Source organism: Marmota flaviventris, chromosome 16 (genome assembly GCF_047511675.1).
Source record: "Marmota flaviventris isolate mMarFla1 chromosome 16, mMarFla1.hap1, whole genome shotgun sequence".
Taxonomy (NCBI): Eukaryota; Metazoa; Chordata; class Mammalia; order Rodentia; family Sciuridae; genus Marmota; species Marmota flaviventris.
The window spans coordinates 2,119,468-2,241,363 of NC_092513.1; the positions used below are offsets into that span (position 1 = coordinate 2,119,468).

The following is a 121,896-nucleotide window of genomic DNA, read 5'->3' on the forward strand; positions in this document are numbered from 1 at the left end:
GGTAAATGTCTATTATAAGATACTTTTACAGCCCTGTTACCTTATACAGGTGCCAGTGAGGGTTATGTCCAGTCACATTACCTACACCCTGAAAAAGGGTGTAGGCACAGCCCCCTGACCTGATAAAAGTCCACTGTGAGGTGCTCCTACAGTTCTGTTGCCTGATAAAGGTCCACTGTGAGGTTCTCCTACAGTCCTGTTACCTGATAAAGGTCCACTGTGAGTACTCCTACAGTCCTGTTACCTGATAAAGGTCCACTGTGAGGTGCTCCTACAGTCCTGTTACCTGATAAAGGTCCACTGTGAGGTGCTCCTACAGTCCTGTTACCTGATAAAGGTCCACTGTGAGGTGCTCCTACAGTCCTGTTACCTGATAAAGGTCCACTGTGAGTACTCCTACAGTCCTGTTACCTGATAAAGGTCCACTGTGAGGTGCTCCTACAGTCCTGTTACCTGATAAAGGTCCACTGTGAGGTGCTCCTACAGTCCTGTTACCTGATAAAGGTCCACTGTGAGGTGCTCCTACAGTCCTGTTACCTGATAAAGGTCCACTGTGAGTACTCCTACAGTCCTGTTACCTGATAAAGGTCCACTGTGAGGTGCTCCTACAGTCCTGTTACCTGATAAAGGTCCACTGTGAGGTGCTCCTACAGTCCTGTTACCTGATAAAGGTCCACTGTGAGGTGCTCCTACAGTCCTGTTACCTGATAAAGGTCCACTGTGAGGTGCTCCTACAGTCCTGTTACCTGATAAAGGTCCACTGTGAGGTGCTCCTACAGTCCTGTTACCTGATAAAGGTCCACTGTGAGGTGCTCCTACAGTCCTGTTACCTGATAAAGGTCCCTGTGAGGTCTGTGTGCAGCCCTGTTGCCTGATAAAGGTCCACTATTAGGTACTTATACAGCCCTGTCATGTGATAAAGGTCCTATGAGTTGATGTACCGTCCTGCTACCTGATAAAAGTCCACATGAGGTTTACGTTCAGCCCTGTAATTGATAAAGTTCCCGTATATGGTTTATGCACAGCCCTGTTACCTGATAAAGCCCACTATGAGGTGCCTGTTAGCCCTGTTACGTAATGAAGGTGCACTGTGTGGTGTTTGTGCTGCCCTGTTGATTGATGTAGCTCCCTATGAGATGCATTTACAGACCTTTACCTGATAAAAGTCGCTGTGTCTTCAGATCCACTTCTCCTGTGTTCTGGATTTCTGGGTTTCTGTGCTGCCCAGGTGGTGAAAGAACAAGAGAGAACCCAGGCACCCTGTGTACCAGGAACCAATGATGACGGCTGGGCAGACAAGTGGGTGGATTCAGGGGAAGTGGCTTTTCTCGCAGCTTCTTCTCTGGGAGGTGAGTGTAAGAGAAAAATCCTCCACTGAGACTCAATGTTGGACAGAGAGCCTTGAAGACTGGGAAGTTTGGGGTACATTAGACAAGGGTGAGGAACAGAAGTAGAGCTGAGTTTCCACCTAGGAGTGGCGGAAAATACACAAGGTTGAAAAAAATCAAAAAGCACTGGGAAGCTGGGCGCGGTGACACACACCTATAATTCCAGAGGCTCGGGACCTGAGACAGGAGGATCGCAAGTTCAAAGGCAGCCTCAGCAACAGCAAGGTGCTGAGCAACTCAGTGAGACTCTATCTCTAAATAAAATACAAAATAGGGCTGGGATGTGGTTCAGTGATGGAGTTTCCCTGAGTTTAATCCCGGGTTAAAAAAAAAAAAAACTACTGGGAAAACCTTGGCTTGGGGAACCCCAGGATTGGAAGGACAGCCTGCCTTGAGCCAACCCAAAGCTATTCAGCCCAATAAGCTGGTACACAAAAGTCATGGTCACTTGCTGTGTATGGGAGCCCCAGCTAGAAGCACGTTGGTACCTCCAGGAGACTTCAGGGCGAACTCTGAGCACCCAGACCCATGGGTTCAGGGATGAACCTGTACGTGAATCCAGCAGATGCCAACCAGAGATCTAAGCGGAGTCTGGCAAAGCAGGAGAATCTCTGGCATAAAACCCACATTGCCTGGGTGCCACTGATCAGAGAGGCTGGAGAAGCCTTGCTCCCCTTCCACTCCGTTGAAGGCAGCAGTGAGCAGGACCACGGCAGGGTCTGAGCTCACGGAGCTGGGAAACAGTCCTTGAGAAGCCAAAACAACAGCAGCACTGGCAAGGAACGGACTCCCCCTTCCTACAGCTGGAGCCTGGGGAGAGGAGTGGGGTACATCCTAGGAGTGTGCGAATTCATCCACACCCCAAAACTCCCACGTAATAAAACACCACAAGTCCCCACCCCTGGGAGCTTCACGTGCAGCAGCTCGTCCCAGAGCATTCCAGACCCCGATACCCAGGAAGTCGAGCTGGGAGCACCCCCACGCTCCTCACAGCATCCCTCTAAGAAGGAGAGGCGTGTTTGGCAGACAGTGGGTACTGGACACGGAAAATGAGAAACCCCGAGGCAGTGTGGCCTGGGAAAGGGAATGAGAAAGAAAGCCATTCAATGAGAGCTTCCATCCCTCCCCAGACCAATCCTTCCCAGACGCTGGCCTCGGCGGGGAGAAAGTGTCTCATCAAACCTAAAGTGACAGTCTCTAGGAGACACTAACCTCTTCCAAGATGACTCCTCTCCAGGTGCTGCACCGACCCCCGACCCAACACCTCAGATTCCCAAGAGCCCAGAAGGACACACACTAAATCACCCACAACCTACATAAGCCCAGTCCCCTCCTGTTCAGTGGCTCATTTTCCACCCAGAAAGTGGGTCCATTCCCGTAGGTGTGGTCCGTTCTTGCCTCTGGCCTGTCTGTTTGTTCCAACGTCTTTCTTCCACTGTGCTGTCGATGGAAATGATCGTATCATTTCTGATTATTGTGGCAGTCCACATTGTAGATTTCATTGAAAGAACTGTTTGGTTTCATGCTCTGAATTGTTTGCATCAGTTGTTGCTGTTATTTGTCTCTCCCTAAACTAGGAGGTCCCGGAAACCTTCAGGGACACTGTCAGTCCACAAGGTAGGAACTCTGCCTCCTCAGAACCAACTGTTAGATGAGTAGATAGACAAGAACATAAAAAAGCCAGAGAACAAATTGCCTCAAACAACCCAGAAAACAGACTCCATCAACAGCACAGTGGAAGAAAGTAGGAGAAGGAGTTTGGAATGTCCAGAGTTAGATGGATCTGCAAGGTAGAGGACGATGTAAGGAAGAAAATACAGAGAGCAAAGGCTCACTTCAATAAAGAGACAGAGATTCTGGGGGAGGGGAAAATAAGCAGAAATGCTCCAAAAGAAGGAATCAATAAACCAAATCAAAAATTCACTGGAGGGGCTGGGGTGTAGCTCAGTGGTAGAGTACCTGCCTAGAACAAGTGAGGTGCTGGGTTTGATCCTCAGCACCACATAAAAATAAATAAATGAAGGTATTGTGTCCATTTACAACTAAAAACAAACAAAAAAATTTTTTAAAAGAGAACAAAAAGAAATGTACTTTAAAACCAGTTCATTCAAAGTATCACCATCACACTACACCACTTGGAAGACAGAGTCTCAGGCAATGAAGACAAAATGTATATCTTAAAAATAAAGTTGACCATGGAGAAAAGATGTTAAGAGACCATGAACAGAACTTCCAAGAAATATGAGACAACAGATACAGACCAGTTACCTGAGGTTCATGCTCAGACCATTAGCTGGAAAGCTCTCTGTGAGGGCCATGGACAGCCCTGTTATCCACGAAAGCTCTCGGTGAGGTCTGGTACAGACCTGTGACCTCACAAAGGGCTCCTCCGAGGCTTACGTAAGCCCTGACACCTGATAAACCCCGACTAGGAGGTACCTCTACAACCCTATTACCTGGGGAAAGTCTCGATGGCCTTTGTGCCAGACCTGTCACCTTATAGATGTCCACTATGAGGAACTCACACATCCCTGTCAGCTGATAAATGTCCCTATAGGTCTATGAACAGTCCTGTTACCTGATAAAGGTCCCTGTGTGGTACTTGTTCAGCCCTGTCACCTGCTAGATCATTATGAGTCTTATGTACAACTCCTTACCTGATAAAGGTCTATGATAACGTCCCTCCACAGCTTTATTATCTGATGAAAATCCCTATGATGTATATGCACATCCTATAAATGTACAAGGGGTACTTAAACAGCGCTGTTACCTGTTAGAGGTCCTGGTGGGGTGTATGTTCAGCCCTGTTACCTGATGAATGTCCCTATTTCGTTTATGCACAGTGATATTACCTGATAAATGTCCCTACGAGGCTTATCTACAGCCCTATCACCTGATTCAGATACGCTATGAGGTACCTAGACCCCTGTTACCTGAATCGTATGTACAGCCCTGCGCCTAAGAAAGCTCCACTATGAGGTCACTGTACATAGCCTTGTGACCTGATAAAGGTCCCTATGAGGTTTATGTACAGCCCTGTCACCTAATAAAGGTCCATTGTGAGGTACTTGTACATCCCTGTTACCTGACAGAGATCTACTATGAGGTACTTATATAGCCCTGATACCAGATAAAGGTCCTGTGAGGTTTTCATACACTTCTGTTCCAAGGTAAAGGTCCTTGAGATTTATTACAGTTTGTTTCGTAAGGAAGATCCACTATGAAGGACTGGTACAGCCCTATAACCTGATCAAGGGCCTATGAGGTTTATTTACAGCCCTCTTACCTGATAAAGGTCCACTGTGAGGAAGCTGTCAGCACTGTTACCTGATAAAAGTCCCTCTGAGGCCTATATGCAGCCCTATTACATGGTACCTATACAGCCCTGTTTCCAAGCAAAGGTCCCTATGAAGTCTAAGTACAGCCCTGTTATCTGAAAAAGGTCCACAATGAGGTACAGGTACAGCCCTGTCACTTGATAAAAGTCCCTATAAGGCCTATGTGCCGCCCTATTGCCTAATGAAGGTCCCTATGATGTTTACGTACAGCCCTGCTACCTGATAAAGGTCAACTGTAAGGTACTTGAATAGTCTTGTTACCTGATGAAGTTCCAGTAGGAGCTATTTATATAGCCCTGTTACCTGATAGAGGTCCCCATGGGATTTATCTAACAACTTTGTTCCCTATTAAGGTCCATGAGGTACCTCTCCAGCCCTGCTATGTGATGAAGTTCCCTATGGGGCCTATATACCCCACTGGGACTTGGTTAAGGTCCCTCTGAGGTCTGTGTACAGACCTATTACTTGATACAAGTCTCCATGAGGTACCTGTATAGCACGTCCCGATGAGGCATATGTGCAGCTCTGTTTCCTGACAAAGGTCCTTATGGGCGGCCTGTACAGCCCTGTTACCTGCTGAGTGTCCCTGCGAGGCATTGCAGACCTGTTGTTGGTAAATGGTCACCTTTATGGCATGGCAGAACAGGTCTACCAACACTTGTACTTTCAGGACCATGGAGCAAGGGGCGATTATGGTGGGTAAATCAGAGTACATTGAAGAGTGACTTCATTCTTAAGTGGGCATGAATTGTACTTTTAAAACTTTGGCTCAGAAATCAGGCTGTTCTGGAACCACATGGGGGTTTATATGCAGCCTTGGTCAAGTTATCTGCCTTCATTTCCCCCTGTCAGAGCTTGGTTGAAGATTAAAGGAAACCACACATATAAATCCCTGAGCACGCTGCCTGGTGCCCAGTGAGGGCCACATAAATATTAGCCCTGAGGCAGCATTCTCAGAGCTATTACTGTTACCACTGTAATTAGTGTTGTTGAGGAACGAGATTAAGTTAGGCCTCCTACTTACAGTTGTAAATTAAAGAAGCGGATCGCCTCGCAGATCAGTCCACAAGGAGACGTTCTGTGGGCTGTGAGAAAGCCTGGGCTAGTCCAGGCTCCGAGAAGCCAAGGGCAGAGTCCCTCTCTGCTCTGAGATTGGTTTATCCAGGGATTTCTGCTGGAAGTAGCTCTCTTACATACGCAGACCTCGTAGAATGGTCTCTGGGAAACTCAGGGTTTTCTTTTCCAATTGCAAAAGGAGACCATCTCTTCTCCTCCCATGCACAAAGAAGGTTTTCCTTCCTACAGCTCCAGATGGAAGATTCCGGAATGTGCCCTGGCTGGCCAGGCAAGCTTCCACATAGCCTGATTGATGGCAGGGTGGGGACAGGGATCCCCAGGGCTGAGGCTCAGACCTCCATTGGCAACTCCACTAGACCAATGGCAGCGAGGAACGGTTCCTTAGAGAGTGGAGGTCCGTTGAGGGGCAGCTGGAAGAAAAGCTCCTCACAGCCCAGGTGCAAACAGCCATGGAAAGCACCATCTCCGGGGGCATCAGAGTCGGGGTCTTTGGGAAGAACTGGAAAGCTTCCTAATTACGCCCTTCAGAGCATCTGCCTCCACCTCCAGACGGGGCCGCTCCCAGGACGGCCATGACCCTCTGCCGGGAAAGCTCTCTGGTTGGTCCATTCCCTGGGAGCTGCCTGCTGATTCGCCTCCTGAAAACGCAGCAGAGAGCACCCCCTGCCCTTTACTTCGTCCCTCAGCCCAGGAATGGGAGGTCCACCACAAAGTCAAAACAGGCTGCAAACAATTTTTCAACTGAGACACAAATGACTGATTTCCCCAATATGTCAAGACAGAGACTAAGAAAGGACCAATAAACTCACAGCAAAGATGGTTCAAGCCTGGGAAGAGGTGACTCGCATAAAGGGTTGGTTCTGCGGGAGGAAGCCCCTCAGCTGAACCCGCTCCCAGGTGCCTTGTACCCACTTAGCAAGTTTGAAAGTGTGACAGGTCAGTGGGGATCGGGTCTGAAAATGGAGGCTGGAAAGACAGTTGACACAACCACAGACCCCTTGACCAGCCACCTCCCACAAACAGCCTCACATGCATGTGACATGACGTGTGTGTAGGGTACTTTACAGAATCGTGTTATAAAACACTAGAAATAACATTAATCTTTCTCACTGCCTGTTTAGCTTGTCACTGTGACCAAAGCAGCCAACAAGCAGAACTTATAGGAGGAAAAGTTTATTTTGCATCATGGTTTCCAAGGTTCCGTCCAGGGTCAGCCAACTCCATTGCTCTGGGCCCAGGGTGAGGCAGAAAATCATGGTGGAAGGACGTGGAGGAGGAAAGCTGCTGAGCTCAAGGTAGCTGGGCAGGAGAGAGAGGGGAGAAAAGACCCCAAGGAAGGTGCTCCCTTCCAGGGCACACGCCCAGTGACCCTCCTCCTTTAGCCAGACCCCCACCTCCCTGTATTTACCAGCCAGTCAGCCCATTCAAAGTAGGAAGGACAGATGAGACCCCAGCTCTCACGGTCCCATCGCTCCACCTTTCTATTCCTGCACTGACTCAGGAGCTGTGGGGACACCTCATGTCCAGCACTATGGAATGGGTAAATGAGCTACATCCACGGGACAAAATTCCACGCCTATGTCTTAAAGCGAGTATGTTCGTTATTTTGGTCTGAACATGCTACTGCAGCAAAATACCTTAAACTGTGTGGCTTACAAACCACATGGATGTGCCCATGGTTTTGAGTGCATAGGGGTAGTGCCTGCTGGGGGCCTGTTTCCTGCTCAGAGGTGCCCAGCTGCTGGACAGTGTCCATGAGGCTCTGGCTCCATGGCCCAATCACCCCTGAAGACCCTTTGCTAACACTGCCCCCCTTGGGGTTAGAATCTCAACATGAATTTGGGGGATACAAACATCCAGATCATAGTATCCCTCCAGTACTAATATGCTGTCAAATGTAAAAAAAAGAAATTGAAAATGCACGGGACGGTTTATAAGTGTTGTGTGTATGGACCTTACACAGTACAGCGGCTGAAGGCGGAGGGGAGGAGCACCTGTGGGTCCACCGGCAGCTGCTACTCACTGAGTGACAGCACTCAGGTTGCGTGGCAGAGCCACGTGACTAGGTGTCCTGCGGGAGAGCTATATTTCATGTTGCACTTGTTTAACATAAATCCCCAGTTGATCCAGTTGTCCAAAAACATCTCACCTACAGTGCAATACCATAAATAAATGGGACGTTGAGATTTCAGATTTACATTTTCAACACTCATATCCACACCTATCAGCATGTTGGAACATATGTGATCATCTTACATATGTACGTATGTACCCTTCTGTGTATGGACTTACATGCATCAGTAAATATTTACATAATGAGAACGAATCTAACTACCCTGAAGATCAGCTGGCTTTTCTTCTAAAGACGATTTTTATCCTGACATCATTTTTTTAATTAAGACATTTTTATTTTAATTCTTTTTATGTAATTTCTGTTAAGAAATTCCTTTGCAGTCATTTTGTCAGTCTTGTATATTATGAAATCACAATGTTTCCTAGGTAAATTAAACTCAGTGGCTTGTTATCCTGCCTAGAAAAATGAACAACATACAACAATCAGTCAAGATTGTTGCTTAAACAATCATCTTTGGCCAATGAAATGTCACTGGGGTGTGAGAACCAGGAGCCACTCAAGCCCACTCTGGTGACCCTGGATTCAGAAGGGGAAGAGGAGCTGCTCAGAAGCATCTGCTGCAGCCAGGAAGTGCCATTCCCAGACAGCTGGTCTCTGCCTGCAGGGCTGTGCTCCTGCTCCAAGACTCCTGCGTCTCTCCCATCTCCACCTCTCTGCCCACAGGGTCTCTGCCAGCCCTTCCCTGCCTTCCTTCTCCCTGCCTGACTGTGATGAGCCTTTCCTCCCCAGGTGACAGAGGAGGGAGGCAGAGAGGCAATTGTCTCAAACAGACTGCAGGTGAGCCACACCGGGGTCCAGCATCCCCACATCCAGGTCAGCAGGCCCAGAGGCTGGATGCTGCAGCTGCTGTGGACAGAGGCAAACTCAACAGTGTGCAAACCAACAGTCACATGGCTGCAGGACCAAGGGATCCAGAAGGATTGTTCCAGAAGCTGATTGTTGCTTCCACAGGTTTATGCGTATGTCCTTGGACATGCTCTCATACTCTGCCCTTACAGGTTCTGATGGCCAGCGGCTGCCTTCAGATGACCCTGAGTCCTCAAGCTCAGCACCCTGCCTCTCCCCATCTGGCCCATTCCACATGCTCCCTCCCCACACCCACCTTAGGCCTCGGTGCTCACTGAGATGATGAAGTACTTGTTTTTGTTTTTACTTTTTGAAGAACTTGGGAGCCAGGCTCATTCTGCGTAACACTGGAAGGTAGGAAAGAAGACGTATGAGCACTTGGTCTAATAGCCTGGAGGAAAGCTTGTCCTCTGGCCATCTTGCCTCCACCCCAGTAAGCAGGGATCTGGAAAGAGCCCAAGTTTGTCCATCTAAATGAAAATAGTTGATGGTTTCCATTTCATTTACCTCTCCCAGTGACATTTGCATTTGATCATGAATCAAAGCTTTAGAATAAGGTGACAATGTGAGAATGTTAGCACCTCCACCTGAGGCCAGTAGAAAACTCAAGTCATTGGGAGCACAGGGGAGGGTTTTCTAAAGGCTTCCGAGTTCTAGCCGCAGTCTGCCTTCCCCTCCACTGACCTTGCCTGCACTCTCTTGATGTGGAAGTATCTATTGCAAGATGAATAAACTGAACTTTTCACAAAACTGGCTATGATTGCATCTGCCAGGGCAGATCTGCAGAGCTACCCATCAGCACGGCATCTTCTATGAGTTTCCACAGTAGGCCAGAGATGATGAAATAATTTTGTAGAACAGCATTTGAAATTTTGCCTTCATCCATATTTTTCATGAGAGTCAGCAGAAAACTGATTGCATCCCTGCGAGCAATGAATAATTTGGCATTTTAAAGAAGTTCATAGGCACACATTAGCACAGAGAGGCCATTAGATCCAGCGTGCCAGGCAGACACATCCCAGAGGCCTCTACAAGTGCTTTATTTTTCAACTTGAACAAATGCTATTTTTTAAAAGCATCCAGATTTCTATCCTAAGGGCAACTGTTTCTTTAATGTTCATAAAGTGTGGGAGAAAATGAAAAAATGCATTTTAGTATTCACATATATATGTTCCCCAGCAATAAAAGTTAAGCATTCAATTGCACTATGACTCCAAGAGCTGCAGGGAAAGGCCCCATGTACAATTTTAGTCATTTATATTAGAATGTCCATGTTAGTCAAGAAAGTCTGCACAAATTTCTAAGATATCTCAGGAAGCACTGTCAGTGCCTCCTGCAACAGATGAATTTTATGCATCAAGTTGCTGGGTTGTATCCCCAGTTATTCCAGTTATTCCAGGTGGCTGTGGGTATTTCATGGTATGATTGACACCTGTACTCAGTGGCTTCAAGTTCAGGAGGTGACCCTGGATAATGTGGGTGGGTCTCATCCAATCAGGTGCATCATTCCGAGCAGAGACTGAGGTCCCCAGAGGAGAAGTGATTCTCTGGATAGCAGCATCAGCTCCCCTGAGTTTCCAGCCTGAGCCTGGCTGTGGGTTCTGGACTGGCTGGACCCTCAACCATAGGAACCATTTCCTTGAATAATTCTCCCGATGGATGGATGGTTGCACAAGGACACAAACAGACATCGTGCTGCTGGTACTGTTTCTCTAGGGCACCTGGCTGGCTCCTTGTCCTGTCAGGATAGTGATGGGGTCACACACCACTCCTGAGGGCCTACAGGGCGAAAGCTCAGTGGCACGAGGCCCTAGGAATGTAGACTCTCTGTGGCACCAAATCAGCATCCTCAAGACATAACCCCAGTTTCCCAAACAAGATGCCTGAGTCACCCCAGTGGCCAGAACAGCCCAGACAGCGTCCGAGTTGGGCCCTGCTTCAGGACATAACCTGAGAGAGATGGTGGCTTGTTGTCACTGCAGCTGTCTTCCCTGGAGGATTAGAGCCAGGCAGATGCAGACGGAATAGACACACTCAAGCACGGTACAGAGGCGGCCAGGCTTGGGTGCTTTCTGTGACGCTCCTGAGGAATGACGGGAGCAGCACCCACTCCTAACCAGCCTTACTGAGCTGCTCTGCCACCTTGCTGATTGCACATTCGCCTCATTTTCCAGTTCACAGCATCCCAGGTTCACATGCTCCACTGGACACCCTGCCTCAGAGCCCCAGTAGATCCCGCCAGCCAGTGCCCCTCACATTTGAGATACAACAGGCAAACTATGGCTCTTTGGAGGTAGCTCAGGGCCGTTGCCCAGAAGACAGAGGTATTCTAGTGAAGGCAAGCAGGCAACAGCTGCCTTGTCCTCCCACCCCAACTCCTCCCCTGTAGAGTAGTTACCTGTGGGCCCCAATGTCCAGCGTCTGCACTTTCATAAGGGCAGGTTGGAAACAGATCACTAGAGTGAACCAGGGCACCTTTCAGGAATCTGATGGGTTTCATTCTCTCTATATGAACTTCTGTACGTTGGCTCTGCTCAAAGCAAGGACGTGTCTATGATGATTTTATGTGGACACTCTCTGCATGGTCACCAGATGGCTACTTCAGAAGGGGTGAAGGAAGGCCTCACGGAGGAGGAGCTGGGCTTTGTTTTAATGGTGGGCAACTGCAGTTAACACGGAATTTCCCTGGTATCCGTTTAAAGGTCTACAGCAGCACTGAGTGCACTCACCACCATCCAGCTCCAGAACTTTCTCATCCTGTGAAGGGGAAGCCATGCAGTGGGCGGCGTGACACCTACGTCACCAGGAGAGGGGTGGTGATGGAGAAGAGCATCCAGCAGAGAGCTGACCGAGGCCTGATGCAGAAAAGGGTTTGGGCAGCTCCAGCCACAGTGTGAGGATGGAGGGGCGGGGTCTGAGGCGGCAGCTGAGGGGAAGGGCCTGAAGGCAGGGGAGCCTGGGGCCGCTCCATGCAGGACTGAGAGGATCCTGGATGGTGGTTAATGCCGGTACCTGTGAAGCCCCAGGGAGCTCCGGATCCCTGACGTAATGGAGATGCAGGATGCTGGAAGCCTGGGTGGCAGCGGGGCTGTGGGCCTGCTTTCCTAACCAAAGTGAGTCTCTGAAAATTTTCTTTTGGTTCCATGAGAACAGTCATATGTAAACGTTCCCTCCCAGAAGCAGGAATGAGGGTACCCAGATTAATCGGGCCAACCCGGCTGGCCCTGCCCTGTTGGTCTTCGCCAGATTCTTTACAGGAAGCAGAGTTAAAAGCCAAGTGCATTCCCTGCAGGAAGAACAACTGGGGTCTGCTTCACTTGCATGATCTAGTCATTCCCTTGTAATTGGTGATGGCGAGTGTTTTAAAACACCGGAAAGCGTACCCTGAAGGCTGGGGGCATGTTGCTGTCAGATAACCACTGGCTCCTGTTTCAGCTGGGCTCTGGAGGAGCGAGGGCACAGAAACATCAGGTGCTTTTTCCCAGAGGAGACCCACGAGTGCCGCTGGGGAGGCCAGTGGAGGCGACCTCCACTGGTAGGGCTCTGCCTGTCAGACCAGGGAGGCCTGCAGAGGCAGGTGACGGGAGCAAGAGGAGGCTCAGCCTGGAGTCCCACTCAGATTATCAAGATTCTCTCCAAAGTGTCCTCTCCACTCCAACCCGTCACATTCACCCACTGTCCCCAAACCGCCTCTGCTGCACAGGTGCCACCCCTTACAGGTTGGCGTGCCTCTGCATCTCCCTGTCCCCTGTCCACTCACTGAGGTCTTCCTGGCCTTCTGGCAGGGCTCACTGGCCACTCTCTGGGTTCCCAGACTCCCCATGCAAACTGCTGTTGATGACGGACTTCACCACTGGTCTCAAGATGGTCACTGCCAGACGGGCTCTGTGACGGGGACTTGGGCCCTGAGCCTAGTGCCTGGCACGATGCAGCATGTCGCTCCCACTCAGAAAGGCCGGCTGCCAGATGTGGGCTGGCACCTCCAGGAGTATAGCAGCAGATGGCACCAGCTGAGGGGGGTCCTGGGCTCTGAGAAGGCAGAGCCAACAGGGCCTGAGACTGTCCCTGGCTGGACCCAGGAGCTGGCCCAGATGGGTGAGGCCCTGGAGGGGACAAGTCTAGCACCAGCTCCGGGCCTACTCTCTCCAGCAGGCACCCACAGCCCTCCGTCTGGTCCTCCCGACATTTCCTCTGCTCCCTTTATCCCACCGCTGGGTGTCTCTTGCCACTGCGTTACCTGACAGCCACTGTCCCAGTATTCTAGGGGCCTCTGGAGGGCAGAGAGGGTTTGACATCAAGGTGTGGGCAGGGACGTATCCCCAAGAATCAAGGGAGGAGCCTTGCTTCCTACAGCTTCCTGTCAGTGGCCCCAGGTGCCCTGGGCTTGTGGCTGCACTGCTCTGCCCCCGACCAGTCCCAGATCCCCCTCTGTCTACTCGTCCTGCCAGGGACTCAGCCTTTGGACAGGGACCACGAGATGACCTCAGCTTGGCTTGACTACAAGGTCCTGTTCACCGGTGGTATGTTTTCATAGGACTTTAGGGGACACAGTTCAGCCCACAACGGTGATGGTTCTCGGGAGGAATAGGCTTCCACCACTGGGGACACACTCCAGAGAGCCATTCTGGGGGGGAAGGCCGGGGGCATCTGGGCACCAGCAGAGGCAGATTTGGGCACCTGGGCAAGAAGCAGATGGAGACCAGCAGACCCCACACAGCCAGGGCTCGGCTGCCCACCCCCAGGGCTTCTCCACTCCTCCTGTGGCTGCTGAGCCCCTCCGATTGCCCACACGCCCTCAGGGATGACCTCTGACTCCCAGAGGCCTCTTCCGGGTCTCCCTCTGGGACTTTCTGGGCTGGCCTTCACAGCCAGATGGCTCTGGACTGTTGTTAACCTGACATTTATGCACTTGTATGGAATAAAGTCCTCAGCACCTCAATCCCTGCTCTGCTCTGCCCCCTGGGCTGTCCCGCAGGGCTCCTTCCCAGCCACAGGCCGGTGGCTCACCACCCTGCCTCCTCTGCAAAGGCCGTGCTGTGGGATTTAGTCACTGAGCAGGATACTTGAAACACAGCGCTGATCACACTGTATTAGGGACTTTTTTCTTATGCTGTAGTTCCTGAAATTCACTTGCCTGATTCTCTTGCATTTAGTGCCATACGAGAGTCTGCCAGTTATCCACTGTGTGGTGAAACAACCAACCCTCAACCACAGGCGGATTATGTGCTGTGTGAAAACCCCCAGCTAAGTGTTGATTACAGACCAGGAATGGAAATGGAGTCCTTTTGTAATCAAAATATGTTTCTTAAGATAAATTCTTTGATGAGAAAAAGAAAAATCAAAACTCTGAAGTCCACTGGAAATTATTTAGATGAATTAACTTCCTTTAGCTTGGGTAGTTTTCAGTTCAACTCAACAAAACTTCTTGAGTGTACGTCAGCACAGAACACTTTGCTAGTGGGGAGCCCTAGGCCACGTTCCTGCCCTCTGGTGGTCAGAGCACAGTCAGAGCCCGTGACTGCAGCGTGGCTGTCTTAAAAATGCCAGAGTTGGGACATCTGGGAGCTTCCTGGGTGTGCATCCCTGCGCTGAGCAGCTCAGTGCTCATCTGACTACCACCAGTTTATCCTGAGCGTGAGATCACATGGTAGGAAAATTGGAAACGAAGTTGACCTTTAGCATGACCGCATGCTTTTCCCTGACACTCCCCACTTCCAACTTCGAATTCCCACAGCCCACTTGTGCCCTTCTCTTTTGGACACCTTTTCTGAGAAAAGGACCAGATTAAGTGTTTTTATGTGATTGTGGAAACATTTATCTGAGGAATGCCAGGTACACATTGCTAGACCCTCTGGTCTTTGAGAACGGTGTGAGGCAGCAGCCCAAACCACATGGAAGCAGGGGACACAGGGAAGGTGTCCTGCTCTTCTTCTTTATAAAGAGGCTTCTAGGCCCCAGCTGCCTCCTGAAGGGCCAACCACTTCCCTCACAGGGGCTTTGAGTCATGAAGCATGCCAGGGTCTCCTCCAGCATCTCCCCGTCTGCTGCTTGTCACCTCCAGGGAGAGGCTGGTGGAGCCCCAGACCTGTGGCTCCAGGAATGGAGTGTTCAGGAGGGTGATGTCCAACAGCTGGCTTCCTGTCAGCGACAGGGTGGGGGAGACACATCCAAGCAGCTCTGAGGAACAGGGTTCTCTTGCACTGGCCCTTCTGGGTCTCTGTTTGAGTGGACTTTCTTTGCCCACCTCATTGACGCCAACCGTGGGCCCTCCAGCTCTCCAGGGAGCACCAGGGTGATACTGATTCCTGTGCAGGCGCAGCAAGTGGCAGCTCTGTAGGAACCACAGCGTGTCCGTCCCTTCAGGTCCTTGTCCACCACCCTCACTGTAAGCAAGTCCCTGCAGTCAATCGATCATGTTGGCTGGACCGCGTGGGGAGGGTGGACCGGGCCAGACTCTGCGTTCACCTCGGTGTCCTGCTGTGACACGAGGCGGGGAGTTACATCTGGCATCTGGGCCATCTGGCGCGGTCTGGGTTGGGCAGGTATCAGAGGCCAAAAGTCCAGTGGGCAGCGGTTCAGATGCAAAGCAGTGCGGGCAAAGCCGCGGCCCCGAGGGCTCGCCCTGTGCCTGGGTCCCCGCGCGTCCCAGGAGTTGCGCCAGCCGGAAGACCTCGGGGGCGCGGGTGGCGCCCTGCGCGGGCGTCCAGGTGGGGCGGCGCGGCTGGCGTCAGCGGGCGTCTACCTGGCTCGCAGGAAGCCGGGGAGGCGGGGCGGGGAGCGGGGCGCGCCAGCGCCTCGGAGCAGCCGCCGTCAGTCACCGCCGCCGCGCGCCAGCGAGAGCAGCCTCGGCCCCCGCGGCCCGTGGCCCGTGGCCCGCGCCCGCCGCTCGCGACCCCGGAAGGCAGCGCCCGCGGCCCAGCGGCCCCAGGCTGCCCGCGCTGCCCGCGCTGCCCGCGCTTGGCGCCCGGAGCAGCACTCCGGGCCCCGGCGGGGAGCACGGCCTCCTGGAACCCGCGGCGACCCTCGGGTTGGAGCGCGAGCACAGCACCGGTGGGTGATCCTCCCGGACGGGCGGGGCGGCCCTGGAGCCTTGGTCTCAAGCCCTCGGAGCGGGCACCGCGGAGCCCTAGGCGGACCCCAGCCCGGCTCCCCGAGGTGCGGCGGTGGGGGGAGGGGCGCGCTGTCCCCGCGGCCGGACTCCAGGTCCCTCTCCCGGCCCGGGGCGAGCGGGACTCACCTGGGCAGCTGCGCAGGTGGCCGGGCAGGTAGCAGCTCCGAGGTCTTGGAGACTGCACGACCCTACCCCCTGATCACGACCTCTGCAGGTGGTCGCAGGTGTAGACGCCAGTTCACAGAGACGGGGACTGGAAGCCGAGGCGATTCCGGAGTGGTCTCCAGCCAGGCCTGGGGACCCCCGGGTCCCTGAAGCAGCGCTGGCCGAGGAGTGGCGGCGGGAGATAGGGGAGGAGTTTAGGGGTGGGAGGTGACAACGGTCCCAAGAGGCCTCCCTCCTTGCGGAGAAGGGGTGTAGTGGGCAGGGGAGGGGTGGGCTGGGGGTCCTTTCCAGCCAGTGTCTCTAAAGGACACACCTGTGGCCCCTGGACATCCTTGCTCTCGCCCTTCCCCCCAAGGAGAAGCAGTTTCCCTTTGAGCAATGAGGGCGGAGACTAACGCCTGGGTCCTGGCTTCCGCCTCCCGCTGGGCTGTCTCCTGCCCCTGAGCCTGGCCTGTGCTGCCCCGCAGCCCCCCCTGGGCACATCTGCAGCTGGCACCTGCTGCTCTGGTGCCGTGGTCCAGTACTCTCAGCCTTCCCTCGGCACCCTCCTGGGCTTGACAACAGGATGGCCAGGTTTCAGGTGGCCCCACATCCACCTGCTGTTCTGTGGTCATTCTCTATCACTCTGCGCCTTTCGGGATGCCTGTGGGCCTGGCAGGACCAGCGTTCTGGCTCCTACTCTTAGGCTGGGAGCAGTGCTGGTGTAGCTTGTGAACTTCCCAAGGCCGTGCTTTGGTGAAAGGGGCTGAGCCGGCCATGACTTAAGGTGGTGGGAGAGAGACATGGTTCAGGGCAGGCATCTGCCTGTTCTGACCACAGGACACCTGACTAGGAAATTTTTCCAAGGAAGGGAGCTTTGGTAGCATCCCATTTAAGACTTATGTTTGTTGCAAATTTTATCCTGCTGAGCTGAGGGAGCATTTTGCAGAAGGTTACGGATTGGTTCCCAAGATGGTTCTGTTTGAGGCTTACCCCTGCCCAGTGGCTTCCTGGCAGGTGCCTACCAGTGATGTGGGTGCCTCCCTTAAGGTTGGGGTCCTGGGGAGCAAAACTCAGCTGAGAGCCTGGGACAGAGCCACACACCTGTAGTGATGACAGAGCCCTGTAAAGGTGTCCACAGCCTAGTGGAGCAGGTGTCCACAAGCCCAGGGAATCTCACATCCTGGGGCTGAGTTTTTTAAGTGGGGGTAAGCAAAACCTGAGGCAAAGAATTCAGTTACAAATGATGGGGAATGTTGGTACCACAACTCCCAAAGATTTAACTTTTCTAAAATGATCACTGCCATTAACTTGGGGTTAAACAAAAACTCTTTGGCTCAAATTCACTTTGAAAATCTTCCTACAGTCATGTATTTCTGCCTTAAGAAGAGAAGGTGTATGGTGCTTGTTTTAGATCTGGTGTTCGTGGCTCTGCCGTGGTTTTGAAGGCCCGTGTTTCGCTTTTGTTCATGGTGGAAACAGGTGTGTGCACAGATTAAGTATCCACAGAAGCCGAAGGAACAGGGATGCATCCTTCTGTGAATTTCCTACTTCTGCCTGAATTTTTAAGCATTCACTGAAGGTTATTTTTTGTGAATTCTAGTTCTTTCTGGGTTCTTTTAAAACGTGTCATGCTTCAGCTTAACAGTGGCCCCTCGGCCTGTTAGAGTACCAGGTAGCATCTCCCAGTCACTGACAGCAGCCAGGAGCTTCTGAGAGCTGTTTGCCATTTCATTTAATTGTCATAATTGCCCTCCAAGGCTCTCATCTGAGGTCACCACTCTATTAATAGCCTGGTCCTGACTGACCCGGGGGTGAAGTCCGTTGCCTTAGGGGCACTCAGCTGACAAGAGACAGCATTCAGTCCAGGGAGACTTCCACAGCTCCAGGGCTGCCCTGCCTGGCCTCAGTGAGAGGACACCTTGCAAGGTCCACTGCGTTTCTCTTTTACAAATTCCACCCTAAGACGTGACCACATCCAATAGAACATGCTTCCTTTTCAGAGCGTCTTGACCATGAGGGAATTGTCATCTGTCCCTGTGTCATCCCTCCTTAGCTACCTTTGTTGTCAAGAAAAAAGGGAAAAAAGTATTCCAACAACAGTGCAATTTTAAATAAGCAGCAAGACACCTCTGTTGACCCATTAATGCACTGAAGGGGGCGGGCACTTGTGAGATGGAAGAGGCAACCATACAGGGAGCCCGATGCCCCAGAGCAGAGATGGCATGCGGGCAGCTGGGACGTTTTGCTGGGCAGATTTAACTGTCAAAACCTCTAGTAGGAAGACTTCAGCCAGAAAACCAGAACCAGTGGATCTTTATTCCCCGTTTATTGCAGTGGAGCGGCCGCTGCTGTGGAGGGCCATGGGCAGGCCCACAGTCTGCAGGACAGCAAGGGTGGCTGCAGAGGAGGCTGCTGTCCACAGGCAGGACCTCCTGCCATGGCCACAGTGATGACTGGGGATGCAGGGTCCACAGCTGGCATGGCGCTGGACTCGGCGATGGTGAAACTAGGAAGCTGTGGTTCTGAAAGTGGCTTCGTCCTGGGCTCCCTGAGCAGCACCAAGTAGCTCTGAGGCACCCTTATAAAAACAGGCAGGAGTCTAAAGACAGGCCAAGGCGAGAGTGTCTGAATATACAAAACTTTCAGAAAGTCAGTAATGTACAACAGGCTGCCCCAGAGTAAATGTGTAGCTGAACAGTTTCTGTGGTTCAGGAAAGAAAGCCCAATGGACTAATATAGTACCTCACGAACTTCAACCCGTCTGCACTCAGAGAAGTAAAAATCAGAACAGCTTGCCAGGGGGAATGAGGTTGACCAAATCCTGATATGTGCAGGCACAAAAACAGCACAGACCCAGTACTAGGTGTGACAATAATGCACCAATAAAGACTAAAAAAAAAACAAAGCAGCATGCCAGGTGCTGTGGTGCACACCTGTAATCCCAGGTACTCGGCAGACAGGAGGAGTCCCAAGTTCAAGGCCAGCCTGAGCAACCAAGCAAGACTCTTGCCTCAAAATAACATACATGGGGCTCGGTGGTAGAGTGCTTGTGTAGCATGGGTGAGGTACCGGGTTCAATTTCTGGTTCTAAAAAAATAAATAAAACAGCAATCTGATACTTTTTCACGAGTGTCGTACTGACGAGAAGTTTACGTTCTGTCTGTGCCACGCACTGGAGGAGAGGCAGTGAAGAGCTGCACCATGGGTGGGAGGGGAAGCAGGACAAATGCTCCGAGGAGCAGCCTGGACAGGCTGGGCAGGGCCCTTCCCCAGTCCTAGCAGCTTCCCTCCTGAGTGCGCCTACCCCCTGGGCGGCACCTGGTCTGCAGCAGGGGAGCGCATCGTGGAAGCCACGTGAGAGCCGTGTCCAGGGAGCTGCAGATGCACATGCGGCTGCAAGAAGGAGGTCAGAGACTCCGTCCTCCTCCTGCCCTCCCCAGAGCACATCGCCTCGCGGCTGGAGACGTGCGTGTGGTTCTGTGTCTCTTGGCCGTCAGCAGAGTCTGACAGCCAACACAAGCAAGGTCGGCCACGTGCCTGTGCAGAGAGCCCCCTGTACCCTCCCAGCCTCGCCGATCCCTCCACTCTCCTCCCTAAGCGTCATCCTCTGGGAAATGCTGGAAATACGCAGGCCCTCTGGAGGTTGGCTTCTCCCTCCCAGGGGCCCTGGCCACTCACCAGCTGCTGAGTGCGGCTGAAGCTCAGGCCGTTCCTTCTCACTGCCCCGCAGTGCTCCCCGATGGAAGGCCACGTTTGTTCGACCTTCTCCCTTTGAAGGGCACTGTCTCCAGCTTTGGTTCCTGCACATGAGCGGCTATGAGCGTTTGTGACAGTGTGGTTTTCACTTCTTGGAGATAGTTGCCCAAGACGGCCATTGCCGCTCCACATGATAGCACGGGTGTGACTTCTTAAGAAACCGCTGGCGCTTTCCTGAGTGGCTGTATGTCCCACCGGAGGTCCTGAGTGACCCTATCTCTACGGCCATCCCCCTTTGGTGTTCCCTCTGCACTGCAGGGTGTCAGGTGCTCTGGGGGGGGGCGCGTGTCCCCAGGGCTGGGGTGCAGGGCCATCTCCTGCATCACTGCCTTAGTCCTCGTCAGTGAGGACCGCTGCTCTCTTTTGCCTGTTTTCTCATTGGACCGTGGCTTTTCGACGGCTGGCCCTGGCTTGGGTCTGCATGTCTTCTGGTCACCAGCCTGGCGGCTGCAGTCTCGTCCCACCACTTCAGTTTCTCTCCACCCTCTCCAGCAGCGGGCCTTCTGCACAGAAGAGGATTTTCATTTTGATGTGTTTCTCTTTATTAATTTCTCTTTTGTGGACTGTGATTGACATGGAGTCTTGGAATGCCTCAACTAGTTTCAGGCCCGGAACATTTCTTCTGCCGCCCCCCCCCCCCCCATAGGATCACGTAAGCCTGTGATCCATTTGGGGTAAATTTTTGTTTCACACATGAAGTTTAGATTGAGGTTTGGCTTGTCTTGTGTTTCTCTCCCGGCCAGTGAATGTCCAGTGGCTAGGGGACTGCTTGATGGAGAGATCCTTGCCCCTCTGGATTCCTTCTGCACCATTCCAAGGGTCTCCTGGGTTGTCCATTCATTCCATTGAGCTACATGTCCATCCCTCTGCCTGCACCACAGAATCTCGAGGCAGAATCAGGCAGAGGGAATAGCAGGGAAGCAGTGTTTGGGCTTGATTTTCATCATAGACCAATGCTGAACCTAACATTATTAGCACAGGAATTCAGTGTTGTCCTGTGCTGTGTGTCCTCACAGTGTGGGTGCTACAGGGCTTCAGTGAGGGGCGGCACGGTGACACTGTTGGGCACATCCCCACCTTCTGGAGTGTCAGCTGACGGTGTCTCCTCCAGAGCTGGGAAGGGTCAGAGTCCCAGGACAGCTTCTCCAGCAAACAGCATGCAGATGCATGGGGTCCTCCAGGGAGACGCCAGCCCACACCCAGGGAGCACCTCCCATGAGCTCTGCCTGTTTCCACCTGGCATCTGATCAGAAAACCCCAAACACAAGAGGTCAACACAGGCACAGAACGTGCATGCCTGGGCCAGTTCAGGGGCCTAACAGGGGGCGGACTGGCTTGGTAGCAGGATACCCAGCCCCCAGGTGAAGCTCCTGCCTGGCCGGCCGTCCCACTGGGGTGTCCAGTTCTCTCAACGGGATCAGCTGGCTCGTGCTTCTGTTGGGTGGTCTGCAGGCACCTGCACCCATCTCTCAGAATTCTCATCAAATCGGAGTCCAAAGCCCCGCCTCTGGCATACCATACCACGTCCTGGGGACTGGGCCCAGGAATATGTATGTTAGTGGGCTCCCCGTCAACTCAGAGCCTCTGACCCAAGTAGGAGTGGGTAGCGAGGGCCCGTCTGTGCGCAGGCTCACACAGTCCCCCTCCGACACGTGCTTTATGTGCTCAAGAGACCCTGTATGCTTCAGCAGTAAACTGCACATATGTGGAAAGAGTGACTCATTGATGCAAAGTTTTATGTTGGCAGTATATTTTTGTCTGTATCACTTATTTTTGATCCTTTCTCCACGTTTGGAGAATAGCATTTTATTTCCTGCCCGTGGGTGCTGCTGTAACTGACGAGGAATATTTAGCTTCTCGTACTCCTCACTCAGTTTCTCGTGCAGCTGGAAGTCAGCATGTTCTCCAGACCTGCTATGGAAGCCAAAATTAGACACCTAGAGCACATGCCAGCCCCTTCCAGACAACTCCCCGCCTGTCTTTGCCTTACCGCGTACCACACTGTGCACCTCAGGGTGAGTCAGGAGAAAACAGATGCAGTGCCTACCCTCAAAGTGCTGATAGCTTAGAAGTCCACAGATACACTGCCCAGGGCAAACATTCGCAGAGTGTGCAGGACTTCTGGAGGGGGCCCGCTCTGGCAGAGAAGGCATGCCCGGCAGTGTCTGAGTGGCGATCCGTGCCCCCGGGGAGCGCTCCAGGTCTGCAGCCTGCACTCTCCCGGTGGCTCCCTGGGATCTCCCAGAGCACCTCTCTAGCCACCCTCACGGCTCTTGCTGGTCTCCGGTGCATCCCATGGACACGGTCCTTCCTGAAGCTGCCTCCTTAGCCTGTTCCCAGGCTCTCTCCCTGTGCGGTGTTGAGAAGTGCTGGCCCTCTTCTCCAGTGTTCTCTTTGTCCCCATTTTGTTAGAAGGGCTGAGAATGTCCCATAGTGCACTGATATGCTGGGGAACTGTTAAAAGTTTTTATTCACCCAAATTCCTACCGAAGCCCATTGGCCTAATATTAGTTGCAGGAATAGGTAGGTGGATTCTGCTAATTACCATTATCCAACTGACGCGTAGCAAGAGCCTGGAGTTTTCAGAAGTCGTGTGTCTGAATCTGTTCTCTGCTGATCAGAAACCCTCAAAACAATTGAGACATGATTTCCTCAGCGTAAATTGTTGCTTAAAAAATCAAGTAACTAAGGTGGGTTACTAATAAAATAAACAAAAAGATCCTTGCATAGTTTAGGGTTAGGGTTCTTGCATGTGTGTGTGTGTGGAAGGTGGGACACAGGGACAGGGTGTTTGGGTTGTTTTATTCTACTTCTTTCAGATGTTTGAAAACATAGTAACCTTGGAATATCTCAAGACTCGGCTGCATTTCCTCCCTGAAGTGCAGACAGGCGTGGCACTGTGGAGGCAGAGGAAGTGCACATGCCCCTGGGTCTTGCTGCTGTGCGAGAGGCTCTGTGGCTCTGTGAGCAGATGACGAGTCTTTCCTCCTGCCACTGGGTTCTTGTGCCAACACTTATGTGTGCTGAGAGGGATTAAAGCAGATATTAAAAGCTAGTCATTACATGAAGGGGAGGTGGGACACGGAAGGCACAGATACGGCACGTTAAAGCACACGGGAAACGTCCTGTTTCGAGGCTCTCCAGGTGACGGGGGACGTGGGCTACTGAGTGAGGAATTTAGAGAGAGGCAGTACCGGGATAAAGCGAGCTGTAGAAACTTCAAGTGAATTTTAATACAAGGGGAGGTTGAAACCTGGACAAAATGTTGTTTATTTCAAACAAAAACAAACCAAGCGGAAAGCTGCTCTCCTCGTGGTCGAATGTGACCTGGCCATCTCACCGAGTCCTGTGTTCCAAGCTCAGCCTTCGCTTGCTGCCCACCACACACGTAGAAGGATGTGAAGCTTTTACCCTGGGCTCCACCCAGAGAGCTGTGTGCCCAACCTCCTTCCACTGAGCTACATTTCAGGACCCACCGTCCTCCATTGGGTGGTGGCTCTGAGGGTAACAGTCCTGTTCTTCCAAATCCGAGTGTTTCCCGGTCTTCCTTTTGGGAGATCGTCCCAGCCACTTTGCCGACAGTTCTCAGTCTCTGCTGTGACGGTTTCATGGTGAATTATGTGCATTTCACAGAATGGAGCCACCTCTGATGAGTCCAGGGGAAGCACAGGACATGAGAAGTGCAAATGCTGTAGGTGACCTCCCGAGCCGCAGAGCCATCTGCCCGCCTGGAACACACTCAGGAGGCCTCCAGGAGCCTGCCGCCGGGAGAGGCCTCCGCCACAGCCTGTCCCGACCTAAGGAGGGGGCATCTTGTGTCACCTAGGGGCCTCTGCTTCGATTGAACACAGTGGTTGTGTGACTCGCACGCCAGCAGAAAACCACGAATCATACCAGAACCACCAGAGGTCAGGGACCACCCGTGTGACAGGGAGACCCGGAGATGCAGAAGGTGGTGATGGGCGGAGAAGAAGGGCAGGAGAGCCACCCTTCCCTCCTCCCAGCCGGTACACCTGCACCTCGCCCCACGTGGCAGCCCCAACCACAGCCGGAACCCGCCATGCCCCTGTGCAGCTGTGCAGCTGGAGGTCACCTGGCACCGCTGGTCACAGCAGCACCAGAGGCTGTGTGCAGTGACCTGTTCCGGAGGTTCCTATTTCAGCAGCACTGGGACAGAGCTTTCAGGAGAGTGTTCTATTCCCAGCATGAGGACTTTGGAAAAAGGATCTGATTCATAGAAGACGCCTCCCCCGGAGCTGTCGGATGTTTCAACATATTTAACCAAGACTTGTCATGGTGATGGTGTGCTGGGTGCAGTCATCTTGTCTGATCGAGGCCACCCTCACCTTCCGAGGGGCAGCGTCTGCTCTGGAGATGCCGGGAGCCAGGCGGCTGCCAGCAGGACCTCTGTGCCATGGCCACGGGCAGGGCCCCGTGCTCTGGGGGTGCTGGCTCCGCTCCCTCCTCGCTCCAGCACTCTGCCTCCCTGGGGCCTGGGGCGCTCAGCCTGGTGCTCCGGGAAGGAGGCGTGTGGTCTGCAGACCAGCCAGGCTCCTCAGACATCCTGCCCAGCTCCCCTCTGTGCCCAGCCCTGCTCCTCGGGAGGGGCTCATGGTAACAGCGGTGTGCCAGGCACAGCATCTGAGGCAGGTCCCTCCCTGGCAGGCCTCCTCCTGCCCTGGAGTGTCCCCGGCTTGCCTGGCTGCGGAGCACACAGTGGGCCTCGCACAGCCCTCGTCAAAGGCCATGCCACAAGCCCATGAGCAGTCTGATGGCCTCAAACTCATGTGCAGGGGCTGCTGTGTGCTGGGCACACCTGGTCAGGGCACCAGGGTGGCTCTAGGGCTCTGCCTGTGCGTCCCTCATTCTCTGCACCATTCTTACTGAGCATCTGCCCATTGCTGGCCCCAGGACTTGGATTCGTAGACACACCACGTTCCTTAACAAGTGTAACTAGGGAGTCCACACCTGTCCTTGCAGTGATCACAGCAGATGCTGGGGGCTGAGCCTCCTGAACCAGGCCCCCATTCCTGGAAGTAAAGTCAGGTAGGCTCAGAGAGCAGTGGGCCTGGGGAGGGGCCTGCAGCAGGATCCAGGCTCCTGCCCCCATCCGTTTCTTCCCATTCCATCGCACTCTGGCCCTTTCAAGTTGGCTTTGCATTATCTGGATGTCACCCTGTGTGTTTGGATTCTCTGTTGGGATCAAAGAAGAAATTATTTGTTGACTAGTGTAACTCTGGAGTCGATGTGATTAAGATGCTTTTAAAAAATAATTTCAGTGTAGACATGATTTACCAGTCATGCCACAAAATTGTGAATTTACTCTGCCAAGATGTTTGCAGTTTTCAAACCCTAATCTTCACTTCTTACAAAAGGCATTCCTGGAAAATCTTGATTTTTGTGGAGTGATGACATTACAAAGCCTCAATATAGAGGTAATAAATCATTGCTTTTGAAAGTCTATGGATCTTCTAGTCCCAAAGACGACATTTAGATATTAAGCGGCATGCAGAAAACCCTCACCAAGTTCAAGTTCAAAATGCAGGCTTGCTATCAGCCTCATATGTACGCTGCACACCTGGGGCTTGGTTATTGAGTTACTCTCTTAAATCCACTTTTTCACTAACAGAGTTGTGCAAAATACCTAGCTTAAAGACACATTCCCAGAAGGCTCCGCTGCTTATTGTTACTCTGATAGTTTTCATAGGAAGAAAGTAAAATATAAAAGCTTCCTCAAAGTGGCTCACGTTTTTGTCATCAGAACAGACATGAAGAGGGTGAAATGGGGAGGAACTGCCCCTCGAACATTTCCACGGGCCTATTTTCCTTAAAAGTCCAAGACTTAATGCACAGAGAACCCTCTTTCTGTAGCACCAAGTCCCCTGGTCAGTTCCGGCTGCACGACAGCAGGAACACAGCTCAGCTAGACCAGGGGCTGCTGCTGGGCCTTGTGGTGGCCACTCTGTGGGCTTGTGACACATGGTCTCCCTAACCCTCATGCGCTTCGGCTCTGAGAAGTGGGGATTGTGAGGGGAGACAGCCTGTTGGGAGCAGTGGGCACTCGGCACAGGGACACCTGTGTGTGTGCCGCCTCAGTGGCCTGCGCCCAGACCCCGCGTGCCTCTCTCCTCACTTTGCTGTCTTGGGGCGGGCCTCCCTCCCCGTTCCTTAAACATCCTTGTCACTTGCTGCATTCTTGAACTTTCTCTGCATCTCAGGAAGTTCAAGACTAGCCAGAAAAGGTGGTGTGCCCCTGTGAAGATGCAGGAGCCCTTAGGAGGTGGGCTCTGAGCTGCGTCCTCTACAGGGCCAGAGTGGGGTTGACCTCACATGGCAGTTTTTCCCTCTGATTGGAATCTGCCAGGTTCTGGAAAGGTCCGGGGAAGTCACTCAGTAAACTGCTGTGTGCCCATGCAGACGTGAAGCCTCTGCAGATGGGCTCTGAGCCAGGTCCCCTGCTGGGAAGTTCTAATTTCCCTGGTTACGATCTGCAGGTCTCAGAGCTCCAGCCCTAGGACCCTTAGTCCTATTTTGGGAAGGGTTAGGTTCTTTTAATCATGACATCTCCTGGGGCCAGGAGCATGTGAACTGGCCTGTAAGGGGCCTGCTCCTTGTCCTACACACTGGCACCAAGAGCCATCACGTCTGACGTCCAGGAGGCTGGGCCGCTCTGGAGCAGACGTAGGGCTCACCGAGCCCAAGAAGCACTGCTGCATCTCGGCATTGCTGACCCTGCTGAGAGCAGCGCCCTCCGCCTGCCAAGGCCCAGCCCTGGGTCATGCTGGACGTGTGACCCGTGGTCATGCAAAGTCGTCCCTGCTCTGCTGGGGAGGGAGATGCACATGGGTGGGCTGACCCGGGGAAAGGCCCAGTCCAGTGGCGTGTACCCCAGGACGGTAGGGTGCTAACCAGCGGTCTCCACAGCACTTCCAGGAAGTGAAACTTGCCCTCGCGGTTTACAGATAAGGAACGTGGGCCGCATGCCCAGAGCCAGCCAGGGAGGGCAGGAACGGCCCTGCTCGCTGGGGCATGTCTGCCCCTCCAGCCTCCACAACTTCCTCCCGCCTGCCCTGGGTGGGGCCGCCACGCAGGCCTCTCCGTGACGGGGCCCACCAAAGCCAGCAGAGGGCACGTGCATTCCTATGAGTAAGACCAGTGTGACTGCAGAGCGGCGATGACACGGGGCAAAGGAAGGACAAGCACGCGTGTGCCAAGGGAGTCCTGCTCCCCGCAGCTCCCCAGGGACCCTGCCCGGCCTGGGGCTGCTGGGAATTCCCGATGTGCTAGACTTGGGGCCACGTGGCTCCAGTCCCCACCCGGTCACGTGGCTTTCCTCCCGGCTTCCTGCATGTGTCTGTGACCAGATCCTCCTCCTCTATTCGTCTTGTAAGAGGCCCGCCCTCGCCCTCAGCTAGATAACCAGGTGAACCTTCATAGACCTGTTTCCAAGTAAGTCTCGTCCCCAGGCTCTGGGACAGAATTTGGACATATCTCTTGGGGGACACCACTCAACCCACATTTCCTGGGAAGGTGCCCCAGCCTCAATGGCCAGGCTGTGTGCCCATCTTCCCAGGCTCCACGCATTCTCTATGCATGTGCCTTCTACCATCAACATAGTTTTTTACACTTTATTTTAAATGCTGTGTTGATTGCTTTTCTTTATCAGACTCTCTGTGCAAAGAAAGCAGAGAGCATATTGGATGTCAGCAAAGATTAAACAGTAAATAGGCTTTGTGCAATCTACGCTGGGATAGTCACAGAAGCTTTTAAAAACTGCCAACATTATCAGATTGTATTTCTAGTTATTCCTAAAACACCAAGAAGCAAGAAGCAACAGTAAGAGGAGGAGATGCCTAAGAAATCTTATTAGGCTGTTTTCTGATACTGTAATGCAATACCTGAGGCAGATTGACATCATAAGGAAGGGGGTTATTTAATTCACAGTTCCGAAGGCTGACGGTCTGGACTCTCGTGCCAGCTTGGCAGGAATGTGTGGTAGGCTGAGGTCACATCATCCCGCAGGAGCCGGCAAGGCTCTGGCTCTTAGGACAACTCACTCACTCTCACTCGAGAGCTGCTCTAGCCCTCTCCAGGACAGCACCCCAACAACTAAGCACCCACCAGGTCCCACCTCCCAGAAGTCCCACCACTCAGCACTGCAGGCTGGGGACAGCTCCCGTGTGAACCTGGACACCTGAACCACATCCAGGCTGCATGAGGGCAGAGCAGGCTGCCGTCACTGGCTGTCACCACCCCATCTGGACATTCACAGGGGACGGTGTTTGATGTCCCCTGGGGACTGTCTGTGCGTAGGGGTGGTAAGTGGGGCCTGCTGTCTGACTGCTCATGGAGGACTCTGGGGACTGGGCATCAGCTCCCTCAGGTGTGGTGGACGGCCTGCGACAAAGGGGCCATGCTGACGCTCACGTGGGGCCATCCAGAACCTGCCCAGAGGGAGACGGAGCATGCCACCCTGCCCTGCCCGGCCCCGCTGGGCAGAGCCTCAGCTGCGCCTCTGCAGGGCTGGGCTCTTGGAGATGAGTCAGAAGGAGACCCAGGGAGAGAGTGGACAGGAGGGAGGGGCCACCCCGACCCAATAAGTAGGCCTGGGCGCCCCTGTCCAGGGAGGCAAAGAGCATTGCTGCCTGTTCCTCTCCCCAGGACTCACTCCTAAGTTCACTGGGCCGAGAAAGGGGCCCATGGGCATTTCTGACGCCCAGACAGACAGCCCCAGGTGTGTGCCAGATGCGAGGGGCTGGGAGAGGGGTGGGTGTGGCTTGCTGTGGCCACAGGGCACCTGCTTAAGTTGTGGCCCATTCTGGTCTGTGAAAAGGTGTTTTCTGTGTGTGTGGTTGTGTGTGCACACGTGTGTGCATGTGTGTGAGTGTGTGTATCTGTGTGTGTGCATGCATGGAGTGCATGCATGTATGTGCTTGTATGTGACAGTGTGTGCATGTGTATTCTTGTTTGCTAGTGTGCATGTGAGTGTGAGTGTGTGTGCATGTGCATTCGTGTTCGTGTGCATGTGTGTGCATTGATGTCTGTGTGTGAGTGTGTGCATGCGTGTGTGCGTGTGTCTGTATCCTTCCATGGTGGCCTTGCTGAGGGTGGCAGCTTGCCGCAGTCTGGCTGGGCACAAAATCACGAGCCACTCAAGCAGGAACAAACTTTATTTTTTGAAACTGCCTCCAATGTCCAGTACCCCCTGGAAGATTTTCGATCCACCCACGCGGCCTCCTCCCGGACCCGCAGAGAGAGCTCCTCCCCCGGAACTCCCTCCTCCTGTACTTCCCCAACCAATGGGAACTCTCCAGGAGTCCCGTAGCCGGCCTAGGTGAACAGCAGGAGTCCAAAATCCATATGAATGCAAATCTTAACATAATCATATCATCTCAATGGCTAGCTGGCGTCACCTTTCGACCAAAAATGCCGTGCATCATATACTTGGCTCTTAGCATCAGCTGTCCCCTGTGTTTTGAACAGAGTGGCCCGAGCACTGGTGGCCCGAGGGGTGACTGTGCACAGAGGGCGGGTGAAGCCTGTGGGTACAGAGGAAGGGGAGGAGGGGCGGGAGACGGAGGGAGGAGGAGGGGAGGACAGGGATGCTGAGGGAGGGGAGGCTCCTCGCTTGGCTTCTTTTTCCTTCCGACCTTGTATCTCAGGCCTGAGATCCTGGCCTTGGGGTCTGCTCTGAGGTCTTCACAGTAGGAGAGGCAGAGCTGCCCTCGGACTCAGGCTATCGCAGCCACATTTTGGGTGGGGGTATTTTATCTGCAGGAGGACAACATGCACTCCTCTTGCTGAGCCGCACCCACCCCCCAGGCCAGCACCAGCTCTGATCTCAGGAGGTCAGCCACTGAGGCCACAGAATGTCACCCTGCAGCCCGGGGCTCCGCCCTGGGTTCTGGAGAAGAGGCCTCTCGAGAGGAAGCCGCCTGCCGGGGCTCTCTCTTCCTCCTGCTCTGCAGCCTTCGCGAGGCCCACTCTGTCTTGCCCTCAGTACTCCTATAAAGGCCACGAGGGTGGCCCTCTGGACCTTCTGCTCCTCCTCTTTCACCACCTCTAGTCGGGTTTCCTCTTTCCAGGACACTGACCTTTCTGTCATCTGGACTCCACACGGCTCTCTCTCTCAGGAGTCCGCACACAGTCCGGGGGTCTCAGAGCCCGACTGAGATTTGCAGATCCACCACATCCTTTCCTAAATGGCTTCCTCCTGGAGTGGATGCTAGGTGACCCGTGACTATGAAAGCCTGGTCACACACATGGGCGGTTGCTCAGTCACCCCTGGGCAATACTCTCAGTCCAGGGGATTCCCACATCCACCACGGGTCACTTGTGCTGGGCGGTGCCTTGTGCCAGAGGAGACCAGAATCTAGGAGCCAGCACTTTGACCCTGAGGTCCACTGCAGGTCTGAAGATGGGGCATGAAGTCCACTGACCTCTGAAGTCCAGTGAAGACCCGGACCCACTGATGGCTAATAGCCAAGCCAGTGGGGTATTACAGACACTGCCTCAGGGATTTCAGAAATCAGAGAAGACAGAGAAAGGTACTCTGGGATTTTTAAGTCCTGTTAGCCCAGGTACCCACTATGATTCCTGCTTCCTGAGAATCCCTGTAAGCAGAGTGTGCTGAACACATTTTTTTAAAATCAGTCATAATTTGAATCCTTTGCAATGAATCACTCTGTGCCTGTTTAGTTATGTGTCATATTTTCCAAATACCGAAAGAGTCTTATTTTTAATTTAGTTGTGAAGCAGCTCTAACAACAACTTTTCCTAAACCCTGGCTGAACCAGGAAAGCTTGCAGCAGGTGCCCATATGCCCCTGCTAGAACCCTGGGAAGTGCAGTCCCCACCCGGACGCCTCATGGCCAGCTAACAGCAGAAGATTGTCTGCTAAAGGGGGAAGGAGAGGAAGGGTGTTGGGGAGAAGGTCCCCGCCACACATCATGGGAGATCTGTGCACGAAACAGTGCATCCAGCATGCTGGGCAGTTTTAGGGTTGCTGGTGTCTACAAATCAGAGACCAGGAAGCTCTTTTCTATAAAGGGCCAGACTGTGAACTCTTGGGCCGCAAGGTGGCCATTGCACTGCCCACTCCAGGGGTGCCGAGAAGGGGTCGGGAGGAAAGAGGCCCACAGAAAGCCGCAGTCAGCACAGCTTCACTCACAGAAACCGGGGAATCCTTGGGCACGGGTCACCATTTGTCGACCCCTGATCTAGAGGAAGAAAACATGTTCCTCGGAATTTGGACTCACATAAAAATAGAGTGGTTGACCTCTAGGCGTGGTGAATCCTCAGCAAGCACCTGGAGCTGGCTGGGAACTGCAGGCTACTGTTGCTCAGCCCTGGTTGGAGGCTGGCACAAGTAACACACCATCAGTGGTAGCTCATGGCCTCTCAAAAATGATCCCTAAGTTGTCAGGGATGCTTAATATTTTAGGAAGATTATTCTAAATTCTTTGAATTAAAATGTGAAACAATTATACTATAAACTTTGAGTAACCTGTTTTACATACGTATTGTGTATGGGAAATGAGGGGAGGCTAAATTGTAGCAAAGTTGTGACACCTCAGCTAGCACTAGAGTTTAAAGCAGAGGTCAGTGCCGCTGGTCCTGTTCCGGAAGCCAGCGCTGTTATCTGCATTATTTCTGAATTTGAAGTGACCCTCAGGCTGTCCTGCTTAGGTGTGCAGAGGCAGGACTGCACTCCTGTGCTCTGGGTTTGTCCTCTCGTTCCCCCTGCGCTGGGCCCGGTGAGCTTTGGGGAATGGAAGGACTGGTCACCTGCCTTTGTGGAGCTGGCGGTGCCCAGGATGCCCGCCCTGGATGGTTACAGACACGTGCCAGAGTGGCAGGTCCGTCACGGGCGAGGACAGCGTCCTGGCAGAGCATAAGATTGAGGGGTCTCATTTAGATGGGGCTGTTGGAGAGGGTTTCTGTGGAAAGTGGCATTTAAGGTGAAGCAAGACCTCTTGAGAATGTATGATTTAGGGACGGAAGTTGTGTGTCCTCCTCGTTTACTAATCCATAATTACAAGTAGACCAAGTGAAGTCAACATGCTGCAGGGTGAGGCGCTCCTCCGTCGGTCCTGCAGCTGCGGGCACAGCCTTGCCGTGGTCCAGGCGTACTAGCCCTGCGTGTGCTCCCAAGGCCTCCCTCTGGCCATTCTCCTTCCTGCTCCTCACCGCTCCGCCTCTGAGCTCAGACACAGTGGGCCGTGCCCTCAGGCCCGGGTCCTCCCTCCAGGACAGAGTCTGGGGCCTGGGACACGTGTGTCTGAAGCGCTGGTGAGGCTGGCTCTGCCGGCTGGCCGACTCCAGACTCTGCCTCCCTGCGCCAGCTGGCCTTCACCTCCTCTGCTCAGAACTGGGGACCTGGGGATCAGCCTCTGTGCTCCCCTGGTTGACCGCCCCCACCCCGGCCCCGTCCTCCTGTGCCCTCCCCACAAAGGCCGTCTTGCTGGCATATTCACTGTCATGTGCACACTTGGACAAATGCTTGACACGCGGGAAATTCACACTCATGCAAGTGCACACTTGTGTAAATGTGGTGGACTGTGGGACAGGAAGAAATGACTGTCAAGTATCCACATAAATAATTGCACCTGGCAAAATGATGAACTGCTCTCTGGCCTCCTACTCACTGTGAAGCAATTTATTTACTGAAAATTTCTTACTGCAAGAGGGTTGAGCTTTTATACCTAAAATAGGTGGGAAAGACTGACCTCTGGGGACAGAGGGAAGGCCCTGCTGGTCTCACCCTGCATTCTGCACCTTGTGAAACTTGCAAGTCACTCTCTATGGAAGGAAACCAGTGGCACCGGGGGCCTGCTGCTGTCCCCTGCATTTCCTTATGTGACCCTCTCTCCAACACCCCAGAACTCTGTACAGAGGAGAAATCAGAAGCTGGGAAGACAGAATCACTGACTGCGCGGTGTTAAAACCCCAGTCGTTCCCCCTCGTGTACTCTCACCACACGGCATTAGGCAGCAGATGAGGAAAGGCTCTGCGGTCGTCCTGTGTGTCCGGGCGCGGGTTGGTGGGAGCAGGTGGTGGCAGGCCTCTCTCTACTGAGTGTGGTTTTGCTGTGAGTCTCCCCCAAAGGCTGTTGATGCAGGAGTGTTCAGAGGGGAACTGACTGGACTGTGAGAGCTGTAACCTGACCAGTCTGTCCTGGTTTGAGGGGACTTGCTGGTGGTGATGTGGCTGGAGGAGGTGGGTCACTGGGAGCTTGTCTTGAAAGGGTCCATTGTCCCTGAGGCCCCTTCCCCCGCCCTGCTTCCTGGGCCAACAGGAGGCTGGCAGCCTCCCTCTGCCACACCCTTCCGCCATGCCATGCTGTGCCGCTTCCCTCGGGCCCAGAGCAGGGGCTCAGCCTTTGATGGACTGAGACCTCTGAGACTGTGGGCTCCAGATAAAATGTTCCTCCTCTAAGTTGTTCTTATCAGGTGTTTTGGTCACAGCAGTGAAAAAGTTGGCTGACACCCGGTGTTAATTAATAACTAAGGAATGCATGGTATCTCAGACCTACCAGAAAACTTGTTTTCTGTATAGAGCACATTCATAATGCATAGAATATCAAGATAACCCTACTTTTTTTGGTAATGCTACTTTTTTTAAAAAAAAGAGAATCTTTTTTTGTAGATGGACACAACACAATGCCTTTATTTATTTATTTTTATGTGGTGCTGAGAATCGAACCCGGGTCCCGCCGATGCTAGGCGAGCGTCCTACCGCTGAGCCACAATCCCAGCCCCAGTAACGCTACTTTTAATGAAATACATTTCTAGAGGCACGCTCACCTAGATGTGGCCCTTAAACCTCACTTTCTCCATTAGAATGAGAAGGAGGCTTGCGGGCTTATGGGTGTACTCACGTGACCCCAGGGCTTATAGAAACCAGAGGGATAAAGCACGGCAAAGATGACCCGGTCCTCCCCACAGGAGCCCTCCTCTCAGGGGGCGCCTGTCTCCCTGCCCACTCTCTCCCCACCTCCCTGCCCTGAGGCTCTGTGGTCTGACCTAGGCAAGTCGCAGCCTCCTGGGCCTGGCTGGCTGTGGCCGGCAGGGGCTTTCATCTTCCTGTGACTTCACGCTTCTCTGGACGGCTGGCGCCTCCCCCACCCCTTCCCTTGGCCATGTCAGTTGAGGGCTACAACTCACGTGGGATCCCAAACCCAGGGACCTGTTGATCGTGGAGAGCTGGACCGTGTGTCTTCAGCTGCTCCCACTGGCCCAGGTAGTGCTGGCCCCAGAAAGAGGAGAGACCACAGGAACAACCTGCCCTGACCCCAGCCCCCCCGCCGTTCCTCCAGCGCCCCTCAGGGCACCCGGCAGCCCCGACCCTGACCTCCACCTGTCCCCAGCAGCCCTGCCGAGGCTCAGGGAGTGAGGTCTTGCCCCAGGTCACTGAGCTGGGGTCGCACTGCGAGTTGTGGGTCTCCAGCCGCGCGCTTTAGAAGGTCTGAACTGCTGCGGAGGGACTCCAAGCGCCAGGAGCAGGGGCTGGTCCTCGTGCCCAGCACCACGGCCTCGATGCACCAGCCACATGGCTTCTGAGTGGGTCACTCGTCCCGGGAGCAGCAAGGAGCTGAGCTGCTTTGGGAGCCAGTCAAGACGGGGCTGCTTCCCAGGAAGTCGAGTCGCCGACCCGACCACACATGCTGAATGCTAGTCCTGTACTGAGACGAAGGGTGGGCATCGCGACAGTATCGCTAGGACTTCAGACATTCCGATGGCTGGGACCTCCTCGTGCAGGGGTCCCACTGTCAGTCTGGAAGTCTGTCGCAGGCCCCATAGAACCTGGATGCCCGTCCCTGTCCTTTCTGCTCTTTTAGGAGAAGCTGCTTCTTTGCCCAGGGGCTGAGAGTGGGCCTGGCCTCGCTGCTGCCCCCCCCCCCCCCGCACATTCCCCGGGCTTTCCTCTGGCTCCCTCCACTCGGTGGTACAAATGAGATAAGGTAAGGGTGGCCTCAGCACCCAGCCGCCTGCCCAGGGCTCTCCGGCTCTCAGCACCACCGGAAGCTCAGAGCTGGCCGGCTGCCTCTCCACCCTCCTGTGACTCCCCTCCAAGGCCGACAGGGACGGGGTGGAATCTACCCAGGCCGACTCCATGGGACCACAGGGTCGGGAAGCGAGGGGCCTGTGACCTGACTGTGCTTGCCATGGCCTGGTGACCCAGGGCAGGTACGGATGCTCACAAAACAGTGAGGCCCTGATCCAGAGCGCACGGGCTGTTGCTGTCTCTTGTCCCTCCTCCCGCCACTAAGTCGGTCTTCGTTTACAGGACTGTTTGAAAGTCTGTTCTGGCCTATGTCATCGCAGCTGATCCTGTGTCCGGGAGCCTTGAGATTCTGAGGTGTGGATGCACATCAGGGCCCCAGGTGAGAGCTGCAGCTTTACTGTGAAGCAGGACGAAGTTTGATCAGGACACACTGACCGGGAGGAGTGGACACGCTGACCGGGAGAGCACCACCTACCTCCCGAGAGCCGCTCGGTACCCTGTGGTTAGATCTCAGCTGTGTTCGAGGGCCCTTTGTCCCTAGATACCTCTCCTTTGCCCATAAGCAACTCCCAGATATTTACATTCCAATTTGGGACAAATCCGTAGGGTCTTTTCCCGAGGAGAGAACACCACTCTGGACCTGGCCGATACCAACTGGGGAGATGGCGTGAGGACAGATAGCAGAGGGTGGAAGGAAGCTGAGTGTGGTAGTGCCCAGGCGGATGGGCATCTGGAGAGGACGGACGGTGACGTGGGCTTTTCCAGGCCTGTGACAGGCAACTAGCCCACACCCAGGCGCCAGTCCTGACTAGGAGAAGCTCAGAATTCACGACTTTTGCTGTGTGAGGTTCTCATTCTTGTTTGTCCGTTTGTTTTGTCTGTTTCTTTTGGTGCTGGATATTGAACCCAGGGCACTACGACTAAACCACAGCCACACCTTCAGTCTTTTTTTTTTAATTTTGAGGCAGTGTCTCACTTAGTTTCCGAGGGCCTCATTAAATTAAGGCCGGTCTGGAGCTTGGGATCCTCCTGCCTCAGCCTCCCGAACTGCTGGGATCATAGGCATGCAGCACCGCTGCTGGCTGTGTTTGCTTTTGAATGGGTCAGTTCTTTTTTACTAAACAGAAGGTCGATCCACGATGTTTGATGCATTGTTATTCTATTTGTTCCGTTTATATCATGAATTCTCAATACTTGGTTTAAACCACACTGTGTGGATTTAAAGAGGGGTCAAATGTAAGCCCCGAATTCCCAGCATTCTCGTCTCCATCCTACAAGGGACACACCTACTCTCATTTAGACACCAAAAGGCCAAAAATATACTGTCTCTCTTGCTCCTTTTACCTTTTACCTTATCAAGCAGAGTAACACGTCGCCCCGACTTCTACTTCCCATTGAGAGGTTGGTTTAGGGCAGGCTTCCTGGTCGCCCCACTCAAGTAAATGGTAAGGTGGATGACGGAATCCTGTGGGAGCCTGCACTTTGGAAATGTACGTGTCAAACTATGGACAGGTTCCCTCTGTCCTTCAGTCGGCAGTGCCTGTCGCCACTGGAGCTGTGTCTTTGGCTGACTAGAGCGTCATCAGCACTGGGTCCAGGGTGCTGGACAGAGAGCCCCTCTCAAGTCCTGTGCGGGCCCCTGGGAGGTGTGGCTCACAGGCCCTTCCTGTGTGCACGGCAGGTCAGCCTTGCCATCCAACAACTGCTTCCCAGGTGTCCTGCTGCCCAGCATGTGTGTGGGAGTCAGACAGTGACTCCTCAGGTCCCTGCTTGGCTGGTCTCCACTTCTAGAACCGAGCAACACTTTGTTCCACGAGGTAGGACAAGCGTCTGACAAGCTGAGCAGAAGTTGGTCTCCTGGTCCAGAGGGCTGAAAGACACAGAATGGGTGGGTGGGTCGTCTCAGAGCTGCCCTGCTCACAGGCTCAGGGCCAGAGCAGCAGAGACCACGGGTTAGCGGCAGGCTACTTCATGCCGCCCTTCCCCGGGGATTAGCAGAGTATGACAGGAGCTCACCTGTGCCAAGAGCAGCCAGTGGGTCTGGGAGTCTGGGCTGTTACCACTTCCTTCCTGGAGGTTAGATAACTGCTCGGTTTCGGTTTGGAGACTGGCATGTTAGCATGGAGACTCCTTTTGTACGTTTACCTGGGCATGGGCCCGGCCCAGCATGGATCCCAGCAAGGGCCACCTGTGGTGCTCAGCAGCCTCTCGCTTCTCTCCTCCCGATTCCTGCGCATGGTGGGACATGGCCCCTGGGAATAGTCCAGTCACCAAGGGCCCTGGTCAGTGGGAAGGAGGTAAGCCAGGTATTGGCAGCATTCCTGTCTAGAGACTGGCCTCTGAGCAATGAGCCGTGCCTTGTATTCAAGACTCCTAACATTTAGGAAATTCCCCTTCCCCATTTTAGAACATAACTTACCCTGGGTACAGCAGAGGAGCAGTGCTCACATATTTAAAAAGAATGTGTCATGAAAAATGACACTTCTGTCTCTGTCCCCAAAGCCTTTGGTCACCAGGGACCAGGCCAAGCATGGTGGAACAAGTGGCTGACCAGCTCCTCATGGTTGCTGCAGGCCCAGAGAGGATGGGACAGGCATTCATTTTGAATGGCTTTGGCTAAAATTCTTTAGTTCTGTGCATTTTTTGGAGTTAAAGGTAAATGCACTTGTTGCTGAGGTTTGGTTCAGTACGTAAGAAGGAGGTCCACATGCTTGTTTTCATCTGACTTTATCTTCCCCGCAGATTCTGCAAATTCTTTGCATACTTGTGTGATGTGCAGTCTCCATCTGGTTTTGCCCTTCTGTGGTCTCATAGGTTCTCCCAGGCAGCAGGACTCACTGCCCTTCGAAGGGCCGGGCACTCCCTGACCGCCCGGTTCATCTTGTGTCACACCTGAGTGTGAGGTGTGACTCTGTGCATCTGCATGTGGACCCGTGTTGACATTTCTATGTAAGAGGAGACATGCTGGAGGGTGTCTGCTCCTGGGCAGAGCTCGGGCACTGGAGCTGCGCTGTTTCTAGCTCTTTGTGAGGTTGGAGGCAGTGGCACTTGCTAAGGAGATGGCTGAGGCCACATCTCCCCAGCTTTCAGGGCTTTGGCTTTCCCTTCTTAAAAATGAGTGTGACGTCTCACAGAGTTCCTGTTCTGGTGGGAAACCAGTGTAGAGAGCTGAAGTGCTGCCCTCCAGCTCACACCCTCCCCTTCTCTTGCAGCTCTGAGGTCCCCGGCTGAGGATGGGAAACCACGTGGGAAAGAGAGAGTCGAGTGCGGAGAAAGCCAGTAAGGTAAGACACTGATCCCACGTCCTCGTCCCCAAGACAGCAGTGGGTGACTCCCCTGAGGTGGCCAGCCCCGAGGTGGCCTCGTCACTGTCACCAGTCACAGTTGTCAGTGTATTCAGGACGAGTGTGTGTGGTCGGTGGGTCCTGCCCTTGGAGGGAAATAGAGGAAGGAAGGAAGAGAGGGATGGAGGCAGGGAGAGAAGGAGGGGAGAGGAAAGGCGAGACAGAGAAGGGAGGAGGAGGCCCAGAGGGAGGCCCTCCCTGCCCAAGGCCTTAGTCCGAGGTTCCCAAAGGAGAGATTACGCATTCCCTGCTCTCACACAAACACACTCTGTGTTTTCAGATGTCTTATTTTTTAGTAGTATTCCCAGATTTCATGCTGTCTAACCAGCTGCTATTTCAAAGAAGCCTGAGAATCTAGACCAATCTGAGAACCGTGAGACGGGTCAGATTTTTCTGTGCTCAAACCCCAATTCAGCATATTGGCTTCCAGAGCTCAGCCTCCCTTTTCTCTCTCCCTGGAGCTGAGCTCGGCCCTCGCTCTGGCCAGCAGCAGGAGGCCCCTAGCCCCAGGCTGGAGGACTGGTTCTGAATCCCCCAGGGGTCCAGTGATGGGAAACAGTGGAGCCGTTTCCCGAGGCCCTGCCTTCTGATTCCACCACCTGGTGGCTGGGGGAAGCCCAGGGCCCTCTGTCCATGTTACCCACTGTACCCCTCTGGTTCCCTCCTGGGGTTGCGCCCAGCCTCCACCCTTGTGTGTCTCCCAGGGAGCTGTCAAGCCCCCGAGACCCAGATTGCAGATGCCCACTGGGGGTTTCCAAAACCAAGGCGCCAGGTTCCTCCCTCTGCTGGCCCTGCACTTGTGCCAGCTGGGCTTTCCTCCAGAGCCAAGGGCCTGTCCCTCCTACCTTAGAACTCCGAGTGGGCCTTAGCTCACAGACTGCCTGGCCCCTGGCCCCTCCATAAGCATGTGCGGTGCCATCTCCCCCCACGCACCCCTCTCCACCTGTGCGGTGCCATCTCCCTCTGTGCCCTTCCCTTTCATAGAACATTTGGGAGTACAGATAAGCAAACAGAAAAACGCAGATTCAAAACCATCCCAACTCTTCCAGCTACTCAGACTTGACCTTGAACTCTGGCACAGTGTCTGCCAGCTTCCCCCTCAGGTACACCTCAGCCCTCTTTGATCAGGATGCTCAGCACCGCCTTGATCCCAGGAATGTCTCTGAGTCAGGGCCCTTGCAGTTTCCTTCTGAGTTGCATAAGACACATGACAGTCACATGGACCACAGATGGCCAGCGGGTCCTCATTGCCTCACTTCCTGTCCACTTGAGAATCAGTCCAGATTGTGAGTAAGCCTGCCCGGCATTGCGTGGTGAACCTTTAATCTACACTCAGTTGCAGGGCATGGGAAATGGTTCCGTTTCGTGGGCACTGTCTGTATTCTGCATAAAACCAGGCATGCAGCAAGACAAGACCCAGGGCAGTGCTTGGAGCTCGCAGGCTGAGCCTGGCCCACCCCGCCCCACCCACACAGCCGCACTTCCGAAATACCCAGGGAACTGAGCTGAGCTGATTATGGCCTTGACACCCTTCCACGTGGTCTGCAGTAGCCTTTTATTGATGAACTCTGCAGTGTGCGTCCTTCCCTGGTTTGCTTGGGCTCGATTTCTATATAAGCCAAATGGGTGATTTCTCAGGCGTGGCTTTCAGAACATCCATGTGAAGCAAGTGAGTGAGTGCCTAATGCTCTGTTTATACCCCACCTTACTTAAACTCAAGACAGTGCCATCGCGTGTCTTGCCTAAATTATTTATAAATACGAAGATTCCGATGGGTGACTCACCATTTAACGCATGCTTAAAGCGCACTATGGATACTTTCCTTGTATAATTAACAGTAATATCGAATGCTAATGGGTTTAGTTACCATGAAGGACCTGGTTTATGTTGAGACTCTGCACAAGAAGGATCTAGTCTCACCAAAAGCGAAAGTAGGAAGACAGCTTTGATCAGAGCGCCAGACTGTTCCCATCGCGTGGTGTGGTAGGTCTCAGAATGACTGGCCTGATCTCCTGATTCTGAACCCCCTCTCTGTGGCTTGCAGTCTCTTTCCTGTTGTTGACACTGTAAAGCACCTCACAGCAGCCTCCTTCCTGTGCTGCGGCAGGGTGTCAGGCCCTTGCACCCCCGTCTCAGGCTGTGGCACCGGGCACAGAAGCTGATCCACCTGCTCCCTGGTGCACTTCTCTTCAGCCTTCTTTATATTCCGGCCCTTGGCATGACAGTCTTCATTTCACCTGGGGCGGAGTCAGAGCTGCGTGGTCTTGCTCATGGCAGCAGTAGCAGGGGCTTGAAGCCAGGCAGCAGCTGTAGGTGGGGTCGTGAGAAGAAGAAAGCTGGTAACACCACCTGCTAACAGCCAGAGGGAAAGTCAGCAAAAACACTGACATCAGTTTGGTTTTTTTAAAATATATTTTTAGTTGTAGGTGCACACAATTCCTTTATTTTATTTTTATGTGGTGCTTAGGATCGAACCCAGTGCCTCACGTGTGCTAGGCGAGCGCTCTACCTCTGAGCCACAACCCCAGCCCCCCCACATCAGTTTTAATATTATTTTTTTAGCCTGATAAACCTCAGCCTATCACTCCGCTTAGAATCCACGTGAACTGACTGATGGAGGGCGTGCCGTTTTGTTCTGTCCTGCTTTGTTTTGCTCTAGGTCCTCACACCCTTGGTGCTCTCACGTAGGTTGCAGCAGGCCCTGGGCACATTCTAGGCACCCAGTGGCTGGCCCGGCAGGTGGGAGGCGCAGCCCCAAAGCAGCACACCCCTGTCCCCTAGGGTCTCAGCCTCCTGGTGTCTGTGTCCCGGCCCACAGTACCATTTGTGAGTCACACCACGCCTGATAAGTAAGCACATCCTCAAGTCAGAAGAAGAGATCGTAAATCATCAATATTGTGCATCACGAGATGCTTACAGTTCTGATTTCTCTGTCTCTTGTCAAATGAAGTGAGCTAGGACTGATAAAGAGGCGGAGGGACAGGGAGGATGGGCCATTGGTGGCCAACTGTGTGTCCCCTGATCAGGACAGGGTACTGTAACCCTGAATCAACCCGCAGTGCAGAGGAGCCAGGACCAGCCTGCAGATGAGCCCAGACCAGGCGCTGCTGTGAGGACGCAGTGATGTCGGCCAGCACACCCCTCTAGGGCCGCACGCTGCCCTCCCTGCGTCCCTCCTAGTCTCCCAGGTCAGCATTTCAGGCAGGTCCTAAAGCAGGTGCCCGAGTGGAGCCCAGCGTCTCAGTATCCACCAAGTCGTCCTGCCCTCGGAGGTTTCTGTCCTCGAGTGGGCTGTGTCCCTTCTAAGTCCAGATGCCCACCAGTGGTGGGACTGAAAGAAATGCCTTGGGTCTTTTCATGCCGGCCTGTGCTCCTGCGTCCACGTGCTTTAGAAAGCGTGTTGAGAGCCCCTCCGTGTGGGACACTGCTGGACGCTCATGAGAGTCCAGCCTGCTCCGAGCACTTAGGGGAGCTTGGCCAAGCTCCCGACTCCAAGCACCGGAGGTAAGGCCCTGCGAGCAGCTGTGCTGCGTGGGTCCCACCCTTGGGCAGCTCCAGGCACAGCAGGCCGTACGCGCGGTTGTCGTTACTCATTTCCTAATTTCCTTCTGATTTAAAAGAAAAAGCAGCCTGTGTCCATCCTCAGTTTAGCTCACTACCGAGTTGGAGGGGCCAAGAAAACTAAGCAGCTGTGTTCAGAGGTGCGATGGGTGGCACTAGGGTGCCACGGGGCCCAAGGCCAGGCCCACTGGGCAAGCCGCGAGGAGTGCTCGGACCCGGGAGGAGGACCCAGCCCCCTGCCCCGTTTCCTTAGGGCTGAGACAAACCCAGGCAGTGTTAAGAATAGGGAAGGTGAGACTCTGGCACCCACTGTAAAGGCCCCTCCTGAAAAGTCTCTCCCACTTTCAAGGTCATGGGAGGCTGTGGGTCCTGAGCCTCCCACAGCTCTGCCTGTGCCAGCTTCCCTCGGAGACCAGGCCTGACTCCATCAGACATGGCCACACTCCCCAGAATGACTGCTGGGCACAGCCGTTCCAGCTGTCACCCAGGGAGTGGCTGGCGGCTTGTTGACCGCCCACTGGGGCTGGGGGGGGGGGGTGGGCAGAGCGTCCTGAGGCCCGCTGCCTCCCTCTCCTGGGGAGCCTGGACTCACTCTTTACCAGTGTCTCCCTAGTAGCCTCCTGAGGAAGGGAGTCGTCGGTGGCCGTGTCCTGCTGGGCCGAGGACAAGGACTCCACAACCCGCTGCTGTGGAGAGGAATGAGGAAGCCTGGGAGAGAGGGGAGGGAGAGAGGCTCCCGAGCAGAGAGCCGACCAAGGCAGGAGGAGCGGCCCAGGGCATCTCGCCCACCAGGGAAGGGCCCAGGCTAGGCAGGTCCAACCTCGGCCCTTGGAGGCCACCCCAACCCACTTGGGCTCCAGGTCCTGCTGCAGCTGGCCCAGGGAATCCCACCAGAGTCTCTCGGTGGGGGTCAGTGGAAGGTTCTGGAATGGGCCTGGTCTCTGGGGGTCTCTGTACCCTCCTATCTTTCATCCTCCTCTGCCCACCTGTTTGCAGAGTCCTCCAACTGTTAGCGTGGGAAATCCTTTGCTTGGTTTTCTAGATCAGGGAGTGAACACAGGGAGGGTGGTACACCTGGTTCTTCCCGCGTGGAACTCCTGAGGCGCTAGCTAGTGGGGAAGGTTCTGGAGCCTTGCAGGGCAAAGAACCCGTGGTCTATCTCCACAAACCCCACATCGTCCAGAGTGGGCGGGGCCGAGTGCTGCACTATTAAACACTTAAACCTAATGACTCGTAAGAACTCTGAACACCCGCTCTTCCTGTGTGTGGTAGCCCGGGAAGGTTCCTCTTTGCTGTTGCTGGTGGCGATCTCTGGCTCAGAAGGTTCTCTAAAAATGTCTGGCCATGTTTCTGGATATTTCTGTGTAATCATCGTAAAAAAAAAAAAAAAAGATACTGCATTGAAAAACAGGATCTGAGAACTTGCAAAAGTGAAATTCCTGTCTAACGTTGGTAGAGAGGAGTGACACAGTGTGCTCGGTGTCTCAGGTTTGGCTGTTCCTGAGCGTGTGCTGGTTGGAGCTGTGCCCAGGAGGTGCTCTCGGCCCCCCACAGCTGACCACACCCCAGCAAGTCTGTTGACATATTCAGTCACCATGAAAGCCCTGAACTCGCTCTCAGCGAGACTGAAGGTATTAAAAGGGCTTTCCGAGAACTGAGACATTTAGTCGGCTCCAGCACTGCTGCAACTCGGCTCCTCCAGCAGCACGAACACCGTCTTTCACTGGGCCAGAGAAAACGTCTCCCTCAAAGCCACCGAGGGGAGGCACGGTGCTGCTCCCTGTGGCCTTCCTGTGCACGCTGCCGCCTCTCCTCGCCAGCCTGGGTGTCTGGGCCCTTCAGCTTGGGTGCAGCTTCCGTCCTGCCTCCTCAGGCAGGGGAAGGGGCTGGGCTCGTGCTTGCTTGGCTCACTGCAGTGGGTGCGGCCATCTGTCCTTTGAAAACCAAATGCTGGGGGGCGGCAGCCCCGGCCTGCTGTGCCGAGGACATGTGTGTTAACGGTGAACACTGACCAGCAGAGCTCTCCCTGGAGTGCGCTGCACGCGCCCCACCCAGGCAGGCAGGTGACCAGGAGAACAGCCATGCCTGAGGCCACAGCATCAAGAGGGAGGAGCTTGTCCACCCTCCCACCTGGGAGGACAGCTGAATGTCACTGACATGAAGCCCTCCAGAAGGCCACGCCCGTGTGGCCCCCCACCTTGCTTGGCCCAGAGGGGTGGGTCACTATGCCCTCTCCCAGACTGGAGCCAGAGCACATGAATCCCCTCTGTTCCAGGGGTCAGGCGCGGGCCCAGCGGCAGCGGTATGGCTGGCGGCCCTTGAGCACGAGGACGTGCGGTCCTGCCCTCTTGTCTGGCCGCTGTGTTGGCAGTGCTGACGTCCGTCAGTGTGGAGCTTGCTTCTCGGGCAACACACGTGCGTTTTGGGGAACTCCGGTAATCTTACGTTAGTTGAATGTTGGTTGAAGCGCTTAGGAGACAGAAAGGACAGGCGACAGATGCTTGGCAACTAGTGTGACACGGGCACATGGAAACGCCTGCTCGTGTCAGGAGGATTCTTAGGTTGTGGGCAGACCGCACGGCACCTTGTCCTGAGCCAGCGGCATCAGTGACATAGGGGAACACGTCTGGGTCTGTCCTCAGTCTCGGAATTTATGCTGAATTCACAAGCGACAATTCACTGAACACTCGTGGGTCACCTGGTGGTCATAAGCCACATCACAGGTTCTTTTATTCCAATCTTAATTTCTAACATTTTTATAAGTCACACACCACTCTTCACACAAATACACGTGTGTGTGTGCACACACATGCACACACGTGTGTTATAGAAAGGCTTAGAAGGGCCAAGGCAGCCACAGAGTCCAGGAGGCTGAACTAGATAGAGCAAAGGCAGAAGCCAATATGGATGCAGAGTCCCTGCAGGTGGTCAGATAAGAACAGGAACCAGCCAAGGAACTTGCTCAGAGGCAGAGCAGTCACAGGGCAGGAACTCATTCTAGGCCAAGGTCCTGATGACAGATTCACAGGGTCAGCTTGGGGTGGGACTGGCTTGGTCATCACGAGCAGGAAAAATCCCACTCTGCTAAGGCTGCAGGACAGAAATGCAGAGGTTCAAGGCTGTGGTGATTTTCCTGGGCAAGACTTGTGATGAGGTGATGGGGTCAGGGTGCTGCTGTGTCCCGTCTCGAGTGCCACTCCTTTTATGGGCCTTGAGTTGGAGTTCTCATCTGATGCGGTTGAAAACTCCCATATCTGGTGTTGCTGATATGATTAGGGATGTCCACGAGTCCAGGTGCTCCTTGATAGGGCGTGATAAGTTGGCATGTGTAGCTTATTCATCAATTTGTGCCCCATGGTAGCAGATGGCAGTGTTTACTTGTACAAAAAAGGTGTGGTCACTACACACCATGGAGTCACCTCAGCACTTAAACTGAAAATGGAACAGCTCATGGCACACTACTGCTTGGAAGAATGGAGTAGGAAAGGTTTAGGCACAGTCTGAGGACTGCTGTTCTACACACCATGAAGTCACTAGGGCATCACAGCCTGAGAGCTGCTGTTCTACACACCATGGAGTCACTAGGGCAGGCACAGCCTGAGGACTGCTGTTCTACACACCATGGAGTCACTAGGGCATCACAGCCTGAGGACTGCTGTTCTACACACCATGGAGTCACTAGGGCAGGCACAGCCTGAGGACTGCTGTCCTACACACCATGGAGTCACTAGGGCATCACAGCCTGAGGACTGCTGTTCTACACACCATGGAGTCACTAGGGCATCACAGCCTGAGGACTGCTGTTCTACACACCATGGAGTCACTAGGGCAGGTGCAGCCTGAGGACTGCTGTCCTACACACCATGGAGTCACTAGGGCATCACAGCCTGAGGACTGCTGTTCTACACACCATGGAGTCACTAGGGCAGGCACAGCCTGAGGACTGCTGTTCTACACACCATGGAGTCACTAGGGCATCACAGCCTGAGGACTGCTGTTCTACACACCATGGAGTCACTAGGGCAGGCACAGCCTGAGGACTGCTGTTCTACACACCATGGAGTCACTAGGGCAGGCACAGCCTGAGGACTGCTGTCCTACACACCATGGAGTCACTAGGGCATCACAGCCTGAGGACTGCTGTTCTACACACCATGGAGTCACTAGGGCAGGCACAGCCTGAGGACTGCTGTCCTACACCATGGAGTCACTAGGGCAGGTGCAGCCTGAGGACTGCTGTTCTACACACCATGGAGTCACTAGGGCAGGCACAGCCTGAGGACTGCTGTCCTACACACCATGGAGTCACTAGGGCATCACAGCCTGAGGACTGCTGTTCTACACACCATGGAGTCACTAGGGCAGGCACAGCCTGAGGACTGCTGTCCTACACACCATGGAGTCACTAGGGCAGGCACAGCCTGAGGACTGCTGTTCTACACACCATGGAGTCACTAGGGCAGGTGCAGCCTGAGGACTGCTGTTCTACACACCATGGAGTCACTAGGGCAGGTGCAGCCTGAGGACTGCTGTTCTGCACACCATGGAGTCACTAGGGCAGCTCCACTGCTGCTGAGGCCCACAAGGATGGGAAGTCCAATCTGGGCTGCCCAGTGGGTAGCCATTAAACCCAGGTGGCTCAGCAGAGGAATTTGCCTGCCACAGCTGAATGGCTGAGTTTTAATGTCATTTACTTTTAAACAGCTTAGATGTGAATACCCTTGTATGCGGGCGGCCCTGTGGGACAGCACGGCCCCATTGGGTGCTGGACACTTACCCTCAGTTCTCTCGCAGCCTGCCGGGTTGATATTAGCCCCATTCACTCATGGAGTCTTACAGTTTTGTGCAGAAGAGAATATTGTGTCCAGAAGGCAAAATCCTGACAAGCAAACACACAAATGTCAGACCTAAGAAGGCAGCGCTGGTGCACCATGGGATGCGGCAATCCCAGGGTGCTCCTGCGCCTGCCCCAACCGGGAAGCGTGTCACCGCAGCACAGTGTGCACGCCACACACGTGCTCCAGCAGCCACGAGGACAGCTGCTGGGTCCCAGCACTCTCACAGCCCACCCTGCCGATTTGCTCAGTACTCCCTCTAGAACTGCACTGAGCTCCACCCAGGGGGGTGAGGGGTAGGGAAAGATGTCCTTTCAAAGGGCCGTTCGAGAACCTGAGGAATCTGCACCCAGTTACAGCTGTGGAAAGCTCCAGAGGGATGGCGTCTGATTGACAGGGGGTGAGAGACTGGAGGAGCTTTCGCGGGGTCTGAAGGAAGAGCAGCGCGAGGCACCCGTGCCAGGCCGGTTGCAGTGCGATGTCCAGAGAGCAGGCTCCGACCTGGGGTGAGTCGCTGCCCCACAGAGGGATGCCGTGCTCTGTGTGATGCCTGCTCCGTTCAACTGCAGCCATCCAAAGCCGGCTCTCTGGCCATGTGCTGTCGGAGAGCACCCAGAGAAAGCGTCATCACAGCTTCACATGCAAGAGTGGCCACAGGCCCCCTCTGGACTTTAGGCCAGCCAGCAGGTGTTTGGTCTATCTGATAATCTGGGACCACGGAGACCTTGTAAACCAAGGATGGCAGGGTCCCTTGGGGACATAAAATGTGATGAGCACAAAAGGCCAGGTCTTGGCAGCCCTGTTAATTGTGACACCAGCTGTGTGGGAAGGCGGCCTCAGGCCACATAAAGCCAAGTTCAGTCCACACACCGGCCCAGTGTGCGCAGGCGCCCAGCTCCGCCGCCTGCCAGCTTCGCCCCACTCCAGTCCTGGGCCTGGCTCTGCATTGCTTCCAGTTGGCCCTTGTGGAGCCCTGAGTGAGCCCCTTCCTGCTGGGTCCTGGGGCGGGGTGCTCAGGAGACCAGGCATGGACTTGCACATCTCAGGGTCAGGCTGGGGCTGGTCAGATCTCAAGTTAGGAGGGCTCTTGGAGCAGATCCCTGGATCATCTGCAGGGGTCAGGCCAGGGCCCCGAACACCCCAGAACACTCACATCCCATACTCTAGGGTTTGGGGGTTTGTTTTGTTCTGTTTTGTTCATGTTTAGAAGATGTACTTCAGTGTTTGAGTGACCCTGGCTTCAATTTCCAGCACACACACACACACACAAAAAAAAAAAAAAATTAAAAGGGGTTCTTTTCAGATCACTGTTGAAATACAAAATACTTAGTCTTTAGGGACAGTGGAACCCCCTGCCTTTCTGGCCAACTCCTCAACATATAAAAGAAAACCTGTCTTCTATGTTGTATTTCTGAACATGTAATAGTGTGGGTTAAACCAAACAGCAGGAGCTTAAGTGTGATTTTTTTTGAAGTTGTAATTCCCTTATTGCTCAAAATAAAAGTATTGTTTTGTGAACAACTCAGGGGAACCCATCTGATCTGCTTTTTTCCTGGATGTCTTAGTTGTCATGTGACCTGTTAGAATGAATGGAACACTCCATAAAGAGGTTTTTCAAAATGTTTTTATAACCTGTCTTCTCATAACCGTATCTGACTTGATTTTATTATGAAAGATGAGACAAACGAGAATCCTGGCCTGGACCACATAACTCTCCTGAATGTGCTCCTGCCGGGGATGCCGTGGCCAGAAGGCTGGTGAAACGTGCAGTCACCTCTGATGGATCTTGATGATTGGCACCTCTCTGCACTCTGTGCATAAAATTCTCAGTGCACATCCGCAAGGCTGGGGGATCCGTTCTGCCACCAAATATGCAGAACCAAGTGCTAGCCCGCGTGCTTCTGTAGCCCTTGCAACAAGTTGGGCAGGTTTTGCTTGCTGCTCTGATGCGTCCCTCTGATCATGGGGACAGCAGATCTTTCTTGGAAGAAAGCTCTGCATAGAGAAGTGGTATCTCCCCTGCTGTGCTCCTTTAGGGCAAGGGGGCCCCCCCGAGGAGTGTGGCGCACTTGAAGTGCATGTGAGCCTCTCCACCTGTCAAATCTCACCCCATTGACACTCACAAGACCTGTTTTTACTTGAGAGGATTCATTTCCACCTTTCCAAAGTCCTGACTGTGGAAAAGAATCAGAAGATGAATAACAGTAAATACTAATGAGGGTCCACTTGCACCTGTGAGCTCACTGAACGTCCCACAGCCCTCTGGGACAGCTGCATGGAGCTGTTTCACAGTGGAAGAGGACACCAAAGAGGCCAAGGAGGGGCAGAGCTAAGCGTGCAATTCAGAGAAATCACGTCTGGGCTCTGACGTGTTGATGTTTCTCTTTTAGCAAAGACAGGCCTTGCTCCAAGCCTCTGACCTATCACCCTGAGTTACCTGCACTGCAGGAAGCAATTAAATAAAGATCACATGAAGCAGAGAGTAGAATGTTAGGGAAATTAAGCAGGGATGATTTTATGATCTAAACTAAAGGAAATGCATCCACTTTCAACCTAAGACAGGAGTTTCCTGTGCCTCGTTTCATTTTCAGTAATGTAGAATATTTTGAAATGAGTGAACGCCCTTCCATGAATTAGCTTTAAGTGTACTTAAAGTGTACTTTAAGTGTACTGCATTATCAAGCTCTTAAAGCGAAAGCACTATGCCAAGCAGAATCGCTCCCTCTGCCCCGTCCCTCCTGACTGACCATCCTCCTGTCCACATAGCCAGCCGAAATGGAGTAAGTGGCAAGGTGTCCGAGTTCCTAAAATAGGAGCCAGGGTCCAGTTGCATAACCTTGATAAGCAGTTTCACTGCGACATTGGGTAATATTTATTTTGGTGTGGCTTCTAAAAAATCAACCTTTGAATACAACCCTGAGCACATTTCTTTGCATTTGTTATTTGAAGATCACTACAATCTCAATCACCCTCTAGCGTGATCTCACGGAGAATGTGCCTTAAAACTAAGTAGCTAAATGGGCCACTTGCTGATCTGGGCTGTTTCCTGCAGGAAGAGGCTTCAGGGGCTGCCTGCAGTGTCCCCCACCCCCCGCCACCGGCGATGCCATCTGCCTTCCTGCAGACTCACCCTCTGTGGCTTTGTTTGGTCTGCAGTACCGGGGATGAGCCCAGGGCGCGCACAGGGTTAAGCGAGCACCCTAACCCTGAGCTGCACCCCGAGCCCTACACACGTCTTCTTAAGCAGCTTTACTGAGGTGGAATTCAAATGCCATACTCTTCGCCCTTTTGACATGTGTGATGCAGTGTTTTTAACATAGCCATAGGTGTGTGCAGCTGTCTCAGGGCCGTGGTAGAAAGCAGGGTGCCTCATGAGGGCACCTGTGCCCTTCGGGGTCAGCTACCCCCGCCCTGGCCCTCAGCCACCACCAACCCGTCTGGATCCCATGAGACATCCCTGAGCGAGCGTCTGGGCAGCTCCGCGGCTGCCTTCCTTCCCCCAGCATGGTGCTGTCGGGCTCCTCCACGTCGAGGTGTGTGTCAGGGCTTCGTGTCTCTTTCTGCTGCACAGCACGCCCTGTAGTAACATCCTGTGTTCTAACTGTCCGTCCTTCAGCTGGTGGACATTCGCATCGTTTCTGCCCCTTGGCTGCTGTGGTCCTGTGCAGGGAGCTGGGTGCACTCCTGTCCTGGGGCATGTTCTGCTTCCTGGCGTGTGTACCTAGGAATAGACTCGCTGAGTCATGGGGCGACTGCGTGCTGCTCTGCGGAACTGTCAGCCTATTTTCCACAGTGGCTGCACCATCTGATGTGCCCGCCAGCACAGTCCCAGGGTTCCAGTTCACCACACCTCCACCCACCATCCTTGCTCTCAGCTTTCTTGATCCCAGCCACCCTGGGGGTGCAGTAGGAGCTCCTTGGGGTTTGATCTGCATCTCTCTTTTTTTTTATTATTGGTTGTTCAAAACATTACAAAGCTCTTGACATATCATCTTTCATGCATTAGATTCAAGTTGGTTATGAACTCCCAATTTTACCCCAAATACAGATTGCAGAATCACATCGGTTACACATCCACATTTTTACATAATGCCCTATTAGTAACTGTTGTATTCTGCTACCTTTCCTATCCTCTACCATCCCCCCTCCCTCCCCTCCCATCTTCTCTCTCTACCCCATCTACTGTAATTCATTTCTCTCCTTGTTTATTTTCCCATTCCCCTCACTTCCTCTTATATGTAATTTTGTATAACAATGAGGGTCTCCCTCCATTACCATGCAATTTCCCTTTTCTCTCCCTTTGCCTCCCACCTCATGTCTCTCTTTAATGTTAATCTTTTCTTCCTGCTCTTCCTCCCTGCTCTGTTCTTAGTTGCTCTCATTATATCAAAGAAGACATTTGGTATTTGTTTTTTAGGGATTGGCTAGCTTCACTAAGCATAATCTGCTCTAGTGCCATCCATTTCCCTGCAAATTCCATGATTTTGTCATTTTTTAGTGCTGCGTAATAATCCATGGTGTATAAATGCCACATTTTTTTTTATCCATTCATCTATTGAAGGGCATCTGGGTTGGTTCCACAGTCTAGCGATTGTGAATTGTGCTGCTATGAACATCGATGTGGCAGTGTCCCTGTAGTACGCTCTTTTAAGGTCTTCAGGGAATAGTCTGAGAAGGGCAATAGCTGGGTCAAATGGTGGTTCCATTCCCAGATTTCCCAGAAATCTCCATACTGCTTTCCAAATTGGCCGCACCAGTTTGCATTCCCACCAGCAATGTACAAGTGTACCCTTTTCCCCACATCCTCGCCAGCACTTGTTGTTGTTTGACTTCATAATGGCTGCCAATCTTACTGGAGTGAGATCTGCATCTCCTTGATGGATGGAGACCTTGAGCCTCCTGTCATGTGCTTATTGGCATTTGTATGTCTTCTCTGAGAAAATGTCTCTTCACGTTCTTGGCTCATCTTTTTAAATTGGGTTTCTTGTTGTTGTTGAGTTGGAGGGCTCTTTACATACTGTGGCACTTGACCTTGTCAGACTTGCGATTCTACGTGTTTCCTCCTGCTCTGAGTGGTCTTTTTGCTCTCTTGTTAGTTCTATTTGGAGAAAGTTTTAATCCTGAGGAGGTTCTGCTTATGCATGACCTGGTGTTGCTCATGCTTTCGGGGTCCTATCTAAGGACCTTGCTAGTGGCCTTGTTTTTCTGGTAGAGGAGCTTCTCACCTTTGGTCAGTCTCGGACTCTTGTCCTGTTGCCCCTGCTATCGATTTCTTTAAGAAGTGCCGCTGTTTTAAGTGCCTTTGTGAACAACTTACCTCCTCCAAGTCCTAGGAAGCAGACTGGCCTGGCCCCCTCCAGCACTGCTCCTGGCCGACCAGTGGCTCCCAACCAGGGCTGTTTGCCTCGCAGGGAGAGGTTCTGGTCATCTCCGCTGCAGGCTCCTCTAGCCCTTGGTGAGATGGAGGCCGGAGCGGCTGCTGAGCCTCGATGCCCACCAGGGACTTGCCCTCCACCGGCCTCCGTGCTACGGGAGGCCTGGCTCTTGGTGGTCAGCCCCACCTGTCCTGCCGCTGCACAGGGGGCAGGGGCTGGGAGATGGAATGTGCTTCTGGTGTTCATTTTCCTTTGTAGACTTCGCTTTGACCCTAAAAGCTGTCAGCATCTTGCTGGTGTCTTGTTACTTATCCAGACGCAGCCTGGAGCAAAAACAAGACCGTGGGCTTTCTTTCTCTTTTTTGTCCCCCCTGAAGGAACAAAAATGCGGAGTGATGGATGTGACCCTGTAGCACTGTTGGTGCCCTGTGCTGAGGCTTCAGTACCGCAGGGTTCCAGCCTGAGGTTAGCACAGACGTGGCTGTCCAACGTGGCGGGAGGCTCTCCACCCACAGGAACACCAGCAGGCGAGGCTGGGCGCTGCCTGTGAGCCTGCCCAGTGGGCCCTGCAGAGAGCCGAGGTGGCTTCTCCGCCCGCTGCAGAGCAGCTGAGGTCCTGGAGAGGCTGCAAGAGAGCCTCCATCTCTGCCCAGCCGGCCGCCCAGCCTCAAGGTGCTCCAGGTGCAAGGAGTGATTTGCTTCTGAAAAAGAGGACTGCAGAGGGAGGATTCGCACTCAGAGCTCACAGCTCCCTGGAATACAGTGTGTTCCCGGAGGTGAAGACTGACCTGCTCAGCTTCCTGGCCCACCCTGAGGCCGTTTCACCATGGATGTGGACGCAGGCCTGGACCCCACTGCCCCACCCAGGTGGCCGGCCACCTACCCAGGCAGTGCCATCCGCCCATCAGAGCAGCAGCTCTGCATCCCTTCAAGCTTGGGGTCCTGGGGGTGGCTGTGCTCTGGTGACATCTCTTCTCAGCTACAGAGCCTTAGGCCTTTAACCCTCATCCAGAGGCCAGTGTCCCCAGAATCACTCTGAGACTGTCTTCTTTGGCCCCCTCTGAAGCCTGTGGCTGGGGGCAGGGATGGTGGCTCTTCCTCTGGGCTGGTGTGTAAGGAACAGCAAGCCACCTCTGCTCACCTGGGGCAGAGTCGCCGGGGACCCACCCACACCTGCTGGCTCCGTCACCATCTTGTGCTGCTGTCTCACCCCCAGGGGGGCAGGCACCCAGGGCAGGGGGGCAGGTGTGTGTGATGGCTGGAGCCACCCCATCCACCTGCAGCCCCACCAGCCACATCACTACCCCCAGGGAGCAGGGTTCCAGCACTGGGCGCGGGGGACAAAGACCTCCTATCAGAGGCTCCTGTGAGTGAGTTCTCAGCCTGCCCATAGAGGAGCCTGCCGGCCCACCCTGGATCTGCAGAGGAGGAGGGAGCCTTGCAGGCTGTATCACTGAGCCTTCTCCTGTTTCTTTCCTCCTCGAGACTCTTTTTAAAGACCCACAATTTGTTGTATCCAGAGTGGTGCTGCCTAAACTCGGCCCAGCAGCTGGTCACCGTCCATGAAAACCTTGGTCTGTGACTCCCATGTGGTTCCCTGGCCTTTGAGCGACTTGGTTGTTATTTTGGGTCTCAGGTACTGGACCCCCTGACACTCGGACACCGAGGGGCATTCTGCCCTGGCTGCAGATCTGGAGTCCGGGTCCCCCTGGGAGCTGATTTCTGGGAGCTCGGGGGGCTCTAAGAATTCTGCCCAATTCTCAGAATCCACTCCTGCACATATGTTCTTCCACAGCTGCTTGTGGTGGCGATGATTCAGAGTGTGACATACACTTTGTTAATGTCACTTAAGGACAAGTTTTAACATCTTTCTTCTCCTGAGAAGCGAATCAGAACTTTGGTGATGAACTTTTCACAGTGTGACCACAAGGTGTTGTTCCTCTCCCAGGTCCTTTCTGGTTAGTTTTGAGAATTTTCTACAGAAATATCTTTGGTGTCATTCCTACAAAAATTCTACCTCCAGCCGGGTGCGGTGGTACACGCCTATAATCCCCATGGTTCAGGAGGCTGAGATGGGAGGACCACGAGTTCAAAGCCAGCCTCAGCAATGGCAAGACACTAAGCAACTCAGTGAGACCCTGTCTCTAAATAAAACAGGACTGAGGATGTAGCTCAGTGGTTGAGTGCCCCTGAGTTCAATCCCGGGTACCAAAATTTTTAAATATGTGCATGGGTGTCTTGTGTGTGAATACATGTGTGTACCCATGTGCATGTGAATACAGGTGTACATATGTGTGTGAGCATCTGTGCTGTGTGCATAAATAGCTCTACTACATAGAAAATCTCAAGCGGCAGGTGGAGTACCACCAGGGCATGGATGCCCAGGGTTTAGAAGATGCTCCCGTTACAAAGGGGTGCCAGGCTCAGCAGGCCTCCTGCACCCACCAGAGTCCTTGCACAGGGTCGTGGCTGGTGCCTGGGTGGTACATCTGGCTCAGTATTTTCCTTTGCTGCCCCCACTCGGTCCTGATGGAGGAAAGTGCATGACATTCCCGGAGGCTGGAGGAGGCCAGTCTGTGAGTCCATCTGAATCAGGCATAGGGTTCATGCTGACCTCCTGGGAAGCTGCCCCTTGAAAACTAGAGGTCAAGGCCGAGTGAAGTCTCTCCCCTGCTCTACTCACAGACAAATGAACCTGTTGTGGTTCTAGCAGATCCAGAGACTAGAAATTCCTTGGCACCAGAGCCAGCCTTTCTTCTCCCCACGTCTTTCCGTGTTGGTGTCAGCGTCTCCAGTGTCTGCGCTACTGTGGGGGCTGTGTTTCCTGTGGCTTCTGCAACAAACCTGCAGAGACACTGGCGACTTGGCGGGAGTTATCCTCCACTGTGGGCAGGGCTGGTCTCCCCCAGCCTCTGCACCGCAGCAGCCCTCTGCCTGCACTACTGTGGCCACAACAGAAACCCCCCCCCCACGTGTCTGCATCCAAGTCTCCTTCTCACAAGGACAGTGACTGCTGGCTTAGGGCCCACTCTTATCCACTCTGACCCCCCTCTTAACTTGGGGGCCAGACAACTGCAAAGAACCTATATCCAAATAAGGTCATGTTGGCAGATACCAGGGGTTAGGACATGCACATATCTTTCAAGGGACATAATTCAACCTATGGTGAGAGTGAAAGTTCATGGCTAACTGTGGAGTTGGAGGGAGTGTAGGGAGCATAGTGTCTTGGGCCACACTCTGCTCAGCCAAAATGGAAGAGCAACATATTGGGAAAGCCCCCAGCCAGATCCCAAAGCCCAGGAGTAAGGGAATTAATAGTAACTGAAAAACAAAAAAGGAAAGATCCGTTGCTCCGTTTGGTAGAACATATGACGTATGCACATGAAGGTATGCTCGTGAGCTTGGGGCCCGGTTTGCCGGGTAGCATCTAAATAAGCGGTAGTGCAACGACTCTGTTCACCTTGGGCAGAACTGAGGTGGCTCACATAGGAAGTGCTCCCTGGGGAAGCAGGCCGTGGCGGGACTTGCACGTGTGTTTTGTCCTGGAGACAATGGAGCGCCCTGGCCCGTAGTCCATAGTGCCTCCGTGGTTAGGTGCCACAGGTTAGGTGCCACAGGCCAGGGCGCTCTGCAAATGAGCCTCCTGATCTCCAGCAGGACGTGAGAGTCATCCAGGCCAGGCCTGAGCCCTCCCTCCTCTCCCAGCGTGCCCACTGCCATAGGTGAGCACGGCGAGTTCTCCCGTCTGAACAGGTCAGTCGTGTTGTGTTCCAGTCCAGCTACGGGCTCTGTGTGGGGTGGGCAGGGCCGGGGAGTTCCCGAGACGGGCAGTGTGCTGCCTTCGGGTGGTTCACCAGCACTGGCTTCAGACACAGCCCAACTGCACACAGGAGAACAGCAGACCAGGACGCCCGAGCCCCCACTCTGCCCTCCAGCCCAAGTGCTGGCACCTGCCTCTGGGTGGCAGCTCTGTCCCCTGCTGGGCCACGGGGCAGGGTGGATGGAGTGCGTGTCCCTGCAGGAGCAGCTCCAAGTTGTGCCGGGTGCCACTTTCCAGGCCCCCCGGGGCCACTTGCTGCTCTCCTGGCCCACGGGGCGCAGCACACCGAGATCTCCCTGGTCAGAGAGCAGAGCAGAGAAACCGGCCTTGAAAGAAGTAGCTGGGAAGAGCCGCCCGCTGCCAGGCGCCAGGTGCAGGGAGACACCCAACCAAGTCCTTTCAGGATTCTCCTTAGAATCTCCATTTCACTTAGCAAACACACAGCAGCAGTTTCCATGGGCCAGGCATGTCCTACCCACCTTGAAACACTAACTTATCCTCCTTACGACCTTGCTGAGCAGTATTCACACCTCCTTCCTTTCACTGATGAGAAGCCTGAAGCACAGAGTGGCTAGGAGACTCACCCATGGTCACACAGCTGATAAACAACCAGAGTGTGCACCCTGAGGTCTCACTCAAGGCGGTGCCTTCCCCCTCTCTAGAAGGGAAGAATGTGTAGTCAAAGCCATGCACACCTCAGGGTCCTGGGCTAGAGGCTTCAGGAGATGAGAGGCTGGTCTGGAAAAGAGTAGAGCAAAGCAAGTGCAGAGGTCCGAGTGAGACCTGGGGAGCCTCTGCGGCTGGTGGGCGGCCACGTTGCTGCCCGGAGGTGCTGGGCGGGTCTGGAAAGGTTCACCTTGGCTCCCTTAGCTTCGGAAGCTGCCCCGCCCGTGGGCGCTGTGAGGAGGCACAGGGGCCAGGCAGTGTCGGTGATGAGGGGCCGAGGGGCACCCAGGAGGCGGACCGGGTCTTCCTGCGGCTGGAAGGTGGGAGCCGCGCAGCATGGCCAGGGGGCAGCCTGGGCAGGACATGCAGCACCCCATCCTCCTCCCAGGCAAAGGGCAGAGGTCAGGCAGCGGCCAGTGTGAGCCCTGAGGGGAAGACAGCAGGAGGGGCCTAGTCAGTGCAGCCCTGGGAGGCTCAGGCGGGCAGGCCCTGAAGGAGGGGTAGCACCTTCCCGGGAGGTGACAGGCCTGAGCTCCTGCTCCGGTGCAGCACCACCCAAGAAAGTAGTCGAGCCAGTCGAGGCACAAACACAGGGAGCAGAGCCCTATCTGCCACCCACACTGGTGTAGAAACCGTGCCCTGAACGTTCTACACTCCAGCAGACTCACGCTCCTGCTGCCTCAGGGTCCCGGACACAGCAGACAGGCGGCCCCTGGGGAGGCAGGGGGCGCGGCCCACCTCCCTGCAGGGGAAGCTCCGCGCCCCACAGGAACATGGTGCCCCTGGACCTAGCACTGTTTTCTCTCCCCAGAGAAGGAGCTGGCTTCTAGTTAGCCAGCGTCTAGATTCCAGGACTCAGTCCTGCCCCAGGATGTCACATGCCCCATGGGCACCCTCCCCGGGGAAGGGATGAGGCCCAGCTGGTTCACTTTATCCAGGCTGGTACTCAGCTGCTCTTGTACGGAGACAATCAATGGCACCAAGAGAAACTCGTGCTCAGGCAGAGAATCTGGCAGAATTAAAGATCCTCTGCAGAACTTGAAGCAGGACTCCCTTTGCTGCTTGCAGACAGATGTGAGAACGCAATTATCCACTAAAAAGAACACGGAGGAACCCGCCCTGCGCTCCTCAGCTGAAGGATTCTGTTGTGCTCTCTTCCAGGACGGTGAAGCTCACAGAGGAGAGCCCAGGAAGAGAAGGCATCTTGGTGAGCTCGCCCAGGCGTCCTCGGAAGACAACGAGGTGTTTGGTACGTACGTGGCCTGGGCAGGCTCCAGGTGGCACTGGAGGACACGCACCTTCTCAGGGGCCACCCTGGGCCTGTTCCCCTTGGCACAGTCGTGGGCTGAGAAGGGGTACGGAGAGCGGGCCTCCCGATCTCCCAGTGACCACTGTGACCTGCGACCTCGTCCTGTCTGGGTTTGCCTCTGTGGCCCTGTCATCACACAGACCCTGAGCCTCTGGGCTTCTCCTCTCTCTCTCATCCTCTCTCTCATCCTCATGCGCGGGGGCGTTAGGAAGCCCAGGGGTGCCGTCTGAAACAGCTGCGGAGGACGGGAAGTGCCATCCTGGGGAGCTGCGGCCCGCGTGCCCCCCGGCAGTGACGCGGGCGGTTGGGAAACGGCCATGGCCGCGGTGCGTTCGTTTCCGTAGCGCCTCACTGGGCCCCAGTTGCCTGGACGTGTGGGTGTCCCTCTTTCCTGCTCCCCAGGAGTGAAGAGTGTGCTTTCATCTGCTGAGTGTCCAAGTGGTGGGGTCCCTTCTTTCTTCCTGATGCCAAAGCCCGGTGACCTACCTCGGACCGCAGGGTGCCCGGGAGGCAGGAGGCTGACCTGGGGCAGGGCTCCTCCTGTCCCCACTTACTCCTGCGGGGAAGACACCAGGCGGCATCCATGTGCTTGGATCCCAGGGCTCCCAGGCCACCACGGGAAAGGGGAGCCAGTTGCTGGGGGTAAAGCAGCATCAGCCCATGGGGCAGACACTCAGGGCCCGTGCCTCCTGGCCGTGCCTTGCCTGGCCTCTGTTATTGCCAAGGTCTCTCTACTTTTCCCTCTTAGGCAGGTCAGTCGACCCCAGTTCTCTTGTTCCTGACTTTTTTCCAAGTCCCTTCTGTTCTGCACTTGTGTTCTTCTGAGAAAACACACATTGAGTACGGCCTGTCATCGCCGCCTTCCCGTGTCTTCAGCCTCCGTGGAAACCGCGTCACCGAAAGGCCCTCAGAGGACGAGGAGTCTTCGCTTCGTGGAACCCTGCTGACCTCTGCTGCTGCTGCTGCCGTGGTCACGGGAACTGTGGGGGGCTTTCCTGAGCACACGCACTGCCCTTGGGGAGGGGGTTTCCATTGCAGAGTGGCAGAGGAGAGGGCAGAGACAGCAGCGTGGGTGCCCTGGCACCGTGGCCCGCACTTCAGAATACACAGGGCCAGGCCCGGTCTCTGTTGGACGGAGAGGCCAAGTGTTGGCCATGTTCAGAGTAAACCCACCCGAGACGTCGCAGAGCGAGTCTCCTCAGTGCCTCTTGACTCATGTTCCAGGTGCACAAGGAACTAGTGTACGCAGAAGAGACGTGTCCGAGACCTCGTGGGAGTGCGGAGGGCGAACGTCCACCCGGGGTTCCTTGTTAAGCACACACATCTCTATTGTTAGCACTGGCTGTAGGGTTAGGTGTAACTACAGCAGCCATCCTGTCGCCATCAACAGAGAGGCCTGCACATGACATAAGTGTGTGTGTGCGCTGTTGTCACTCAAAAGGGCCCTGTGCAGACCCTCTTCTGGGACCCTGGAGACCCTGTGAGTCCTGACACTGTTTCACGGCAGCCCCCGGAGCCCTGCCAGCATCAGTGTGGACAGGTGCTGCCTGGGGTTGAGCGTGAGAGCCACAGAGACGCTCAGCTCCTCGGTCTCTCCACACACGCAGGTCCGCGTGTACCTGAGAAGAAGCCAGCTCTGTTCCTGCTGACTGTGACACCAGGGCCTAGGACTGTGGAGAGCCCAGCTTGTCACACGCTACAGCCCTGGGCCATCGAGCCGCCTCCCTGCCGCGCACAGCTGGCGCTCGATTCCCTGTAGGCTCAGTGCAGGGGAGCCCAGGGGCCTGCAGCCTCAGATGTCCTCCGTTCCCCTGGCCATGAGCCAGTGGGTCTGGGGGCCTTGTTCGCCCCAATGATCTGCTCAACACTCCCCAGTGGTGCCAACCAGAGGCTCTGAGCTGCTGGTCTTCTGCCTTTGAACTTGGTCATCTCCCATTCCTACGTCTTCACTGGAAGCCACAGGAACTCGTCTAAAGGTGCCGAGTGGCAAGAAAAACGAAGCTCGGATAGCTGCTAACCTGGGCTGTGTGGTTAGAGAGTGTGAGCGGGATCTGAGAGCAGCAGCCACCCCTTCACACGGCCTCTCCTTGCCAGGGGGCTCACAAGTGGGGCAGGAAAGCAGGCCTCCGGGACGTCTGCAGGCCCGTGTGCCATCAGCAACCACGCCACGGTCTTCTCTAAGCTCTTGGTGAATTTTTTTCGTTTCATCAGAAAAATGGGGTCAGAGATAGGAAAAAGGAAGAAAAAGCCCCGATCCTTCAGCTAGCAGACCACTGCGGGGCAGCCCCCACCCCCTGCCCAAGACCTCTGGGAATGCCCAGAGGAAACGGATTCCCAGGTGTGAGGGTCCCCGTCTGAGAGCTGGACTGGAGGACCGAAGGGAATCGGGCCAGGCTGCGTCCCCACAGGTGTGCTATGTGCAGCTCACCGGGGTGCTCAGAGTCGCAGTGCCCAACTGAAATGAGGCAGGCCCCTCTGCGTCTCCGCAAAGGAAGGGGGAGCTGACCACCGACCTAGCGCTGCACATTCAGGTCGTGGGGACTTCGTCTCCTGGTAAAAGTCCTGCTGAAGGTCACCTCAGAGCTGAGCAAATAGCAGCACGATTCAAATCCGCCTGTCGTTCTGCTCAGACAGCTCTGTTTGCCTCATTCCACAAGGAGGAAGGAAACGTCTCGGGCACAGCGACCTGGAGACCACATCTGTCCAAACTTTGGGGAACCAGGTTATTTTGCAGTGGGCCTTTTACGGAGCTGTGTGAGACCACACACCCACACACCCTGCACACGCCGTCCTTGTCATTGAAGACCATGCGGACGGAAGGCAGCAGGGTCCCACCACCCCCTCGGGAGCTCTCCTCACACCCACAATGCAGAGGAGCCAACAACAGAGGGCGCCACTGCCCTTTAGAAGGGACCGGTTCCTCCCGGACGGGTCGGAAAGTCTTGAGCTGAAAGGCTGAGCACTCCTGGCCTTGGTCACAGCAAGTTCAATGACCAGTGTCACAGGTATGGAGGGCTCGTCCACGAGGCCTCGCCTTTCCCTGCCGCGAGCAGCAGTTCACGTGGCTAAGCCAGGTGTCCCTACAGCAGTCTGCTGAGAGCCTGGGAACCCTGTGCATTCTCAGCCCTGGAGACAGGGCTGGGTGTGATGCTGAGCAAGAGGAGCATCCGTCTCAGAATCCTGTTGGTCCCCCTGTGTCCCTCTGCATCTCCCAGAGCGTGGGTGAGCTTACACTAAGGAGACGCTCAAGCAAAGAGTGAGGTGTTTCTGCGAGGGTGACACCCAGGTCAAGTTCAGAAGGACCACGACGACGTGTTGCAGCTCAACTCCACCTTGGCTGAGAGCTGCCCGCTGCCCCCCGGGGAGGAGCAGGGCCTCCCCGGACAGGACAGCCCTGCAGCTGCTGGGCCTGGCAGTTCACTTGTCTTTTTGTGTCTTGGCTTCTGCACTGTGAGAGGGGCTCCTGGGGGCTGCCTGTGAGCAGTGGGGGGTCGATGCCTACACAGAGGCAAGACGCGGGGCCCCGGGCGGCGTTCATGAACAGGAGCCACTCTTCTCACAGGGACAGTACGCGGGCTTTTTGAAGCATGCCGAGCTTGGTTTAACAAATTCTAAGATTTGTTTCCTGTTTAGAGTTTTATCAGAGGCAGAGTCACGTGGTACTCGGTGGCCTCACAGAGGTTTCATAGTAAATGCAGAGATTCATTGCGTAAGGCCCTTTACTGTGACAAACCTCAGCCAAGGCCAGCGATGCCGCACAGGTCTGAGCACTGAAAGGTGAGGTACGCTGACCACAGGCCTGGCTGGCCCAGGGGCAGGACCGCAGGTACGCAGGCCCTCTCCTGAGCCAGGCTGGCTGGGTGTCCCTGGCACAGAGGCCCAGGTCCCTGCTACAGGAAGGACCGGGAGGACATGCCCAGTGCTCCTGGCCCTGGAGGGACCTCCCATACGGTCCCATGAGGGAGCAGCAGGTCCCAGGAGAAGGATGGGAGAGGGCTGGCTCCACCGCAGGCCCCCTGTAAAGGGACCGCACCTCCATGTGCTTGCACCTGCCTTTGCCTGCACCAAACTGGTCTCCACCTGCACTTGAGTATTGTCACAGGGCTCTGTGAGGAGCAGGCCGGCCACTTGGCAGGATGCTGACATTTATGCAGCTTTCAGCCAGACTCCTGTCCCACTCATGAGTATTTCACGCGCCTGTGATGGGCTCAGTCACGTCTAGGGCTCACATCCCATCGTCACCGGCCCACAGAGTGTCCCGATGAGTGGCACCATTGACTCAACAGAGTCGTGACTGTGGCGGCCTGGTGCTCATGTGCCTTGAGGTGACGTTAGTGCAGGTTCAGCAAGGGCTCCCCCTGGGTCTTCAGCACCTGGCAGGGCCCGTGCAGCATTCCGGGGGGGGGGGGGGCTTTCGGGGCTGAGCCGAGAGGAGACTCAGCAGGATGTGGAGGGGCACGTGGGAAGCACACCATGTCGGGCTGCCGAAGGTGGGAAGGAGCCCCTTTCTGCAAAGCAGGTGGAGGAAGCCGTAACTTCCATTCATCTTCTTCAAGTGCTGGATCAGCGATCACCAAGACACGGAGTAGCAAGATGCATCCTAGCAGGTGACAAAAAGAGGCCCTGAGGCTTGGGGGAGGCCACAGGGAGAGAAGGAGGGACCTTTTCCAGGACAAGGCCAGGGCAGGGAAGGCTGGCCAAGGAGGGGGCTGACCTTCACAGCGTCATCTGGGGTCATTGTTTTTTGGCAGGTTTGGCTTTCCAGTGAAAAAAGATTTTTAAAACTGAAAGAGCAGGCCTGGGGGGCGCTGGGTGAGACGGAGGCTCCTCGTTCCACTCACCCTCTACCCCCTGGGTTTATCACACTCTTAAATTTGATTTCTTAACAAGGCCCTGAACCCAGGGCCTGAACCCAGGGCCTTGTGATGCGAGGCAAGGGCTCCACTGACTGAGCTGCGTCCCCAGCCCCAACGTGACTTCCTTGGCACGTATAACACCCTTCTCCTTCCACAAGGAAGTGCCTCCAGGTGGCACCCGCGCCCCGCTCCACACTGGGCCCCTGGCTGCCCTGGGAGGCGGGTGTACTTGTCACTGGCCACGCACCGGGGTCCGGCCCTGAAGCTCCTCCAGACAGTGGGTGCCCTCTGAGTCCTGGGCGTCTTTCCTCCTGACCACCCCCACCCCCGTTTTTAAGAGTGCCACCGTGTTTATGTACATCCTCATTTTAAAACTTAATTTAATTAAATCCAAAGTCAGTCCTTGGCAGAGTTTAGATTATCTGGTGATTAAAGGGCAATCCCCTGACATGACTGTATCCCTGCTTCCTCTGGTGTTCTGGTCCTCTGTCCCACCGCTTCACTGGGGTGGTCAGTGTCCTGACTGTCCTGCCTGGCTCCTCTCAGTTCCCGCTATCCTGCTGTGGGGCCGGGCTTGTCTCTCCCACCTTGGTCTTTCCACAGAGCTCTGGGGTCCCAGGGGTGTCCTGGTGAGGCTGTTCCGTTTAGGCGGCACCCAGAGGGAGCGAGCTGGAGGGTGCGCAGGAGTCGGCCCCCGGCCGGCTCTGCTGTGTCCAGGGGGAGAAGGTTTTTTTCTTTTGATTTTGATTTTGTCATTAAAAAATCAGACACTTGCACATGAAAGTTTAGGAGGGCACTTCTAACAGTGGCAACCTGGCACAGTTGGCTCAGGACACTGCACTGGGCTGGTGTTTAGGGGACCAGGTCCCTGGTTCCCCATGCCAGTGCATTCTTCTCCCTCATCAGGGTTGTCAGGGTGACCTGCTTGAGTTTGTGACCTGGCCTCTAATCTTGTAAGGGATTAAAATGACTTTGGCGCCACTTACGGCTTCATACCAAGTTCACGCACCCTCTGGTCTCTTCAAGTGACAGTGTTGCTTCTGCTCCTGAATCCAGCCTCGCCTCACCAGCAGGGCAGGCAGCTTACCCTGCTCCTCTGAGCACCCAGCAGCCCGTGACCTGTGCCGTGGGCTGGACTTCACCCCTTGCGTCCACTGGCAAGCTGCACATGGTGGACGTGGCCCAGTCAGGCTATCGTCCAGAGTGTGTGCCATGGTCCTGCCGGCCTTCCTGTGAGTGTCCAGGGGGCAGAACCCGAGAGGAGCCACCTCCTGTCCTGCCCCAGCCTGCAGCACCAGCCATCCGTCCTGCCACCCCCTACAGGGGGACATCAAGCATGGAGAAGTGGGTGCCCTTCCCCATGGAGAGTCCTTGCAAAGCCTGGACGCCAGAGGTGGTGCTCTGGACATGTTTGCAAAATGCTATCTGCCTCAGTCAGATACTTTCCCTAGGAATTTTCAAGTGGCATTAAAAAAAAAAAAAAATCTTTGAACTTTTGTTTAAACTTTGTTTCTAAGGACTTTCCGTGAGAAATGTCTTTTTTTGGACCAGGGTACTGGGATTGAACTCGGGGGCACTCAACCACTGAGCCCTTTTTTGTATTTTATCTAGAGACAGGGTCTCACTGAGCTTTTGCAGAAGCTGGTTTTGAACTCTCGATCCTCCTGCCTCAGCCTCCCAAGCTGCTAGGATTACAGGCGTGTGCCAACCTGCCTGGTGAGAAATCATCTTTTTGACGTTTGGTTTACAAATTGTATTGTGTCTAACACATCGGGGCACATGAACTCAGCTTCCAAACTAGAAATTCGCTGCCATTACCCACGTAAAATTCTCCTTCAACCCAGAAGTGTGCTGTTTTAGTCAGCGGCTGTGACCAATGGACCTGACAAGGACAATTTTAGAGGAGAAAAGGTTGATTTGGGGGCTCACGGTTCCAATGCCTCCGTCTGTAGACAGCTGGCGCCGTTCCTCGAGGCCCAGGCGAGGTGGCCGTCATGGTGGAGTGTGTGGTGGACGAAGGTGTCTGGGAACGTGGCACAGAGAACACTCTGCTCAACAGGAACCAAGTGTGTACCCCGAGGTACCCTTCCAAGGACCTGCCTCTCCAGGCGCACCTGCCTGCCCACGTGACCGCCCAGCTAGCCCCTGTGGGGGAGTAATGGCTGGCCGGCCAGGCTCTGGGGACCGTCCTCTCACCTCTGGACTTTGTTGCGAAGTCTCACACGTGATCTTTCAGGGGCACCTGATGTGTAGGCCATGACAGGCCTTGAGTAGGAAGGGCCCTTCTGGCGGTGTGGACCTTCATTGCCGCCTCTCTGCCAACTAATGCCTGGTGTTCAGGGACTCCAGGGGCCACCCAGAGTTGCTCTCAGCCCCGCTGCCCTGGGTGTCCCCCTGACACCTCCTCATGCTCCTGCAGCACCCTCCTGCTGGGACGCTCTTCCCGACACCACCAGCGAGCTCCCACACGCCAGTCTTCACCCCGTGTCCCCCTCCCTGTGATGTGTCCCACTGAGCAATATGCGCGGTAGGACAGTGAGCGGGGCCTGCTCCAGGAGAGCTCCTCAGTCCCAGAGGCGCCCTGTGGTCACCTCTGCTGTCACAGCCCCGTGAGGGTAGGGCACTTCTCCACCCACCCGGCATGACTCAGAGACCCCGGTGGCTCAGGGGGCAGAGCGGGGAGGGTCCAGGAAGAGGGGCAGAGGAAGGCACCTGTGCTGGGTGGCCTTCATCCCTTCCCTCCAGGTCCACTGCTCAAAGCTATCATAGGGCCCTGGGGTGGGCGCACAGATACACAGAGGGTGGGCACTCGTAATGGAACGGGCGCCACTCTGGAGGACCAGGCACAGAGGTCTGTGTTACTCACTGACGAACCCCAGCTCTAGAAGGGGGCCTGGCTCATGCAGAAACCTCCTCAACGCTGAGCTCATGAGTGAGTGGCCAAGGGCACCTTTTCCCTGCTGCCCACTCCTCACCTCTGTCTAACTCAGCCCCTGCAGACTGCAGCAGCACCCACAGAGCACCAAAGCCTGTTCCCAGCACCCTCCCTGTGAGATGCTCCGGCTCTGGCCGTAGCTGAGTATGCGATGTGCAGCAGCGTGTGGCGTGTACACGTGAGCACGGGCATGTGTGCACTGCAGGGATGCACACTTGCACATGTGTGTAAGTGCTGATGCGGTAGGAAATACGTCTCTGGCTCAGGGAGTGCTGGTATTCTGTGAAATCGGGAGTGTCCAAGGCCACTCGCATTCCAGCACTTACATTAAGATGGCTGCCCACAGAGTTTGCAGCTGCTGGCCCAGTTAGACCACGCTGTCACACGTACTTCTACGTCAGGTGAAACCACTACCAGTCCCGGGGAGAACACCCGACAGCGCTGTCCTCGCATGGCTGCCTGGGGCTCAGAGGAGCTGGGCGCTGCCAAGTCTGCAGCTCGCTCACCAGGCCACCCCAGGGCCGGGCAGGGGATCTGCTGTGGGATCTGCTCCTGGGCTCCCCACAGTGGGCCGCTTGGTGCCGACCTCCCTGGAGATGCAACACAGCGTGATTCCTCCTGCTTCTGAGGCAGCCCGCTAGCCTGTCACCGCAGAGCAGCCCCGGCTAGCTTCTTTCAGGCCTCTTCCTAGCAGGACACTGGTGTCCCCCATTTTTAACTCTAGAGGAAGAGTTGTGCGATTGTGCCTAGGGTGGGCCCCCACATTCTCCAGCTCTTCTGCACAGGAGAGCACAGCTCAAAATAATCAGAAGGCAGTGCCGGGGACGTGTCTGGAGGGCAGTGTGGTCTACACACTGAGGGGGGACGTGTCTGGAGGGCAGTGTGGTCTACACACACTGAGGGGGACGTGTCTGGAGGGCAGTGTGGTCTCCCACGCTGAGGGGGACGTGTCTGGAGGGCAGTGTGGTCTACACACACTGAGGGGGACGTGTCTGGAGGGCAGTGTGGTCTACACACTGAGGGGGGACGTGTCTGGAGGGCAGTGTGGTCTCCCACGCTGAGGGGGGACGTGTCTGGAGGGCAGTGTGGTCTACACACACTGAGGGGGGACGTGTCTGGAGGGCAGTGTGGTCTCCCACGCTGAGGGGGGACGTGTCTGGAGGGCAGTGTGGTCTCCCACGCTGAGGGGGGACGTGTCTGGAGGGCAGTGTGGTCTCCCACGCTGAGGGGGGACGTGTCTGGAGGGCAGTGTGGTCTACACGCTGAGGGGGGGCGTGTCTGGAGGGCAGTGTGGTCTACACACTGAGGGGGGACGTGTCTGGAGGGCAGTGTGGTCTCCCACGCTGAGAGGGGACGTGTCTGGAGGGCAGTGTGGTCTACACACTGAGGGGGGACGTGTCTGGAGGGCAGTGTGGTCTACACGCTGAGGGGGGACGTGTCTGGAGGGCATTGTGGTCTACACACTGAGGGGGGACGTGTCTGGAGGGCAGTGTGGTCTACACACTGAGGGGGGATGTGTCTGGTGGGCAGTGTGGTCTCACATGCTGAGGGGGGACGTGTCTGGAGGGCAGTGTGGTCTACACACTGAGGGGGGACGTGTCTGGAGGGCAGTGTGGTCTACACACACTGAGGGGGACGTGTCTGGAGGGCAGTGTGGTCTCCCACGCTGAGGGGGGACGTGTCTGGAGGGCAGTGTGGTCTCCCACGCTGAGGGGGGACGTGTCTGGAGGGCAGTGTGGTCTACACGCTGAGGGGGGGCGTGTCTGGAGGGCAGTGTGGTCTACACACTGAGGGGGGACGTGTCTGGAGGGCAGTGTGGTCTCCCACGCTGAGGGGGGACGTGTCTGGAGGGCAGTGTGGTCTACACACACTGAGGGGGACGTGTCTGGAGGGCAGTGTGGTCTACACACTGAGGGGGGACGTGTCTGGAGGGCAGTGTGGTCTCCCACGCTGAGGGGGGACGTGTCTGGAGGGCAGTGTGGTCTACACACACTGAGGGGGGACGTGTCTGGAGGGCAGTGTGGTCTCCCACGCTGAGGGGGGACGTGTCTGGAGGGCAGTGTGGTCTCCCACGCTGAGGGGGGACGTGTCTGGAGGGCAGTGTGGTCTCCCACGCTGAGGGGGGACGTGTCTGGAGGGCAGTGTGGTCTACACGCTGAGGGGGGGCGTGTCTGGAGGGCAGTGTGGTCTACACACTGAGGGGGGACGTGTCTGGAGGGCAGTGTGGTCTCCCACGCTGAGAGGGGACGTGTCTGGAGGGCAGTGTGGTCTACACACTGAGGGGGGACGTGTCTGGAGGGCAGTGTGGTCTACACGCTGAGGGGGGACGTGTCTGGAGGGCATTGTGGTCTACACACTGAGGGGGGACGTGTCTGGAGGGCAGTGTGGTCTACACACTGAGGGGGGATGTGTCTGGTGGGCAGTGTGGTCTCACATGCTGAGGGGGGACGTGTCTGGAGGGCAGTGTGGTCTACACACTGAGGGGGGACGTGTCTGGAGGGCAGTGTGGTCTACACACTGAGGGGGGACGTGTCTGGAGGGCAGTGTGGTCTCCCACGCTGAGGGGGGACGTGTCTGGAGGGCAGTGTGGTCTACACGCTGAGGGGGGACGTGTCTGGAGGGCAGTGTGGTCTACACACTGAGGGGGGACGTGTCTGGAGGGCAGTGTGGTCTACACGCTGAGGGGGGACGTGTCTGGAGGGCAGTGTGGTCTACACACTGAGGGGGGACGTGTCTGGAGGGCAGTGTGGTCTCCCACGCTGAGGGGGGATGTGTCTGGAGGGCAGTGTGGTCTACACACTGAGGGGGGACGTGTCTGGAGGGCAGTGTGGTCTACACACTGAGGGGGGACGTGTCTGGAGGGCAGTGTGGTCTACACACTGAGGGGGGACGTGTCTGGAGGGCAGTGTGGTCTCACATGCTGAGGGGGGACGTGTCTGGAGGGCAGTGTGGTCTACACACTGAGGGGGGACGTGTCTGGAGGGCAGTGTGGTCTACACACTGAGGGGGGACGTGTCTGGAGGGCAGTGTGGTCTACACGCTGAGGGGGGACGTGTCTGGAGGGCAGTGTGGTCTACACACTGAGGGGGGACGTGTCTGGAGGGCAGTGTGGTCTACACACACTGAGGGAGTCCTGCTGCCAGCAAGGAGCAAGGCAGTGGCTGGGCCAGGGCCTTCCCGGCCACAGAGCACTCCCCCAGGGAGCCATGGGTTCCCGCCAGCATGCGGCCGAGGACCAGCAGGCACTCCAGGTGGAGCTGGCCAGCCGCTCCTCAGAGCCTGGGCTGTGTCCCTGAGGCTCACCCCAGAAGGCCGTAGCTGCAGGAGCCTAAGTGGGACCTTCCTGTGCTTCTGCTGTAGCAGAGCGTGGCCTTCCAAATGCAGCCTGCCACCAAGAGTCACTTAGGGTCAGCAGAGCACAATAGGACAGCTAGAAGATTTCTAGAACAAAGAGGAATACAGACCTCACAATGGCACAAAGAGCAGATGTGATGGGCTTCGGCCAGTGAGAGGGCGGCGTGAACCAGCCCAGGATGCTCAGAGACCTCCTGGCTCCCGGGGCCCCTCCGGGGACCCGCATTCCCCACCACGATTCCCTTGATCCTTCCAGCCTGTTGAGTCTCATTCCATTAGGGAAGCACCTCCATCTGTTCTCCACCAGCAAAAGTCAGTATTTCTGCTTCTGCCTCCTCCCAGCCTGAATTTGTCACTGGGACCTGGGAGCTGCAGTGTGCCATGGGGTCATCCTGGTTCCTTGAGAACCAAGAGTCTGGACGTGGCATCGTCCACGTGAGCCCCCCCCCCCTTAGAGGCATGCCGTCAGTGCAGCGGCTCAGCCTGTCTCCCAGCCAGTCCCTCCTCCACCCCAATTCCCTTCCAGAGGAGCATCTCGGTCAGACGAGGCTTCGCCCCACTTCATAACTGAGAACTGGGCGTACCCCTGCTTTCTTACCTGAGCCTTGGGCAGTGGCCTCACTTCCACCAAAGCATGCTGTGAGTGGGCAGCAGCGTCGAGGGGGAAGCCGAGGCCTGCTGCTCGCGCTCAGGGGCGCGCAGCCTCAGATCAGCGCCGACGCCTTGCACGCGCGGCTTTCCTGTTCATGCCACTTGTTTTTCTCCTCGGAGGGTTTTTAATTTGATGTACCAAGAAAATGTCAGTGATCGTCACCCCGAATCTCTCTGCCCTGCCCGGAAGAGCCCTGGGAGAGCCCCAAGCACTGGGTGACCTCAGAGGTCAGTGCAGAGGACCTAGCTCGGCCCCTTGCCCGGAGCTTCCCACCTCCACCCTCCTGTCGCTGAGGCCTCTGGACCCTGAGCCCCCTCCCTGGAGACCAGATGTCCCCAGCCCTGAAGGGACCACGCATTAGTGTCTACCCACCAGCTAACAAGCTGAGCCACGTCCACAGTGGTGGGTGGACTTTTAAAATATATAGAAGAATCATTATGGAGGAAAAGGCAAGTTAGAGATGGCGAGTCACTCACCAGCAAGGGAACACTAAGAAACTTGACGTGACTTAGGCACTGAGATCCGAACGTGGAGGCTGACTCGCGCTCCCTGACTGCTGTTAATGCAAGGCTAGACGTGGCGTTTGGGATCGGATCCTAGGGTGGCACTCCCCTTCCTGGCTGCGTTTCTCTAACAGCAGGGGCGGTGCCTAGTTGGGTGAGTTTTACCTATTTTACCTGAAGTGGCCTCCACCTGAAATTCTGCTATTGAAATGGCTTTGAATACTCGTCCGTGTGCTGTTTTTCTTGGCATCTTCATGAAGAACCAAAGATGCTGCGGGTGAATGGGACCGGCGCTCCCGTCACTGGAGCCTGGTTCTGGCGGCCTGTTGGGTGAGAGGCAGGGCGGCCCGGCTCCCTGGAGGTGGCTCAGGCTGGCCAGGAGGTCAGGCAGCTGCCTGGCTGGGCCCTCCTCACACTAACGCTCACACCCCTGCCGTGCCTGGGGAGCTGGGCACTGGAGACACTGCCCATCTTCAGAAAGCCACCACTGCCGCAGCCCCAGAGAAACAGCACTGGACCCACACGCGCTCTTTCACACAGCACCGGACCCACACGCGCTCTTTCACACAGCACCGGACACACGCGCTCTTTCACACAGCACTGGACACACGCGCTCTTTCACACAGCACTGGACCCACACGCGCTCTTTCACACAGCACTGGACACACGCGCTCTTTCACACAGCACTGGACACACGCGCTCTTTCACACAGCACTGGACCCACACGCGCTCTTTCACACAGCACTGGACATGAGGACACGCCTGCTCACGTTCCCAGACTCGCATTCTCCTCCACACCCGTTGACACATGAGGACACTCCCTCCACACTCTCACTCTTCAACACACATGAACACTCACACTCTTAACACACATGAACACACTCACACACAAACTCCTTAACACATTCACACATGAACACACTCTGGCAGTCACACATGAACACACCAACACACACTGTAACACATTCACACATGCACACACTCCCACTCACTCGCTCTTTCACACACATTCACACGTTAACACAGTCACTCTCTTGTACTCATTTGCATTCACACGATCACACAGACACACACACTGGCACACGTGGCCCACGCAGCAGCACCTCTGGCCCATGGGTGTGTCACCCTGAGACCAGGCCCTGCGGGTGCAGCCCTGAGGCTGTGCTGCGCTGTGGAGCTGCGCCTGTGCAGAAAGCCGCCTCCTCTGAGTCCAGGTGTGAGGTTTCTTTTTATATTTTGAAATAACATGTCCTCGTTCTGCCAATGTTCAGGGAGCCATTTCTTGCCCCCGGCATCACCCACAGGGGCGGTGAGGGGCAGTGATCAGGGACTGCTCCTCCCGTGGCCGCCGCTCGGCTCTGTGCCCAGCACATGTGGGACTGAGGTTTCCTCTCCCGACCTGGCAGAGCCTCTGTCCTTACTTCTGTATCCGGAGGTGTCTCCGCTTGCTGCTGTGGACCCAGCTGTGGTGGGCCTTGGTGCGGGGCCTGCCCGGGCGCAGGTGCTCGATTCTCTTGGGCAGACGCCCAGCAGTGCCTGCTTTCTCCTTTCCCGCTGTGTTCAGGGAAGGGGTTGTTCATGGGAACACTGGTTTCTCTATTATTTGCATTTGGGTGTTTATGAAACGTCCTTCCTAAAAAGGTAAAAGTCTCTTTGACTGTGGAATTCACTCCTCCCACACTGTGGAGTTGGTGCCATTCTGTGGCTGCAGAGATGGCCTTTCCTGCCCCCCAGTGGCTGGTCCTGGGTGGAAGCCCCCTCGGCCAACCCAGCCGCTCCCCTCCCGTCTTCCAGGCCGCCTCCCCGTGCAGGAGGAAGGGCGGCCACCATGGGAGGCTGGGGGTCTGGAGATGTGAAGGAGCACGGTGGCAGGATGCCCGCCTGGCTCTGCCTCCCCCAGCCCCACCCCTCACACAGCGGGTCGGTCTGCCAGCCTCACCCATAGCTGCCCAGGCTGGAGGTGCCGGGAGCGGGGTTGTTTGCAAGGAGGACAGTTTGGTGCAGCAGCAGTTTGAGAAAGTGACCCGCTGATCTCCAGCCACCGCCCAGAAACCAGGCCGACATGCCCGGGCCGGACCCCGACCCTCCTTGCGGCTGAGTGAGTGTTACAGGGCCAGCTGTCTGCAGTCAGGCAGCAGGTTCCCAAGGTGGGGGAGAAGAGTGGGCCGCGGTCTGAGGCACTCCGGGAAGTTGGATAGCTGCCTCATGAGGCACCGACTTCCGTCTCTGAGAATGTTCCAGAACAGCCAAGGTGATGGGCCTGAGTAGACAACACCTCTGACTTCCCGGGACTTGAAGTCCCTCTAGGCTGTCATGTCACTGCTGATCAGACTGCATGTGGTCAGCAGTGTGAGCGCAGGGCTGCGGGCGGCGACCTCCCTCTGTGTGGTGCCCCACTGCCTTCTGCACACAGCACAAACCTCCATCCACCAGGAAGCCACCTCACCGCTGGCTGCTGGGCCGTCTGTCAACGCCCTGTGCTCCTGCACTGCTGCCAGGGTAAAGCATCCGTGGTGTGCACGCTCTGTTCTTCTCCTGGCTGCCTACGGCTGCGTCTGAGCAGCTCCCTGTTACTTGGTACTCTTCTTAGCAGAAACAAAAGGATGAGCTCTGCCGTGGTGATGGTGCTGGTTCTGGTGGTGGCCAGAGCCCCGGACCATGTGCTCCACCGTCAGCCTCCAGTGAGAGCGGCCTTCAGCACTCCTCCTGGACAGGTGGTGCAAGGGCTGGGTGGCGGGCTCTGCCCAGGTGGGTCGGCAGCTGTGCTCGACCCAAATGACCAGCTCATTGACGATCAGTTGGTGTGTGGACACGTGGTCTGCTTATCTACCTGGAGACAGAGGGGCCTGCAGCAGAGCCTCTGTCCCTTTGCCATTGTCTTGCCCTCATTTCCTCCAAGCAACACAATGTCCCTTTCGTAATGGCCAGCTTAATGCTTATTTTCCAACAGGTCAGCCTCAGACACAAGAGGTTACTTAGAAAAACCACCCTCAGTCTGAGTATCCAAGATGTCCTGTTGTCATCTATCCACTTATCAGTGTCCCGGGGACCTTGTCGCACACACACTCACACTCACCCACCCACACACCCTCAGAGCCACCCCAGCGAGTTCTGTCGAGAGACACTCCCAAGAGAAGATGGTGCAGCTGTCAACTGCACCGCGGTCTCCCCGACAGTGGGTTCCTCTGTGTTTAAGCACTTTGGACCTGACCATTTGCTCACGCAGCAGCGGACTGTGGCCGCTGTGTGCAGGGGGAGTGAGGGGACACCAGGCACAGGCTGGAGTTGGGGAGGCAAGGGCGGCTGAGCCCCGAGTTCCCTCCAGATGGGCCTGCAGCTCTGTCGGAAGGCGCAGGAAGGCCGCCAGGGAGAGCGGTCCACGCGGGTCTGCCGCCTGTCAGGGCTGAAGGTCCCGGGCAGGGCACTGACTCTGCCTGTGACCTGGAGGGTCACATGGTGCAGCAGAGGGGGCCGAATGTTCTAGAGGGGGCTCCGCCAGGAGGCAAGGGCGGGGGGAGCCACAGAAGGGTCCCGCATGGCCAGGCCCTGCGTTCCCAGTCACCTAGCCGCCGCCTCCTGGGAGCCCCCAGCATCCCTTCTCCCACAGCACTCCCCACGAGCGGCCCTCAGGTTGGTCCTGGGCACTGCAGCACTGCAGCACTGCAAGGCACGTGGGACAGGCACCTGTCCTGAGGAGCTCACAGCTGGGGGACACTGAGACACTGAAGTTGCCCTCTATGACACAGTTGTCCCAGGGAGCTGGCATTCAGACAGCCTCAGGAAGGGTGGCAGGAAGAACTCGCGGCCAGGGGGCAGGACACACGCAGGCCCTGGAGGGATGGGGGGACATGGGGTGTCCGTGTGCCAGCAGAGCAGGAGCTGGCCAGGGAGAGGGTCTCGTGGAGCTGCGGGGACAAAGCTGGCAGGGGACGTTGGGACAGTCCTGCCCCAACTGTGAGCAGGCGCGCTGACCCTGTCCTCCTTCAGTGGCCACGCAGCTCCCTCCACTCTGCACCCCTTTGTCACTGACTCTCACAATAGAGAAATCTCGAATTTCTTCTTACGTCAGCTTCCTCGTGAAATTGCCAATTCACTCGTGAATCGAAGGTAAAAGTGGATTTTTAAGTCCTCATTGTGATTAAGTTAGAATTTCACAAATAAACCTCAAAAGGTATCATGTGCACTAGATGAAAATAGAGTCTGTTTCCACTTCTTCCCTCTGGTGTCCTTCATAGGTGAGGCTGAGCCGGTCTTGTGTTTATTTGGTCGTAACAAACTATCTCAAGATGTGTAACAAAAGAGAAAACAGAAACTTTTGAAAAGTCAGTTCACATTCTCAACTAAAACAGCGCACATCCAGAAGTCATGCAGGCAGCAGACAGACTGGAGACGCTTTACCTGAGCTCATTTTTGTAGGGGCATCTCAGCACTCCCACTGTCTGGTCTCACCTTCTCCTTATCAGGAAAATCCTGGGGTTTTAACAGTTTCACTGAATATCCCTCCACTTGAAAAACTTTGAAGTTATTTTTATCCTTACAAGCGGGCAGGGGCTGACCCCAGCTGGTACGGGGCTGGCACAGCGTGCGCTACCTCGAAGCTGGAGCAGCGATTCTGAAAGACAGACATTGTGTGAGTTCCCTCCGTGGCCGTGCAGACATTTGACACCATTGTCCCCGTGGCATCCAGACCCAGCGAGTGCTGCACACAGACCTGCAACTGTCCCCAAGAAGGGCTGAGACAGCTCTCCTTTACTGAACCGCCCAGTCCTAAATGTGTCCGTTATTTTTTGTACCAGTTATTTTTACATCATGAGCCCGCCCACCAAGGAGAGTGAATGTCAGGGGTTACAGTTTGGTTTTACAGGGTTGTTTTTTTTTATGGTAACAAATGATAAAAGTGCTCTCTGAATACTTTCAGAATAATGGAACTGCTTTTAGGAGTGCAGTGGTTGAAATTGGTCTTGTGTTGCAGCCGAGAGAAGGGAGGCCAACCAGAGGAAGCTCACTTGCAGACTCTCGATCCCTCTTCAGCCAGTGAAATACCAAAAGCACATTCACAAGGCCTGTGTGTCAGGCACGGTTTGTCGTCAACATCTGCCTGGCTTCTCCCCAAGTGCCTCAAGGCTCTGGCTTCTGAGGGCTCCTGTCCCCGGGCCTCGAGCCTCGCTTTCCTGTGGTTCAGAGCAGCACACAGCTTCTCCTGCAGGGCAGGCCACAGCTCTGTCACACCTACTCAGCTCTGCTGCTGAAGCACAAAACGGCCAGGGACAGACTCACCAGCAAGCGATGGTGACTGTTCCAATAAAGCTTTGCTTACAGACACTCAAAGTTGAATCAAGCATTTTTTCATGTGTGTAAAATACCGTTTTCTTTCTTTTTCTGGTCATCTAAGAAGATAACAACCAAAAAAAAAAAAAAAAGATTAATTCTTAGCAGTTGACGGCCAGATTTAGGGCAGGGACACAGTTGCTGACACCTTGTTGATGGTTCCAATGCCCCCGTAACCGGTCTGCTCGGTACAAACCACAAAAGAAAAAGTGGCCACTTATAAAATTTCTTATGTTTAAAAATATTACATGACAGCTCAGAGCAGCACCGTCATATTAAACAGTTGGTGAACAGCACCTTCTTTAAGCACGAGGTAAGCATATGTGCGTGCATATGTTTGCACGTCTCCATCCGTACGGCCCCACACATGTGCTTACACACATGCATCTGTGCACAGCCACTACCCAGGGCTGGAAAGAGAGAGGTAGATCTGGACTCTAATTCCCAGGCACAGCAAAGGGTTGGTATCAAAAGCAGAACACTGACAACGTGGCATCAGAAAGCAGGTTTGCCTCTGCTCCCTGAATGCCGTGGAGCTTGATTTGACTTCAGAGCCCAGTGTTGGGACTCCTTTGCTGCAAGCACCTGTCCTAGAAGGCCCCTTTCTCATGTCTGCAAGCTGAGGTCCTCGAGCCCTCTGGTGCTCATCGGGGTAGCATGGGTGACAGTTTCACCCCTGCTCTGTTGGCTCCTGGTTCTTCCTACAGTCCCTGCAGCATCTGAGAGGCTCAGGGTGCTGTGTTAGCATTGCCAGCAGTGGCTACTCCTTGCTTATAGGACAAATCAAGAGGTGGCTCTTCATGGTTGATACACATGTGACCTTCTACTGAGGAGAGGACACTTGCCTACATAAGCCAAAGGCTGGTTTCTATGGAGACACAAATGATGGTTATGTCATGGACAGAAGCCTATTTTGAACTGAGAAACAGAAAAATGGCACTTAGTGAAAATTGAATTGTCTTACTTATTCAGAAATATGCACTGAGCATTTACCATGCGCACAACCTTCCTGTAGTGGAGAGGCTGACAGGAGTCTAAGACTCCTGGTGGTGACATGGGGATCAACAGAGAATGCAGTGTGGCTCCCGAGTTCCAGGACTCAGCGGGTGTCAGTCACTGCAGAAGCCCGTAGGATGGGCACCAGGTAGGCGCCCAGGGTGTGTAAGAGCTGGCATCTGAGCAAGCCACGGGAACCCGGGCCGAGTCTGAGGAAGCCACGAGAACCGGGGCCGAGTCTGAGCATGCTGGCAGGTCTCCAGGGAGAGTGGAGGATGCTGCGTCCTGCAGCCCTGTAGCAAAGCCTCGTGCAGGAACGTTTCCCTGCAGCTCAACCACCGAGCAGGATTCACTCCAAAGAGCAGCTTTGAACATGGGCAACGCACCAGCGTTTCGGGAAACACATTTTGGGAAAAGCTGACAGAAAGCTGAGCAGACATGAGGCGCTAGGGGGCTGGGTGGAAAGAGGATGTGGCAGAAGCTGGGGTCCCTGGAACCTGCCATGGAGACAAGGGGCATCCCTGGCCAGCACCGTCACAGCAGAGGGGTCTGAAAGGAGTGAGCAGAGTGCTTGAAGCAAGCCGCCGATCTGCCAGCAGGGTAGCCATCAGAGCCTTGGTGAGGTCTCTAGTGTCATCAGCAATGGTGGCTCAGGGCCACCCATCCTGTGGGGGCAGAGGCAGTGACAGGTGTATAAATGGGGGCACGCACAAAGACAGCAGCCACAGAATGTTCCTGGCATCCGTCAGTGGGCCCTGCTCACTGTGGGTGAGACAGAGGAGCCCCCTGTTAGCTGCTGGGGCCACTGTGACAGTGGACACAGCTGGAGGGACAAAGCAACTGGTGCACACCAACTCTCAGGTGCAGGTGCCCAGGCGTCTGCAGGCCACACGTCCTGGAGGCCCGGGACAGGCTGCCCACCTTCTGTGGGTCCGGGGGCCGTCCTCCCTGTGTGTCTCTGTCCAGGCTTCCTTCTTTCTACAAGGACTCCTGTCACTGGATGGGGCTCTCGCTGGTCCATATAAAGGCGTTTTCACTAGTCCACCTGCCCAGGCCCTGTGTGCCCCCAGCCTGGGTGAGCGGAGCTCTGGGGAGATGCCACCACCCACGACAGGCAGTCTAGATGCTCGCATTCTCAGGGGAAGGGCCCAGCAGCCAATGTCAAATCAGGAAACAATGATGGGATCCTGGGGCCTGTGGACTTGCAGCCTGGCAAAGAGGGAAATGTCTTCAGGGCGGGAGGGTGCCTGTGGACCCCGATTCTGCCTTCGTCTCTGGTGACAGTGGCTGCAGAGGTGACCGAGGTAGGATCTCAGGGGCTGGGGCAAGCCGGGGGGTAGGACACTGTTCTGGTGGGCAGCATGTGATGGCCTAGCTCTCCATGGAAACAGTGTCCTGAGACGCACTGGGGTTAAAGGTGGGCACGTGGTAGGTCAGAGGGAAAATGGCAAGATGATTGGCCCCAAGGATGAGGACCGGGGAAGGCAAGTGGACGGCTCTAGAGAGCGATTGCCCAGGCCAGAAGCCCAGCCACCGACTGCAGGCAGAGGTCAGAGGCAGTGGACTCGGCGCGGGACCGAGAGGAGGCAAGGCTGGAGAGTGAGACGTGGGCTCTCCATGCATCATATGTTGGGGGGCAGGTCCAAATGGAGACAGAGCTCAGGAGGGGGAAGGTGGGGCAAGAGGGGTCCAGGGTCACTGGCCTAGGAAGTGAGTGACCATCACGGACATGCAGGACACAAGGAGCGCTGGCACCGGCCACTCACTTCCTTTAGGGCATGGGGGGCAGAGGCCCCAGGCCGTGGAGCTCACTTGACTAAGTGCCAGAGCTGGATGGCGGGGCCCGGAAGGGTGAGGTCCACAGAAAAGGCCTCAAAGTGGAGAAAGAAGGCCACAGGACAGAGCCCTCCAGCCCGGCACCAGTGGGATGAGCATTGCCTCAGGAGGCACATCCCCACTGACCCTGGGGAGGGGCAGGAGGGCAGCCAGAGCCCAGCCAGTGGGGACAGGATTCTTCCAGCCCCTTCCACAACATGTCACCTGTCAGTCAGGACACAGACAGACAGGGGCCACATGGCCTTCCCTCAATGACGCAGGGCACAGAACGTGGCTGGAGGGTCTTGCCCACTCAGTGTGACAGAGACAAAGGGCGGCAGCGGGCCCAGGGGAAGAAGGACGTGAGCACGAGGTGAGGCTGCTCACCAGCTTGCCCGAGCAAAGGCTCTGCAAAGATCTGTGGCCGTCACACAGGTGGCTCTTGGAATGATGGCAGCTGCTTTATGGCTACTTTTTAATGTCTGGTTTTTCAGTAGAAAGGGAAATCGTAAGCTCAGAGGAGCAGTCCAGTATTTCCTCTTGCAATTCTGTTAAGTACTTTTATGCATTAAGATTTTTATGTGTAAAAATCATCTCAGGAATCTAAAAGGGGTGCCTGGACCCCAGATGGTTACATCAGAACCGCACGTGAATGTGGGATGAGTGGGTGGGTAGATGTGTGGACAGATGGACACACAGATATGGGTAGGGGTGTGGGTGGATGGATGGACAGATGGACTCAGATGTGGGTAGGTGGGTGGATGGACGGGTGAATAGGTGAATGGGTGGGTGGATGGGTGCTGGCAGGATGAATGGGTGTATGCACAGATCTGAGTATGTGGATGGGTGGGTGGATGGATGGACACATGGACTCAGATGTGGGTAGGTGGGTGGCTGGATGGGTGGATGGAGGCATGCATGCATAGATGTGGGTGGATGGATGGGTAGGTGAATGAATAGATGGTCAGTGGATGGGTGGGTGAAAAGATGTGGTGGGTAGATGGGACGATGGGTGGGTGGGTGGGTGGCAGGGGAGGTTGGAAGATGAACAGTTTCTCATTCCTATGGACAAGGCATTTCCAGACAGAGTTTATAATATCACAATAGCAGCAGCCCGAGGCGTGACTGCATGTTCCCAGGCACAGAGCGGAGCTCCTTCCGGACAGCACAGCAGGGGCCCAGATTCTCACTGTGCACAGAGGCAGCCAAGCCTCAAAGAGCTTGAATTCCATGTTCAAGGTCACATAGCAGGTGGTAGAAACAAGAATGAGGTCCTTGTCTCTGACTCCTGGCCTTTGCCTCATGAGCTCACATTCAGTTGAGCTCAACTTGTATTTATAAAGCCCCGGCTCTGTAAAATCAGCCAAGAGCTGAATGATTTTAGGAGTGACTTTAGCTGGCGTCCCCCTGGAGAAGAGCAGTCTGTGGCAGAGCCTCTGATGCTCCTGTGTTGGGGATCTCAGCTGCTCTGGGCCCAGCCCTTGTCCATGCGGTCACAGTGAGCACCACCTGGGCTGGCACATGGAGCAGGTCCTATGTGAACATCGGGCTCCTTTTCAATTTCCTGTCTCTACACCACTCATGTTAGGGACACAGGACAGAGGGTCTAAGAGCTGCTGGGTGGAATGCAGGCCTGCAGTGGTCCCCAGCCCTGAAGAGCCCTGTTCTGGCCCTTGCCCGAGGCTCCCTGGGCACACCGTCCGCCTCTCCTGTGACCCCTTCCCTGCAGTGGGAGGGTCCCCGGGTGAGCTATTTAGAGCAAATAAAAACTATAAGTTTTGGGCACACAAAGGAGGCCTTGCTGTGAGAGGGGTGGGTTGATAAGATCTGCCTGTGGAAATGTTTTAAAGGAGTCTCTGCGGGTAGCCGGGCGGGCGGCCACATGCTTCTCATAGATGCAGAATTTCTGCCATAGCAAGTCCACAGGCCACACCATGGCGCTTTTGTTTCCCGGGCCCTCCCTGGTGACCCTGAGTGCGGCATCCAGCGGCAGAAGTATTCCACAGATGAGAAGGGTTCTCTCAGCCCTGGCCCACACGCCCAAATTCCACAGCTCCTCTGCAGGCTGGCTGCGTCCCAAGGGAGCAGGCGGCTGGAGGCACACAGGTGCCCCAGGGCACATAACCCTGCTGCCCAGGCCAGCAGTGTCCTTACAGGAGGCAAGGGCCTCAGGCCAGCGCCCTGAGGTGAGATCACAGGGCACACAGCAGGCCACACAGGAGACACTCAGTGTCATGACCCAGGCACTAGACATGTCACCTCAGCCCATTGGGCCAGCAGGGCCACACACCAGACAATCGCCACAGAGTCAGGGACAGTGGTCCACTTGGGACTGGAGTGTCTCCTTCTTCTACAGCTAATCAAGAAAGTGGGGCCAGAAGCTCTTCTGCCACATAATGCCTCCCAGCACACAGGACACCTTCTTTATAGGAGAGGGACCTACAATTTCTCTCCAACTGGGGGGTGACCTGTTCATACCACCCTTGAAAACGAGAATCCCCGGGCCATGGCTCTGAGCAGAAGGAACATCTCCACTTCTTTCTTCTTTAGCTTTCCTTGGTATTTTTCTGAAACCTATGCAGTGGGGGAGTACGAGGCCGTGTCTGCAGAAGGGAGCCGGTATCCGGAGCGTCATTGAGGGGCTGCAGGCCCTGGCCATGCCGGGAACACCCGGGGCAGGTGGGGTGTGCTCACAGGCTCTGGGGTTAATTTGCTTATCTGCAAAGCTGTCGCAGGTAAAATTCTAAGCACCATCTTCCCACCAACAGAAGCAAATTGGGAGTTGAAGTTTAAGAAGACCGTAGAAGGTTACTGCCTTACTTCAGGGAAGCCTGCTGGATTATCATCTGGTTTTCTTAGCTCATAGGAAACATCACTTTCTCGTGATTTTTTTTAAAAATAGGCTCTCTTTTGCAATGGTTGGAGTATTGATAACTTTTCTTTAGCTCCCTGAAACTATATCTGCATCTCCTAAGAGCCCCCCTCTTCTGCTCAGGCACTATGTTGAAGGATTTGAACTTGGGAGGTGCAGATTCTTTCTTGGCCATGACAACTGGTCCCCATAAGGGAAGACTTGAAATAGGGGTCACCCTGTGACATAGGTCAGAGGGTGGCTTCCATAGCCTCAGAAATCTTTAACACACTATCTGATGAGAAATAGGGAAGAACAGAACATTTTAAAAGCCTGAGCTTAAAAACACCAAATCATTAGAAATTCTTGATTGACTCCATGTGGCTTCTTTAAGTCACAACCAGGGATTACTCTGAACAATGATGGAAATTGGCATATTCTGGCATGTTTGGATATGTGGATTTATTTGGGGAGTACTTTCTAAAGAGGCTGTAAGCTAGATGACAAGATTTTGAATCAATGTAAGAGAGTTATTCAGAATACCCACCCAACATGGCCACTCAGCACCTCTGGATTCCACCAATATGTGTGGGTCTGCAAAGAAAGCGACTCCGTGTCCAGTACCTTGTGAAGGTCTGCTGACCTCAGAGGAGGCTGCGCTCTCCAGAGTGCCTTCCACACCAAGTCCCCATGCAAACAGTGACACCTGCCCCAGGTCTCCCTGGAGGGCACCGTGTGGCAAGATCGCACAACTGGGAAATAAGGGACAGATGGCAGTGTGACCTCCTACCCCCTGAGCCTGCTAACTCTTGCCTGAGCTTCTGGGAGGCCGAGGGTCTTGTCACTTCTGTGTTAACTCAATGAACTCCAGAATCTCCTTAGACAGGCATCTGGACCCAAGGCCCAAAGAAGATAATCAGGAAGGTCACTTGGGATGGACTCTTGTGGGAATGCTGAACTGGCATCTGGGCACTGTGCGTCAGCTCTCCCAAAAGGAAGTCATGTGGACGTGAACCTGGGGGCCGTGATTCTTGGGTGGAGACCCATCAAGTCAGTGTAGCTGTGACTGTGTGTGTGTCCGTGCAATCATGTGCTGTGTGCGTGGCGATTTTACGGGAACTCAAAACACCCAAACTAACTGAAATGCACTCAAGACGGTAAACTTAGATGCGCCACCAAAACAGATGAAAAGCCGGGGAGAAAGCCATGCGTCTGTTTTTAGACTGATCCCTCCAAACTAATTCTATTTCTGTCAAAGTATCTGAGGATGTCACATGGGAGACAATATGTGTGGAAAGTGGTTTCCAAGAGACCCACTGAGGAATTTCTTTAGTGACCTGCAGAAAAATGAGAAGTGCTAGTCCCAGAAGCGTCCCTGTGGTCTCTGGGGCTTGGAATGTTCGCAGGGGGCCAGGGAGTGCAAGCCGGATGTCCCCTCCAAGCGAGACCTGAGGCTTCCTCAGGCTTTCCCCAGCCCCAGCCTGTCCAGAGTCACTGGCAGGTCTGATTTGGCCACCTCCAGCTTGGTGGCCCCCAGAAGGCCTGTGTGGCAGATGCATCTTCTGGCAGGCAGGTCAGAAGTGACCCCTAGTGTGACCTTCATGAAGCTGAATTCATCCCTCAGCCTTATCCTGAGAGACTACTTCCCATACCTCCTATTGCGCTCGCTTGTCCTCTCTCTCTCTCTCTCTCTCTCTCTCTCTCCATACATACACACACACACACACACACACACACACACACAGCGTCACAGGACTGGTGTGGTAGTTATAGATCTATTCTTGGCTGGCCCTGAGGAGCAGTGTGAAGGCCCCTTGTCCATTTCCTGAGTTCTTGATACTTTGTGGGTCTGAGAGCCCCATTTGGACGAGAATGTGCATGTAAGTGGACCAGCCAAGGTGACCGTCCTGTAGGCTGAGCCCCTGCCGCATGTCTGCAGAGTTCACCTGCAGAAAACCTCAGGTCCCTGAGCCGTGAAATGCCCCCCACTTGCTGAAGTCTGATTGGCCCTGAATGTGAAGTTTCACTGAACTTTCCTACTGACGTTGAATTTGGATGATCTAGGCCTGATGTCTGATCTCTAATCATAGAAGAAAAACGACCGTGTCACATCTCTCTGCAGAAGCCCTGCTACAGTTAAATGTGGCAACACAAGTCTCATCCAGGGAGATTTCCCCACCGGGTCGTCTGGCTTGGCCAGCAGTACAGACGTGCTCTGGTGTTAAAGGACAGTTCATATTCCTGTGGGCCTGAAAACCTCGAGAAGTTTGCACAAAACTGCAAACCCAGGCGGGACAGTGGGACCTGCTGCCCAGCGTGCAGGACCTGGCCCCCTGTGGCCTCACACTCCTCCTCCAGGCAGGTGAGAGCCACTGCCCACAGGCCCTCAGGTGGAAAGGCCCCAAGTTCAGGCCCCCATCACGTGTGACAGGTGGGCCGCAGCCCTGAAGAGGGGGCAGCATGGCCTGCCGGACAGAAGGCCTGCAGACCTGACCAGGAGGAGGCAGAGGCTCTGGTGTCCCCGCAGCTGCAGCCTCCCCGCAAGGCCTGCCCTCGGGGCGGCTCTGGGCTGCCGTGCGCAGTGGAAGGGGCCCTGGTTATCGCGAGAACAGAGGACCTTTGCCACTGCACCCCACCTGCCATCAACCAGGCAGCACGAATTCTGCCCTGCTGGGCCTGGGTGTGCCCAGGAACCTGCACCACACTCACACACACACACTCACGCACACTCACACACAACACACACGCACACGCACGCCCACTTGGCTTTGATGAAAGCCATTCATGGGCTGCGATTTCTATGGAGACGACTGAATAGAGAATAAGAAATACGCTCTAGGTTAAAAAAAAAAAGTATTTGAATATAGGACGGAATTCATTGTGTCACCACAACTTCACTGGAGATTGTCTTGTATGAGTGTTTCACTTATGTCATTTTCTGGTCATAGCAAGCTGATGGCTGAGTGGCAGTTTTCTAAACAAGCACTGGAGTTATTGTGGTGTGTTTCCAGATGACTCCAGGGAAATGTCGGATGGACAGACTGTCGGGATAGAATGTGTGGGGTTCCTGAGCTGGCGCTGGGTTGAACGTCACACTGTAACTGTAACCAGAGGGGCAGGGAGGCCGGCAAGCAGGTGTCTGTGTGCACAGGCCACGGAGTGCACACGGGCTTTCTGCTGTTGGCCAGCTACAGGGGACACTGGATGAGCTCTCCTGTCAGGACTGGTGACTGCCTTCGCCTCCTGGCCACCCTCATGTAGCTGTCATCTGGAATGTGTGGCTGTCACTTCTCTGCAGCTACTTTTACCCTAGGTGCAAAGCCTTGCTCCGGTTCAGGCCAGTTCAGGGTGCAGAAGGGCCAGGTGTGAGGCCACCTCAGTGGGCAGTGGCCCACAGTCTCCAGACGTGGAGAGGACTGGAGTAGCATCAGCCCTGTGTGGCTTTGCCAGGTCTCGGTTTCCACCGGTGGATGAAAGGGCCAACGGAGCCGCCTGCTTCACAGGTCGTTGGAAAGGCAGAGGAGACACCCCACGAGGATTTCTCTCACTTTCTGTGGACAGCAGCAGCTACAAGATACACTGGATGAAAACGTCAAGCCAGACAGTAGTGTGCTGTTTCTGAGAGGGACTTTAAGAGATTAGAATGTAGCTACACCTACCTTCCCATGCATAAACACAGGCTCTCACGGCTCAGACTCGCCTAAGGACATCGCAGGCTACCAGAGGATAGAGGTCAGCCTCAGGGGCCCTTCCCTGGCATCCTCTACAGACCCCTGGTCCTTGCCTCACCCATTTCTTTTGCTTTGAGCTTGGTTTGCTCCCGACAGACGGCTCGGCACATGTGTACTAAAGGCCTTGTGGAAGTCTGTGCCACGCCACAGATCATTTTCCAAACGAGCGACGAGTTCAGATGCTGCATTCAGGTTTGCGGTTTGAGAAGGGGCGTGGCTGGCTCCTTTGCTGACGCTGCAGAGCTTTGCTGAATCGTCTTGTCTAGAGTATCACAAAGGCTCTGCGTGGACATAAAGAATTACACAGCTGAAGTGCACTGTTAAACCAGGGCGTTTTAGACCACAGGTATAGAGACTCAAGATTTAGGAGAAATTCTCACTTAAAAATGAACATAAATAAAACCACAAATTAACTGCCACCAGCCGATCTCCAAGCTCTTCTGGAAGAGGACTTGGGCCCCTTTTACTTCCTTTTGGAGAAGGCTCCAGGAAGCACCAGCATCTTCCACTACCAACAGTAAGTACCTGCTGAGCTTCCATCAGGGTCCCAGCTCTGTGCTGGATGGTCACAGCTGGACATTACATTGCTCCTGTCCCCAGAGAGGTGGTCACCGAACCAGGGAGAATAGGTTTTGCAAACCGGGAGCCACTCCAAGGAAACAGCAATCACTGCAGCCCTGACCGCAGGATAAGGCACGTCCAGAGAGGTGTGGCCAGGCTGCCCAGGATGGGCCAGCACAGGGCCAGGACACAGGCCATAATGGGCTTTGGCTGCCGTGGCCCATGCTGGCACTGGTTAGAGGACCAGGGAAGAACAGGAGGAGCCTGTCCTGGGTGGGCGAGGGAGCCAGGCCAGGCGCCCGCACTGCGGCCTTCCCCTGCAAAGCCCGAGGGGACCCTCCCAGCTGTTGATGGCTGAAGGGAACCTGAGGGCAGGGAGCTGCCACCCTGCTGCAGCAGAAGCCCAGCACAGGCCGCGGAAGGCAGGAAGGACGAAGGTGTGGTCTGCCGAGAAGCCCTGAGAACTGGCCTAGGTCCCCAAGGGCTCAGCCTCTCCTGTGGCCCTGCTGAAGGCCAGGATGCCCCCACAGCTGGGGTCCTCCTAGCTGGAGGACTGGGGTGTGTTCTTCTTTAAAGAAGTTTTCCTGTGATGGTAGGATCTGGTCATCATACAGGAAATAGGAGCACCTCTTCTGGTCAAATCAGATCTGCATGTTCCACTGGCTTTTGTAATAAACGCTCTGCTCCATAAATAAAATCTAGATAATAGTCTTCGGGAGCCTCAATGTGCAAACGGAGGCATCTCAACGCTACTTGTCCCACCAAAACCGTCGCACGTCCACAGATTTAGACTTCACATCACACTTCTTACCTCTGGGAGAAACTACTTTGGGAAATAAATGGCTTCTCTGTGCCTCACAAATAACTGTGTTCAGGGACACAAAGCCCAACTGTTGTAAAAACATTAGTATTCAGATGCTCTTGTGTTTGGTTAATGCATTTAATTGTGCACAATATAGCTGTTGTTTTCCTTTCACATTTGCATTAATTTATATCAGCCAGGGAGGATGAAGCTCAGCTACGAGAGCAGGCTCTTTAGTTACTTCTGCTGCTCCTGCAACCCATAAGTCAGCGCGGAGTCCCTGCAGAGGGCCCAGCTTTGTACCAACCCCAGTGTTCTTCATGTTGCTTTCTCAAACATCACAGTGCAATGGTGCATTTAGAACTATGTGGTGAACTGTGTTATGTTCTCGTGTAGTTGAATTCAGCCAGTGGTCCTGAAGGAGAGCTGCACCCACCTGCCCTGTCTTCCCACACTCCTCCTGACTCGGGGGCCTCGGTCAAAGGCGTCTGGCGTGGCCAGCGTGGACACTCCTGACAGCTCTACATACTATCTTAGGGTCTTGGATAAGACCACAGGGATCCCAGGTTCCTCCTTGGCCTTACACTCTGTCGTTGGCAAACACTGATCATTGAGGATGGGAGTGACTCTGCTTGAGAAACAGGTCCTGTATCTGTGGCATTGATCAGCTTTATCAACTATATGGCCAATATCATGGGGCAGTTTCTCAGCCCATGTGACTCTGAGGAAGGAGTGTGGAGTCCTTTTCCTTTGGTATAGATGTATCATACACACATTGGTTTTCAGAGGGAGTATGTGTTACAGTTATACAAACTTCCACAACGTACATAGAAAACAAACTCCCGGCCCTCGCGGGCTACTGTCCCCAGAGCTGATGGCCTGCTTCTTCCTGGCCCCAAATGAGACCTGAGCAGAGAAGGAGAATGGGTCCCTGCTCAGGCAATAGACAGGCAGGTCATGGTGGTCAGCCCCAGAGCCCTTGCGGGAGTGCTAGTGCCTTGGAGTCAGTCCTGGTGGCCCCGTGTGCCATTTTCTTACACAGTCCCCTGAGGTCAGCAGCCTGCTGTGAAGCCGTGGCTTGCTCTGTGAAGATTCTCCAGGAGCTGCAGATGAGGCAGCAGGAAGCCCGGGTGTACAACAGCAGGAATTCATTCTCTCCCAGGGTAGAGGCCGAAAGTCCCCCACCAAGGTGTCTGCAGGCTCAGGGGCAGTCATGCCTTCGGGCGGTGCCGGTGTTCCTTGGCGTCCATGGCTGTGGCTGTGCAACTCAGTCCACATTTCTCTCCTGTGCATCAGTGTCTCTGTGCTCAAATTGCCCTCTCAAAAGGACACCAGTCATCAGTTACAGTCTGACCTCATCTTTATTGAATTAGATCGGCAATGACTATTTCCAAATAAAGTCACACTCGTGGGTAGGAGAGTTAGGACATGGACAAGTCATTGTAGGGCACACCATCCAATTGGAAACATATATTTTCATCTGATTCCCCCACCAAAATGTAAACTTCAGAGTTGGGGCTGGGGCTCAGCGGTAGAGCGCTTGCCTCACATGTGGTTTCAATCCTCAGCACCAAATAAAGATAAATAAAACAAAATAAAGGTATTGTGTCCATCTACAACTAAAAAAAATAAACTTCATGAGGACAAGGACCATGTCTTATTTATCTCTGTAACTGAAACATCTAGAGCAATGCATTACAGTTTTTAGGTGCTCAATAAATGATGGGTGGATGGATGGATGGACAGGTGGATAAGTGAATGGAGGATGAATGAGTGAGTAGATGAGTTGGGAACTATCAGTAGTAGATGGGTGGATGGATGAATAAATGAATGAACAGGTGAGTGAGTATTTGGATGATGGATGGATGGATGGGAGGATGAATAGGTGGGTGAGTGAATGAATGAATGATGAGTTGAGTAACTTCAGTGGATGAATACATGGAATAGATGTTATTATAGGAAAGTGTAGGTGAATTCACATTTAGTCCAGGTAAGTAGTAAGTTGGGGGGGGGATTAACAAAATGATTTACTAATTTACAATAACTTGAGAGCAAAAAAGATTCATTCCATTCTTGAGAGAAATGGCTATTTTTTGTTGAAAGCTATGAGATGGTGGCATACATCATGAAATAGCCCATTCCCACATCGAACGTTCTAATTGTTGCTGCTTACAGAAGAGAAGCCAATCAAAATGTCCTGAATAAGCAGTTCTCTAATGCTAGAGGCCTCCTGTGGAATCTGGGAATGGAAAAATTCTAAATGCCCCGTTTCTTAAAGGCATGAATTGCAAAAAGATGTGGGAAGTTCCATTTTTACCAAGAACATTAAAAACACCTTTTGTCAAACAGAAGCTCCCAGCATGCTGAGCTTCTGCACCCGTGGCCTTGGAGACAACAAACGTCCTGTCGGGTGCCTGCACTCCTGGGCTCTCCAGGTGCTGTGCACAGTGCTGGGGGCAGTTCTGACATGACTGCTGTGCCTGCTCAGACCCCTCGCTAGGGAGCACTGGTGTGTCTTATCCAGGTGCCAAACCATGAGCCACCAGGTAACCCCAGGGCCTCCTGCAAAACCAGAGCTACCTAAGGTGCTCGGTGCAGGCCAGTCTCTGCCAGAGGCAGCCTGTGGCTGCCATGTGGCTTCATGGGCAGTGCACATGCTCTGGGTTTTATAGGAGACAGCTAGTTCAAGACCCCTGGAAGAAAGCGGCTTTGTCCCAGGTTTGGCTTAGCACAGGCCCGTATTCATATCTCACTGTTGTTTGCAGGAGAGGCAGATGCGAGCCAGGACAATGGGCCCTCGTCTGAGGACACGGCGGTGACAGACTCCAAGCGCACAGTGGACCCAAAGAATGCCTGGCAGGATGCCCACCCAGCTGACCGAGGAAACCGCCCCCACTTGATCCGCCTCTTTTCCCGAGATGCCCCGGGGAGGGAGGACAACACCTTCAAAGACAGGCCCTCAGAGTCCGACGAGCTCCAGACCATCCAAGAAGACACTGCAGCAGCTTCCGAGAGCCTGGATGTGATGGCGTCACAGAAGAGACCCTCACAGAGACACGGATCCAAGTACCTGGCCACAGCAAGTACCGTGGACCATGCCAGGCATGGCTTCCTCCCGAAGCACAGAGACACGGGCATCCTTGACTCCATCGGGCGCTTCTTTGGTGGTGACAGGGGTGCGCCCAAACGGGGCAAGGTGAGCTCTGCGGAGTAGAGGAGCTGTAGTTTAACTGGAAAAAGGAAAGGGAAGGTCAGCAGGTGACCTGGGCCAGTGGAGGAGGCGCTAACCACCCTGAGTATCTCAGGTGCTTGTCTTGGCTGAAAGAGCTTGGGGGCCACCTGGGCTGTTTTCATGTGACTCCCCCTCTCTCCCTATTACAAGGGACTGTGCTCGCGGTCTGGCTCAGGAGTGCAAGGACCTTCTGCATTGTGGGACTCGGGTGCCCGGGACAGGGCCTTGCAGAGGGCCGCGTTCTTGGTCTCTCGTGCCCTGTGCTTGGGGCTTGGCTGGTTTGCCTCTGGGCTGTACTTTGGGGTTTCTCTTGGGTCATGTTTATTTTTCCTGGAGTTAGTGCTGCCACTTCCTTGCTTTCAACAATGATGTGATTGAGGCCCTTTTGAACAAACTCCTGCATTTCAATTCTCTGTGAGCAAACTTTCTCTTTTGTTTGGATTGTTGATTGGAATGGGGTGGAGTGACAAACGAATGTCTGTGAATCAACAGTCTATTATTTTGTGATTTCATTGATTTGAATATCAAACCTTGGGGGTTTCATTATTTGAAAGCGAATGTTCTGTGGTTTAAAACGTCTCACAAGGAAAAACCCTCCCTGTGGTTGGTTCCCAGCTGGCTCTGAAGCGGGTTGCATGGACTGGCCTGTGGTTGAGGTTTCCACTAAGAGTGGACCTCAAGAGGCATTCAGATTGCAAATGGGTGTCATGTCACAGTTGGGGAGAGTTGGGTAACTGGGGTGCCAGAGAGGTATTACAGAAAAGCCCCCTGCTATTGGGTATTCTCACGGCAGCTGTAAGATTTTTCCGCTTGTGTATCATGCTTGTCCTGAAGCCTTTGGGGATGCAAGAGGCTTGTGAACAAAGTGTGGCACAGAGGTCCCATTGTGGGAGGTGCCCTCCAAGCACCCCAGGCAATTCGGAACCCTGGAGTGTTAGAGCTTAGTCTTCAGCCACATTTCTTACGGTGACAGATGTCAAAGTGAGTTGTCAAGGATGAACACAGATGCCAGTGGCACCTTCTCTGTGCACATCCAAGCACACTGGCCTTCGGGGAGGCCATACCCTGTCATCTGCTCTGAGCTGTCTGGTTCTGACACTTGCCATGACTTGCTTACAAATAACTCTTGCTGTGTCTTAAGTGTTGATAGGTTGGTCTTCTGTTGGCGTCCTTCACTGTCCGTGGTTGTAGACATTTTCTTGTCAGTGCCCCCTCACCCTGGGGAAATCTCAGTCATCTGCCTTATTTTAATATGGGTGCTCTTTCAAGCACAGCTCTGCAGACACCCCAGCTGTTGGGGGTCCTGGCTGCCTAGGGAAGTCCAGCTGTTATCTGAGGCAGCCACATATAAGCAGTCCAGTTGAAAACGTCAACTATTCTGCTCAACTGGAGCAGCAAGGAGAATGCGTTCAATCTGTGCACAAAGGATTAAATAGCTGGCCAGCATATGTTCTAAAATAAGCTTTATTTCAATGGCAATGGCTTTAATTTCAAACAAAACCTTGAAAGCATGTGTGTCTGTCAAAGTAGAGCTACATTTCCAAAGATGTTTTTCTTTCTTCATGCATAATTGTACCCTTCATTGTTTTAAATCTCTCGTGCTTTTCAGTATTTCAAAGAAAAGGTTCTAGACTCAGAAGCAGCCAATGTCTTTGCAAATAATGTCTCTTGATTATCAAGGACCCTGTGGGGGGGGAAGGATTTTTAAAAGTAAAAGCAATTTTTAAATGATTATTTTTTAAAAAATTGAGACAGCAATTATTTCACTACTATTTTGAATAAACAAAAATTTTAAATTAATATCCCTTTCTTTGAATACCCAAAAAAATCCATTGGTATTTACATGTGTGATCATAAACTGCTTGTTCCAAACACAGGCCAGAGGTGCATCCTCAGGGAACACTGGGAGACAAGCAGTGGGTGTCAGCAATGCCTGTCCAGCTCCGCTATTTTATTGTGGGCTCTTTGTTAACAAATCGTGGAGATGCAAACTTTACACAGCCTATACCCAGCAACAACCCGCTATTGCCCCAGAAGTCTGGGGTATTTATTGGTGTGGCTGCTATGGAGTGATTTTTTAAATTTCTTTTAGTTTCTATTTTGATTTTGCCCCATTTATAAATCAGGAGGGCTCTGCTCTCATATGCTAGGAAGGTCTTTGAATAAATAGACTTAGGAAACTCGCAGAGAAGAGACTCGTGAGCCTGCTTACTGTCTTTCCTGATGGGAGTTCGTTTCTCCACTTCCATTCCTAAAATAAGCATCTGGTGTACCTGGGGTGCTGAAGACCACCGCCTGGGTCACGCACGTCCCTTGGGAAACTGCTTGTCCTGCCGTCTGGTAGAATCCAACAGGACTCTGGATGCAGCCCTGAGTACCACGTGAAGGGCCGCCATCCCCAGAGCCTCCTGTCCTCCTTCCCCTGAGTCACGTGGGCCCCGTGGTGCCACAAGGCAGCTGCCACCCCCAGGCCCCGGAATGCACTCACAACACCCAGTCTTTGTGCAGCCAGAGCTGACATTCAGAAAAGCGCTTTAGAAAATCCCTGAAGAGGCATATTCTTTTGAGAGCCATAATGAGAGTGCATTTACAAAGGACATTCTCCTCTGTTGTAAGGAAAGAAAGGGGGACGTGTTGTTCCCTGTAAGGGGCAGGCTCCTTAGCCCCCCTGGAATCTGGGGCCTCACGGAGAATGGTGGGCCTTCAGGGCAAAGACTGGACTGTACCTGCCCTGTCCCTTCACCTCTCACCTGAGGCTATGGGTGTAAGAGCCAGTGCCCAGCAACACCAGCTCTGGGCACTCTTGCTTCTCACCTAGGGGAGGCCCAGTTTCACAGAGTAGCTAAGCTGGACACGTGGTCAGCTCCCACATAGTCCTCACACAAGAGCGACAGAACAGAGCGAGCCCTTTCTCCACAGCATCTCACTTGAAGGGTTTTAAAGCCTCGGTACGGATGGCCTTCCCGATATCCTCTATTTATCTTACATTAAAAGCTCCGCGTATAACCCCCTAGTCTCAGCATTTCACTATTCAGCATCCAGATTGCTCCTATGCCTCTAACTGTGACAATGTAGGATGACCACTGTCATTCAGTGCTACTGATGAGTCTTAGATAACCAGCATCTTTGTTCCTGATTCACAGCGTTTCAGTTCTAGTGGCCACGTTACAGTAAGTTCACTGTCATCTCCACACCTTAATTTCACAGACATGCCTGTAGTCTTACAAGAGCATCATATTTAAGGTGACATGAAGGACACAGGTCCCTGCCTGGCACCCCCGATGGTGTGTGCCAGCCGCCTGCCAGTGGGGACGGAAGGGCTGTGTGGATGGGGAGGGGACCACACTCCCTCATATCAGCTCGCAGCGGCTTTGCCCAGGGAGCAGGTGTACACCCCAAGCTGGAGCCCTCCTCTGAGCCCTCACTGAGGCTATGCTCTGGCCAGAGAGCCTCTGGAGCAAGTCTGGACATGCTGGGTGTGTCCGCTCCTACACCCAAACCAGCACTGTCTGAGATTCTGGACAGCAATTCCTCTTGAAGTCACTGATCACAGGTGTCTCCAGCTCAGTTACCAGCTGCACCTGTGCCCTTCTGTCTCCTGGCCACAATCATTCACTGCTATCTAAATGGGGGACAGTGGGGACCTGGTGGACCTGTCTTGGCAGTGATTTTGCCGTGCCCTCTGTATAAGTGATACATTTGTATGCTGCATTTGTGTATTTAATGACAATTGCCTCCCTGTGGTTGTATTATGACTTGATTTTTTTATTTTGTTATGAACCTCTGCTTTATGTATATTTCTGCATTTTTATGACATTAAACAGTTTAACACACCAATGACGGTGCATGAATTGCAAACGGACTTTTTAAGTGTCTCTTTTGGTGTCCCTACCCAACTAATTGCACTTTGCCTCTGGTATTTCCATGGCCTCGGGACACAACCTGCAGGTAAGTCGGAGCAGTGGGCTCCTGTGGCTTCTGTACCCGAAGGCCACAGCGTCTCGCTCCTGTGCTTTGACCCAAGGAGGCCGTCTTCTCTCTCTGGGGCATGTGGGGTCGTCTTCCTTGTCAACAGTTCCTGTTCCACTGTTCCACTGTCTCTCAGTGCGCCCTCCTGCAGAGGTTAGGATGCCTGGGCACTAAGTAGGCCTACAGTGGCCATGTTGTGCAGCCCGGGGACATGTTCCAGGTGACAGGGAGCCTAGAGAACCTGAAGTAAGAGGTGGCTGCCTCTTCTCCAGCGTGGTGCCTCGTGCATACGGGGAAACTGGAGGGCTGATAAGTTAGAAACGAAAGCAAAGACACTGAATTAATTCTGATGTGGCCTGCCATTCATCTGTGTGACATGTCCCACCATGGCCCTCACCCTAGCCCTCCCCTCCTTTAATCGTCCCACTCCACGGCCTACATTTCTCCATCACTGCTGCTTCTTTTGGTGAAGCGAGAGCCACTGAGTAACAGGAAGCTCTGACGGTCAGTGGGAGCTCGGCTGGACAGCTGAGGAGGTGAGTCCTCACAGGGACAAGCCCGGCTCCAAGGAGATCACCAAGAACTGACTTAGTATTTAAGACCTGGAGAAGTCTGTCAAATTCAAGATTTCCTATTATGTCTATCACCAGAATTTTAAGTGTTCTGAAATATCCTCCTTCATACAAAATGGTAAGAGGGAGGGAAAAGACAACTAAGAACGTGAAGTCTTCGGCGGCAGCCCCTAAACATGGTTCACCGCACTTTCTCCCAAGGCAGCCTTGCCGGCCTGCTTCAGCCTGGGGTGCGTCTCGGGCTACGGAATCTCTTGTCCCCCAGTCAGTCAGTCTACTGCAGGTACTGTCTTCTGGTCAGACTGCACCCCACTCCACACAGGTGCAGAGAGCTGGAAAGAGGCTTGCTGTCCCTCTGTGTCCTGCCAGGAGGTCAGGTTGCTGACAAGGCCAGGGTTACAGGTTGCATTCCTATAAGCTGTCCCTGGGGTGTCCTTTCTCAGAGCTGCACTTAACCTCCAGCCCAGCCATCTGCCTTCCCTGTGCATGGACAGCCAGGGGCCCCCAGAAGTCGGGGTGTGACGGGAGAGGGGCTCAACACCAGCCCACCAGAGCTAGGTGGAAGAGCCCAACAGTGGCGGTCTTCTTCACCAAGAAGGACATTAGCTGACCACCTTGATGGCATGGACTTAACCTGCACTTGTCCAGTTGAGGGGTCACTCCTTATGGGGTCTCTCGAGTCATAGCAAGACAATCCCTGCCACAGGCCTGGGTGAGTGGGCATGCTCTAAAATGCACCCAGACTCCTCACTCTAGGCCCCTGCATCATGGGTCAAAGTCACTGATGATTTTTGCTGGTGTGGAGATAGCCCCTCCTCACACGCAGGTGGGAGAACTGTCCATGAGACACGGTCACCACAGCTTTGCCTCTGCATGGCGAAGCCCTGGGTCACAGGCTGTCATCCCACGTAACTACTGACCAGCTTACCAGGGATCCACTTCATCTGTCACAGCGCACTGAGTCTCCCGAAGCCTGTCACACTGACTTCATTGCTTGACCACCCCAAGTCAGTCCCTCTCTCTATCTCTCTCTCTCTTTCCATTTTGTTGTAGATAGTCAAAAGATAGACACTTCCTACCTTTAACTTGGTGCTATAATATTATTCTTTCAACCACGTCACCCGAACTTCATGAAGGGGCAGAGTGTCTTGTAACGGATGGAATGGGGAGAGTGCTGGTGTCCTGGGGGAGCAGGACCAGGGCTGCCTGGCAGGGTGCAGGGTGCAGAGCTGAGGTTAACACGCGGCTCCTGCTCAGGCACACGGAGCTCCCACGTGGGCCCAGTCCCTGGGCGTCACCAACGTCAAGGAAGAGCTCCGCAAGCGCGTGTCAGCCCCAGCACCTGCTGCTCTGCCGACACTTCCTGGGGCTCTGCAGATGGCTTGAGAGGCCACACGGTGACAGCAGGTACCCATGGAGCAGGAACAGCCCCTACTTGTAAATCCAATGCAGAAGCTGAGATAGTGCTGCATGGGAAGATGAATAAGGCTCCACAACAAAACTGAGTGTGGGAGTTGTCCATCAGGGCCTGCCAGAGCCCTGGCCCTGGGCCCCGGGTGGAAAGCGCTTCCCTTCCTTGCACCCCGAGAAGCCTAGCAGCCGCACCTGTCATAACGAGAGGCTGTTTGGACACACAGTTTGGAGTAGGGCCATAAAACAGACTCTGGAAGAAGGGACTTCTCCCTAAATCCTTCCTCTTGCTCCTGTTCCCTGGCCCTGCCCTGCCGTCCTCCCGGTCACCTCTCCTGGATCCACCATCTCTACCCCCACGTGCCCTCTCGGCTGACCACTCGCCCTTCAGTCCTGCCTGCCCTACCCTCTCTGCCCCACCTGGGGTCCTGCCAGGCCCATCCTAGAGGAGATTTGCTGGAGGACTGTGGGGCTCTGCGAGCGGTGCCCACGCAGGACTCACGCCGTCCACTCTGTGTCCTCGGCAGGTACCCTGGCTAAAGCAGAGCAGGAACCCTCTGCCCTCTTATGCCCGCAGCCAGCCCGGGCTGTGCAACATGTACAAGGTAAGGCAGTCGCCGTCCCCCGCCCAGGGCCACCCACGCGTGGAGTGCGGGGCGCGGCTGAGTGGGCGCGGTCCTTGCAGGGGGGCTCTCTCTGTCCCAGGACAGCAGGCTTCAGGGGAGCACAGCTGGGGGCAGGTCCTGAGGGACACAGCAAAGGACAATCCCTGGGGGGGGAATAGAGACCCTCCTCTGCCTTCAAGTCCTTGCTAGGGTCCCTCAATGGCTCAGGTGACAAGGGCATGACTGTCAGCTCAGCGTCATAGAAAAGTCATGGGAACAAGCCACAGGACCATGGTGTGGCTACCAGTGCCAACACAGGCCAGAGGGCAGTAGAGACTCTGGCCTTGGACACTGGCCTGGACAATGGCCAGGGGCATGCCGTGCCCAGACCTGCTTTGGAAACCAGTGCCCCACAGAGAGTTGGCAGTCGCTGGACACCAGCCGAACTCACTCTCAAGTGACATGTGCCCTTAGAAAGCCCTGTCCCCCAGGGCTCGGCCCTGACCAAGCGCAACCAAGCCTACCTGGGATGGAGGGACCCCTGAGATGGGCCTACCTGAGTGATGTCCAGGTAGGCGGGGAAGGGAGGGGGGTCCTGCAGCCTGCACTTGAGTCAGCCAGGCCTGCCGCTCACGCACGTCCAGGGTCACCACATGGACGCTGCCATGCTCGGCTCTCAGGTAAAGTCACTGCCCGTGCCTGGGCGCTGGGCAGGTGTGGGAGGCTGACCGTGTGCGCCCGAGTGCCCAAACTAGAGCATCTTCCTCCTGCTTCTCGGGGCCAAGCGCAGGACTCAGGGCCGCGGGGGAGCCGGGGGGCCCAGGCACCTCCTTCTGCTGGTGTTGAGGTGAGCACAGGGAAGGAAAGGTGCCTTGTTTCTCAGTGAGCTGGGCCCCGGCAAAAGGAGCACCCAGCCTGGCTGGGGGGCCTGGGGGCCCTAGGACAGAAGCCTTCGTGTTGAGACAGGGAAGGGCTGGGCCCGGACAGGGTGTGCCGGTTCCTGTCCAGTGGCTGCTTATCGTGGGGGGAGAGTCTCCCTCCTCTCAGTGGACAGGCAGGTCGGTGAGGAACAAAGGGCCTGCTTGCTGCTGGCCTCCAGGGTGGCCAGTCCAGGACCGAGGCCTACAGGTGCAGAGCAAGGCTCACAGTCCGTGGAGCCAGGGCCTTGTGGGAACAGAGAGCCTCTGACGCCACCCTGATGACCTGTGAGCTCGTGGGCTTTGCTCCCTGGAAGGAGTCCTTCATCGGGCCTCGGGAAGGGGAAACGCTCCACGCAGGGTCCCATGGTGAGGCAGGGTGGTGTCCACGGTCGGCCCCTCCTTGATTGATGCCCGGCTGTGAAGCTGCCCCGGGTTCTCCAGGACTTGGTGACTCGTTTCTAAGAGCAAGCACCACTTCCTGGTGGCTTCTGGGGTCCTCAGTGCCTCCAGGGCTGCGGCCGAGAGGCCGCTAAGGCACCTGGCTCAGCCTAACCTCCCCTCCCCCCTGCACTTGAGACACGTGGCCTGAGAAAGCAGGTCCCGTGCACAGAAGGAGAAGCCAGGGATCCCAAGACACCGCAGTGCAGAGCACGGCCAGGACTGTGAACAGAGGGCTTCACTTTTCTCCCTTATGAAGTCATCCAGAAGAGGGAAAGCAGCCCGTGCTGTCACACCGTCCCAGATGTTCACATGCGTGTTTTAAGCCTGGTCAGAGCTCCATCACTGCTCTCCACGGTGCCCCCTGTGGCTGCCGAGAGCCGGCCTCGGGGGGACAAGCGTGGGGGCTCCTGTACAAGGCTCTCTCGGTTATTCGCCACCTGCCAATGCCCCATTCTGGTCAATCAGGGTTTGGTTTGACTTTCCTGAGCATACCCTAGAATCGTCTTAGGATACATAAAGGAACATCGGGCCAGGCGCGGTGGCACACACCTATAGTCCCAGTCACTGAGGAGGCTGGGGGAGGAGGATCAGAATCCCCAGGCCAGCCTGGGCACCTTACCAAGACCTTGTGTCAAATAAAGGTAAAAGGCTACGGGTGTAGCTCCGTGGTAGAGCACCTGCCCCGCGTGCGCAAGACCCGGGGCTGGTCCCCAGTCCTGGGGGACAGCGTGTTAGAAGGCCGTGTGTGGTGTTCACGTGTCTGCTGCGTGAAGGGAAGCAGGGCGTCCAAGCTGAACCCAGGGCAAGGCGAGGCGGGAGGCACCAGCAGGACTCTCCTGGTGGACGGAGGACCCTCCTGGCACCTGTGCCAGAGACACCCAGTCCTCTGCAGCGCACTGAGTTCCAGAGATGCCCAACGGAGCCGCCCCAGAGGAAGCACGCAGAGGCACAGGAGGCCGGGCACCCCCCAGTCCTGGTCTGCGAGCTGTCACAGGGGCAAAGAACAAGCCTGGCCCTTCTCCCTGAGGAAGACTTGATGGTTTGAAGGCCTTCTGCGGCACCGAGGGGTTCTTTCTCATTTCAAGAAAGTGTTGGAATGTTAGATCTGATTTAACAGCATCGACTACGGGGAAAGGAGCGCACTCCACGGTCTCAAGCTACTTGATATCCCAGGGTTCTACCGCAGAGGACGTGGACCTGTGGAGGACGTCGAGCTGCTGGGGGAGGCACGGGCTGGGCAGTGACTCACAGTCACTGAGCGGAACTGTGAGCGCCCCTCCCTCACCAATCAGAGAATCCCAGGCGCTGAGGAGCCACGCCCAGCTGATGGGCCAGCAACCCACTTCCTTCCCCTGTGTCCTCCCCAGAGAGGTGAGAGACAGGTAGATAGATAGACAGACAGGCAGGCAGATAGACAGACCCGTCTATCAATCTGTCTCTGCAAAAGTCCGGGTGAGTAAGAAAGACCCGCGCATTGTGAAGTCAGAGACGTCGCGGCAAGGAGAGGCGGGTGCCAGCGCTGTTGGCAGCTCCACCGAGAACAGGCTCCCTGTGGGGGTCTTTGACTTCAGGACGCCAGCGTCTTCCCGAGGACTGGGCTGTCTAATTCTGGGCCTCATTGAGACCCGTCCAGTACCTGCCTCCCAACAGTTCTAGCAGGAAGAGGGACAAGCCTCAGAAACGCCACTTTCCAGGGAGTGGACCAGGGGCCTGTGCTCCAGCTCCCGCAGCCCTGAGGGCAGCCAGCAGGTGTCTAGGAGCCTTGCTGCAGAAGAGGCCGGGGCTCCTTGGCCAGCAGAAGAGGAGACACTGCCTTTCCCACCCCAAATCTGTGCTCTGCTTCCAGGGCGTGACCACCACCCAAGGTGCTCGCGAAGCTGCTCAGCAAAATGACCCTTGGGACCAGCGGCCATCTAGCTGCTGATCTGCATCAGAGAGGAGACGGCAGAGCTCGGGGAATCAGCCCGTCATGGTCCCTGCACCAACCCCACAGAGCTCCCCGTTCCCAGGGGGCCCCGTGCTGGTCCTCTGTTGGAGGAGCCGCTGGCCAGGACAGGACCCTCTGAGGTCAGAGGACGTGGACTTGGCAGTGTGTGTGACTGCAGGAGCCCGGGGTGCAGATGTGGACTTACATCCATGTCCTGGGCACGAGATCCACCACAGCACCGTCGCCAGGCCACCGGGAACTGCACCTAAAGAAAAGGCTGGGGGGACTCCAGCGATCAGAAAGCTCCTTGTTGGTAGTTCACGGCTGGCTGTCGACCAAAGCCCACAGCGTGACACAGCTGACCCAAGACCGGCTCAGAAACAGGCACGTTCTTCACCTGAGAAAATCTGCATGTGTGTATGTGTGCTCAGACAGCAGGGAGTCCTCCCCACATCGCAGGGTTAGAATGTCTTGCCAAAAATAAGTGCAACGCTCTCTCCTGAGATGCACTGGACGCTGAGACCAGTGGTATGATCGCTTCTGGAAACGTGCACAATCAAACCAGCCCAGGAACCAGGAGCCTGGGAGTTCTCAGGACGGCCGGGCGTCACGGCTGCTGGGAACGTGGGGAGGAAGGAAGGCGGAAAGACAGTCTCAGACACCATGGTGGGATGGGTCTTTGGCCCCAATCCAGAACCTGCAACACACCTCTTGCTGGAGGCTGGCCTTTCAGCTGCTTGCTCACATGGGCCGTGGAGTGGCCACTGCCCTGCCGGCTGGCCCCTACCCAGCAAGAAGGCCTTTAGAGGGTCCTGTCTGGAAGTCTTCAAGGACAGGAAGTATCCTGTAAGTCACGAACAGTGTGGGCACAAGAAAGGCGGACCCCCCCCCTCGGGCAGAGGGACTGGTTCATGGCTCTCAAAGACGAAGAACGTGGCGCAGGAGCGTATTTGGTTTTATCTTCACCGTCACAAGAAAAACAATCTATTGATGGCGATCCTCACCACCTGTGAACCTATCACAGCTGCTCAGGAAGACTATGGCGCTGTCACCCCCTGTGGTCCCGAACAGCTGTGCAGATTAGCGGCTGAGCACCACGGCCCAGCTTCTCCAGAGCGCAGAGAATCCCAGGTTTCTCCAGAGACGAGAAGGAAAGCACAAATTCACCGACTCCTTCACTCTGACGACAGTGAGGAGAACACCACAGGATGGAGGGTGTCCCCACGTCCCCTCTAGATAGGGCAACGTTCTGAGATGTCCAGTTGCAAGTAAAAGGAGCAAGTACCCGGCGACATGCTGGCTGGCGGGCGGGTTTCCCACCACGCGGACAGCACAAAATGATCCGCACAGTGCGACCTGCTAGTGTCGAGGCGCAACTTTTCCTTTGAAACGGGAAATGACACCTTCCTTGTTTTAATCAATTAAAATGACGATAAAATTGAAAAATCTCATCTCATTAACCAGGCCTGTATTTGTGGATCAAATGCTCAGTGTTTAGCAAACTAATTAGGACTGGTTTTCTAGTGTTGAGTGTCCTGTGGCACCAGAGTCCTCAGGCGCCCGAGACCGTAACCAGCACATCTGATGGACTCCAGAGGTAGCCGTCAACCTCTTTTTCTCAAATGTGAGCACGTTGTTATTTCTAGCTCTTAGCTTCTTAGTACAGGTAAGTCTACAAGCTTTTGAAACAAATCATACATGATTTATTTTTTAATTTTTTAGTATTTATTTTTTTCAGTTGTAGTTGGGCACAATATATTTTATTTATTTTTATGTGGTGCTGAGGATCGAACCCAGGGCCTTGCACGTCCTAGGCGAGTGCTCTACCGCTGAGCCACACCCCAGCCCCGCACACACAATTTTTAACACTCCATTCTTTTCTCATCTTTTCCTTCTGTCATAACCAGTCGGGGATTTCCTCATTGCCGCTAGGATCAGGCTTATGCCATGGGCCTGTGGTCCTACCCACACGCAGCCCACACAAACAGCGCGGCGGGCGGCATGGCGCCTGCGATGAGGTCAGGAGACTTGGCCGCAGACCCCTGGTTGCTTCTGCATCTCGGGCGCCACGTCTGTACTGGGAAGTGCTGCCCAAAGCAGGGCGGAGCCCCAGCTCTGGTTGGCGGCACGGAGGTGAGGGAGGCCAGGCTTGGCCTGTGATCAGAAGCCTGGGGACGGCTTTCTTCACTTCTTTCCCACCCTGAGGCTTTTTGGAGGCACAGGGAGAAATGTGTGTTCCAAGATCGCGGCCGACTCACTGGGCTTACCTGAGAGAGCACTAGTGAGAGTGTTGTCGCAGCTTTTTTTTTTTTATTTAGTCTCTGAACTCTGCAGATGACCCTCGGGGCATCCGTGAGAGACATTTCTCCCATGTATCATTCTAACATGGCAGCATGGGCCCTCTTACACGGAGGACCGGGTGCTTCTGAGGTGGACACTCCTAGCACATCAGCCTGTCTCTACAGCACAGAGTCTCCACGGGGTCAGGGTGGGAAAAGCCTGGAGTGAGGGGCCCAGCGCAGGTGACCCTCCATGAGCAGCCCAACGTCAGGCTCACAGGGTCCTCAGGTTGCAGACACCGTGCCACCAGGGGCCCCTGTTCTCCACAAGCCATGAGGACAGCGCCCTCATCGGCACTCAGACACCTGAAGGGCAGATCCCCGAGAGCTCACACACAAGGAAGTCTACGGAAAGTGCAGGAACAAAATGAGCTTCCGGATCAGAATGGGGCCAGAGCCTCTTCAGTGACGTGACACGTGTTCTGGCATGCGACCAGGTCATCGGGGACGATCCCCAGGGCATGGGAGAGGTGAGCCAGCCCAGGAGTCGGCGTTAAGACGGCCGTGAGTCCCACGGTGGGCTCGCTGTTCGCTCTGAACCACGGGCACCACTAGCAGCCACGGGGAGCCGAGTCGGCCCACGCAGGCTCTCAGCTACGCATCCATGCTGTGTGTCTGCTGGTTCTCATTGTCCAGAAGACACAGCAAGCACACCAGAGCCCGAGGGCGAGCAGCGAGAGCGCCCCAGTGCAGCGGGCTGGCAGGGGCGCCTGGAGGCGCAGAGCCTCTCCCACCCAGAGGAGCAAGTGGAGGGCACTGGCCGGAAACTGCACGGCTGCAGGTTCACCACTGGTGTTCCAGGTTGGTCAGGAGAGAGAAAAGTAAGAGCTAGGAACCTTTTTCTTTCCTAACCGTGGAACCCAGGCACCAGTTAGTCTTTCATGATGCCGTGTTTCCTTCTGCGGAGACTTTGTCTCCTTTAACAAGACCCAGATGCAAATGGTGCTCACATCTCTGCCCTGCTTCCATGAAGCAGGCTCTAGATTCCAAGGAGCCACTGGATACGCAGTCCGACCACCTCAGATGCCCTGCACCTATGCTTACTGTCTGATATGACTTGCTAATGGAAGAACTCCCAGCTCTCCCCAACCTTAAAGCCGGTTGGAAAACCGTGAAAATCCCTTCCTGACTTAGAGAACCTGCAACCCCCGTCTGCGAGCGCCCCCTGCTGGTGAGTGGCATTGTCACAGTTTGAGGGAAAAGAATCTTCTCAAAAGAAATAGGGCCCCGGGAGAAAGCATTTATTCCAAAGATAAATAAAATGGTCAGGCCGTGACTCCCACCCATAGTTTCTAAAGCTCTTGACGTGTTATTTACCATTAAGAAGTTGGGGTGGTTTTTTGTTTGTTTGTTTTGTTAACCATGATGCAAACCTCTATTTTATGGAAAGAGGTCCCTGAGATAGTAGTGAGTAAAAGAGAAAACCCAGGCTAACAAAATAGTGTGCACATCATGATCACTTTCAAAGGCACTTGAAAATCTATCTGTGTTTGTGCATAAAGCCAGGTCTAAAAATTAGGTCATCAAAGTGTCAATCCAAGTCCCCCGAGTGCTACCATTTCCACAGACTCAACTTTACTTGGCACCTTGTAGAGTATGTATTAATTTTCTAAACTGGAGAAAACACTTTTTTAAATCAGACCATTTTCCTGACCTTCATGCATCCAAATACCCCGCGGGCCTCCCCGTGGAGGAGGCCGGGCAGGTGCCAGCTCTCTGCCTGCTGGGTTCCAGCGTTGCTAGGGGCCCTGGCCCTGCGGCCCTTTCTTGTTATAGTGGACCAATCTTCTCATGCTTCCTGTGCACTTCAGCCACCTGCAAAGACAGCGTTTAAACCAGCCAGCACAGGCAGGCTCAGATCCAGCAAGTGACGGACATGCCAGCGAGTCTGGCTCCTTGTTCAGCTTAGTGGATGTGATTAAAAGCACTTCACCAGAGAACTACTGACCTAGAAGAAACTGACCTCCCCCAGGGACCTACGCACCCAGGGTCCTGGGGCAGGGGCTCCACTGACTCCTGATGGCAGGGGGAGAAGCCGAGGTGAGGTGACTGTCCCAGCAGGGCCACTTCCCCTGGCCTGGCCCTGTTCCCCACTGTCACAGTCCTTCAGGTGTGCAGCTCCTGCTGGACTGTGAGGCTACCCGGGGTCCCCCTTCCTCCCCTGGAGACCTGCCCAGTGCCCACCATTCATCATTTCTGCTGGGGCTGGCACACGTCCCGGTCTCTTCTGGCCTGGGACGGATGGCCTTGTCTGCAGGAAGGCTGAGAGCACCCAGCAGCCTTGCCTGCACGATCCTCCTCCAGGGCGCGATGCGGAGCCCAGGAAGCCTGCCTCAGAGCCGCTGGCGTTCCACCCCCACGAGGGCCTGGGGCGGTGTGCTATAGCGGGAAGTGCACGTGTTGCAGTTCCCTGGAGAAGGGGGTTGTGCTTGTGGGGAGAGCACAGTAGGGCAGCCAAGGAAGCTCTGGAGGTGGCTGATGCCATGGTCACACTCACATACAGGGTCAAAGCGCCGGTGCCACCCAGCGGCACACTGCAGAGCTGCTGAGAGGGTTAAGATGTGGCTAAGGTACAGTCTCCCGGCCACAGGCCCCCATACGTGATAGTCCATGACAAAGGGCCTAATTATATCTTATTTTATAAAGTAACACATAGTAAAATGGGCTTGTTTTGTGTACACTTCTATAAATTCTAGAATTGTGGAAATTTGGGTAGCTGTCACCACTACTAAGTGTACGACACCCCTCCTCCCATACCCTAAACCCTGCCAAGCCCAGCTCTGATCTCCCTCACTATAGTTTTGCCTTTGCAAGAATGTCACAAAATGGAATTATGTAGCATGAAAACCCCTTAGAATGATTTCTCTCACTCCACATAATTTGGAGATGCCTTTGAGTCATTGCATGCACCCTTTCACTGTTGAGTAGTATTCCGTTGCATGAACATACCATAGTGCACTTATCCCCCATCCACAGAAGAACATTTTGGTTGCTTGTGGTTGTTAGTGATCGTGAGCTGAACTGCTATAAACATTCAGGCATGGGTTTCTGTGAGAACATAAGTTTTATTTAAGATGTCAATTGTTTTTCCTTCAAAATGTTGGTGACCAACATTTTCATCATAAAAATATTTCCAAAAAATGCCTCATCCCTGTTTTATTAACCAGAGCAGGAGCGGAACTGCAGGCCATATGGAAGCAGGTGGGTAACTTTCTAAGAACTGCCAAGTTGTCTTTCAGAGTCATCTGCCCCCTACCTGCATCCCCACATAGCGCATGCCAGCCCAGGTGCCCCACACCCTCGCCCACCCGGCATTACCAGCACCCGTCCCGTCGCCTTTCACAGGCCTGTGGCCATGCCACTCCACGGCTGTCCTCATCTTCCTGATGGCCCAAGTGCTGGGCGTCTGTTTCATGTGCTGACTTGACCTAGGTAAGCCTCTTTGGTGAAGCGTCTATTCAAGTGTTTTGTCTGTTTTCTTCCTTGAGTTTTGAGGGCTTTTCACATATCTTGGATTCAGGCCCTTTGTTTACATGGGAGTCACGGTGTTTTCTTCCAGTCTGTAGTTTGTCTTCTCATTTTCTTGCAGGACCCGGTTTCTTGCAGGAAAAACAGTTTGAGGCTTTGATAAGACCCAAGTGGTCCCCTCTATCCTTTACGGATCACCTTTTGGTGTCAGGTCTACCTTCTTGCCCACCCCCAGATCACGACTATTTTGCTTCCTTTTAAAGTTCTAGAGTTTAGCGTTGCCAATAGAGATTTATGATCCGTTTGTAAGTTAACTTGTATAGAAGGCGTGAATCTGGATTAGGAGGTTCTTTGGTTTGGTTTGGGTTTGGGGTTTTGCATATGGATATTTAACTGTTCCAGTAGCATTTGTTGAAAAGACCGTCCTCTCTTCTTGAACCGAATTGTGTTTGAACCCTTGTCAAAAATCCACGGGTGTGTCTGTGAGGGTACACCTCTGGCCTCTACCTGCCCCAGGGTCGTCTGCTCCAGTGCTGTCACTAAGTAGTACATCTTCAGGAGTGGGATTCTCTAACTTGTTCTTCTTTTTCTCATTTGTTTGGTCATTTGGATTCCTTTGCATTTCCGTACAGTTTTAGAATCAGTTTGTCTGTGTCATTTGGGGGACAGCTGACTTCTTCACCATGGTGAGTCTTCTGACCCATTACCACGTTACACTTCTCCAATTAGGTCTTCTTGAACTTCTAGCCTTTATCTAGCAACAACCTCACCAGCTCCCTGGCCCAGGCGTTTTGACTCTTCATTCTGCACCCCCGTCCCACTGGGGGAAGGATGTACAACGCTGGTCATGGGCTGACCTCAGCTGGTCAGCAAGCCCAGCCCTGGTAGGAGACAGAATTTGTTAGACTCATACCTAATATCTTGTTTCTTCTCCATTGTTTTATACAGTGCTGTTTACAAAAATCTATAAAAATTTTGCTTAACTCTTCATTGCTATTATATAAGACTATGATTTTCTAAATGTCCTTTTAGGGAAAAGGCCACTACCACTGTAGCATAACAGTACAATTATAGCTACATGACTACCCTCAAATCATCTGTGCAACTGACAATCTAGACCCAAAGCCTAAGTCAAAATAATCCAGTCACTCTTCAGTGCATATATAACCAAAGCTTGTGTGATTCCTAACACATGGATTTATTGTTTATGTTCAGCTCTGAATTAAAAGTGACCTAAACAGTCTACATGCTGATTAGATAGTTGTTCCTTATGGCATACTTAATTGGGTGCTGAGGGATCTCAATATTCCAATTTCCTTTCTCGTGAACAGTTCTGATGCCTGATTTCATATTTCCAGCTAACACGCAACCTACCAACTTCAGGAGCTCCTTAAAATATTTAAATTGCTTCCCCCCCTCCAAAGTTTGGTGACATATTCATTATAAATACGATTTACAAAAATTATAATTTTTATTTATTCAAAGTGGGTATTTGCGTGTATAACACCGTCTACCTAATTCTTCACTAAATCTCTCACAACATGAACAAGCTTTGACAAGATGAGAGCTACCCAAGGGGACCGAACCTCCACATAGGTCCTAGGCATTTTTCCAGTTTTGTCACGAGGTGAGGGATTAACGATGGACTCCAGACCTGACTCTTAGCTGGTGGACGTGGTATTCAACTCCAGGCAGGGTCAGCTTGAGCTGATTCAGGGCTGTTAAAGACTACCTCAGGCCCTCGGGCTGGGTCTAGGCAGTAACTTCGCCTGATGGACAGACCAGACAAAGTCGCTCCTCTTAGGGCAACAACCTCACCAGCTCCCTGGCCCAGGCGTTTTGACTCTTCATTCTGCACCCCAGTCCCACTGGGGGAAGGATGTACAACGCTTGTCATGGGCTGACCTCAGCTGGTCAGCAAGCCCAGCCCTGGTAGGAGACAGACGACCCCATGAAAATTAGATAGCATGGTTCTTGGACTAAGAACCAGGCGACATCGTCAGGTTCAAGGACACAGGCTCTGCCTCTGAGGAGGACAAGCAAGTACCTCCCTACAGCAGCCAGCAAGAGGACAAGGCACTGCGGACGTTTGGGCCCAGGCAGAGAAGAACCTGCGTATGGAGAAGAGCACAGGTGGCCAGCCCCTCTGCTGAGCAAGGCTGAAGGCCCAGCTGGGGACCAGGAGGCTGATAAGCGAGGAGTGCGAGGGAAGGGAACAGTTAAGAGGTCAACACGTGGTTTCAGTTATTAAGAAATCCAGGAATAAAACAGGATCATTCTTTCACCCACTAGTTGGTTCCCAAACTCTGGGCAGGCCGGTCTGTTTTGCTCCTGCCGTATTTGCAGAGCATGGCTCACACCTGCCCTGGCCATCGGTCAGGAGTGAGTGGGACCAACACTACGCATCAGGACGACACGAGTGCCCCATTCCTGGTGCGCTCACAGCCTGGAGAGGTGGACAGACCATCCACAGGTACCTGTGCAGCGCTCTGTGACTCTGGAGCAGAGGTGTCAGTGAGGAGGCCTCACTAAGGCCCAACGGGTGCATGTGCTCGGGCCCTCCTCCAGGGCACGCTTGCCCATGTGAACGGAGAGAGGGCGGGTGCCGGGTGTCGCCCTGGTGGGCGGGTAGGTGCAGGCGAGGAGAGGGTAGAGCCTTTCATCAGCCCTGGGGCCTGGACCCCACTCTGGGCAGGCCACTGGGCCTGTGTGACAGAAAGGGACTGGACTTACACGTGGCCCAGAAAGCTTGCAGCCCACCGTGTGAAGCGTGGCCAGAGGGGAGACTCAGAAGGAGAAATCAGTTAGGAGGCAGTGACTAGAGGCTGGGCCTAGAGCCTTGGTCTCCACCTGGTGGGTGAAGCCCTGAGCGTCTGTGTCCCTGTGATGGCAGGAGCCGGTAGGAAGAGAGGCAGGAATGCGCTGAGGAAAACCGCCAAGGGAGTGAATGGGGCAGTAGACCAGGAAGTGTCAAGGCACAGGCAGCATCAAGCCCGAGGGTCTGAGGGACAAAGACCCACAGGTGGGAGTAGCCACAAATGTTACCAAGTGCATGCCTGGGAAACTCGGCACACTTGGCCGATGGCCCTTGTCCCTCTAAAGACAATAGTCACCCGTTGAGCCAAGCCCGGAAGATGAGCTCTCTTAAGCTCCAGAGATGCACCTTCAGGCATTTTGGTGGTAAAACTGTCTGTGAAGGCAGGGTCCTCCCGGCCACACGCCCTGAGGAGCCAGATCCGGGGTGCTCACAGCCCGCTGCCTGGCTATGGCAGAATTCTCTGCTGTCCATGGGCTATGCAGGGAGCCGGACCAAGCTCCTCTGGTCTCCAGGGCGTCCCTGTGTCACTCCTGCCCGACAGCTGCAGGCTTCCCACGGGCACTACAGTGATGTCCACGTGGGTTCTGGGAGTGACCGTGAAAGGTCGAGGGAGAAGTCAAACCGAGTTTGAGCTCTACTGCTGGCTCTTGAGTCCTCCCTTTGGTTTTCTGAGAACCGTCCTGTTCTGAAGGCTCTGCACGGATGGATGGAGCGCTGGCTGGCGCCTCCTGTGCAGGGCTGACCTCTGCTCACTGTGGACCCCGCCTAGCTGCAGCTCACACTGCAGCTAGTGCCTCTTCACATCCTTCTTATTCAAGATGAGCAAGCGTCTCCCAGTTCGGGCAGACCTGGACCGTGGTGGCAGGGGACATTTTGAGAAACAGGCCGGCGCATGTTGCCAACAGCCTCAAACCTGGTCAGGGTCCTCTTTTGCTGTTAGCGGTGGTTTGTGCACCATTCCTGAGCATTTTTCTCTATCCAGACCAGAAGCCTGGGGGTAATTAGTATTCCACCTGCCCCGGTCCTAGATGAATTGCCTTTAATCACTGTCACTTCTGCTTGGTCAGTTCCTGGCTTCAGGAGAAACAGCCGCTAAGTCAGTGATACAAACATCCACCCAGCAAGTCGCAGTCACACAACCAAATGCCCTGCCCTGACCTCCAAACCTGCCGGGGGCCTCCTGTCCCAAGGTCCTTAGCGATAAGAAAAAAGAAAATCTCCATCCACAAAGGAACAGAGGTCCCCCCTCCTGGGGACCAGACCAGGCCCCTGCCCATCTGAGTCATGCCCTCTCTCTTTCAGGACTCACATGCAGCAAGGACTGCCCACTACGGCTCCCTGCCCCAGAAGTCACAGCATGGCCGGCCCCAAGACCAAAACCCTGTAGTCCAGTTCTTCAAGAACATCGTAAGTGATGGCTCAGGGGAACCCGGAGATCGTAAGGGGGATCACGAGGCTGGGGACCCCCCCACGGCTGGCGTGCGGCCCCCCTGGGTGTGCAGGAACGTGCCACAGGACCCCAGGTCCCAAACAGCACTTCTAAACCCCCTTGCCCCTTACAGACGGCACGCTACCAAGGAGCCTGCTTCTCCTGAGACCAGGCCCAGGCTTTGCAGGACCGTGAGGCAGGACAGGGATCAGTGGCTGCCTGGGTCAGGAAGAGAGAGGCAGGAAGACGGAGCACAGGCGTCTGCTCCAGGTGGCACTGCGAGGGAGGGACAGACATTTGTCCAAGCCATAGGATGTGCGGCCCCAGCAAACCTTATACTCTTTGGTTAATAGTAATAATGTGTCAGCATTGGTTCCTCAGTGGTAACAAAGGTGAGAGTTAATGGCAGAAACTGCCCAGAGCGTCTGGTAACTCTCCATAGGTATATGGGAAATGTACAGTTTCTGCACAATTTTTCCATAGATCTAAAGCTGCTTAACAAAAAGAAGTTTATTAAAACATAAGAACAGCTGGGCACAGTGGTGCACTCCTATAATACTATGGCTTGGGAGGCCAAGGCAGGGGGATTGCAAGTTCAAGACCAGCCTCAGCAACGCAGTGAGGCCCTGTGTCAGAATTTAAAAATAATAATAATAATAATAAAAAGGACTGGGCATAATAAAAATGAAATTGAAAATAATAGATATTATATAATATAGGAAATAAAAATTAAAAGTGCTCAGTGGTTAAGTGCCCCTGGGTTCAATTCCCAATACCAAAACCTTAAAAATAAAAAAAAAAAAATGAAATAAAATCAAGAACAAAATGGTGGGCTTCCAATGGTGAGCACGTGACGCAGCAGACATTTTAAGGTAAGACTCTGGTAAGCAACTTCGGGGGCCACGGGCCGGGGGCTTTCCCCGCAAAGCCCAACTGTCACAGGGTGCCTTGCCTCCAGCCTCCCCCACCCAAGTGTGGCTGGCGAGTGTCACAGGGACCAAGATGAGCCGGCTCCGGCTGGAGACCCTCACGTGTGTGTCCCACCCTCCCTGCTCATCCCTGGAGCACTTGTAGGCTTGGTCCTCCTTCACCTGGACAGAAATGGGGACGGGGTCGACGGTGATGGGCTCCTGCCCGCTGGTGTGAGCCCCTGGGTGCAAACATGGCCAGTCTGACCCTGGGGAGAGTGGGCTGCTGGGAGGGAGGGTGGCTCCCCTCAGCCCAGCCTTCTTGTGTGTCTTCCAGGTGACACCACGCACGCCACCTCCATCGCAAGGAAAGGTAAGACCTGGAACACTCCTGTCAGTCCTCCCTCTGTTCGTAGGGCTTCCTGGAAACTCCAACATGCACCGAAAGCCGAGGTGGACTCAGGGCTACTCAAAGCCACCCCAAAGCCTGGGCCGTGTGGCTCCCTGGAGGGAGCTGGCAGACCAGGGCGTGGGCCTTGACCACAAAGACAAGCCCAGCAGATGCCCGCACCCTTTCCCTGAGCAGGAACCGGCAACCCTGGGCTGGGACCCAGCTCCAGGGGACCCTGCTGGTCCCTGGAGCCGGATGGACCCTGTCCACCTCCTCAGGGCTCTGCCGTTCGGATTCGGATGCTTGTTTATCAGAATCTTTCTTCCCACGATTGCCATGTCACTGTTTGCTTCTCTTCCTCACACAGGGCAAAGGACTGTCCCTCAGCAGATTTAGCTGGGTAGGTGACACGCATCCCCCCTCAGCTTCTGCCCCTCTGCTCCGCACAGTCCCCGCGCTTGTGTCCGTTCTCTTTCAGTTGCTTAACCCTCCTGCCTTTTCTTCCTACCCAGACCAATGTGCACACAGCAGTTAACGGTGGCTTCCTCCTGGGGCTGGGGTGAGGCGTGGTCTTCCCCTCCGGCCAGTGAGACCCTGCTGCTCCATGACCAGGCACTGCAGGCCGGTGCCTCTTCTCCTGAGGGCTCCCAGCAGAGCTGCCGGGCCCCCCGGGCAGCCCCGTGCTGGAGAGAATTCCCCGTTTCCTTCCGATACCGCTGAGGGGCAGAACAGGTCTCATCAGGTCAAACGGGGAACCGTGGCTGACGTTGAATCCCAGATGTTGAAATTTATTAAGGAACGATGCAGCTGAGGAAAACGAAAGATGCTGAATCTGGTTCTGTGATTTATGATGACCCCATTAACCCACAAGATGCCGTGGTTTTGTGTGTGTGTGTTCAGTCAGAACTAAAACTCATACAGAAAGCCGCCCCGAAACGCCTCCTTAGGAATTTTAGGGTCTTTAATACCAACAGCAAAGTTTCCATGAAGATCTATAAAATGGTTGATTTGTTCAGTTTCCAGGAAGTGGTAAATGAGTGTCGGAGACTACTTAAAATTCCTACCAGTCTACCCTGACCGCCTCTCTGACTTCAATTACTACCGAATATCGGACACAGTTGGTCCTTACTTCAAAAATTATTATTATCAGAATAAAATGAAGGCGTGAACACCGACCTGTGGCAGGGGCCCGGATCTGTCTGGGGAACCAATGAGCCTCCATCTAGTACAGAGCCACCTGTGCGCTCAATTAGTAAGCATCCCATAAATGAGTTTCCAAAAAGTATCAAGGAAGAAGAACAGGAAGAAAGGCAGCCCACGCAGGCGGCAGGGAGGATGAGCGCTGGGAGAAGGAGCAGGGCCCTTGAAGCTCTGGGACATCCCAACTCTTCTCACCCTCAAGGACGAGCAGAGACCTCTGCGGAACCTGTGCGCAGACACGGCTGGGGCTGCCTCTGGGCTTCTAATGAGTTTGCAAAACAGGTGGTGCTCACGTGGGAGATGACCCTGGACCAGCTCACAGCTGATTAATTTTGATTTTCTGTGCCAGCAGGAGATGAAGATGATGTTGAAAACTAAAATCATCTTTGACCCAGGAATCTGGAGCTAGCCACTGCCTCACCTGCTCTTACCTTGTAGGCGTGGACTGCCGGGTGCCGTGCACGCCATCTCTGGTGGGGCCGGGCGGGTGGGAAGACCCCCCTTTTTTCCAGGCAGTCGGAGGCTAACAGCCCCCATGCCCTCTGCGCTCGGCTTGGTCCTGCTAAAGCTGGTGGAGTCGCTCTTTCTGAAGCAAAGTCCCTGTCCAACGTGGTTTGGTGGTGGTTCTCTGGAGCTATGGGAACGTCTGTTTCCCTGGCTGGATTCCAGACGGTCCCACTGACGTCTTGCTCGCTCTGCTGTGTGTTCCCTGATAAACTCTAGGTCATGCAAAGATGAGAGTGACCAAGGATTCCAGAGGAGGAGGCGGCAAGCCGATGGTGGACCTGAAAGCCGGGCTCTGAACTCAGTGCTCAGAGCCCTTTATTTCTGGGGAAAACCGCCAGAGTGAGACAGAGGACTTAGTGTTGGTCCGGGAAGTGTGGGTTTCTGTCGTTTAACGGTGTCTGTCTGTTTGGCACAGCACTTCCTAACTGTCACCGTCCCCGTGTGCCGTCCCGGAGTCCGCGTGTCTGTGGAAACCTCTGGGGTGCGAGGGCGGAGCTGGCTTGACTCCAGTATGTGGTGCTTGGACCTTGTGTGCCACAGTCCCTGTCCCCACCCTGCTTGATAACCCTGGTGACAGTTTCACCTGACAGGAGACACGTGTTCTGGCAGGCAGGCTGAAAGGAGAGGCGCTGGAGAGGCAGCCGTAGGGTGGACCGTGCCTGAAGAGAGGACCCTGGGTCCGGCTTCAGTGCTGCCCAAATCCCTGGAGGTGACCTTGAAGAGCTGGAACCTTCTGGATCCCATCCTCAAGGCCTCCAGAATGAAGGGCGGTCATATTGGTTCCAAGGTCCTCCCTGACATGAGGCCCTGCTGTGACTTAGTGAAGCACCGTGGGCTGATGCTCAGGCTGCAGGCGCAGTCGAGAGGTGGCTGATCCCGTCACTCGCGTCTTTGGGAAGGACGGTTCTCCATTCTTGTTTACAAAGCAAGAGGCAAAATCCTGGGCCCTCCCCGGGGCCCTCCTGTGGGCACTGGCCCTCACCCAGGGGCTGGTGTTCCCACGTCCATGTCCCCGTGGGAGCTCCCGTTTGGCCATCAGTGTATTGAGAAGTCTGGGACACGCTGATGCGCTCACCTCAGTGATCATTCGCCTCTGCTAGTAGGAACTGCGTCCCTTCCTGAAGTGAGGGGCAGGCTGCGGGGTCTTGGTGGCCAGGGTGGAGGTGTCTGCCCTGAGCGGCAGGAGCCTGGGGAAGAAATGGCACTAGCCCAGGAGTAGATGAGGAGACTGAAGCACGGAGACTTTCTGACAGCAGCCTCAGGTCACCTAGCTAGAAAGTGAGGTCGCTGCGCCCCCGCCTGCCGTCTGGGTGCCGCTGGCTTCCCTGCCCTCTGCCCGCAGCCAGGGCTGACAGAGCCCGGGCCCGGGCCACGCTGTGGCCAGCGAAGCTGTCTCCTGACTCCCTTGGAGAGCTTCCTCCGCACCAGAGACTTGGGGAGCGAGTCTCCGCACTTTAGAAAAGGGATGAGCCTCAAAATCTCACTGTGTGCGAGGACTCCGGATCCTCTCAGGTGCCTAGACCCAGGCAGGTGGGAGCAGCCTCCAGACTGTGGGGACAGGCCCATGCGCTCCTCCTGGTGTCTGCGTGGTGCGGCTGCCGCAGGGACCCTCCCTGCACCGGGGCGGGCTGGGTGCTGGCCGTCTTCTCCTCAGGGCCCCTAGCGTGTAGGGAAGCAGCTGCGCCACTGTGCCTCTGGTCTGCCAAATCATGTGCTTGGGCCTCGGACCAAGGCCTGGCCAGAGCCCTGTCTGATGGACTCGGGGACAGGCGTCTCTCCGACACCTCCATTCTTAGCTTAGGGCTGACCTGCAACTCCCCGACCACTTGCCGATTCCACCTGGTGGCATGCGTCCTCCCCTGGTGCGCCCTGGTGGCAGCTGTGAGTGGACACTGAGCTCTGGTCTTCTCTTGCAGGGGGCCGAGGGGCAGAAGCCAGGATTTGGCTATGGAGGCAGAGCTTCTGACTATAAATCGGCTCACAAGGGATTCAAGGGGGCCCACGACGCCCAGGGCACGCTTTCCAAAATCTTTAAGCTGGTAACGTAACCTTCCTTCCCCGGGGAAACGCTGGGGCCTCCCCACTGGGAGGCAGGGGCCTCGAGCTTCACAGTGCCCCTTCCCTGGACCCCGAAAGGGGCTCAGGCCAAACCATGGCCCAGCACAGAGGCTAGGAGCCAGAAAGAGCCTTGGTGAAAAGACAAGTAACTTCCAGAAGCCCCAGCTAGCTTGGCCAAAGGGTCACGTCCACCACCAGGGCCCCCATGCACTCTCTTCCCAGAGCTCGGGGCAGGGGGCAGGCTGGGCCAGCACCCTCTGCCTTGCTTCCTGGAGTCAATTGGAGTGAGCCTGCTTTAGAAGGCACCTGTCCTGAGGCCTCCCTGTGAGCCAAACACCGAGCCAGGATGCCGCTAACATTGGGTGTCAGGTGGGACAGCTAATCTCCGGTTGCAACTGAGCGATGACTGAAGCCCCTCCAGGAAGGGCTGTGGCTAAAAGGCACTGGGCCCGTGGGGGTCAGGGGCCAATGCCAGCCCTCTGTCCCTTAGCCTGTGGCCCTGGCCCCCGACCTCTGAGACTCAGTTTCCTCATCCACAAAAGGGGTGACGTCAACGCACCTCTGCACCATCATGAAAGCAAGCCACAGCCAATGTGACACAGCTGGAGGGGCCGTGGCTCCCCTGTGGACACTGATGACGGCCGTGGGGCCCAGAGTGCTGCTTCAGGAAAACCGGGCGGAGTGCAGACCCACCCAGGGGCCTCGTGAAAGGGTAGACAGGGCAGCTGTGGCCCGGGGAGGTGTCTCTCAGGGCACTTTCCTTGGGCTTTGGGGGCCTTTGTCAGGGAGCCTACAGGGCTCCTTTCTGGGGGGCAGTGCAACCACACCCCCAGCCCAGGCCTTTATCCTGAGCCAAGTCCCAAGCTGCCCCATAAGGCCATCTGCCCTCTGGGGTGCCTGGTAATGCCACATCCCCAGAGGTCTGCAGGCAAGACACGTGTGCGCAGCCCTGGCTTAGACAGGGAAGGCCTCCGTGACATCAGGCAGCGCCAGGGCCCACAGCTTTGAGACGACAGGAGGATCAGCCTCACTGCCTCCTTCCAGGGCCTCCCTCGACCTCTCTGCCCGTCCAGAGGAGGAGCTGACATGGAGGGACCCTGCCTCTGCCCACCTCAGCCACCCTTCACTTCCAGATCAGGTCTCAGTGTGGAGAGGGCTCTGTCTGACCTCTGTCCATCCAGGGCCTGGGGAGGTCACAGTAACATCCAGACAAGGCCCTCCAGATTGAAAGGCCACAGGTCCTCTGGAGAAGGGGAATGTCCTCAGCTGCCTGGAAGCCAGATGCTCTGACCTGGGGAAAGGGACAACCCAGGACCATCACTGCCCGGAAGCAGTGGCCTCACAAGGAAGCCACATGACCTGGGCTCCTGGGCCTTGAGCCGCCCAGCTGGCCAGGGGCTGTGGACCCAGGCTGGTGCGCATCCATGGACGGGGCAAGGGTGCCAGGTGTGACCCTGTAGGATGCTCATTCAAAGCACCCACCATGTGCCTGGTGCCCGGATGCCCACCTGAACAGTGCGGGCGAAGCAGGGCCTGGGCCGAGGCCTTGCTCTAGAGGTGCCCAGTGGTGTAGAGCGAGTTAGGGCCCCTCGGGGGACGGCAGGGCAGCGTAGGCAGTGGTCGTGTGCCGCAGGCTGGGGAGCAGGCCACAGTGCCCGGCGGGTGCCGCAGCAGGAACACACTTGGCAGAGACCTGAAGGAGGGCAGGAACAGAGCGGGAGAAGGCCTCGTGGGCTTGCGGGAGGACAGCAGCAGGTACCACGTGGCTTGACCATGACGGTGAATGAGGCACCGGGCTCTAGGATGGAGCAACAGGTGCGACCTGAATTTTAGTGTTGAAATGACGATCGAGAGTTTCTGGCGAGGACTAGTGAGAATGGTGGCAGGAGTGGTGGCTGGACTGGGGTTCTCTGGCTGGACGAGGGGAGGCGGCCTTGGGAGTCGCACAGCGGCACTGGGAGGTGACGATGGATGGAGGCAAGGTTCCAGCAAAACTTCCACATGGTGCCTTCTGGGTGAGACCAAGGACCTCGGGGACGCTGATGGAGGGGGCCCAGTCGGAAGCTGATCTCGGTCTCTGCCAGAGCGCCTCTCCTCCCGGCCCCAGGCGGTCAGGGACCCCAGGCGGCCAGTGACGGTCTCTGTCACAGAAGAAGCCTTGTCTAAGTGACAGCCCGCCCGCTTCTCCATGGGGAATCGCCTGGATCCTTCCGCCCGTGATCTGTTTTCTCAAGCAAACGAGGGTTTAATCGTGGCGCCACGATTAGCCAAGCCACGCAGTAAGGAGGCAGAGGCCAGGCCACTTGGTCTGTCATGACAGGAGCCTAGAGCCCACGATGCCACTGTGCCCTGAGAGACCCCTTTCATCTTCTTGGTGAAGGACTGGCGTCGCTGCAGGACTCTCTGAAAACAGGGGAGGACGGCCTTGCGCGGGGCTCGGCCGGGCGCCTGCTCTTGCCCCTGGCCACAGCGCCCAGGCCGGGCTGCGCGGCTCTCCCTGTGGTGTCTGGGGACGACGGCGCCTGCATCCTTCCGCCTGCAGCTTTCCCCCTCTGTGCCTCAGGCCAGAGGTGGGATTTTCACGGGAGAACTGAGTACCGTCTGCGCGGCTGCCCTGGGCATCTCTGTTGGGCTCGCCCGGGCAACCTGGCCCATAGAAGGGGTCCTCGTGTGTGTCCCTGCTGAGGTCTATCAGCTTGCAGGAGGGACCATGCTCGCCCTTGTCCTGCAGTACTGAGCCCTGGGAGGGCTGGCCCCTGCACTGATGTAGTCGCCGCTGGGGACCCCTCTGACCTAGTTCCCTGTGCTCCTAACTGCCTTGTGGAAACATCAGGTTTCACAGTTTGTGGTGTGACAAAGTGCTCACCTAAACTTTATCTCCATGTGTTCTTTGAGTTGTGTGTGTGTGAGGCTCTGTCCCTTGTCGGAGACACAGCAGGGCCACACAGTCCCTCCATGTCCCTGGTGGGTGCGCGTGTGCAGGTCTGCCCTAGCCGAGATGCTGGAGGGTCCTGGGACGTGGACAGGTCCTATGCAGCATGGCTCTGACCCTGGAAAGCCCCAAATCCACAAAATGAACAGAAGGTGATTGAGCTGCCGCCTGTGGTCTGCCAGGCTCAACATGGGCCAGCTCCGCCCCCCAAGATGTGGTCTGAGGTGACCAAGTACCAAAAAAAGGACTCCCCAAACATCCGAGCAAGAGGGCCATTCTGATGTGCTCTGCCTCAGCTATAAAATGTTGTGACAAGGGAGTGCCCGGCAGCCACTCCTGGGAGTGACCTTGATGCTCAAGCCAGGAGGACACCTGTCCTGAACCCTCTCGACACCTGGTTCATAGCGCGGCTCCCCCAGCTGCAGCGTGTGGGGACACCTGGGGGCACAGCAGCATTGTCCCCAGGCAGCTCCTGCGTACCAGCTCAGCGAGGGTCAGGCACACTGGGTGAGTCAGGGCTGGTGACGCTGCCCACCCAGAGGCTCTACTTGGGACACCTGGTCCTGCTCCTCAGGGACAGGTGCAGGGGCCTCCTGGTTCCTGCCACATGCTTGAGAGTCAGAACCGGTTGGGGCCACCCCAGAACAGAGTGTCCACGTGGCTCTGCCCTGCCTGTGTGTGGGTGACACAAGTGTGTGAAATGTGTGTTTTCCTAAATAGGTTCAAAACTCTCCTCAGATTCTTTTTGAGAGCAGCTAAAATTTTTAAATTTCTCTGTAGTCCAGGGGATGCTTTGATTTATCAAATGTAAATACATTTCAATTAGTATGGTTGTGACTAACTTCTGCGACAAATGCTCCTAACTGCCCACTGTGGCTGGGTGGCTGAATGACCGTCACGGAGCCTAGAGAGTGGACCACATAAATGTCCCAGCGATGAGGAGGGCCGGAGGCAGGCAGGGCCTGGTGGGGACCGCGACACTCACTACCTCTTTCCTACCCTCCTGGACTTGAGCAGCAGGAGCGCCCAGGAGGGCCGCCTCAGTCTCTGGCCAAGCAGCCTGTCAGCAGGTGAACCAGCCCAGCCGACTCCTAAGGTTGGCACGGGGTCTCGGGAGGCTGGTCTCCCCTAAGCTGTCACCTGCGAAAATAAAACTGCTTAGACAAGCTTCCAATGCAGAGTCCTATTACAGTGCACAGAGCCCGAGATACGAGGCCGCTCGTCCTGAGCTGTCCACCCTGACTGGCACACCCCTGGCCCCGTGCATAAGTCACCCTCTTGCTGGGCACCTTGGGACCAGGTCCAGACAGGGCATGCTGTCTCCAATGCTGGCCTGCCCCTGGCAAACAGCATGCTCCTTGAGCCTTTTGCTTTTACTGAGGACAAATGAAATCTTTGAGAGATCAATTTTCATGCACAATCTAAGACTAAAAACAGAAAGCCACAGAGAAAGAGCAAAATTTGAGTGAAATTTGATAATTTAAAATACACACACACAAAGCAGTGCGGTCCCCCAGGTCTGTCTGAATGGCCCTGAGTGCAGGGACCAGTGTCCCTTCTTCAGGGCCCACGCTTCCCTCACGCTGTGGTCACCGTAGGCCTGGGCTCCCTCTCAATCCGAGTGCCAACCCTTTTTTCCTTCAAATTGCACGTGTTGAGATGGCTCGTCGGGCATGGTGGTGAGATCCTGTCGGTCACAGTGTGAACACGCCCTCTGTGCCGTTGGCCTGCCTGGGTGTGGCAGAAGGGCCACGCGGAGCGCCAGGCCCCGGAGCAGCCACGGCCAGGTGGTGTTTCTGGTGCACCCGGCGATTGCTGCGCTCAAGGGCACTGCAGTCTTTCCAGAGACGCAGCCAACCCTGTTGTTTCCAATCTCCCTCAGTCGCCTGGACTCCAGGCTGAAGAACTAAAGTGCCCACTGAAGGCAAAACACTGTAGCAATGGACAGATGCGGCTGAGGTTCAGCGGCCGTCTGGGAGTCGAGGTCAAGTCTTTTCAGTGCTGAGGGGTGGACCCGCACTTGCTAAAGGAGGCGCGGGAGACGGAGGCATCCTCTCTCTGCAGCACCTTTTATTCTGGCACAGGATGCCAACACGAGCATCTCAAGTGGTTTGTGATCAGGTGACCCCCAGCAGTGGGGCAGCAGTGGGGCCACAGGCTCTCACCTAACTCCTGTCTCTTCCTTTTCCCAGGGAGGAAAAGACAGCCGCTCCGGATCTCCCATGGCGAGACGCTGAAGCCCTGCCTCCTTGTTCCAGACCCTGTCCTCCGCTTCTTAATATAACTGCCTTAAACCTTAATTCCATGAGCATGGACTAGCTAGTTAGAGCAGACGACCCTCCTAACCCCGTGGAGCTGTGCAGGCAGCAGGCCAGGCACACGGCACCTACTGCCAATTTCTGACCAATAGTTAAATGCAAAAAATGGAAACAAAAAAGGTCAAAACTATCACATTTCATTTAAAGATGAGCTTCCTCGGGGCCTTCGCTGCCCTGCACGTGGCCCTGAAGCTTAGGGGTCTGCTCTCTGTAGGTCGAGGCCCCTGGGGTCCCCCTAGTTTACCCAACTCCACCCCTGGACTTTCTTTTTGCCGGGACAGCGCTGCCCCTTGAAGCTTTCGCCGCCAGCGGGCACTGCCGTGGAGCCGCTCGCCTGGAGCCAGAGAACAGGGCGCGGGACTGTTGATCCGAGCTCCCTTGGTTTCCTTCCCCTCCCTCTCCCACCTCCTAAAGCACCCCTTATGTTTCCTAACAGGATTAGACAGTCCAGGAGTGGCTTACTACACAGGGAGTTTTTGGTACGTGGACGCAGGCTGGGCAGCTGAGAGAGACCAGTGTGGGGCGGCGCAGAGAGGGGGGCGCCTCCAGGCCGGCCCCCCACACCCCACCTGCAGAATCCGAGCACGGCAGAGGGAGGGAGAGGAGGCACACGGGCTGGGCGAGGGCCCCAGGCAGGAAACGGGAACTTGGGGAGTTGGGCACTGGAGACGTCGTGCATGTGGCCCCGGAACAGCCACTGTGAAGAAGTGCTTCCTCCCCAGAGCCCAAGGAGAGTCCAGGAGACTGCATCTCAGAGTGCGACTGCAGGAGTTCTCTGGGCGGCCTCACAGAGTCACTTCGGTCACTAGCACTGGGCGTGGCCAGCGTGGCTCACACTGGCAGTGTCCATTGGCACACACTAACCCGCAAGAAAATCTAACCTTCCCCTCATTCCCCTCCTAGAAATGCCCCGTCCTCCAGGAGTGTGCCCATTCCTGAATGACTAACCTGACGCGGGGCGGGCCTGGCTGACCTCGGGAGGAGGAGCTCTGCGCACCCTCCTGCCCTGCCCCTGCCCACCCGCCTCTTGATTTAGCTTGTCTTCAGACCCGTCCCGAGCCCCACGCTGGCATCATCTCCTGTACAGCAGAGATGGGGAGTAGCCCGATGCCCACCCGTCTCTTCTTAATCCCACTCTAATTCTGAATGTTCGGTGTGGGTCTATCTAATGCCTATTAATACCAGCCTCCGCCACGAGAGGGTAAGAGGGAAAGCAGCCCGATCCCTGAAACCAACCCTCCAAATGGTTCCCTAGAGCGCTGGCCTCTCGGGGCAGTGCAGGCTGCGCGACCTCCACCCATGGCTCTGTCCACACAGCGGGTGCTGCGGACGTGGGTCAACGGGCACCTCACTCTTCTTGAAGATGGAAATAAAATAATGAACTTGCAGCCATCTTTGCACGGTGTCTCATTTCGTGTTCTGGCTCATGGAGCACGAGGCTCGTCTCGGGGCCAAGGGAGCGCTCATCCCAGGGGTGCAGTCGGAGCCTCTGACCCCCCTCAGTGGGGTGGATGGTCAGATGCCACGCCTCGACAATCAGAGGCAATGCCCGCTCTCAAGGAAGGAATTTTAATTGCTCTGAAGAGAAGCTGCTAAAGTCGGTCTCCATCTTGCCGTTCGCCCGCGTGAGAGCCCTGGGGATGTGACCTGAGGGATTCTGGAAACTTACTCTTGATCATACACAGTTTCCTGGGCAGAGGGAAGTGTTTACCTGACTGCGTTAAGGGATTTTCTCTTTTTTCGCTTACAGTTGCCTTTGGTTATAGGAATTCTATTCCAGAAAGATAAACCAGAATCCCTTTTGGATAGCTCCTAACAGAACCCGGGTTCCTTTCTCTGCTCAGCCGGGGCTGTGAGAACTAGCTGCATTCAGGAACTGCGGGAAGGAAACCCACCCAGAACGAGCGTGGAGACCACAGCCGGTTTTCTGGGGGGCATGTTGCTCCAGGCTCCAGCTTAATTAAGGACCAAGTGCAAGGACCTTAGGGTGCCGAAGGCCACCATTTGGGGGTCAGGACACCTGAGCCCTGCAAGCGCTGTTACACTGACTCAAAGCCCAATGTCCACTCTCCTCCCTCTTCCCTTCTGTACACAAACCCTTCTGAAGGTGGGACTCGAAAATCACGCAAAGATGATTAGATTTTAAGATCTTGTGCTCTTTTACTTGGTGATTCTATTTTAAAGTCACATACATTCCCCTCCTAGAAATGACCTAGATGGTAAATAAACCAAGGGTATATAATACAGTAAGGAAGCATTTACATGATCATGCAATATTCAGGTGAATATTTTAAAGCAAAATAAAAACTGAGCCATTGAACGTGCATCTAGACAGGTCTGAGTGCTTCTCCTGAA

At 54.9% G+C, this 121,896-nt stretch overlaps 1 protein-coding gene and 1 long non-coding RNA gene across 8 annotated transcripts; one reads left to right on the forward strand and one right to left on the reverse strand.

Moving 5' to 3' along the window:
* The first annotated feature begins 15,716 nt into the window (after positions 1–15,716).
* On the forward strand, positions 15,717–120,929 carry Mbp (myelin basic protein). Of its 7 annotated transcripts, XM_071602623.1 has the most exons (11): positions 15,717–15,833; positions 35,086–35,182; positions 38,016–38,087; positions 57,566–57,653; positions 88,863–89,293; positions 95,808–95,885; positions 109,101–109,205; positions 110,473–110,508; positions 110,894–110,926; positions 114,150–114,272; positions 119,416–120,929. In XM_071602623.1, the coding sequence occupies exons 3-11, from the start codon at positions 38,037–38,039 to the stop codon at positions 119,458–119,460; spliced, it is 990 nt and encodes a 329-aa protein (XP_071458724.1). In that variant the 5' UTR covers positions 15,717–15,833; positions 35,086–35,182; positions 38,016–38,036; the 3' UTR covers positions 119,461–120,929. The 7 variants fall into 7 exon arrangements, with proteins under 7 accessions (XP_071458724.1, XP_027791103.1, XP_027791108.1 ...); XM_027935302.2 differs by lacking the exon at positions 35,086–35,182; XM_027935307.2 differs by lacking the exons at positions 35,086–35,182; positions 114,150–114,272.
* On the reverse strand, positions 18,349–19,966 carry LOC114092728 (uncharacterized). The gene is made up of 2 exons (XR_003582792.3): positions 19,720–19,966; positions 18,349–18,640 (listed from the first exon to the last, which is right to left on the reverse strand). It is a non-coding gene; the product is annotated as an uncharacterized lncRNA (long non-coding RNA).
* Positions 120,930–121,896: the final 967 nt, after the last annotated feature.

Bases quoted from the DNA above. Each gene is read 5' to 3' on its own strand.
- Mbp (XM_071602623.1), top strand. From the start codon at position 38,037: ATGGGAAACCACGTGGGAAAGAGAGAGTCGAGTGCGGAGAAAGCCAGT. The intron at 95,886-109,100 runs GTAAGGCAGTCG...TCTCTCTTTCAG, and splicing joins GGCTGTGCAACATGTACAAG to GACTCACATGCAGCAAGGAC. The intron at 114,273-119,415 runs GTAACGTAACCT...TCCTTTTCCCAG, and splicing joins TTTCCAAAATCTTTAAGCTG to GGAGGAAAAGACAGCCGCTC.